The sequence below is a fragment of the Zingiber officinale genome, chromosome 6B, assembly GCF_018446385.1.
Source record: "Zingiber officinale cultivar Zhangliang chromosome 6B, Zo_v1.1, whole genome shotgun sequence".
NCBI classification, from domain to species: Eukaryota; Viridiplantae; Streptophyta; class Magnoliopsida; order Zingiberales; family Zingiberaceae; genus Zingiber; species Zingiber officinale.
In genome coordinates, this window is record NC_055996.1 from 9,685,090 (window position 1) to 9,827,870 (window position 142,781).

Genomic DNA, 142,781 nt, shown 5'->3' on the forward strand with positions numbered 1-142,781 from the left:
CAATAACTTCGAAAATGCTCTTAGAGTGCCAACTTCATCATGATTGGGCTAACTACCCTTCCAATTAGAGTTGACACTCTCTAACCCATCTATGGGGTAGAGAATATGCTGCTAGGAACCCAAAACCTATTGGTGCTCCTTGGATGCTCTAGGTACTCACTAGGGATAACCTCCCTAGATACCTTCCTAGTGACCTTGTTAGGCTTCTTATAAGGCTTGGTCACCTTTTCTAGGTCAACTCTAGAAATTGCCTCCCTTGTGACCTTCTTAGTGACTTTCTTGAACTTCTTAGAAGTCTTAGTCATGTTTGTTGGAAAAATACTCTTAGGGATAACCTCCCTAGTACTTTTGACTTGACCATTTGACCGAGGGTTGGTTCCATAATTATATGGAACCATATGGTAAGAAGGCACATCTTTTTTAGTTTTAGGTTTGTATCCCAAACCCCTATGGCCCTTGGATGACCCTTGTTGTGCTAAACCTAGATTTTACTTATTTTGCCCTTTTAGGATATTTTCCATCCTTTTTTGGGTCTTTTCTAATTTATCAAGTCTTGACCTCAAAACTTGATTTTCCACCATTAAGTCCTTAGTTTTTGATTTTTCATTAAATCCATGAGCATTTTTATTTTTAGACCTATAACTAAAGCTCTTAGTTTTCTTGCCTAGATTTTCATCTACCTTCCTAACCCTAGGTGTGATAGTTTTAGCATGTAGAGTCATATGTTTTTCTTTAATGCTATCATGCTCCCTATTTTTATGGTAAATAGCATTAAAATGGTATAAATTAGAACTAGCATGCTTTCTATTATTATTTAAAGGGGTAGGCTCAATAAATGATACCTTTCGTTTTACCTTGGAAGCTCCCCCTTGACTCGTGCTTCCTCCTTTAGCTTTGACCGTCTTCTTCCCCTTAGGACATTAGCTCCGATAATGTCCCTTTTGATTACAAGAAAAGCACACAATGTGCTCCTTGCTCTTCTTTGTTCCGGGAGCGGTCTCTTTAGGCTTCTCCTTGCCTTTTGGTGCCACTTGACCCTTCTTCTTGGCCAATTTAGGGTATTTACTCTTATAATGCCCATGTTCCCTACACTCAAAACATATAATATAATTTTTATTTTTAATTGAAACAATTATACCTTCATGTGTAGGGATGACATCTTCTCCTTTTGATCCGGAGGTAGAAACTTCCTCTTGATCTGACAATGATGCTCCTCCAATAGATTTGACTTGACTTATGGAGGATGCATTGTCTTCTCCTCCATTAGACCCAGATGTAGAAGCTTCTCCTTCTTCTTGATCCGGTATCAACGAAGATCGCTCCCCCTCAATCCTAGAGGTGGAGGCTTCATCATCTTCATCTTGTATATGGAACAAAGAGTATGCTCCCTCTTTGCCCTTTTCATTGCATTCCTTTGAAGATGAGGCTTCTTGGACTTCTTCTCCAGAAGTTGAGCATCTATCAACCTCGAAGTCCTCTTCCTCTTGCTCTTGGCCCATGGAGTCACCCTCTTTGGATTCTTCTTGAATTGGTACAGTGGAGGGGATCTCATGAATCTTGGCCAATTTGCTCCACAATTCCTTTGCATCTTTAAATTCTCCAATTTTGCATAGAATTGTGCTTGGCAATAAATTAACCAATAATTTGGTTACCTTGTCATTCGCCTTGCACCTTTGGATTTGTTCTTGGCTCCACTTGCTCATCTTGAGAATTTTGCCCTTTGAATTCTTTGGAGCTTCGAAGCCTTCCATTAGAGCAAACCATTGCTCTATCTCCATCATAAGAAAATTTTCAATTCTTGATTTCCAAGAATCGAAACTCGTGGATACATATGGTGGAGGCACCCTTGTGTCGAATCCGAGTCCATCTCGGAATTCCATTTGAAGTTGAGCTTGATGATGAAATCTTTGACTTGATAGAATTTGCTCCAACTTCTACACCCCCTAGCCTTGTTGCCCCTTCCGGCGATGATTCCGGTGAAGAGCGACCTTGCTCTGATACCACTTGTTGGGACCGAAATGTAGCTAGAGGGGGGTGAATAGCTCGGCGCGATCTCGTGCTCATCGTTGCTTGCTTCTTGTGATGAAATGCAGCAGAAAATACAAAGAAACAACCACACAACGCTAACTCGTAGATTTACTTAGTATCCACCTCAAGAAGAGGTGACTAGTCCAAGGATCCACACACTCACGCACCCTTCACTAATAAAACACTCCTTTACGGTAACTACCGAAGGCGTAGAAGCCCTACAATACTCTCAATACAACAAGAAAGCAAGGGAAGACAAATACAAGAAATATCTTACAATATATGCAATGAAAACCCTAACCCTAGCTTCTTCCTCTTGTTGTAGTCACGCCTCTTGACTTGGATGTCTCTCCAAGATCCTTCAAGAACTGACGGTGAGAGTGGAAAACGTTGTGGAGAAGCTGTTATGAAGATCGGAGCTGAGCAGTGCGAGCGTTAGCGGAGAAAGAGCTCGACAACGGCTTTAATCGACGCCAACGGTCGAATCCCAATCGATCGAATTGCTCCCAATCGATTGGGGAGGCTTTGGATCGATCGGTCGATCGATCCAGAGCGCCTCTGTGCTCTCGGGAAATGACGGCCGATCGATCCAGGGCTTATCGCACATAATCGCGACTCCCAATCGATCGGCTGATCGATTGGAGGCTCTGAATTGATCGGTCGATCGATCCAGAGCCATTCTGTACGCACGACACTTCTCCACAATCGATCCACTGATCGATTGGGAGGAGGTTTGTCGCGGGGACTCACCCAATCGATCAGCCGATCGATTGGGCATGAGCCAATCGATCGGCTGATCGATCCAGCTCAAGGTTTTTGCCCAAAACCAAGTCCAAAGTCCCCTAAACCAATATCCGATCAACCATGACCTGTTGGTACATCATGCCTAGCATCCGGTCACCCTTGACCTGCTAGGACCCACTCACCAAGTATCCGGTCAATTCCTTTGACCCACTTGGACTTTTCTCCTTGTGCCAAGTGTTCGGTCATCCTTGACCCACTTGGACTTATCTCCTCGTGCCAAGTGTCCGGTCCTTCATGACCCACTTGGACTTCCACCAGATGTATGGTCAACCTTGACCCATCTGGATTTCCTCGTGCCAAGTATCCGGTCAATCCCTTTGACCTACTTGGACTTCCCAACACCATATGTCCGATTAGTCTTGATCCATCTGGATTTCCTCGTGCCTTCACTCACCAGGTTTTTCCCAACTGCCTAGCTTCACTCACCAGGCCTTTCCCAACTGTCTAGCTTCACTCACTAGGTCTTTCACCTGGCTTCACTCACCAAGATTTCCCTTCTGCCTAGCTTCACTCACTAGGACTTCTCATCTGCCTGGCTTCACTCACCAGAACTTCCAATTGCCTGGCTTCACTCACCAGGATTTCCCTTCTGCCTAGCTTCACTCACTAGGACTTTCCAAATGTCTGGCTTCACTTACCAGGACTTCCAATTGCCTGGTTTCACTCACCAGGACTTTCTAGTCAAGTATCCAATCAACCTTGACCTACTTGACTTTCCTTCACACATGAACAATTACACCTGCAATCTCCATGTATTGTCCACATGTATTATCAAATATCGAAATCCAAACATCAAGACTCGAGCTTGACTCAATTCAAACTCAGTCAACCAGATCAATCTTAACCTAGAAAATATTGTACCAATAATATAGTATTGTATGCATATCCAAAAGAGTTTCAATACATTAGTAAAAATACCTAAGGAGTGCTTGGATGCCATAAATGATTGAGTCAATCAAGAAGCTTTAGCTTCAATGAACTGCCCAGGCACAGTTTGTTCCTTCTAACAATTAGCATCAATTTGTGAATCAAAATAAAAGCTCTGCACTTCCATCTAACATTTGGAAGATGTCATAACTATTTCAATATTTGGTACTCATACTGCTTCTTATTGCCTCTTTAGTGATTTGAGAAGTAAAATCTATTGCATTCAATAGTTTAGTACTTATTATGCTGTTATGAGGGAACTTATAAACAAATGTTCTTTAATAGGGAAACACAAATGTTTGAAACTACATTTAAGCAAAGTAATACTTGGATTCAAATCTTAGAGCATACACATCAACTATCCTATTTAAAGATTTTACTTTAAATTTTAGATAGGGTAACTAAAAAATCTCTGCATCAGCTATTCTATCCATTTTCTAAATTTTACTTTTATAAATATTATTTCTCTAAATTTAAGGAATAGATTCCATTCCCTATACATTATGGAGGAGAGAGAATAAATAGGATAATTGATATGTGGTTTAGTGAAAAATAGATATTTAAATTTAATAAAATAATTTTTTTATTTTAAATTATATATTTTGGATAGGAAAATGATATAGATGCTCTTAAATCATCAAAGCAAGTCACGAATCATCTTCCTATTGAAAATCAATATTTATTCAACTTGGGTGTAATATTCAGATTAGGTCATTCATCATATCTGAAGCAATATTTATTCAACCTAAGTTTAATTTTTGGACTTGAATCTATTAGTTCGGGGTAAAGAGGATATATTTACATTTTTCTTAAGAAACATTAACAAGATACAAAAAGAATTTCAATATCTAAATTTCTTACTCATCAAATATGGGGTCTAATATACAAGAAAAATTATAATAAATATTCACAATAATCTTGTAATAAGTAAATAACTTATTCGACCGTCCATATACATTTTTTTAACAGAAAATACATGTAACTCAGTTTTTTCTAAAAATATATTTAAAAAAAACAACAAAGCAAAGAATTTCATAATCTTATAATTATTGTTAAAATTATAACTATCTTAAATAAATGCATTCAATAAAATAATTAAACACAATGATAAAATATGAAAAAATTAATCCATACTTTGTACAATTAACTAAGACAAAGAAAAAACTTATTATAATTAAAAACCATTACAAATTTATTACACTTGTATGAAATTGATGTCACTTTGTAAAACCTCCTCCTCCATGAGCAAAAACATAATCATCAATTGGGTTGGCAAAATGATAATCACCTATGCCATAATAATCAGATATATCAGAACTAAATTCCATAAATTTAAGAGTATCTAAACCAATGGTTTCAAATATATTGTATACTGTGCATATATATGTGAATCCTAAGCTCCTCGTTATGCCGTGTCAATCCTGCTGAATCTCTCTGCGAAGCCGAATCGGAAGACATGAAAAATTGAACCAAAGCAACAATAAGCTCCAGGGAATAGAGAGATGGCATACAATTGCTGTACCATATGTATGCAGAGGAGCCTCGGAGAATCCCTCCACAAAATAGATACTCTTTTGCTTCTCAATTTAATCAGTTGAACTAATCAAATTCGATTTGGTTCGATCATAAAAATAATGCATTCACAATGAAAAGATCCAACATCAAGAAAGCAGGACTTCCCATTTCAAAACCCAGCAACTGCATTTACATCCACCAGGTGTTCGGTAGATTGCTTCCCAGACATGAACACCACAACCATGTCCTTCACCTCTATCCAACTACATCCCGGAGACTTCTTCACTCCTTCCTCCATCATTCTCCTCCTCACCCGCTCTGCTTCATCCCATCGCTCATTGGCGCACAAGAAGTTCGATAGCATCACATACTTTATGTGCCTGTCCATCTCCTCATTGTTGATTGCTGTCCTGAGCAAGACCTCGTATGAGCTCTCCATCTCTCTGAGCACTCCAGTCGAGTGAGTTGCCTGGAATTCTGCTCTTCCAAGCATGTGGGTCACACAAGACTCATGTTTGATGTCAGGTCGTAGTCCATGAACATCCTCCATTGTTTTGAGCACGGTTTTCCCTACATCGATGAGGCCTGCATGGTTGCACGCCAACAGCAAGCCCATGAAGGTGAACTTGTCTGGCGAAACACCGCTCAACAACATGTTGTCAAACACTCGAAAAGCTTCCAATGCACAACCATGAGTCGCAAAGCCAAACAGCATGGCATTCCAGGACACCAAATCCCTCATGCGCATTTCTTCGAACACTTTGCCTGCGCAAGAGATGCTGCCGCACTTAGAGTACATGTTCACTAGGCAATTGGCCACGTACAAGTACGAACCAAAACCGCTGTGAATTGCACAGCCATGGATCAACCTTCCGTTTCTGAGCATTGCCATTGTGGCGCAAGCGTGGAGAGCAGCTCCGTAAGTGAAGTCGTCGGGGCAAAGTGACTTCCTGATCATGTCAGCGAAGAGCACCAGGGCTTTCTCTCCATGACCGTTCCTTGCGAAACCGATGATCATCGCAGTCCAGGAGATGGCGTTGGTCTCAGGTGCTCTCTCAAACAAGGCAGCAGCTTGTTCCACGTCCCCAAACTTCATGCTGGCGTCGATCATGGCGTTCCAGGAGATCAAAGTCCGTTGAGGCATTGCGTCGAACACCATCTGTACGTCCCCGCGGGAGTTGAAACTTGCGTAGAAGCTGAGCAGAGAGTTGCCGACTTCTGTTGTTACACTCCATCCTCTACGTAGAACGATCGAGTGGATCATAAGGCCAAGGCTTGGCTTTTTCATCTCGGAGGAAGCGTTAATGAGGCTGGCGAAGGTGGTCACGTCGCCATTGATTCCGTACATCTGCATCTCCTTGAAGAGCTCGACGCAGGATTCACCGAGTCCCAATTGAGCATATCCGACCATGAGCGTGTTCCAGGCGACCGTCGTCCTAGCTGGCATTTGGCCGAACAATCGACGCGCGTCCGGGAGTCGACCTGAGACGACATAACCACGGAGAAGCGCGCACCAGGTGACTTCGTTTCGCTCCTCCATTTCCTCGAACACCAGCGCGGCGTCCGATGGGCGGGAGCACTTGCCGTACATGTCGATAAGGGCGTTGCAGACTGGGAGCCGGCCGTGGAAGCCAAGGCGGAGCAGGAGGGCGTGATGCTGCCTGCCGCCGCGGAGTTCGCGGAGGTCTGCGGAGGCGGAGAGGGCGGCGGTGAAGGAGAAGGGGTCGGGCGCTGGCGCGGGAACGGCGGATGAGGATCTCATAAGGGCGAAGAGGGAGAGCGCCTGAACTGGGAGTCCACAGCCGGAGTACGCGGTGAGCATGGCGTTCCAGGCAACGGTGTCCCTGTCGGTCATATCGTTGAACAACTTCCGGGCGGCGGAGATGCGGCCGCAGCGAGCAAGACGGAGGAGCTCGGAGGTGGCGGAGATGAGATGGGCTCGTTTCGCCGCGACATTGAGATCCATCCAAAGCCTGACCGCGCGCGCCTGCCCCGGTCACCGAGCGCCTCCGGAGCATTGACGGTGTCACCCCTTCCGCTGCGAATCTGGCACCTGCTCTGCGAACAATCAGCGAACGGCCATGCACTGGAAAAAAAAAATCGCTCGGCCGTGTACTGAATTAGGTAGTGGCCCCACTGAAAAAGGTTGATTCGTTATTCAGCAGCCCCTAGTACCGGCAGGATAGATATGGAGAAATATATACATAGAAGTGGAGTAAATTAGACCCGACCCCGGGTCGGGGACCCGGCTCGTAATCTGGTCAACGAGCTGGTTGCTCGTTGACCTGGTTCGCGGGGTCGAATCGGAACCGGCCCGGCAAGTTGCCAGGGCGGTTCGGGTTCATTTGTTTTAAAACCGACGAATCGTCAGTTAACCGGCGGGTTGAACCGGCGGTTCAGCCGCAATTTTTTTTTTTTTTAAACGGCTTGAACCAACGGTTCATAGCCGTTGGAACCACCGGTTAACCGGCGGTTCGTAGCCATTGGGAGGATTTTTTGGGTATTTTTTTTCAACGGTTAGAATCATTTGACCGTTTTTTGATCAATAGTTATGATTTAGTGTCCGTTACTATCAAAACTCTATAAATAGAGAGCTCATTTCATCATTTTTCACACACATCTTCTCTACTCTTAATCTCATTTTCGTATTCTCTAATCTCTACACACTTTCGTTTCCAATTTTCAATTACAACGGAAGGAGGCCGCGGAGGTACATCATCTCGAGCTCGAAAGGGAAAGCAAATAATGAATCCGCGGGAGGACCCCAACATTCAATCCACCGATGATGAAATCGAGCATCTTCCGAATCCGACACCCGAAACACAAGAAAGTACCGATACAATTACTTCTAAGGTTCGGGAACTTCCTCCTCTAAAGTCTTCTATTTTCACTAAACATTTTGAGAATGTCACTCTTCCGTCGGGAGAAATGCGTGCAAAATGTAAGCACTGCAATGCTTCCTACAAATTCCAAGCCGGCGGCGGCTATGGGTAGTTGAAACGACATGTAGAAACGAAGCACCCGACGGAATATGGACTCGACCGTTCTCAAACACAATTATCAAGATTTTCTTCAACTAGCGATAGTACCGATTCCGATTTATTTTTATATTCAGGTAATAAATTAAGAGAATCATTAGTTAAATTTGTTTCCATAGAACATCTTTCTTTTAATTTTGGATCTAAATGCACAATTGAAGATTTTTGTAAAAAACCTCTTAATCCATTTGCTAAACGTGTTCCTAGGACTACACTTACTCGTACAATTAAAAACTTAGTAAAACAAGGGAAAACGAATTTAATTGATGAATTTAGTAAATTAGATAATAAAATTTCTTTATGTTCCGATATTTGGAGTGATCATTGGCAAACACATTCGTATATGGGTGTGACTTGCCATTGGATCGATAACTCTTGGAACCTCCAAAAAAGATTATTAGTTTATAGAGATTTTGATGAATCACATAATGCTCATAATATCACACAATTATTATGTTTAATTTTAGAAGAATATGGTTTAACTCATAAAATATTTTCAATATCATTAGATAATGCTAGTTCCAATACCGCTTGTATAGATGATCTAAAATTTGTTTGTCAACCTATTATTGGAGGTTTATTTTTTCATATTCGTTGTGTATGCCATGTTTTAAATTTATATGTTCAAGATGATTTAAAAATTTTAGAAAGTTATATTAAACCAATTAGAATTGTAATTTCTTATTTATGGTCTCATCCATCTATAATGAAACAATGGGGTAGATTTTGTAAAATTAATGGAATGAGACCTAAAAAATTTTCACGTGATGTACCAACACGTTGGAATTCAACATACTAATTATTACAAGATTCATTTCAATATAAAGAATTATTATGTTCATTTTTTGCATAAAACACTAATACTAATATATATTTATTTTCACAACAATGGAATATTTGTAGTAGTATTTGTGAAAATTTAAAAGTATCTAATGATACAACCTAACAACTTTCCGGTGTTTATTATCACACTGCTCAATTAGTTTTAGAAAATTTTTCTAATATAGTATTAGTTTTAAATGAACATATTAATAATGAATCTTTATCTCCTTGCATCTTAGCTATGAAAACTAAATGGGAAAAATATTTTTATTTAATTCTTAAAATTTATTTAATTGCATTTGCTTTAGATCCTAGATTTAAATGAGAAGTTTTACAAGAAATGTTAACTTTATATTATGACACTTTAATTCCAATTAAAGATTATTCTTCCCCTGATCCAGTTAATATTATATATAATGTTAGAATTTATTTATATGATATTTATAATCAATATTATGCAAAATATGGAACACAAATTAATATTTCTGAAATATAACAAACTACTAGTAGTAATTTAAAATTTACAAAAGCACAACTCTTATTAAAAGAACGGACAAAACGTCCACGAGGATCCTCAGTTCCACACAGGAACTTGAGAATTATTTTACGACTTCTTTTGATTTTAATGAAGCAGATAGTGAAAACTTCGATATCTTAAAGTGGTGGTCACAGAAGGCTCAAAACTTTCCCGTTCTCTCCATGATCGCAAAAGAAATTTTAGCTTGTCCAGTGTCAACTGTTGCTGTGGAACAGACGTTCAGTGCCGACGACAACATATTAAATGAACGACGATCAGCTTTGTCTCCCGACTCATTGGAAGCCCAAGCATTACTGGACGATTGGACTAGAGCGGAGAAAAAAATCCAAGGAATGCAACTTTCAGATGACGAAGTTGAAGATTTTGATACTGAAGGAACAAATACGACAGGAACAGGAAATGGAAGTGAATGAAAATGTAAAAGGATAAAAATATAAGAGAACTACGTGGGCTTTGATTCCCCTAAAGGGATACGTATGCAACTTAAATAAGTGCAAGTTCTTTTTTCAATAAATTTTAATTTCTAATTTTTAATATTTAATTTTTAATTTTTAATTTTTTTTAACATATTAATCTTGAACCGTGGCGAACCGTGACAAACCGTGAACCGAATCATAAACTGACGGTTCTAAACCGTGAACCGTAACCGTCTTGGGCGGTTAAGGTTAAGGGTCGACCTGCCTAGAACCGTCAACCAGTAGTTCCGAATCCTCGGTTCCGAACCATGATCAGGTCTAGAGTAAAACGCCAGGGGCCATGCACTGAAACTTCACTAAAGAGAGGCTCGTGCTCATCACCGAGTGGTGGGCCTGGGCCCGACTTGAGTCTGAAATGGAGCCCAATCAGGCGTTCCTGCTGGCCCAGATGTGCGCTTGCCATATAAATGAATGATAATGCGTTGATAATTTGTTTTACCAAAGCCAACCACGTGTCTCCGGGCCATTCCCTCGTCCAATCGAGCCTATCGTGGACCCCATTTCACCCACAAAGTATCTCATGAATTTCTTAGAACACCCTTCTAGGTGCCGTTATATTCTCCTATGACCCGAGTTACGGAGGTTACTCTCGTAATTCCGGTCGTATAATGGCAGCCATAAAACGAAACGAATAAAACGCGCCCTCTCTCTCTTGAACATGGGAGAGCGACGCTTCTCCTTGTTCCTCTTTCCATCTCTCCTCCTTTCCCTTCTTGGTCAGGAACTACGCAGCGGAGCTGCAATGGCGACCGAATTGGCGAGGCGTTCTCCACCTCTTCACGGAATCAATGCCGGATTGGCTCTCGCATTGGTGCTGTTGTCATTCTGGATTGGGCCGGCCACGGCGGAGATCCGGGAAATGGAGATACGGTCGGACGGTCGGTCCATCATCCCCCTCGATGAGTTTGGCTTCACCCGGTGGGGTGGCTTAGAACTCAACGTCACCGGAATATCCTTCTCCTCCGATTCCTCGACGGGCGATCTGAACCTCTCGCAGCTGGGATTTTTTTTGTCGACTCGCGACGCCTGGCTCCTTGCCCTGCGCCAGATGCAGGATCACAACATCACCTGCGCCCTCAAGTCCAAGCTCGTTCGCGCGGTCTACTCTTTCGACCGCCTCGTCCCGCCGGTCAACCCCTCCGGCGTCCCCGTCGCCCGGGCTACCGCCTTCCGCCACGCCGTCAACCTCACCGACAGCCCCGGGCAGCTCTCTCTCGTCTTCGCCAACTGCCTGTCCCCGCTCCGAGTCTCCATGAGCGTCCGCTCCGCCATGTTCAACCGCCCGGACCCTCACGACCCCTCTACCCGCGCCTACCTATCTGTGGGAATCGCCGTGCTCCCTCAGATTTACTCTTTCCTCTTCTTTGCGTATGCAGCACTCGCCGTGTTCTGGGCCGCCGTTCTCCGCCGGAGGCGCCACTCCGTCTTTCGCATCCACTACTTTATGCTGGCTGTTGTCGTCCTCAAGGCCTTCAACCTCCTCTGCGAGGCCGAGGACAAGTCGTACACGGAGCGCACAGGTTCTGCTCACGGTTGGGATGTCGTTTTCTACATCTTCAATTTTCTCAAGGGCATATCCCTCTTCACCCTCATCGTCCTCATCGGCACTGGCTGGTCCTTCCTCAAGCCCTACCTCCAGGACCGCGAGAAGAAGGTGCTCATGACCGTCATCCCACTCCAGGTCGTCGCCAACATCGCCCAAGTCGTCATCGACGAGTCCGGACCCTACGCCAGCGACTGGATCACATGGAAGCAGCTCTCCTTCCTCATCGACATTGTCTGTTGCTGTGCCATCCTCTTCCCGATTGTCTGGTCCATCAATAACCTCCGGGAGGCTGCCAGTACCAACGGCAAGGCCGCCGTCAACCTCATGAAGCTTACCCTCTTCCGCCAGTATTACATCCTCGTCATCTTTTACATCTATTTTACCCGAGTGGTAGTCTACGCCGTCATTACAATCACCTCTTACCGATACCTGTGGACAAGCGTGCTGGTAGGGGAATTAGCTACCCTCGCCTTCTATCTCTTTACTGGGTACAGTTTTAGGCCTGAGGCTCACAACCCTTATTTCGCCATCGATGAAGAAGAGGAAGCTGCCGCCGAGGCACTCCAGCTGGAAGAGGAGGAATTTGAATTATAGGGCTGCCCAGAAAATATACTTTCCGACAGAATCACATTGCTGCGACGAGTATAAATGTTGCAGCAATTCACATTGCTAATCAATGTTGCTTGTAGTCACGTTTTCTTGACATAATAGTCCATCCAAGTAAACAGACAGCTGCTTTTTTCCGCGAGTTTTTGACTTTTGTCGACTAAAATTTATTCATGTACATAGAACAGCAACACTCTTTAACAGAAATAAGAAAAGATTGAACCTGTGATATAAAGTAGGAGATTAATGGGAAGACGAAGCCACCGGGATGTTAATACGAAACTGCTGCGTGAAATTGACTCGTCAAATTGTAGCCTAATATTCTGCAAAATATTAGCAGGAAAAATGGTTACTTATGAGGATAGACAACAATATCAAAAGAAGTTTTTCTTTTCTATTAGTTCAATTGTCGTAGCCTTGGTATGCTCTTTGTGGGAATTGAACTTTGATTGTTTGGGAGCAAATGTTACCACACCAAGCCCTGGGGAGCAAATGTTATAGTTCTTGATTCATATAAAAGTAAGTAAAATTATCTTTCTGTTGATATTATATGCTTGTTTGGGATGTCGTCAAAGTAGAAAGTTAAGAATCTCTGAATAAGACACCTTAAATTGTTGATCAATAGTTAAAGGTAATAAGGAAAAAGGTGGAGGTTGAAGATGAGGATTCAACTCCTATTACCCCACTAGACTTGTTGAACAATACCTCCATTAGAACTAAAAAAACATCAAAGTGAAAAGACTAAATATGGAAGTATGGTCATTGAATGATGACTCAAAAATTGGTATGCATTGGATGAGCTCTGAGAGGATCCAAGTAAAGGGCATCAATGGAAGACTAGGTTCACCAAGCAAAAGGCAAGGATGAAGGGAATCACTGACTTGATTTGCATCATTGGTGCCAAAATAGGAGTTAAGGAAGCCTTACAACTTTCAGTTCTTATAAAAAAATGTTTTCCATTTGAAATTTCCAAAGAACACATTGGTATCTAAAAGTCTATGATAAAGCACTTGCCCTAGGGTGCCCGCACTTAGTTCCATCCCTTAGACAAGCATGTGCATCCCCAAAATGGTTAATATGCCAAGAACAATGTGACTTGATCACTGAACATGCTTGATACTTGTAAAATAATTGTTAATTATCAAATATGTAAAGAATTGCTAAAGATACATATGCTCTTAATATGAAGTTTTCAAATATGTAGAATGAAGATGTCAACTTGCACACAAGCATAACAATCACCATAAAGCAATCAAGCAAACAGAGGACAAGGTAAGCGCAAGGGAGTTTAGAGTGTTTCTCCAAGGGATCGATGCCAAACCGTATCACTAGAATATAATCTGAGCAAAAAGGTACAAGGCATACCTCCTCAAGCCCATAAATTGGCAACTGGTTGAGCCCTGAAGTGATAACTGTGATCAGAGTCTTGGATACAGGTTTTTCTAACTATACAACAGAAAATTGGTGATAAAGTGGAACCAAAATGCTGTTGTGTTTTATCATCTATTCTGTTGTATAGTTAGCAAAATCTGCATCCCAGACTCCGATCCCATACTTATCATTTCACCAAGTCAATAATTCCGATTTTGACAAAAACAAACTAAGCATAAAGCGTATATCCAATGAGTTTAGGTCAAGCCCAGATGCATCAAAGATGTTCTAGGACAAGTGTAGAAGTTAAGGATTAGTTGAATTAAGATGAAGGCGCACTATGGATTCCAGAAAAGAAACCTACAATAGTATTCCTCACCAGAATACTATCCACACAAGTAGACTAGGTCACATTAACATGCTAAAAAAAGAAAACCTTTAGTGATTAGAAATTGCAGACACCTAGTGACCTCAATCATAACCATGTTTTGCAAGATGTCGAGGATAACCTGACAAAAGTTTCAGATCAGCAATTCAACACAGAGATGAACTGTCGACTTGTACGACCCAGTCAATCTGACAAGTCATTTTGAGAACAAGTGTTCCGTCTACATGAAGATAAAACATCAAGATGGTTGGTCAATGTAAGAAAAACAACACGAGAGTGCTTTCCATGGAGGTAAAGGACAACAAAGAAAGTTAGTGGTAAGATAAACATGTTAGCCCACAAATTAGAGTTTAGAGATATGTGCATATATCATGCACATATATGAACTTAGATTCCGTTCACTCAAATTTATACTCTAACAAGAATGGAAACCAAGCTAGCCTCAAACATATTTATGCAGTTTCATGGATACTTGTCAAAATTTACACAAATTGTCACACCCTCGGTGTGAAACCTGAGCAAAATAGGAAGCTTTAAGCTTATATGATGTGAGCTACTAAAAAAACTGGACTAAGAATATTTTGGACCAGTGGTAGGATCTCATGAGTTAATGCGTCAGCTTTCTCATCTAAGTAGGTTGTTACAATTGATATGAAATGGACCAAATCCTATGCATGGTTAAGTGTTGGTAAGGATTGTCTACACAGGGTGTAGCCACCATTAGGTTCATATGCCGGATTCAATAGTGATTCTAGGTTATAAATTGGAAGCAAACCAAGTGGGGGTGATTTTGACACTCCAATTTAGTGCTGCAGGATAAGTTTTTTGTAGGAGGCTTTGGTCACAATATCTATTCAACGCATTGTACTTTGTACTTTTTCCCTTGTTCCTTTCTCCACAGGTTTATTTACTTTCATTCCGCAACAGGCCATGTTGATAATAATCGGTTTGACAAAAGTAGAGTTGTTGCAATCTAAGGAAAGACACAGCATAAACGATAGGAAGTAGAGAACACTTGGATCAAAAATTTAAGAAAATAAGTTGAATTAAATCATCTAGGAATAATACTAGAGAAACCTATTTTGCCAATGAACTAAAGGGGAAAAGCATACGGTCACAATTCTTTGATCTAGTCGTACCTAGACCGTGGGTTTCCGTTTAAATCCTTGACCTGGATCATCCTCGGAGGGGAAGGCACTGAGGGCTGTGACGGCGGCGGTGGGCGGGCCGACCCTGCAGCGCCTCTCGACCATCTCGTCGACGGCGGTGGGATCGCCAGAGAAGAGGGCCTCCACGGAGCCGTCCCTGCGGTTGCGCACCCAACCGTTGAGCCCGAGCTCCCGGGCGGTCTGGATCGTCCAATCACGAAAGAACACTCCCTGCACCCGCCCTTTGATCACCACCCGCAGCTGAAAGGAAATCAACGCTATTAGGAATCATCAGATGCGAGGGGGGAGAGAGAGAGAGAATAAAGAGAGTACAGTTTTGGAGGACGGAGGCATCGGCGGCGGCATTGCGGCGGTGGCGACGGTGTTCATAAGGTGCCAACGGCAGCGGCGGATGGAGATTAAGGCTATGTTTACTCTAGAGGGTGGATGAGGAAAGGAAAGGAATCAACGATAGAAAGTTGTCTTTGGAGGAAGATAAAAGAAAGGGTGAAGAAATCTTTTCCTTTGCACACTTGTTTATCTTGATAGAGGAAGGTGAATACTTATGATATAATTTTGTAAATAAAAAAGGGTGCATGCGTCATTTTTTTGGTACATAGTGTAATTTTGTGATTTAAAAAGGGTACATGCGTCATTTTTTTTGGTATATGGTGTAATTTTGTGAATGCAAAAGGGGTACATGCGTCATTTTTTTTCCATCCGTTGCTTTCCGTCCGATTTTGAGGTGATTGATTTTGGCTCCAAAATTATCCGCGAATGGATTACATTACTTTTCCTTCGAAAAATTTTAATGAAGTAAACGACGGAAACTTTTCCACCGTGGAAACTTTTCCTTAATTTTACTTTCCACTCTTCCAAGTAAACAGAGCCTAAGCGAAGAGGAAGAACCAGAGAAAGGTCGAGAAATGAAGACTGACACAAAGTTGTGATGGTTACGTACCATGTAACGATATATCTGTGCCGTGGTTGATTTTTTTTTATTATTTATTAAATGTAATTTATATTAGATTTTTAATATAACCTTTTTTAGGTTAACTGCTCAATGTAACTTTTGATAACTTAAATAAATTTATTAGTAATTTCCATTTTTTTCATTAAATTTGTGCATATTTTAATATCACTCGAGCCAATGGGGCATGGCATTAAAGATAGAATTACAACTTCAACAAATTAAACGTTCACGGTAAACACGCTTCTCAATTTATTTTGATAATCTATAAAAAGATTTTATAAAACAGAACCGATCACCCCCAAAAAGGATTGGTCGGCAAAAACGTGCCAACTAAAAAACAAAACGGAGCAAGTGATCTTGCTAAACTCCAAGTTGATGCATGTGATCGTTGTTGGCGGACATGGTAACCGCATAACGTTGGCATAAGCAACCATAACAACAAAACGTCTACAATTCTTGCTATCTTAATGGGAACAATACATGCCTATATTAGCATAATAAAAGTGTTCATATCCTCATGGAGTAAAAATTTAAAGAGATTAAATGCAGATCAATCTAAACCTTTAGATTGAATGCATGTTTTGTTAATCATCGTCCCTTTCTTCTGCCCTTGTTACCTTTTCCTTTCCTATTTCCTTTACCCTTTCCTTTCCCTTTTCCTTTTCCTTTTTTATGGCTCTTCTTGTAATCCAAATCATCCCCGTTTTTGGATGCACTACTACCACTGGGTTTCAACAGATGCTTCACATCCAGAACACCTTTCCTGAAATTACGCTCACTCGTTTTCAGTATCCGCTCCTCCGGCTTCAGCTTCCTATCTTTACTGTCCGTCCTCGATCGATTCCTTGTGAACCGGCCGAGAATCAAGTCCTAAAATCATCGAATATATATAAAATAAAATCCATAGAACAAAAAGAGAATGCGCAAGTGATGGATTAGATGATTACCAGTTCCTGTTGCTTTAGCTCTCTCTTCTTCTGATTTTTCATAGCAGGTTTTGCCACACTCAACGGTGTGCGGTGCTTCTTAACAGGCTATTACATAGACAATCATCAAATCAGATACGTATTCAACAAGTCGATGAGATGACGAGAGGAAGAAAGTCTCAATGCAATCTTGCCTTTCCACCTAAGTCGACAACTTTTCTATTCTCCAGTTGCTTCCGCTCCTTCCATGGCATATTGGATGCACCTAAATGAAGAAGGAAATGATTGGTAGCAAAAACATGATTCTAAGTATAGTTATTAGAATGGTACAATTTATGATTCATATCATATCGAAAAATACAGTTCTTATGTATGAATCAGAAATGGAAAGAACCTAACGTAGTCAATAGTAGTTAAGGTAGTAGACCAAGCAACAAACAAACACTGAGAAGAACAAGTCTTATGAGACATACACAATGATAGTGAGGGTAAAATAGATAGTAACATAAAAATCACATCAAATCAAAGCCAATCTTCCATTAACTGACAATGACTTTTCTATATAAAGAACCTTTGATGAATAAATTTCTTATTGCTAATGTCAATTTAATTCTTTGGGAATTTACTGGAACGATATGATATGAATACTAATATATTGCCATCAATGTAAGATATGAACTTATATACTTTATCATGAATCACATCATCTTAGTCCATCGTGCTATAAAAGTAATATTATATTGTTTTACTATGATATAAAAATGATTCTAAAAAACAATTAGCAATTCGAAATTTCACAAAAAACATTCACAATATGAATCTCAATTTGATAACCTTGTTGATATTTTTTATATGTAATAGATTTAAAAAATTCAGATGCCAACTACTTATTAATGACTTTATAATTCAAATTGTAGCAAAAGCACCATACCCAAGTATTCAATGTCTTTAAATATCTTCCTGATATCAATCTCCTCACTCTCACTGTCCTGGTCGGCAGATTCATTCGTAACTGGCCTACTGTACATATTGGCAAGGTTTCCTGACTGAAAAAGACAAAAAAAAAAAAAAAAGAGTTGATCTAGGCAAAGAGAAACCAACTGAGATGACATAAACAAACATAAATAAAAAAGATGCTGCAGGATCATATATGGGTATGATTCAAAGGATAAGTTCTATCGATAAATGGATGAAATATTAAAACCAAGGAAATTTAGTAGGTTTATAGAAGTAATCAACTAATTATACTTGGATTAATTAATAAAAAAAATCAGAGAACACAATTCCTGTGACCATATAGAAAGATTCACTCACAAAAATAGAATCCACGCCCTTCCAGAATTATGAAGATAGAATCATATCATACCAGGAAATTCCATTTCTCACTAGCAATTGAACCAGAATGAGATTTACGACCATGAGAATTTGAAGGAGCATAAACAACCTCAGTCTCTCTTGATTTGACCATGACTGCTGTTTTCCCTGAACAAGAAAACCAGTGATGAACATAAGTTTATTAGCTATATATATAATCTCTTCATTGACTAAGAAGAATATACAGTTGAGCTATGGATTTCAAATGTTTTGTTGAGCACCACTACATGGTTTCCCAGTCTAGAATATACATAAAAAAGCAACCATTTTTTTAAATACCTACTTAGTGTTTTCAAAACCAAACAGAAGCAGAAGGTTCAACAGATTAACATCTCTATTGGACCAGTTCTTCACTAAAATGGAAAATTTCTAAATTTTGGTTCAACAAGGAATGTCATATAAAAAAAGAAATGAACCTTATTCAGTAAAAAGAAAAAATAAAAAATAAAGAAAATCATTAACCCTAATTTTACTACCCAAGCAATCCATCATGATCTCAGACGCCTATTTCACTGTCAATCCCACCACATTGACTTGCATCTTTCTTTTGAGCTCCAGCTCATGCTCTCGTTCCCTGTTATCTCCCTACTTAATCGTCAGCAATTCCCACTGCTCCCAATCTCTCACTACCTTCCTCAAAACTTCATTGATCATATTGTTTTAATCAAAAAACAAATATTTATCATCAACTTTAAACACGTAGTAAGGCTTCATCCATAAGCTACAACCTTATAAGGCTTCAAGATCAGAATTCACTCAATCAGATGGAATATAGGGGTAGAGATGACGAAATGAATCTCACTAAACCTTCTCCGCGCTCTAACCTACAGGGGTATCAACAATATGCATACAATCACCACTACTCAATCACAATATAATATACATGTTTATCATGCCACAGAAATAAATCCAACAGCCACAGCGGGCCCTGTTTAACACAAACTTCTATCAAACATTGAAAAGAAACAGTGGCATGCATTGCAACAAGAAATAACATTCACCAAGGCAAAAAAAAAGAGTCATGTTCCATCCTACAAAACAAAGAATCCACGCATAAAAAAGTATCCACAGAACGAAAGTTGGCTCGTTCAGTTAATGAAACGAATTATTCTAGAAGAAACGTATCCGCGAGTAGGAAGCAAGATCAACGAGTTAGGTAACGTTCTATACGTACATGCGAGATTCAAGGATTGCAGAAAAGATGGTACAAGAAGTGAGCGTGCAAGAGAGAACCTGCGGATTTCCGTGGCCAAACAGAGAACCCCCAACAGCAGAAAGGGGATGGATCCAATCCGATCTGACGAGCTCACACGCAGCTGTGTGGGAGAAAGGTTCTTCTGGTCGCTGCTCGTTGCAGAAGGGTACGAGATCTCGAGGGAGAAGGATCGACCGAGAGAGAGAGCGGCGGTGGCGCAGGTAACCCTCAAAGAGTTCTGTTCTGGGTATAATGAATCCGGCGGATCGAATTACGCTAAACCGGGAACGGTCTGGTCTGCCCGCTCCTGGTCTATTTCAGCCCAATTCGGGCTCAATCAAGGTTCGAATTCAAGCAATAAATGGATATATGAAATTTGGTGTTAGTCCAAATGTCCAATAAAATTCATTTATTTTCATTTAATAGTAAAAAAGATTAAAAAATATTAAATACTAATAAACTTTTAGTTAGTTAATATTCATTAATAAACTCTATAAATAAATTTAATTATTAAAGTATATAAATTTTAATTATTATTATTTTATTCAAATATATAAAAAATTAATTAATAATTTTATAACTTTAAATTATTTATAATATGTTAAAATTTAAAAATAATATAATTTTCAATATATTACATAAATATTTAACTTAATTTATAATGAAAACTGAGCTCAATAAACAATGGTCTCACTAATGTAAGAAATATGATAAAAAAATTAATAACTTTATCAACCAATGGCGGTTCCGTGCGACCCTGAAGGATATTATGCAATTAAAAATAATATGATAGTGGAAAATGTTAAATTGCTGTGTGATGATATTTTGTCCCAATTCCCCAAGACAAGATTTCTCCTCTGCCTTCCACCGGCGCTCATCCGTTCCTCCCTCCGATCTCCATTGCCCATGAGCGGCTGCAGATAGACGACGCCATTGACCAAGGCACGGGATCTGCGCTTGCATCGTCAGAGGTTCTCTTCCCGGCGACGATCCTCGAAGAAGAATAAGAGAAATCCAAGAATTTTACGGCATTGCTCGGCTTCCTGATCTGTGAGTACACTTCTAATATTCTATGAGAACTATGAAATACCTTCAATAGTCCGGCAAATGGATTGCAATTACTCTAAACAGATATCCTAAATGCTTTTGGTTCTTCATTGCCACCGACGTAAAAAAAAATGTTTTTTGGTTCTTAATTGCGTAGATCAACAAATGAGCACTAAAGAGATTCCTCACTGCATACTTGTACTAGATCTACCACTTCCCGATGCCACTGTGGCGCTTTGCTTGCAGGAACATAGAGAAGAATAGTTTGAACTAGCAACTGCCAATGCTTCAGACTATTTTTCTCAACTATTGAAGCATCATTTACCTCAGCTTAATCTCTGTGAACAACATTTATAGTAATAGTTGAAACATCAACAGAATCATTTTCTAAGCTCTTTATCACCTTATGATCGTGCGCTCTTTAGTGCATAAGCCATTTGGAAAACCGGCTAGCTTTTAAAGCTGTTAGACAGCAATAAATGCTTATTCAAGAAGCAAACAGTAAGTCTTTGTTACAGGAGAAGAAAACTAGGTAAGAACAAAGATAAGCCATCTTTTGTTCAACTGCATAAAAATCAACAAAGACCTCTTGGGATGCACCATGAGAAGCAATATTTTATTGCATAAAGCAACTGTAAGCAAGTTACAATTGCCAGAATAGTAATGCTAAATGCTGCTTGAAACTAGAACTTGTGTGTTTTATGCAGCAACTTTTTCATTTGAGATTCACAAGCAGCATTACTTGCAATTGGCTAACTGGAACCTACTTACCGGTACTTGAAAACCAATAAAATGGTAAACTTTCTCAATGTTAGCTAGTTGTCCAAAAAAATCTTATTTAAAGTATCTATAAAGACTTACTGTCTGAGCTTGAATTCTGCATCTATCTACTTTCAATATAACATGGTATTTGATCACTCTGTACGAATGCTGATCTTCATAAGCTATCTTCGGGTACCAAGTAGCAACATGGGATACAACCAGTGAATCTGGTCATAAGAAATTCAATGACATGATGCTAAGTTTGATGAAAGCTACTAGTAATCAAGAATCAAGAAACTCATCGACTAAAAAATCAAGAATCCGTTTGGATACCAAAACATGCATTTCATCTGCTTCTGTTTATGGGCTTACATTCAAGTTCTGACGCTCATGCTCTTCAGTATCTGCTATAGCAGTTTGTGCATGTACCTCTGGTGCAGAGTCTGTATTCATAGAAGGCCCTGCCAAGGTACTAAATTGAGGAGGTCGTGGCATCAAAACTGGAATCCCTGGCCTTTGGATTCCAAATGATGAAGGATTTTCATGTCTGGGTATCCCATTCAAGCCTGATTGTCTGGAACTTGGAGCGCATGGAAACTGCGGTACATGCATTGGTGGAATTGGGAGCACTGGACAACCCAGGACTAATTCTGTGCTTGTGCTCATTCTTAGGTTTGCTGGTGAGAAATTGGGCAGCGTTGGTGTATGCATGTGTTGCATTGCAGGAGTTAACATCATCGGTGGCATATACAGCCTGCTTCCCGTGGACATGATCTGTTTGATACAATAGATTTTCTAAGTGGCAATGCAAACTTAAAGAACCACTTAAATAATTTTTTTACCTGAATTTGCATCTGAAGTGTTTTGAGATACTCAATGGCCTCTTCAAGCATTGAAGCTTTGTCCACCTTTAAAATAGGATAGATTTGGATGATTTCATATATAATTTGTTTGACATAACAGTTGGCATTGCTACTGTTTACTTCAGTTACCTTGTTACAGTTGGGTATAAGCTCTTGCAGTGCACGCATTTTCTCATTAATCCTGTTCCTCCTCCGCTGGATAAATAAAGTTTATGGAGTCAGATTTCTAGTTATTTCATCAGTTTTTGTGAAAGTATCTAGATTGAAAATACTCTCACATACTCACTCTTTCTGATAAATTGTGAACTTCTGCAGCATGGCTTCTCTTTGTTTGTGCATTGCTTCCGTTTGGTGGTTTCCTTATGTCTGCTGATTTCTCTTGGAGATCCTACAAGTATAGTACCTCAAACAATTTTGGAATGCAAATCCAAAACAACCTTAGTTTGATGATACTTTTGTGATGTTATTTCTGACTTACTTCGCTGTGGCTGAGATACCCAAGCTCTTCTTCATCACATTCCTTTCTCTTTTCACCATGTTTTGGTTCATTCGATGCAGTTCCAGTTATTTTCACTGAACACATATAAGGCAATGCTGCTTCAGGAGCTTCTATGTCATGTCCACACAAGACCATACTTGTTGCCACATTTGAGCTTGGAAGATTATCTGGCATTTTAGTGCAATTCTGAATAGTCTTCCTCAAAGCATCTTCTGTACGAATTTTATTAGACAACTCAACTGAGCCTCCTCCTTGAAGATCTTCCATAGCTGAACCCAATACCAACTTGTGTGGATCTGAGCCAGACTGCCCTGATACCTTGTTAGCATCCTTAGTACTGCTAACACTTTTAATAGGTGTCAATCTGACTGGATTGCTGTTTGGAGGAGGGGAGGCCTTGTCAATTCTTTTCCATCCAACAGCACTTTGATGTGTAACCTTGGCTAGTGCAGCAGGTCTTGCAAAATGGGAGAAGTTCATCAGACCAGATATGGTTGGTTGCTGCAGTTGCTTGGAACTTTTCAATCCCTGATTTTGCAACCTTCTGTCCATCACATCCCTACAATGCAGTTTTTGAGCTACGTCGATAGCACTACCACAGCTATCAACTACAGTCGACTTTGAATTAAGAGCTGAAGCATGATTTTGCTGTGGATGGGTGGCCTTCATTCTGCCCGACGCCCAATTCCATCTAGGTGCTTTAGTAGCATGGCTCCTGTCCGTGTTGTTTGATCTCCTAACTTCTTGACTGAACTTGTCAGATTGACCTGTTGCAGCAATACTACACTTGGGTGCGGAAAGAGGATCCATATCAAATGCTAAGAACTCATTCAAGAACTCAGCACAATAATCATTCTGGGGCTGGAGAGTCTCACTTGTCAAGACTTCCTCGACTGGAAAACTAATCCATGGGACAGTATCATCTTCTTGAGTATTCACTCCCCTGTTCGCAGAATGCTTTGTTGTGCAATAATCATGTCCATCAGATCGCGACTGAGAGAATTTTGGATCTTTTTCCCTGGTCTGTTTTGCTTGAACTGTGCCATAACAGAAGGCAGTGCTAGGAAAGGAGCTCTTTGGAGCCCTACTAGTCTGGCTCTGTATCACAATTTGACCATTCTCCCATAATAGATCAGCAAACTCATTATCAGATCTTTAGCACAAATCCATGAAAAGAGAAGGTAAGATACCATAGTGATCTATTGGGGACACAGCAACAAACAATAAACAAATTAATCTGACATGCAGCTGGACTAAGATGTACTTACATAGCGAACGGGTCAGATGAATCATTTGTCATCCTTGGTTGTATGATTTCTTGCTTATGCCTCAACATCCACGAATGAAGTTCATGGTTGCAACAGAGGTCGCTTTTGAAGTCTCATGAAATTCACTGCTCCAGCACAACTACCAATATCACAAAGGTTCAAGTTAGAAAATTTACAGTTCAGGCTGACATGCATCTAATGAGGTGCTTATGTTCTTCAGACGGGATCTGCAGCAGCACATAAATTGTCCAGCTAAATTCCATCTTTAGTAGAACAGAAAGAAACAACGGGGGAGAACACAAATCTTGCCTCAGCTACGGCTTAAGTTTTCATAGGAATGGCAAGAAGAATGAGTAGACTTGAAGGCATAAAATCAAATGTAAATTCTTGATTCAGCTCCTGAGAAATCAATGAATTGAAAGAGTCAGAAAACAACTCTAGTCATGCAAACATTAGCAGAAGAGAGCAAGAAGAAACCTAAATATCAAGCTCGATTCCTGGACAAATTCCATCAAATGGTCATTTATTCTCTTGCTGGGTTTACAAGTGCTCGGCAGCTAGATCTCTATTAGAAGACCATAACTGGCAGAGCACAAAGGCCCAAAACCAGGTGAAATACCTCTGTTCATCCTTTTTCATTATCTTACATATTTTATTGCTTTCTGGTAATTTAACACGAATATTAAACAAGGTGAAATAAGTCTTCTCATCCTTTTTCATTATCTACGTTTTCTATTGATTTCTGGCAATTTAGCAATGAATAGTACCACAGGTAGTAAACACAATTGCTAATGCTATTCTTTAGCCTGGAAATTTTACTTGTAACGAGAGGAATCTAAGACAGAAGATGAGACCAACTATTACCTTAATGTATTAGAAGCAGTGGACAATGAGTTATTGAACGCCCTAGGTTATTTTTCTAAGTTTTAGGAAGATATAAAACTTTGAAAATGCTTACTGCATTTCCGAGTCTCTGGCCATGCTCGACTGATCTCGTAGCTTTTCACAACAAAGGACTAGTAACCTCGTTAACCAGGAGAGTAGAGACAGACGCAATTGACGTGTCTAATGTGGATGACCTATTGACTCCTAATGAGTGCGATGGGTCCGAGTCCCAATAATATTCCTTAGGGCTGCGAATATAAGTTAAAACTGCTAACCAAGCTGAATCAAATTCATTGATTTATTGGTTTGTTGTTATTTGTAAAATAGAAGAAGTTACTGGTTTCAATTTGAAATTCCTTCAAAACCATTACAATCGGATTGAGAGAGACGTTGTGCGTTTGTCAGTAAAAGAAAACTTAGTGTGATAATAATAAAGGAGAGAATTCACATTTCATCAAATAATACCAATGAGATCATGACACTGTGATAATACTACTGTTTATTTATCATTTGGTACTGAGAATTTATGTTAAGTATATTGCTTGTGAAATCATGTGTTTGCTTGTGCTTATTAGACTACCTGTTGTTCATTAGATATTAGAAAGAGATATTAAAAATTACAATTAAATCATAATATTGACTTCTAGAGTTTGTTTATTTTGTGGCGATTGGGTCGATTTGAAGGATATGAACTTTCTACAAATTGAATCATGCCCACCTCTAATATTGCCTGGGTAACTCTAGAATAGTAAACTTAATCCAACCAAACCCACATCATCTGATTAGGTCTGAGCCTTGAGAGAGTGAATTTGATTGATTGTTCTAGGAGTCTTACTTAAGATGCTAACATAGGCTTAGGGTGCAATTAGGGCTGTGGTAACATGGAAAAAACATGAAAAAAAAAAGAAGATAAGATAAAACAACACCAAGAGGAAATATATAGTGTACATAGGTTGGCAAGTTTGCCTATGTTCATGGGAAAGAGTATTTTGTCCCTATTTTAGGGTTTTACTTTGCAAACTAGGTAAACTTATTCATTTAGGCTTGTGTCTGTTCAAATTAATTTGTTTTAAGCCCAATTGTGAAACGGTTTCAGTTTACCTTCAATTTTATTGTATTAGTTTCTGAATCCTTTCTAAGGAAATACTCTCAACTCTTTCTACTATAGTGTAGCCCAGTCAGTGCCTCAGAAGTCACTCTCCTCTGCGATCCTTCCCAGGAGACTCGAGGCTTGTCTGTACATTGTATGTTTGAAGAAAAATATTGTGCAGAAATGGACATAGAACACAAAGCCATCTTCTGCATAACGTGATAAGATTAACTGCTCCATGGCCGATCATGGCACCCTTGTGGGCCTTCTCGAGCATTTCATTAGTCATTGGCTTATTTGCAGTAACTTCCGAATGATGTTCGAATGTTTAAATATTTTTTGCACTTATTGAGTGTGGCAAGGTAACAACTGGACCGCTTCTGTTCCAGCATGCAGGAATGGGTGTCACGTGAACCTCACGAGGTGTCACGTTCTGAAGCTGCTACGTCAGCGATGGTTTTTTGGGATGCGGGGCAGATAACCAACAGTTTCTGCTGAGATGGGATGGATTCGTTGTTGCTGGGGCCCAGACAAAAGGTACCTGTAGTGGCATGAGTCACTCACTGCAGTAGTTTTATTTATTTATATGCCGATTAATTATGAGAGCCATCGGTTCAATTTTATAAAAAACAAAAAATCAGATAAATTGAAAAGTGTTTATAGAAAAGAAAATTAATTTTATGAACCGTTTATTGAAAAGAAAATTATCGTTAATTCATCTATTGGCTATCAAATAAATTTAAAAAATGATAAGAGGTCCATTCACAGTCGGGTTTTTTTAAATTAATATCGAGTAAATGACCTTGTTTAAAATTGATTCCAGATGTTCTCGTTTTTGCCACTTAGGTTATGCAACTTATAGCTTGTATAACTTTTGGCGTTCATACAACTTGAAGGTAAATTTTACTTTTTATTTTCTCTAATTGTCATGAAAAGAAAAGGTACGGTGGATGAAGATATAGTTTTTTTTGTTCATGAAGATATAGATAATGCATTGTAAAATTTGTGTGATGCATGATAATTGCTCTTCACTTTTCTTTCTCACGTGTAATGCTTATATTTAGGTAGAGTTTGGTGGAGAGGATTTTGCATTGTAGATGCATCGAATTTTAAATTTTAAAGGATGATTTGGGGGTTGACAATTTATGTTGTGTTATGCTAATTTAAGGAAGGAAAATAAGTGGGTTTAGTCATTTATCGCAATATGGTTGTTATTTTGTGCCATCTATTTAATTTATATACTCAAATTGTATTAATTTAGATCTTGTCTTTATTGTAGTAAAAAATAAAATTGTCACTTTAGTAGTCCGGTAGTCTCACACACTTAAGGGGATAAATTATGGGGTATTTATCTTAGTCCGACAGTCCTTTGGGAGACAAACGTCTAGTGAAATTGTTACCCAGTTGAGAGAGAAAAGAGAAAAAATAATGATAATGAAAATTTTAAATTAGTTAATTTAGTGTACAATAAAAAATAAATATTTAAATTTAATAAAATAGATGATTTATTGTAAATGTTAAAATATTATAGAAAAATTGAGATGGATCCTCTTATAGTTGTTGTGCGATTGGATTATGTTTAATATTTAAAATCTATTTATTAGTTTATTCTCTAATCCAATATGTGATATTGGTCGCAATCGCTAATAATTTTAATATCTTAACAATAGCAATCAGGGCTGTGCAAAAAAATCGGTAAACCAAAAATCAAATCGGAACCGGTAACTTACCGGTTTCAATTTACCGGTTAACCGGTTAATCAATTTTAATCGGTTCCAGTTAATCGATTTTTACCGGTTGATTTCCGGTTTTGGACTTTTTTTACCGGTTTAACCGGTAAACCGGTAAAATTAGGAACCGATCGATTTTTTTTGGAGAATTTTTAGTTGGGCCTTTAGTTAATTAGTTTCTAAAAAAAAAAAACTCAATAACCCACTTCACTAAGTACACTTATCCAAGTCCAATAATTTTTACCGGTTCTCGGTTGGAATCGATTAACCAACCGAAGTCGGTTCAATCGGAATTGATAGAACCAGTAAGATATCGGTCAGTTAACCGGTTTTAAATAAACTAGAGTAAATCAGAAATAATCAAAACCGATAAATCGGTTAACCAACCGGTTAAACATGCCTAATAGCAACGCATATGCTAGAGAATTATTAGAACAAAAAAATCAAAATTTGTGAAAGAAAATATTATCCATTACATAAGTACCGCTAAATGTTTTCCTAATGGGCTGACGCATACGGCCCATTTCGAGTTGAGATAACGTTACACAGCAGGCGAGATCCTTTTTCGAATTTGAAATCCCTAACTGAATCGAACGTTGCTACTCTTCAACCTCGAGATAAAACCAATCTGCGAAAAAAATCTCATCTGAGATCGGAAGAACTGACCGGATCAAAAGGCGCAGGTGAAGCAGCAGCATGAGGCGCCATGGATGGCAGCTTCCTCTCCATCTCTTTCAGGTCGGTCTCTTTCTCCCATGGCACTGAAATCTTATAACTTTTTTCTGTTTTTTTTTTGGGGGGTTCGAAGTGACCGAGTGATTCGCAAAGTAAATAGGAATTGTGAAAAAAATCGTTTTTTTTTTCGCCCCAATTCAGCATTTGATTTCTCGTTCAATGTTGGCTGCAGTTCGTGGGGATGACGGTGTTTGCTTTCCTTGTGATCTCCTTCTATGTTTTCCTCGGGCCTTTCCTCGGGAACAGAATCCTCAAGAACACGATCTTGACGCTCTTCTCCTTCACGGTGAGAAAAAAAAGTCCGCTATTTATCGCCCTGCGTTCTTCTTGAATCAGTTTCAAGAACGATTAGTTTGATTCAGCTCTTTTTATTTCTTTTTAGGCATTTTCAGTAGCAGTCCTGTACATGAGGTGCACCGCCACTGATCCATCCGACAAGACTAGTGTTAAGAAAAGGAAGCGGGCCAAATCCGGCGGCTTGCCGAAGCTGAACTACAAGTTCATCTTGTGGCAGGTGGTGGTGAGGTTCTTTAAGAGGGTGGAGAGCAAGATCCTCAGGTGCTGCATCAGGAGGAAGTATATGGATCCGTGGCATGGCAGCATTCAGATGGAGCCTCTACTGTCTTTTCCCCTTGTTTTCCTCGATGACGCCACATCAGCCGATCGGAAAGATGACGACATCACCTTCTGCACTCTCTGTGATTTTGAGGTTGAATAACAAGAGTTTCTTTGTCTTTTCTTTTTTTGATTCAAGGATGGAAATGAAAAAATGAGAAAGCTGAGCTTGAAATCTTTCTATGAATTCAACTTTACATCTTCTCTCATTGGTACAGATTTGATATTTCTGATCCAATGGCAATGTTTTCAATTGTGCAGGTAAAGAAACACAGCAAGCATTGCCGGAGTTGCGATAGGTGTGTCGACGGATTCGATCATCATTGTAGGGTAAGGAATCTTACATTGCTCTACCGAGACATTCCAAATAGCTACATCAAAGTTTCTTGGTTGCAGTGGTTAAACAACTGCATTGGGAGGAAGAATTACACCACCTTCATCCTTCTTATGGTTCTCACATTGTTGATGGTTTGTGATCATAAATTGTACATTATCAACTTGCATCTTATGCAATCTTTCACTATGAACTAAGAAAACCCACTGTTAAGCTGCAGCTTATCGTTGAAGGCGGATCGGCAATTATAATCTTCATTCGCTGCTTCACAAGTGGCAAAACATTAGCTCATGAAGCAAAAGAGATACTCCATGCTGAGATTCCCAAAGGAGTTTTTGTAGCAATATCAGTTAGTCCTACTATATAGAAACTGTTTCAATCTGCACAAAAGTGGCTGTCTTTTGACTCTGAACTCATATGCATGCTGCAGATATTTTTGGCATTGCTGACAACATATAGCACTGCAGCACTGGGCCAGCTCTTTTTGTTCCATGTAGTTCTCATCAGAAAGGTAATTTTCGATCTAAAACTATATAAGGTCTCCTTTTCCATGATTGAGTCAGCAATACTCCAAACTTTGTAGGCTATATGATAAACAAACAGTTCTTATCTAAAAGGAAAGGAGCAAATCCAAACATTAGTCAGAGATAACAATTGAAGCTAAAGGATAAGCCAACTTCTGGTTTAAGCAGCATTTGATATTTGTTTTTTGATGGCTGCAGGGAATGAGAACTTATGACTATATTCTGGCAATGAGAGAAGAGAGTCAATCCGTCGACCCGTTTGATGAGTTGTATTCATCTTCGGATGATAGTGAGGATGACCTCGACTCACCCGAAAGACCCACTCTGTTCTCCAGGATATGTAGAAAACTTGAAAACAGTCAAGTAAGATTCATTAACTGAGTTTGTTTACAGCGATCACACTGCATTAATATGACTTAGGATGTTTCATGCACTATTTCAGAGTTCTCAAAGATTATCAATAAGGATTGAAAAAGACTCAAGTTCCTCGACTCCGAACAGCAAGGTAGAATTCCAAATCGACCCTTGGAAACTCATCAGGATGAGCAAAGAGAAGACAATGATAGCGGCAGAGAGAGCAAGGGAGAAAATGAGGCAGAAATTGACACCCAAAGTAACCGGACTATCGATATCACCACTGAAGCCACTACCATCAGAGATGAGACATGGACCCTTAACAAACCAGGAAGTGAAGAGAGTCGTCGTTAAAGATCACATGGCAGTTAACTCGAGGGCTTGGTTTCCAAATTCACCAAATGGTCATTTGTCTAGTCCCAGAAGAAGGTTCTCAGGGTCTCCATCTCCGAGACCGCAAATGTACAGAAACAGCTTCGACCCAAAGTTGACAGAGATTTCAAGGGAACTTGAGACTTATATCTCCAAGCAAGTGCTATCCTCGGTTCTAAAACAAGAAACGTCTTCGCCATCATAGTTTAATAGAGATCATACTTTAGCATGCTTCCATTTTGCTCGCTGCTGCACTCTCTTGAATCTGTTTTTCTCATCCTTTGAGAAACGCTTGACTATTAAGAAATTTCAATAGATTTGTTTTACCTGTGAAGAGTGTTATAGATCGTAGCTAAGTGGCCTCCAGAAACCCATCTTAGATTTGTAATCCAATTACTCAGATATTGCAACATATGAATTGTGTAATTCTTTCTATCACTGATGATATATTAGGCTCTATTTTTTTGTTTTCTACATGCTTCCCATAATGTTTTATGCCATATTAATGGATGAATGTTAAATATGGATTGATGAATGAAATGTGAAACTTCGTGCATTTTTCTCTTTGCAAATGAAATTGATTGATAGGTTAATAATTAGTAAGATTTGTATTTAATCATTATGAGATTTAGAAATTAAGTGAGACAACTAGCTTGCATGGCATTTTATAAAGGGCTCCAATTTGATTCAGGATATTAAATAATGTGAATTCAAATTTTTCTCTTGATTTTTTATCATATTATAATGTTACAACTCGATTTCACATAAGAAATTGTGAGCTAATAAAGAAACTTATATGTTTAGATTAGTTTAGTGAGCTACTAATTAACTTGCTTGAGCACTTTAGATTGTTGGATTCCTAAATTAATATAATAATTCTCTTAAATAGGTCATGACAATTGAGTGACAAATGTAACCATCATTGGCTTCATATCACCTCAGCAGCCCCTTCGGGACCGTCTCACTCTTCCAATAAATTACAGGAGATATTTGTCCTACCGTAACGGCTCTTTATATAGAGCCGATTAATGATATCATATGTTATAATGATATAAGACATTAATAGATTGATAACTTGTTTGAAACAAAAATCAAAGAGAAAACAGTCAATAGAGCACAGGGAGGAATTTGATAAACGTGAGCATGCCACTTCCTAGATAACACTGGAATGCCAAAAACTCCCATGCGCATGCTCAAACAACTATAGTGACAGGAATAGAAGGTTTAATTGTCACATCGCATCAGAAATCTCTTGTTTAGTTTGTCTTAATTGAACATCCTCTTCGCAAAAGAAGGCAAGCAAAAAGCAGCAGAATGAATCTGAGGAAAAGGATATCATAGACAAGTAAGAAGATGAAAAACTTGAAAAAAAAAAAGAAACTACTTGCTAGATCGAGAAGTACCTCTGAGTTGTAGAACTTTAGCGGTCCCACAGATTTGTGAGAATGATCATCCTCATTTATGTGGTATACAGGGTGTCGGAAATCAACTGCTGGCCCTTCGGTTGAGCAGATCACGAAGCCAATCACTCCGCTGAATTGAGAATACATCGATTTAGCCATTTCAGCATATGAAAGAAAGGAAAAGAGGATATTGCCTGAAAGAAAAGAGATTGAGATTTGTGCCTTGGATATGTAGGCACTGAAGTCCAAGCATAATTGACAGAGCCCTTGAAAATCTGGCGACAATTTGAGACTATATCTTCGATGATGTGCATATGAAGCCATATGCTCTCGGCCTGAGTACACACGACTCCACCAGGACGGAGAGCTTTAGCAATTGATCGAAAGAAAGGTTTCTCAAAAAGCTCTTGTGCTGGACCTGAGCAAGCAGAGAGACAAGTTATAAGCTAGTTCCAAAGCAAGTGTTAAGTAGGGGGAGAAGATAGCTTACCTATCGGGTCAGAAGAATCAACAATGATTGCATCATAAGTTCCTTCGGAAGCATTTCTTAAAAACTCAACACCTGTGTTTTAAACAAAAAAAAGGGTAATAAGACTTGATAACAAATCGATATGGTTAAATCGATACCAACTTTTCTAGCATATATTTGTATCAATATCCAGGGATAAGTTTCGATGCAATGACAATAATAATTTCAAATTAAACTATTGGAATGTATTTCAAATAACCACTCATAAAGACTAGGCAAAATGGAACTGATGGTATCATTTTTTGATGACCAACGTCAACAGAGTAGCATAACCAGATGCAAGAACAATGAGTTGCTTACCATCACCAACATAAAGATTCACACGAGGATCTTCATATCCAATAGCCATTTTGGGAAAGAACTCCTTGGAAACCTATTCAACAAATAGTGAGGATAAAATGAAAGGGTGTTTAGCAACAATGCATCCATAAGCAAATCATTGCATACAAAAGATTCATGAATTTTGTGTGTAAGAGGATGACTTCTGATAATTTTTTCATGTCAAGGAAACATAATGATATCTGGTATTAAAGATGGTCATCATATTTGAGCCACAAATTTGAGAGGGAAGAGCACTAGTTAGCAAAGAAAGTTTAATTAATGGAAAATACGCATATGATGATCAAAATCAATATGTTTTCTGGAAATCACCTTGATCTATAACAGCATTTGTTTCAACTTTAGATAGTTAAGTTGACAGAAGGTGAACATATAGTACAACAAGTTGGAGCAAGGTTTCTTTTAACTTTTATCAACTAAGGAAGTATATGAATCATATCTGACAGTGATTAGGTGTAAAATGCATAGTTACAATGTTGCTTGATATCTTATAATGGAAGTTAAGCCAAACAAAATTCATAGAAAGCTTGAACTTTGTAAAGAAAATAAATAAGTGGTCAAAAATATAAGGAATCACCCAGTGATCTGATGATGCAGTTCAAGAATAATATAATAAAAGAGACACGGTATAACTTTTTTCAAAAGCATCAAATGATCGAGTAAAGAGGTAAAAGTAAAGCTGTATTAGTATCAGAAAACATTAATGTTCAGCACTTAGGTTATGTCAGAAACATCCTCACTGATTATTGTGTGTATTAACTGAATAAGCCATCAATAAAATTCATAGATCTTGAGAATTCTAATGTGGTGACTGGAAAACCATTTCATGTGATATATATATATATATATATATATATATATATATATATATATATAGGCAAGTTGATACCCTCTTAACTTCTGACAAATATAAAACTAATACCCCACAATTTGAAAAATTAGAGGCTGAAACATTGGACTGTTGCAGTTGCTGGTCAATTCAAGGAACTAACATGACATTGGAAACGATATTAATTTATGCTTTGCCAAACAAGGTAACTACTCACATCAATAACCATTTTATCAATTTCACATATATCAATTTGCTCCACTGAAGAATAACGTGATACTTCTCGCAGGACACCACCATCACCGCCTCCAACAACTAGAACCTGTAATAATAGAACCATAAACTACAAATGAGTGTGCCTCACGTATATGCATACACTGCTAAAGCATTATAACTGGTAATCGATTTCTTAGAAGAAGAAAAAGGTGAAGAAAAAACAGAATAGTGCATTCCGACACTCAACTCATATACTTTAAAATGTTAAAACATGATGGATATTATGGATTTTTTCTAATCAAACTGCTTCATCAACGGAAAAAAAAAAATTAAATCCATTTTCTAAAAGGGTAATAACATAATACAATGGGATGTTTGGATAGGTCCTCCCCTGTCAGTAATCTCTTTGTATGACAATACTTCGAACAACACTAGTGCGTAGCTAGATGAGGATGCAACATTGTTGTATTTGAAATTCATGCTGTGATCAGCAAACTGATTATCTATCTCGATCAGATATGAATAGTAAACTTTGTGAGGGTGGAGAAGATTTGTTTCCATAAAAAGTAAATAAATAGATATAAGCCACGTACACATTATGCACAATCAATTTCAACCTACTCTAAAGTGACTGGAGAGAATTCGCGCTTACTGAAAGATTAAAGAGAAACATGAAAAAAATTGCTACCTACTGACCATAAAAAGGATGTCATCTAGAAGATCCTTGATCATGTCTAAGTGGAGGAAAAATAATGGAGATAAGGCTTGAAAAAATGTGAAAGAAAGTAATGGGCAAGACGAATATCTAATATAATCAACTATATCCAGATGAATGATTTTTAATATTCCAATACAAACAAGATGCACATATGAGAAACTTGCTATCTGCCACCCGCTAGGAGTTGTGAGGTAGATGAAGAGTAAGCATCTTAGGCAAATGAAAAAAATAAATGGAAATTTAAGGTTTAAAGGGTGAACGGAACATAATAAATGAATGCAACCTATGATACCTAACCATGTACAGGATGAATGTGAATGGAAATGCTCGTGTTCATATATGGTTGAAAACATCACTGGGCAACCTTTAGAATCTAATTTCCAACACCTCAAAATTTGTTCAATTTAGTGTCTTCTAGAGCTGGGACAAATAAGGCTTGATGACAACGATGTTGATAATAATGTTGATGATGATTGGTGTCATCTAGAGGCTGTGATCAAACTGATTATATGTATTGTAAGCACTTCAGCATAGGCTTTCAGGATATTTCAACTTCTCATGCCCAATAAAAGAATTTTGGATAGTTCAAAGGCAAAGCATCATTTTCTACATCACAGAATAATCCATACATGTTTAAGTAATGGAAAACAAACAATATCTTTTACATATCCACCTAGTTTATTGATTTTTTCAAAATGATCAAACGGAAAATTTCTTTGTACACAACAGAAAAATTTATCCATGAAGACCTATATAATTATTGGGTTTCTATCAATGAGCAAAAAAAAGTACAACTTAAGTAATGAATTAATAAGAAGAATAAAAAATATAGAAAAAGAAAAATATCTCTTATAAATTGATCTTGGTTGTTCAATCATTTGATAACCAGAGTCATTCTTTGTTAAATGATCACTATGAGTCGGACTCAATAGAATTTGATCAATCCTTTTTTTTCTTTTTCGGTCATAAAGGTGGAGAACGAAACCAAGAATTCTCTTTCTTCATCATCAACCAAATCATTATTCGTGACCTAGGATTCTATTTTCTCATCAATTCAATCACCGTTCACCCCTTTTCTTTTTCTTATCAATGAATATATCTCTTTATTTGTATGACTTGGATGTCTCATATTTATCAAAAAAGCTATTCGATTGATGGGATTTTGTATGATACTTCTGAGATCGATGAGACCCCATAAGCAGAACCATCAACCAATAGCATGTTGCCACCGGAAGTAAGAAGGAAGTTTGAGCTTGATGCAAATGGCTAAAATTTCTTCTACTTTATATAATTATCAATTAGATAGAAAGTTATTCATCATCATGCAGTATATAAATAGACAAGAGTCAAGTTGTCAGGTAAACTTAATATGGTAATGTCAGTAAAAGCAAAAAAAAACAGTCAAACGGTACTTTAAGCCGTCCAAAGAGTCAGTTTTAACTTATTTGCTAGGCACGTCATTGAAAAAAAAAACAGTAATCTCACGGTTTTGAGGTATTGCATGAAATAACATGAAACATTTGATAAGAAAGCCCACCTTTTTAGGGTTTGGAATAGAGCAAAGAGGAAGATGAGTAATCATTTCTTGGTAAGCACACTCATCCCTCTCTGTACATTGAATGACTCCATCCAAGACAAGAACTTTGCCATACGTGGAGGACTGGAAAAAAATAAAACAGTGATGGTATCACAAGAATTGAACTTCTATCATAATTTTAGTTTTTAGTCTCATAAATTACCTGAAATACCATCACGTCTTGGTAATCAGACTTCCCCTGAAACAGCACCTTTTCCACTTTCAAGGAATGAGCTTCTCCTGTCAACAGAATCGAGAATGAAAACAGAACTTATAGGAATCATGCACATCACATATAAATGCAGCACTTTAGTAGGCCTCGCTGGGACACGTTTGTATTAATCCAGATAAAAAAAATTTAGAAAAAAAGGAAGAACATGGTAAAAAAAAAACCAATCTTGATAAAGGTAGAAACTTTCAGAGGCACGTAAAAAGAGTGAAGGAAACTCGCAAAATATATCGATATCATGATTGTTCCCGTCTATTTGCACACAGTCTCCATGGCCTTTTATCAAGTGAACCATATAACAAAAACTAGGCCTTGTCGATTAAACCCTTCCAGAAACACCACCGCAAGAATTCGATCGCTGAAACAAAACCCGAAGCAGCGGAGATCAAACGGATTACAGATAAACGTAAAGACCAGAACAGGAAACGGAAATCCATTCGGAATAGCACAATCTCCCGGAAGAAGGGAGAATTAGAAGGCTGTTAATCAAACCTGGCCACATGGGGCTAATCTCGAAGAACCACCCGGGCATGATGGCCGAGAGGCCGTCCTTCGCCGAACCCAAGGATCCGTTGGTGCTCGCCGTGCCGGAAGCGTCCTCCTTCTCCCCCGCCCCGCTTGCCACCTTCTCGTGGGCCGCTCCGGCGCCGCCTTCCGCTTTCATGTCTCTCCTTCGGCGAGATGCTTCTATTTTTTATGCTTAAGTTGGCTTGCGATTTGTTATACTTATACACAATTCGGATTAATTCCGATTAAGGGCTTATTGGTAAATTCATCATTTTTATTTCATTTTTTTATATAAAATCAAAACCAGAAAATAAAAGAAAAAAAAACTAACTTTTTGAAATGTATCTTAACGATATTATTAATTTCCATATATATTTCAACATAAAGAGATTTAAGAAAGGTATCAATTGATTAGAATATATAATATATGCCGTTTCTCTCTTAAACTTTTTAACAAATTGTGTTAGAATCACGCCAAAAATAAAACATGACAATTGACAAGATATAATATTCTCGAGGTAAAGGTCAGAAAAAAAAAAAAGAGGAAAAGATATATGAGTAGTTGTTAGATATAAAGTTCATGAAAAATTTATAAAAATAAAATAAAATTAAATTAAATTTATATGAGATTGATATCATTCTCGTCGGAGATTGGAATTGATGCATATTCTATATGCCACGAGAAGTTGGGCGCGCATATTAAGGAGAGACCGGGTCTTCTAATCCACATTTTTTTACAAGAATGGATATATAGAACTATGGTAAAATCATGACAATGATATGATTATAATTGATTATAATTTTTTTTAGGTTCATCATTTTTTAGATTATAATTTGAATCGGAACGAATAATATGAGATCATTCGAAGATCATCTCTACTCGGTGACTAATAACCTGATCATTTACCTATCATCGATGATTTTCAAGTGACCTTTGACTATCCGTCCAAACTTAAATTATAATTTAAAAAATGATAAACTCAAGGAAAGATCACAATGAATTATCATCGAATCATTATCATGATTCAAATTGTAATTTTATATGATCTATCTCATCCACAAAACTGTGGACCGAGATCAATAGATGGGAATTCAAATCCAAAAAGTTTGGTTGGAGAATTTGGAAAAGGTCGACTCCATGTCCATTATGAAAACGAATAAGAATAAGAATGGCGGCGGATGAAAAATTTCAAGAGTTGGGATCCGTGATCTTCAAAATTAATTGATTTAACTAATTCAATACTTAAAAATAATAGAACAGGTTACTCTGATCATCCACATTAATTTTCCTATCTAAAATATATAATTTAAGATAAAAAAATTACTTTATTAAATTTAGATATCCATTTTTCAATATATCATATATCAACTTTCATATTTCTTCTCTCTCTTCTATAATGTTTAGGAAATGGAATCTATTCCCTAAATTTAGAGAAGTACTGCTCATAAATAAATAATTTAGGGAATCGATAGGGTAGCTGATGTAAAAATTTTTTAACTATCCTATCTAAAATTTAAGATAAAATTTTTGAATAGGATATTAATGTGAATGCGCCAATGATTCAATAGTTAGGTTCTCTAAATCATTAATCAAAAGAGTTAAACTCTAACCATGATATATTATAGGGATTTTTTTTCTAGTATGATCATAATACTAAAAATGTTAATCGTTTCTTCATGAACACTTCTCAATTTTTTTTATGGCCAGTGAAAAATTTCCATGAGACTGAGTATCACCTAACCTAATGGATTAATTGGTTCGAAGAGTTGAATATATGAATTATAAAAATATAAAAAAGGAATAAGAACATGTGCGCCCTTGGAGCACAATGCTATGGTAAGATAAGAGAATGATTCCCATATAACGAGGGTTCAAACTTCACGTTTGATTTTTTTTTTTAGGTTCATGTTAGATTAATTAGAGGAAGGTGAATAGTCCTGAAAAAAAGTTAGTCAAAATCTCTTGCTTTTTAACTAAGCAAGATTACAATATTAATTAATCAAATAACATAAAAGAAATAACTTTAAAATAATAAGTAAGAAGGTCAGAATTTATTTAGTTAGGTAATTGTTAATCTTAAGCAATGAAATGCTCCACTAATTAAAATGACTTTTTCGTTAATGGCGGAGTAGCCTCTTACACACTTTGAAAACTCATAAAAAAATTAGAAATTGAATATAATAGTCGTTGTTTAATTCATAACTCTAGGGGACTTTTTATAGCCTCCTGGGATTAGTTATCGTTGCTTAGAGACACCTCCAAAGTACTCCAGGGCGCCTTCAAGTGGATAAAATTTTATTTACTTTTTGACGGTCAGTCAACGGCTACCCAATGACTTTTTGCGATTGAGGGCGCCTTTAGCTTCCATAAGGGCGCCTCCATCGATAGGCACGAGGGCGCCTCCAAGTTGCTTTAGGTGCCTCCTTCAAACAAGCACGAGGGTGCCTTCGTGCTCCTCCAATGCGCCTCGGGTCCCGAAAGTAGCAGCTCTACTACTGATGCTCGAGGCGCCTCCAAAACCCTTGGAGGCGCCTTCACTCTGGGCTGGTCTTCGTGTGGGTGATGCTTCGATCAACTAGAGTTGAGTTCATCCGAATCTAACTCCGATCTTCTCCTTGAGCAAGCTTTCTCCGGAGCTTCTCGTTCCTCGGATGCGCCACGCGTGTTCTTTCTCGTCCATCAGTATACTCTTTCACAGCTTCTCGTTCCTCAGATGTACTGAGCCTGTCAAGTCACTTCCCGTGTCATCATTCTCGTCCGATACGTCTTCCGCTCGACTTCCTGTATTCCTTAGTTTCCGCACACTTAGACATAAGTCATCAAATATACCGTAACCTAACTTGACTTGGTTGACAATATCAAAATCAATCCGGAATATTTATATTTTTAAACGCCCACATAGTTTGAACCACTGGTGACGTTGGGTGACATGTCAAGATCCACCTGCGCCTTCTTGATCTACCTAGTTGTAAGGTCAGACCATCCATATTCAGAATTAGTTGGTTCAAAAAGTTGAATATCTGGATTAAAAAAAACATATATCCCTTTAGCACTGCACATTGGCAAGTGGCAACCATGTAAAAATGATGAATCAAATAACATCGAACCTAGGATGATTGGTCTCGCCTCACGAAAATTTCCCACTGGCCGGTAGTATAACTCAGGAAATGTTCATAAGGAGCAGTCCAGAAGCTCATCATCCTATAGTTATGTGTCCCATTCGAAAAAAAATCTTATAAATGTATTGTAACTCAGGATTGAACTGTAATTATAATTTGACATATTCCACTATATCATAGTTGGGGGCCGGATTGGATTCTCTCAGGAATAACAGGATGCAACAATATAATGTATCGTAACTATTAACTAAGAGCATCACCAGTGGAAGCTCCCCACTAGTGATGTGGAGGGAGGGATAGTGGGAGGGAGGTTCGTCCCTCCATTGACGGAGCGGCTCTGCAAGCGCGGAGTCACTTTGTCATTTTTAAAATTTTTTTTTAATATTATATAAAAAATGTTGAACATGAGTTATGTTGGAAAAAAGGGTAAAATTTATGGAATTAAATTTTATATTTATGTATTTTTTTAATTATTAATCTTAGTAATTTATGGAATTAAATTCTATAAAAATTTAATTATATATAAGATAAAATATAGAGGAGTGATAAAAAATATATATAATGAAAAAAATATAGGACCTATAAAAATATTGTTGAGAGGTTTTTTTCTTTTAATAATGGAGAGAAATAGAGGGATTTTTTCTTTGGACAAAGTAACGAAGGGGCTCCAAGGTATCTAAGATTGGGAATGCTCTAAGCACGTACGGCGCATTCTCCTATAATTATAAAATAAATAAATAATTAATGGGAACAAAATCCGTCTCTTTCCTCGAAGAATTCAGCCAGCCAATCAATTTTTGTTAGAGTTGCAAGGTCCATCCATCCTATTGTGACCCAGCACCCTCATCAATTCATCCCAAGGTTAATATGGAAGAGGTAAATCACATGCAGCTACTAACTTTTAGAATAATGATTAACACATAAAAGAGGTATTTATCTCAATTTTACCGAGATTCAAATTCCAGATCTCATTATAATAATATCTCATACACTAACCACTAGACCATCCAAGGAGCCCAGCCACCTTATGTCTTCATGGTGTGTAAATTGTGGGCCCTACCGAGGCCACCATTAAACGCCGTTTTTTTTCTTCGCATGGTCTAAAGACTCAGCAATATCGGAGCATCAGTTCAAGTACGCCGGTGCTTCCTCGTTCGCCCTCCCGTGCACTCGATCTCTCCACCGCCCTCCTGCTCCTCCCCCGACGCTGGAGCTCCATGTAAGCTTCTCTTGATTCACAAACCAGTTCTGTTGTTTCACTGTTCTTTTTTTTCTTTTTATGAAGAGGAAGAATGGCGGAAGCCTGTGTTATCTTACCGAGTCGCTTGTTGATTAACTGCTATTTTGATCTTGTGAGATCATTTTGTGGTGCCCGAACTTCTTTCCATTGTGAAGATGGATATGAATAAGGGTGCAGATCTTGAACTTGGCTTTTAGTCTGGAGGATCCGGTTGTTTAAGCCTTCTCATGGTTATCGATGATGGTAGCTACTTAATTTTTCTAAATTCAACTCTTTGTGTCGGTTTTGATCGTCTATTTGGAGAGGGAACTGGATGCACTGGAGAAGTTGAGGGATTATTGAGCTATGAGTGTGATTTGAGTAGAGATCTTGCTCTTTCTTCGACATATGGAATAAAAGTAGTTCATCTTGATATTTTTCATGAGATTAGTTTGTTTATTAATAATTGGCAACTTGTTTTGCTAAATATGATTTTTTTTTGTGTGTGTGTGTGTGCGAGGAGGAATTCAGGAAATTGTGACCCTGAACATTTTATTTCCAGAAAATTTCCTTTTTAGAAAGTGGGATAATGTTGTTGGGCTTGTTCTTAGCCTTGGCACTTTGGTCACCTATAGTAGTTTAGTTTGCTAAGTTGAGCAACTTTTGTGCAAACATGCAATAAATATAGGGATTGCATCTGTGAATGTGAATTGATTGAAAATCTTGCTCATTTTTCGAAATAATTAAATTGATTCTGACTTCGGATCATTAATGCTATATCATGTGTCAGGGATGGTTGTACTGACTTAACTCCATTGAATTTAACATCTTCTGGAGAAGAATACAAGATATCAAATTATCATGACCATCGCTATTATTTGTCGACTAGAAATATTGTTTTTTTTTTTACAAACTGAGGAGTGGTATAATTGAACAGGACAAAATTCTTGGATGACTAAATATTTATTATACTCAATATTCAGTTATATATTTAAAATTGTTAATTTCCCCATGAAAGCTTTAGTACATACTTGGAATTTAGGAGATCAGTAGTTTGTCCAGGATTTTCTTAGTTTTCAATTACTGCCTAAAATTTTTGCTAATTTGTTCAGGTATCAGTCAATGGAGTCAAATGCACCACCATCATCAATCAAGGTGACTTTAAGATTTTATGCTAGATTTTTAGCACTCATCTAGTTTTGCTTCCATATTCTAATCTTATACCTCTTGGTGTCAGATACTTGTGTTAGGTGGTAATGGATTTGTCGGTTCACATATTTGCAAAGAGGCTTTGGCACAAGGATTTTCTGTTGCTAGTCTCAGCAGGTGCATTATTTTCCAAACTCCATAGCTAGTCTTAACATCTTTGCTATTTTGTCTATAATTCCAACATTCAATTCTGCTATCTTTGCTATTTTCCAAACTCCATATCTATCATTGCAACTTTATCTATAGTGAAATTAGTTGTTTCTTCATATCAATGAGCTAAGTTGCTTGATTATTTATTGTTGGGGAGACAACTCTTGTCTTATAGTTGGGATTAACCATGTTGTTTTAATTCACTATAGCAAAAAAAAAAAAACAACCCGGTGCACGAAGCTCCCGCTATGCGGGGTCCCGGGGAAGGATCCATTGTACGCAATCTTACCCTGCTTTTTGCAAGAGGTTGTTTCCAGAATTCACTAGCAATATATTTTAATTTAAATGTATTTTGCATTTTGACATGTGCATCAAGTGTGCAAATATGGATAGTGCTCATGACGATCAAAGAGATTGTGTGCTCGAGAGATGGTCTAGACTGAGTGTAGCTTAAGCAGCTTGTGGACTCGATAGGACTGAGTCGTGGAGATGGAGCTTAGACAAGAGCTCAAGATTCGAGAGCTAGAGGCTTGGATTGAGTGTTGGATTTGGACTCATGAACTTGAGAGATTGGCTTGGATTGAGTTGGTCCATTGGACCTTAGGGACGAGCTCGATGAGCTTGAGAGTTGGACGGTCACATCAATGTGTTGCTTGAATCATGTTTAGTATATTGGCAATGGACTTGTGGAGCTGAAGATCTGAAAGCATAAGATTTATAAGGCATTATGTTGAGTGTGGTAATTTTTGGTTTGTCCTCATCTTATAATGATGCTATTATTGCCTAGGTATTGGAGAGCTACCAAGGACTTAATGGTTGTGAAGCATTCAATTGTGGGATGGACTCGTGTTTTGTTGAGCGGCTTGAGTTTCAGACCTTGTTGTAGCCTTACTATGGTTGATATGCCAAGTAAAAGTGGACCATTCACTTGCCAGTCAACTGGAGCATGTCAGTCATTCTGATTGTCAACTAAATTGAATTCTAGATGAACAAAATGTTTCTATTTAAAGTTTAGTCGATTGAGAAATTGGTTTGTCGATCAACTAGGCAATTGGCATTCAACTACTACTTTTGGGAGCCTTGTTTAAAAGCTCTTGGAGTAGCTTTTTGGCACTATGAGATCCTCATTTCAGTCAAAATCTACTGTGTTCAAGTGAAACAAATGGCCAAAAGAATCCAAGAGCTTGGACAAGGATAAAAGCTTCATCTCTATCAATCTCTTTATAATCTTTCATTTACTTTCATGAGAGTTGAGGTTTAATGTTGAAAGAAATCCTTCTATGAGAGCTTGTGAGATCTTAATGGTTGCGTAAAGGTGTTGGCCTTAGAGGTCACAAACCTTTGTATTGTAGAGGCTTACTCCATTGTCTCATTTCAAGGGTTGTACTAGTGGATCTTTGCAGGGAGATACACCGAATGTGTCATAGGTTGTGGACTAGGAGTAGATCCCCAAACCACATTAGATGGATCTTCACATGTATTTTTGTATTTTATTTTTATTTTTCTGCATATAAACTTCACATAACCAACAAATCACACAAGAGCACACTCCAGTTACTAACCCTTGTGATCAGTAATGAAATCAGTGCTTCATATCCATAATATAATAAAATGCAATCAACTTCATATATTAAGCATGAAAAATTGAAAAATGGACTATCTATTTTACTTTTATGCAAGTGAATCTCGTATCGGCACCCCCACAATAGTTTCAACCCTGGCCACAAAAATCTTATCAAAACTTTCACATATCGAAACTTGACTTAATTAATCCAGTCGAGCTTTACATGTCTCTCTCCTTGTATGAGTTATTGTAACTTAAATATCTTTTAACTCACTTTTGTATGTTTCTTTGCTTCTGGCTTAAGGAACATTCTATTTTAATCTTTGGCATGTTAGTTACATGTTGCTACAAACTTGACTATAAGAAGAATGTTCTTGGTCATTACATCTGATATTTTAACCAGGTCTGGAAGGTCATCAATAAAGGAACCTTGGGCTGATAAAGTTGAGTGGTACAAAGGTGGGAAATCAAGAGACTAATCTTTTCCCTATCAAAATATATATCTCAGAGAGTTGTTTCGTATTTAATAGGGAATCTTCTTGAACCTGAATCTTTGAAGGATGCTATGAGTGATGCAACTTCTGTGGTATGCATAACTTCATTCTTCATACTGCAAGCACATATGAGATACATTTTCCAATAGAAGTAATTGACATAAGTACAACCCTTAGGATTCAGTTTTCTACGAAGGAAGGAAACAATTAGGAGAAAAAGTGGGCAAGCAAAAATACATTGGAAAAAAAATATGGAATATTGTTCATCCAACTGTTTCTTTTGACGGAAGGAAAGAGAGAGGAAAAATTCTAAAACTTTATTTGTCAAATATAAAAAAGATAAATGATAAAAAGATTTTCCTTTACAAATTTTAAGTTCAAACTTTAGCTCCATTGCACGTAAAAGTGAAATTTTTACCCAAGTTGGCCAGAAACAATATCAATGAAAACTGAGTAAATTTTTTCTCTCTTTTCCTTCCCTCTGGAAGAATCTTTCTGTCATTTTTTATCTGTCGCTTTATTTTTCTTCTTATCCTACGTTCCTTGTAGGGAACACACCCTTAAGGCAAGTTGAAAATGTTAATTCCCAAATCATGTCCATGTGCGTTGTTAGATATCGGTAAACACTGACGAAATTGGTGGATTTGGAGTTGATGCTTGACGGTATATTCATTTATTTACAACGAACAAGTGAGTTGAGCAGATTCTTTGAAATCTGGAAAATTGCTACCTAAAGATTTACCTATGGAAGATTTTGTAGCTGTACAATGCTGTTAGGTGTTGTGCTATTAGTGTTGGTTGCTACTCGGAAAGCCTAGAGGTTCCACTGTACAAAAAATTTTGTACAAAGGTCTGAACCTTTTCCTAGCTACCATGTGTTCTTTTAAATTAAATTTTGGATCGCCTGCGGAACTTAACACGTTTGATCCAAAACTTAATCTATTTGTTCTTTTAGGTTTTGACTTGGATCTCCTGCGGAACTTAACACGTTCGACCCAAATCACCTTAAGTTATTAATTCCATTAAATATTAATTTGCATAATTGGTTCCCAGTACTGACGTGGCGAGGCACATGGCCTTCTTGGATATGGGAGCAACCACCACCGACTAGACAAAACCTTTTATAGAAATCTAATATTTAATTTCCTAAAATAACTTTAGGTTAACCGAAAAGAACAATCAAATCACAAGGAAAAATAAAACAAAAGAACACAACTTCGAAAAACATATTCGAAATACTAGAATCGTAAGCCTCTTGTATTTAGTATTATTTCCATAAATAACTAGCATGATGTGGAAAGAAAAATTACTAGTTATACATTCTAGAAATACCTCTTGATCTTCTACCGTATTCCTCTTCTAACCTCGGACGTTGTGTGGGCAACGATCTTCCGAGATGAGAAACCACCAAGCACCTTCTTCTCCTCCTAGCTAGGTTCGGCCAACACAAAGAAGCTTCACCAAGGACGAAGAACAAAACACCAACCAAGCTCCAAGGGATACAAGCTTTCTCTCCTTCTTCTTCTTCTTCTCCAAGTAGTATCCGGCCACCACAAGAGAAGGTTCGGCCACCACCAAGAGGAAGAGAGGAAGAGAGGTTGGCCGGCCACAACACCAAGGAAAAGAGAAAGAAAAATAGAATAGAGTCGTTAGCCTTGAAGCCTCCTCTACCCCTCTTTTATAATCCTCGATCTGGCGAATAAGGAAAATTTAATAAAAATTTCCTTAATTCTTTTCCATGAAAAGGAAAAATTATTTAATTAAAACAATTTTCTTTCTCAATTCTATTCGGCCACATTAAAGCTATAAACAAGGAGAGTTTTAATTAATTAAAACTTCCTAATTTGTCTCCGTAAATTTATAAAATTTCTCCAATAATTTAATCCTTCATGATTGGTTTATAAAAAGAAATTTAATAAATTAAAATCTTTCTTTAAACACGTGGATAAAAGAAAGTTATCTCTAAAAATTAAAATCTCTTTTAATCTACAATAAGGAAAGATATCAAATCTTTTCTCAATCTTTGTAGAAACTAATAAAAGAGAATTATTAATTTTAAACTTTCTTTAAATCATGAACACGGTTAAAAGGAAAGTTTTCTTAAAATTTAAAATCCTCCTTTAATCAACAAATAAGGAAAGATTTCAAATTTTAAACTCTCTTTAAACATGTAGATGATTTACAAATAAGGAAAGTTTTACCAAAATTAAAACCATCCTTTTAAACTACAAATAAGGAAAGAGATTAATCTCTTCTCTTAATCTTTGTAGAAAGCTATAAAAGGAAATTTTTAATTTTAAACTCTCTTTTAAAATCATGATATCCACATAAGAAATAATTTTAATAAAATCCTTTTAAATATTCTAGTGGTCGGCCACCCAAGCTTGGGACCCAAGCTTTGGCCGCCACCTACATGGCTCATCTTGGTCGGGCCTAGCTTGGGTTCCAAGCTAGCTTGGCCCATTGGACGGGTAAGAAGGTGGGTATGCGGTGGGTATAAATCTCATATACTAGAGGCTACGATAGGACCGAGAGGAGGAATTGGTTTTGTCTCCGATGAAATTAAGCATCCCGTGTTCGCCTCGAACACACAACTAAATTTCATCAATAATAATTCATTCCACTAAAGAATCATTTGAACTACGCACCAATCCCAAATTACATTTGGGCTCCTTCTTATTATGAGTGTGTTAGTCTCCGTGTTTAAGATAACAATGTCCACCAATTAAGTAAGTTATCGACAACTCACTTAATTAATATCTAGCTCCAAGAGTAGATTCTTATACCATGCCGGACTAAGTCCACCGCAGGTTTAACATGACAATCCTTATGAGCTCCTCTGGGGACATTCTCAACCTAGATCACTAGGACACGGTTCCTTCTATAGTCAACAACACACACTATAAGTGATATCATTTCCCAACTTATCGGGCTTATTGATTCATCGAATTAAATCTCACCCATTGATAAATTAAAGAAATAAATATCAAATATATGTGCTTGTTATTATATTAGGATGAAGAGCACACACTTCCATAATAACTGAGGTCTTTGTTTCTTTATAAAGTCAGTATAAAAGAAACGACCTCTAATGGTCCTACTCAATACACTCTAAGTGTACTAGTGTAATTATATAGTTAAGATAAACTAATACCTAATTACACTACGACCTTCCAATGGTTTGTTCCTTTCCATTATGGTCGTGAGCTACTGTTTATAATTTATAAGGTACTGATAACATGATCCTCTGTGTGTGACACCACACACCATGTTATCTACAATATAAATTAATTGAACAACTACATTTATGATAAATGTTCAGGTTCATGTCCTCCAGGGATCGAATCCAAAAACTCTCCCAAAACATGAACCTATTTAGGTTGCCTAACAACCCTCCCACTACGACAAGGCACTTTATGCAATTGTGTATCATTTGTGATACGTGTTGCAGTTTTCTTGTGGTATCTCATCTTGTACAGTTGGTACTAGGTTAGACATGTCCTTTATTATTTCCTTAAGAACAAATTTACTTATGAGCACGTGGTTCATTATATAGTCCTTTTCTAAAATCAGTCATTGATGCTAACAATGACCTTCTGATTTTAAGACTATAAACCTACTTTTGTTTATCTAAGATAACTTACAAACAAGTGAACTCCTATCCAACTTATCATTGTCTCTCTTTAACATATGTGCTGGATTACCCGAATTCGAATATGCTTCAAAATAGGTTTTCACCTATTCAGCAATTCTATATGAGTAGAAAGTTCTAACTTGGAAGGTACTATGTTCACTTTCGTTTTCAGAGTTTATCCTTAAAACAAATTTGGTAATTTTCTGAATAACTCATCATCTATCTAATTATTCCATAAGAGTCCTTTACCTTCTTTCTACTACACCATTCTGTTGGGGTGTACCAGATTGAATCCCAACTTCGATAAGTGACTCTAAAATCTCTCAAGAGGTACTTGCCACTACGATCTTCCATAGTGACTTTTTACTTTAACATTTTTCCGCATCAACCTTGTACTCTTTGAACTAATCAAAGTACTTAGTCTGCAGTACATTAAGTAAATTTATTTTTCTTGAATATTGGTCATAAAATAGGTAAACATTCAATACTACCTCGTCTCGATAGTCATAGATCACACAAATCGAATGAACCAATTTCAACATATCTTTGCTTCATACCCTTAGACTTAAAAGCTTGGTTATTTTTCCTTCCAAGTAAGACTCGTAGGTTGGAAAGATTTCCACTACTAATGAACCCAAAAGTTCATCACCACTACCAATGAATCCTACTCGAGTTAATATAACCTAGCCTTAGACGCCAAAGATATATTGGTTCATTTAAGGTTGCTTCCTCTTAAAGTTTGAAGATGTGTTATAATTTCCATTTATTACATCGTAGAGTTATTGGATTATAAATTGTCAACTAACATACCGAATAGATAACTTCTATTTTTCGTATAATTCATATCAAAATGAACAATATCTATTCTATAATAGTTTAGAACCTGAAATCGTTCTTTCTAAACTTAGTACGGAAAGACAATTTCTAATAATCCATATTTTATTCCTATCAAAGGATAAACATCTCCCACGGCAACAGCTACCATTATTAGTGCCCATGTGGACGGTGATTTACCTTCATTTAGTTGTCGGGTTTCTCGGAACCCTCGAATTGCAGACACGATTAATGGCATCTTGTATCTACACTCCGTGTTCGGTAGATAACACCACTAGACATGTTTCAACTAATGAATTAAATACACCTAAATTGTTCTTAGTCATACTACCTTAATGTCCAAGTCCTATTTCCAATCATTACAATTGGGACTACTAAGTCTTTTCTATAGTATGACTACTAGGGATTGACAAACATCCTAAGAATCACAAAAATATTTGGTCAAGATCAACTCGTTAAAATCTCCATGAATTTTGTATACAAAATCGAAGAGGAGATTTTATTCATTAATTTTATTATCTCGTCAACTTTACTTTATGACGAATAAAATTAATAGTTGATCCGTCTTTGATCAAATATTTGTCAAACTCTTTGAATTTAAAATAACATTGATTCCTCAAACAATATTATTTAAATTTACCAACACCTCAAACACCGTGAATTTTGCATGCCACGTTAGTGTGGACGATACAAATTTATCATTTGAAAAGGAGGGTTTTACCCATCGACTATCTTGTCAATATAACTTTGACAAATAAAATTACCTCAAACACCACGAATCTTGTATGCCACGTTAGTGTGGACGAATACAAATTCAAACATTTATAAGAGGAGTTTATTAATTTTATTATATTGCCAATCTAGTTTTACGACAAATCAATAGTTGGTTTCCTTCGTCACACAAGTGATAGTAGTGACTCCGTTGGGAGGATACTATTAAACGTGTCTAAGTGTATACCATTACTTGACACTAAGTCCATTAATAAGATTATGCCCTCATTGGGGAAGATCACACGCCTTTAATAATTCGTCCAAATGAAAGTATGTTACAGTGATCCACAAACAAGCTCATCCGTTATGGAGGAAGGCACTCGAGCCAACGCAAGCTTGTTTGTATCACTTACAAACCAAAGAATGGAGACCACGAGATTTACTTAAAAATCCTCTCCCACTTAGTTATTTATAAATGAGGAATTTTAACTATGCTAGCCTACTAAATATGTAAACCAACGCACACACAGGACAATATAAAAGCAATAAATATAAAATCTAATTTTCAACTATTATGGCTTTTATCTCTAGTCGTCCTCCGTGTGTTGTCATCCCGCCATATTTGCCACCGCCATCGGGATTAGCTGTCGATCCATCTTGCTCCTAGTTCCACGCCTCTGGTCCTTAGAAGGTTCCACGCTGCAAGATTCGATCCGCGACATAAATAAAATTTTACATTTTGATCCTATATTCCATAAAAGGAACGTATACGTATCTAGATCAAAATAAAATCCTAATAAAACTAAATACCGCTCCCTGTATTTTATAATACAATCACGCACACATATAAATGCCCTCGACACGTCCAAGGTCCAATCACACACATAATAACTAAAAGCCATAATAGTTGGATCCTGCGTCCACAAAGTTAGACATCCTACTATTAACCTGCCTAAATTATGTATGGCATGTGATAATTAAACTAATACCAAATACACGAGGCAAACCCTAGCTCGATACCAATTGTTGGTTCTACTCGGAAAGCCTAGAGGTTCCACTGTAAAATTTTGTACAAAGGTCCGAACCTTTTCCTAGCTACCACGTGTTCTTTAAATTAAATTTTGGATCGCTGAACTTAACACGTTTGATCCAAAACTTAATCTATTTGTTCTTTTAGGTTTCGACTTGGATCTCCTGCGGAACTTAACACGCTCGACCCAAATCACCTTAAGTTATTAATTCCATTAAATATTAATTTCCATAATTGTTCTGACGTGGCGAGGCACATGGCCTTCTTGGATATGGGAGCAACCACCACCGACTAGACAAAACCTTTTATAGAAATCTAATATTTAATTTCCTAAAATAACTTTAGGTTAACCGAAAAGAACAATCAAATCACAAGGAAAAAATAAAACAAAAGAACACAACTTCGAAAAACATATTCGAAATACTAGAATCGTAAGCCTCTTGTATTTGGTATTATTTCCATAAATAACTAGCATGACGCGGAAAGAAAAATTGCTAGTTATACCTTCTAGAAAGACCTCTTGATCTTCTACCGTATTCCTCTTCTAACCTCGGACGTTGTGTGGGCAACGATCTTCCGAGATGAGAAACCACCAAGCACCTTCTTCTCCTCCTAGCTAGGTTCGGCCAACACAAAGAAGCTTCACCAAGGACGAAGAACAAAACACCAACCAAGCTCCAAGGGATACAAGCTTTCTCTCCTTCTTCTTCTTCTTCTCCAAGTAGTATCCGGCCACCACAAAGCTCCAAGCCAATAGAGAAGGTTCGGCCACCACCAAGAGGAAGAGAGGAAGAGAGGTTGGCCGGCCACAACATCAAGGAAAAGAGAAAGAAAAATAGAATAGAGTCGTTAGCCTTGAAGCCTCCTCTACCCCCTCTTTTATAATCCTTGATCCTGGCGAATAAGGAAAATTTAATAAAAATTTCCTTAATTCTTTTTCCATTGAAAAGGAAAAATTATTTAATTAAAAACAATTTTCTTTCTCAATTCTATTTGGCCGGCCACACCAAAGCTACAAACAAGGAGAGTTTTAATTAATTAAAACTTCCTAATTTGTCTCCAGAAATTTATAAAATTTCTCCAATAATTTAATCCCTTCATGATTGGTTTATAAAAAAGAAATTTAATAAATTAAAATCTTTCTTTTAAACATGTGGATAAAAAGAAAGTTATCTCTAAAAATTAAAATCTCTTTTAATCTACAAATAAGGAAAGATATCAAATCTTTTCTCAATCTTTTGTAGAAACTAATAAAAGAGAATTATTAATTTTTAAACTTTCTTTTAAATCATGAACATGGTTAAAAGGAAAGTTTTCTTAAAATTTAAAATCCTCCTTTAATCAACAAATAAGGAAAGATTTCAAATTTTAAACTCTCTTTAAACATGTAGATGATTTACAAATAAGGAAAGTTTTACCAAAATTAAAACCATCCTTTTAAACTACAAATAAGGAAAGAGATTAATCTCTTCTCTTAATCTTTGTAGAAAGCTATAAAAGGAAATTTTTAATTTTTAAACTCTCTTTTAAAATCATGATATCCACATAAGAAATAATTTTAATAAAATCCTTTTAAATATTCTAGTGGTCGGCCACCCAAGCTTGGGACCCAAGCTTTGGCCGACCACCTACATGGCTCATCCACTTGGGTTCCAAGCTAGCTTGGTCGGCCCCATTGGATGGGTAAGAAGGTGGGTATGCGGTGGGTATAAATCTCTATATACTAGAGGCTACGATAGGGACCGAGAGGAGGAATTGGTTTTGGTCTCCCGATGAAATTAAGCATCCCGTGTTCGTCCCGAACACACAACTTAATTTCATCAATAATAATTCATTCCACTAAAGAACTATTATCGAACTACTGCACCAATCCCAAATTACATTTTGGTCTCCTTCTTATTATGAGTGTGTTAGTCTCCCTGTGTTTAAGATAACAAATGTCCACTAATTAAGTAAGTTACTGACAACTCACTTAATTAATATCTAGCTCCAAGAGTAGTACCACTCAACTTCATCGTCATGTCGGACTAAGTCCACCTGCAGGGTTTAACATGACAATCCTTATGAGCTCCTCTTGGGGACATTCTCAACCTAGATCACTAGGACACAGTTTCCTTCTATAATCAACAACACACACTATAAGTGATATCATTTCCCAACTTATCGGGCTTATTGATTCATCGAACTAAATCTCACCCATTGATAAATTAAAGAAATAAATATCAAATATATGTGCTTGTTATTATATTAGGATTAAGAGCACACACTTCCATAATAACTGAGGTCTTTGTTTCTTTATAAAGTCAGTATAAAAGAAACGACCTCTAATGGTCCTACTCAATACACTCTAAGTGTACTAGTGTAATTATATAGTTAAGATAAACTAATACCTAATTACACTACGACCTTCCAATGGTTTGTTCCTTTCCATTATGGTCGTGAGCTACTGTTTATAATTTATAAGGTACTGATAACATGATCCTCTGTGTGTGACACCACACACCATGTTATCTACAATATAAATTAATTGAACAACTACATTTATCATAAATGTAGATATTTGACCAATGTGATTCTTATTTCTAGATAAATGTTTATACCAAAAGCTAGGCTTTTAGTATACACTCTAACAATTAGTTGATAAATTCCTGTAACTCCAAAATAAAATGTCGCAGATATCTTGTGTTGGAGGCTTTGGGTCCCCTTCCTACATGCGCACGCTCAATGGGACTGCAAATGTCGATGCCGTACAAGCTGCTGCTGAAAATGGTTTTCTTCTAATCTCTTGGACTTCAGTGATCAAAGCACTATAGTGTCGCCTTTTTAGTTTCCATTAACATTTTCACCTAATTTGAAAATTGACATTAAAAAAAACTGCATAATTAGTTGTGAATCATAATATTTCAATGCACTGATGGTTTTGTGTCCTAGTTGCAGAATGCTATTCTAAGTGTTGAATGTTTATGGCTTTGCTAGTTTCTCTTCACATAGAAATTAATTACTGCTTTCTTTTGAACAGGTGTAACAAGATTTGTGTACATATCAGCTGCTTCTTTTGGTCTAATTGACTATTGTATACAAGGTTATTATGATGGGCAGGTGTGATTCCTGGATTCATATTTTCTTCTATTTTTTGTCTCACTAAATTGAACTATTATCTGTTGATACAAAATGGCACATTATGACATTGCTTATTTGCCCTTATGGTCACCTCAATACTAAATGAGAAAGGACAATGTTTGTGTTCAAACTTTTATATTGAGTTGCATTAACATGACAATGCAAGCTTATGGTCATACAGATTACTCAAAGAAGTGGAATTCATTCAAAGAAAAAAAAGAGACCGCTGTTCTTAAGATTCTTAGAATTCTTGTTAGCTGGTTATTAAGATTCTTAGAATTCTTGCAGAGAGCTACCGAAGCAGAAATCAAGAAAAGATTTGCTGATGGAGGTCAGTCTTCCTATCTGAGTTGCATGTGCTAACTAAAATGTAGATCTTGTTTAATGAATTAGAATCTCATCCTTCCACAAGGTTACTCTTGAAACTCTTTTGCAGGGGTAATTCTCAGGCCAGGTTATATATACGGAACCCGCCCAATCGGGCCTTTGAAGATACGTTTTGGGCGAATGTGGACACCTTTCGAGATGGTACAGCTTATCATCTAATTGACACAATTCATGAAGAAATGAGATTATGAAATTTGAAATGATATAACTGTGTGATCTGTAGGCGTTCTAGCATACACCGCTACTTCGCAAGATCCCCATCATAGGTCCTTTCTTCACACCCCCAGTTAATGTTACGAAAGTCGCAAAGGTGGTAGTAAGAGGTGCTACAGATCCAACGTTTCCTCCCGGCATAGTCGATGTCTATAACATCATTAGTTTGGGCAAACAAAAGTGACTGTGGTTTTCACTCTTGGGGTTTATGAAAACAAGCATTACTGCATACTTATTCCTTGAATTGGTGGATGTTACAATTTGTATTATGTAAGCCATTTGTTTGAGCAGTTACACATTGTACCTTTCAGATCATTTCAAGAACATTATTATTATTATTATTATTAATGACTTGAACTGGACAGGAGGGTCCTTGTTGGATCATTTGTCCAAACAAAACTTTGCACTCTCCCAGCTCAGCCATGGCTGCATCTGCCTGAAGCATGGGTGCAGGTCCACACAGCTCAGCCTTGTGAATTGGATAAAACAGAGCACACCCCCCACATGCCTCTGGGAAGGGTGGCATCCCTTTGGGTGAAAGAACAGAGCATGCTTGTTGGACTCATTTGTGCAGAGGAGCAGAGGCCAAGGCCAGTGCCCAGAGGCCATCACCATGGCCATGGAGTACTGTTGAGAAAGAAGGAGAAGAAGACTCCAAATTGAGCTGTCCCTTACTCATCCATCTTGTCAATCCATAAGCTCCAAAGCCACTGCTGGTGGCCAGCTTTTGGCTCTAGCAAAATCATGAATAACCCAGATTTGGTCACCACAGGAAAAGCTTGCTTGATGAAGGCCTTCATTTAGAAACAATTCAATTATTCATTAGCTAGCTCACACAACTCAAGTTTTGTCCTACTCTCTCTATTGTTTTAGATTTTATCTCTATTAGTGATGCCTTTGAATTATATGAGTTGAGCTTTAAACTTGAAGCTAGAGACTAAGGTGCAAGTTTGTTAGACTAAGTCTATCTTTAAACTTGAAGTGCTTGTTAAGACGGACCGAGTTGATCTAAATAGGTTGCAAGAGCCATATCGAAGTTAACCGCAATGACTCCGATGTTAAATGATGGAGATCCATGATTGCGAGAATTGATCCAATTATGTGAAATTACATATATGAAAGTGAACTATACTGAAACGATGTAACCTTTCATGATTTGGAGCATCCACCACTCTTGTTATGTTGCAGAGGACTTGTCTCTTGATGCCAAGCTGTTCTCATGGCGATGTAACTGTCAAAGATGTGTGTTTTGAGTCCTCTGGTGAATGGTTCTACTTGTCATGCTAAATGGAGCAGTTTTTGAATGATTTCAAATCGCACCGACTTCTGTCACCTCTTATTAGGAAAATCCAAATTATATTCAACTCTGAATCGGAATTCAAATCCAAATCGACCCCAAGTTACTTCCCTCACCGGGCTCTTCGGCCCCTTTCCCCCTGCCTATACAACAACTTGAGTTGCTCAAGAGCTCTCCATCTCTTTCTCCAATTCGGCTTCTCTGTGACTATGAATACTAGTAGTGTTGCTATTACTACTACTACTACTACTTCGCAGTTGACTGATGAAGATAGTGAGGTTGAGGGATACAACAGTGGCGGCGAGTCGGGTTGGACAAAGTACTTTTCTTCCAACGACGACAATGGTGGTGATGGTGATGAGGATGACGATGATTCCATGGCTTCTGATGCTTCTACTGGACTAATACTTAGCATGAGCAAAGGCATGGCTCATGCTAAGAGCAATGATGTCGAAGATGACAATTTTGATGATGGAGTTGAGGAAGAAGAAGAGCAACAGATGAGATTTTACGAGGTGGAAGAAGGGAGAAATGAGAGGAGAGGCGTTTGTTGCTATGGGGGATTCGAGGGGGTGCGAGAAACAAGTAACTGAATTGATCGTTGCATCATTCATTGTGTCTGTTGGCTTGAGCTTCGGAGTTGCAAGTTTCTTGCTAGTTTATGCCATTTGTTCATGTTTTTTTTTACTTTCAATTCTAAGAGAATTGTTTGGTTGTTCTTAACTCGCTTGTTGATTTGTTGATTAGATTTGGATGCCCAGCGATTCGAGGAGAAGGTAAGAGGAGAAATCATCCAAAAATAATGAGAAATACATTGTTCTCTATGTTGTTTTACGAAATAAGAAAACTTTATTAGTAGGGATAATCCGTTAAACAACTAAACATATGTCTATATAGACAAATCCTAATTTATAATAGACAAAATTATCAAAAATACCCTAAATATATAAAAAAATAGAAATTATCCAAAAATAGTAAAATAAGCATCTAGAGTAGGGATGACAATGAGACGGAGCCGGACAGGACAGTTTTGTTATTCCCATCCCCACCTCTGAATTATATCCCCGCCTATCCCTCCATTATTGATTTTGTCTAATCAAGGAATCCCCAAGCTCGACTTTAAGTGGATTAAATCTTCATCTTTGTTCTCTCATCCCCATTTTAATTTTCTATTGACCTGGCCACAAAATTTTCAAATTTCAACATCTCTCGTAAACGTATTAATAAAAAATCAAATAACATATATATATATATCTATCTATGTCCGTCCCTGTCAACTATAGAAATTTGAAAAATTCTTAAACCTAATCTATACCTAAAAAGACTCCCTGAATCCGTCCTCATTTCGTTTTCCTTATAGACCCTAAACCCATGAAAAAAATTATTATCCCTAATTTAGAGCCTCCGAAAAGGATCTAAATGATATTTTTCATATTCAAATTTTTTTAGTTACGGATTTCATAACAAATATAAATATGTGAGAGAGCTACCAGTGAAGAAAAATATATTAAACATTATGACCCAATTTGAGGTCTTCTTGATCGAACCTGCATCAGATTCAGCGGATAAATCGAAGAATTTTCTTTGATTTTCACAAGAAAATGATATATCAGCATACAATAACAAAAAAAAATTACAAGAAAATGTATTTGTAGAAATATTTAGAGGAAGAAAATTAATTGTACTAAAGACATTTTGAATGACGAATCCAATTTGATATTTGTCATTTAATAGCATATATTAATATATTTATTTGTTAAATTGATTAAATAGCTATTCGCTTAATAATATGTGTATACGGTCTATAATACTCTTGAGAATCTAATAGCTTTTTTGGGGTGTATTAAATTGACATAGTTAAGCAACAACTGAATTTTTATGAAAGAGAATTAAAATTAAAATTAAACATTTTAAAATCCTACTTTCTTTTTATTAAAATCATATTGCACAGATAAAATTTGCCGCTATGAGCTTGAGTGGATGATAGATTTATTCAATGAGTGAAGGGTGAATTTTAAAATTAGCGGGACATAAGTCTCTACACTTTGGCACAATTCATTTTTTCATCCATCGTACCTTTTAGTCTTGATGATTTACCTCTAGAAGACAAGCGTATTGAAAACCGTCTCTAACAATATAGAATAAGATTGCATATAATAGATATTTCTTCGGGATGTCGTATTAACCGAAACTTTGTGTACTGAACTTTCTTTTTTGATAAAATAGCAGATCTTGCTACTATACCCACAAAGAAAGGAAGTAGAGGGCCAAAGCTGAGGGTACCGTGACAAACCTCGAAGGACCGGAGATTCACTAATTCATTCTATAAATCTACCATATGGTTACCGACTCTGCTACACCTCGGGGCAACTAGAGATTCTCTAATAATCCTGCATAAACTGATTGGAGTTTCTCAGCAGAGTAATCACACTAGTAAAGTTACAGACATGGTTTCGAAGGTCAAGCACAAGCACCCAACATGTGGGAGAGATAGATGGATCGCTGAAAGATGAGCAACAGCCAGCCGGCCAGCTAGCGTCGCGCGGAAGGAAGCTCGAGAGACAAAAGGCTCATATAGCTGCAAGGATAAAGAAGTAGATCAGTGATCTTAGAGTGATCTTAGAATCACTTCGACCAATAGTTGTTCCAAATTTACAATAAACAGACCTATTTATGGTCTTCACATTTTCTGAATTCAATGGTCATGGTAATTTGATAAAAATATATACAACTAGAACAGGCTCTGAATTACAAAAGCAGTTGCTCTGTCAAGTACTATTTGTGAGGCTAACAAATACATTCAAGTCGAGCCAGAAAGATGATTGTTTGTCTAATTTTTAATTTCACTCAGGTATCGAAGAACCATTGTCATTCACAATTCAATATAACCATAGATTTGGACAGAAAATATAATAAAAGATGGACCGATTCTCTAGCTGCAAGAGCGATAAGTAAATGAATATAATGAGTGATTGTGTTTTTAGTTTCAACTTTGATTTAGTTTTTGTAAAAGATAAGAAAAGTTTTAAAGATAAATACTCAAACAGCTGTTTATATAGACTCTATACCATAAAACTTAAAAAAGAAATCCTAATATATATATCTCAATTACTATCTTAAAAAAAAAAAATCTTAATATAAAAGAAAAATTCATAACCAAAAAAATTATCAAAACATGAAGATAATCCATAAATACTAGATATACTAAAAATACCCTAAATACCATAAAGATGAAAGTTACTAATAATAAAGAATATATTCAGACTTAAACAATACTTTTTGGGTTCAAAACTTAGCGGTTATGAGTTCTGGGTAACAGACGTAAATCTTTAAATATTACGCGCATTAGATAGAGTTTAATTTCGAGTCTCGAATAAAAAATTATGACCTTTTAAAACTCAAGGGTAGGGATGTAAACGAGCCGAACCGAGTCAAATAGTATTAGGCTTGAGCTCGGCTCGTTTAAGTTATATTCGGGCTCGAGCTCGGCTCGAGCTTGAATCGAGCTTTTATCATAAGGCTCGAGCTCGGCTCGTTTTAGAATTATCAAGCTCGCGAACAGTTCGAGTTCGGCTCGTTATTAGCTCGATTATCAAAGTTAACGAGCCTAACTCGTTAAGCGAGCTCGGGCTCATTTTCGGGCTCGTTTAGAGCTTGTTTTTGGCTCGTTTTAGAGCTCGTTTTTTAGCTCATTTTAAGGCTCGTTTTAGAGCTCGTTTTTTGGCTCATTTTTTGGCTCGTTTTAAGGCTCGTTCTTTTGGTTCGTTTTAGAACTCGTTTTTTTGTTCGATTTAAGGCTCGTTTTTTTGGCTCGCGAGCCTATAAATGAACATGTTCGCAAGCTCACGAGCCGAATATCCTTAAGCTCGAGCTCGGCTCGATAAAACTGTCGAGCTCGAAATCGAGCTCGAGCTCGGCTCGATAAGATAAACGAACGAACTCGAACGAGTTTTTTTATCGAATCGAACTCCGAATAACTCGCGAACCGTTTGATTCATTTACATCCCTACTAAGGGGTCATATTGGATTATCTTGCATCAAATCCTTTCCACCCAATTTAGGATGGGCAAAATTAGAGGTATTATAGTAAGCAAAACAAGGTAACCACAAGAAATATTTCATTTCATATATTGCTTAACTAGATTGCAACAACTTAAATATGGGTCTTAACTTTTCTACCATCTGATTATGTAGGTTCTTCTATTGACAATTATGGTGTAACTATGGCATGGGAGACCTAATGACCATTCTATGGAAATGATTGCATTATCACTATTGATTAATAATTCAGGAAAAAAACAATAACTAGAAAATGTGGATGATTTTATGTAAATAAGCATACCTTCTCTTTTGTGTGTGAAGTGCTTGACAAAGGCTCATATAGGAGAAGAAAAGATGCTTGCTTGCTTCTTCAGTCCAGTGCAGGCCTAGATGATGATCGAGATGACCGCCGGCGCCTTTTTGAATATTCAACCTCCCGCGACCTGCTGCGACGCCTTTTCTGTTCTTTTTCCCTATCTCTATCTCTATTCCTTTCTCTTTGTCGTTCTCTATCCCTCTCCCAATTCATCTCCTGTTGTCTCCCTGAAACTCTTTCCCTTTCGTCACCATGTTTTCTCTCAGGCGAATTTTGCCCGGAACCACCATGACGATCTCTTTCGGCCATCCTACTCTTCCCGTGGCTTGTTTCTCCATAGCTCGATTGCGCTTGACCTCCCCTGCCACCGCCAGCATGTGCCGGCCACCGTCCAAAGAAAGCTGGACTGAAATTAGGTGCCACGGTAGGAGGAAATGGAAGCATCATTCCAGGAAAAGGAGCGCCGCCAGGCGCCCATGCAGGGGAGCCTCTAAAACCAGCCGCCATTCCTCCCATTGCCGCCGCTCCATAATCCATGGGATTGAAATTGAATCCCTGACAAAGCATAGCTCCGGGATGCAAAACTGGTGGAGGTGGGACATGCACCGGCCGGCGGTTCCCCATTCTACCACCGCCTCCACAATTGTTGCCGACTGGAGGCCTGCCGCCTCCTCTACCGTTCTGAGGTGCGCCTGTTGTCTGCCGATTCTCGTTCATCTGGCGCGCTCTCGGAAAAAGGTGCGGTGAAACTAGAGCGACGACGCAAGGCCTTCCGTCGAAGATATGCCCGTTCATACCCTCCTCGCAGGCAGCTGCGGCAATTGGATCATAGAAGTCGGCCTGGCAGAACCCTTGTGATTTGCCAGACCTCCAATCGTGAAAATATTTCACTTCTTTTACCTGCCCATACTTGCAGAGCTCAGCCTCAATCTCCGCATCGGTTGTCCACCAATGGAGATCTCCTACAAAAAGAGTAGTTCCGGTAGGATATCCACCAGAAATCTGACCCATCCGAGGTCTACCAGCCGGAGAAGGCGGTGGTGGAGGTGGGGCAACTGTCAGTCTTGGCGCAACCACAGGCCGCGGCTGCCACTGCTGCAGAGGAGCCGGCATCGGCGGTGGGAGATCGCTTCGCCTCTCGTCCGCGGGTTGGAACTCCCTCCAGAAGTCGTCGCCGGGTTCCATCGAGGAGAGAGGGATCTCCGGCGAACCCAAAGTGGCAACAGAACCCTATTCTTTGATGGCTTCTCCGCGAACAGAGTGCAAAGAAGAAATAAGAAGACGAAGAAGAAAAGATTCAAGAAAAGTACGCACTCGTTCAAAATAACATGACGTTTCTATTAAAGGCTCGGAATATTTTTATAGGTGGAATCTCCAGTTTCCTGTTTCGTAGCACACAGCAGAACAAGACCACCGTACACCCACCTACGGAATCGATATTTTAATAAAATTTAAATTTAGATAAATGAGGAATAAATTTGTTTAAATATTTCACTTAAATATATAATATTTAAATTAACTATTTTTTAAAAAAACTCTAATGCATATCTTTCTCCCAACAAAAGCACAATTAAGAATTTAAGGGGATAAATAAGTCAAATCACCTCAATATTCAAACTTATTTACTAAAATAATTGAATATCAAAAACTTATTTATTTAGTTTAATATATTGGACAAATATAAATAAACTATTAACAAACCAAATACTAAACTTGTTCACAATTCATTTACAGCCCCCTAAACAAAACACAGTAAATACAATAAAAGGAACAAAACGAGTTGGGTATCAACATTCTGTGGCCAGTCTTCAAACACAGTTACGTAAGTGAATCTGCATCAAAATGACAAACAAAATGGGCGTGGAAATGGAGATATGCACAAGAGTAGATCACGCGAGCTTGCATCATGGGGCAGTTTTAGATCAAAATTCGATAACATTTACCAATGCGCAACCATGGTCATCCTCGTTGAAGCATAATTCTTTTCTCCTCCAAATCCAAGGTTCGAAGAAGTTTCTCTACGTGGTTGTGAAACTCGAAATGCAGGCGTTGCACATCCTTTGCTCTTTCGTATTCCCGAGTTCCCTTGTAGACCAACCTTAATTTGCTCGAGTCTTGTTGAGCTTTGTTGGATCGATTAATCTAAATCCATTTTTCAGATAAAAAACATCGATAAACACGGTTAGATGATGATAGAGGAAATGAAGAATAAAAAAAAAAAGACAGAAAATAATGATCTATTTTCAAAACTAATAAGAAAATTTGCAAATAAATTGCTTGACAGAACAAAAATTGGCATTTAGTCATGGAACTAACCTCATCCCTCGGAAATGCACCTTCAACCACTTGACACCAATCTTCTTTAATAAACCATGGTCTACAAAGATACGACAGAAACCGCCTGAACGATTACGACACAATAAAAGACCATGATATAGGACTTGGTACTGCACAGATTGCAATAATACAGCACATCAAAGTATGAATCCTAAGCAAATGAGTTGGAACAAAGCTTGATTCAGGCAAGTTTGGTTAAGTGCTCGAGAGATGTGTGTAACAAATACACAGATTATAGAAGCCTCAGCTATGGAAGGTACATTGACAAACTAATGATGTAAAGTCATGAAGAAAAGCTAGCTGCATCAAACTCTTGGAAGAATCAACCTCTAAATTTGCAATGTCAATTGCAAAATCCAACATGAAATTTTGAGAATTTTAACAAATCTAACATGAAAGCACTTTCAATTTTGTTATGATGAAACTTCGTGCTACATCTAACAATCATCCCAAATTTTTAGGCATCATGCTAAGCGACAAACGAAGCTTCATAGCTAAAGGAATACACTTAGATTTAAGTAAGGCACTGCTGACCTTCCCCTTGAAGATACGACAATGTGAGCAGGATCAAGTAGAAAATTAAGCAACTTCTTTGCATGTCTTTCATTCTTTACGATAATCATTCCACCATAACACGTTGTCGGCATGCTACAATGAGAAAGTTGTACATGACAATCGATGGATGTTTGCTCATATAAGTAGTCTGAAATAGTGATATGAGATACATCTTTCTCTAGATTATCGACCCAAAGAGAGTAGGAGGTTCCTCCATTGTTTTTTGGCTTTGGTGATGACACATCATGATACATTGGCTGAGGTGGTCTTTTCAAACCCACTGACTTAGGCCGTCTCTTCAAATCCATTGATTGAGGTATTTCAAACTTCATATGATTAGATGGTCTCTTAGCTGTGTCATTTGGTTTACTGTGATCCATTATTCTTTCATCATGTTTCTTACTTGTATGTTCCTCACTTGTTGTGGTTGTTTCAGTGTGGCCTGCACTCACAATGCCTAAGAAATTGTCCAATGTCGGATTATGTGGGCTTCTAAATGGCACAACACAAATCTGTTGTACACTCACAATTGTCTGTTGTCCGACTAAAGGGCCATGTTGCCAAATGAGTATGAATTTGCAATTACAAACAGTATCACCATTCACAACAATGTGCTTTGCACGGATGACCTACAATTTCAATACATATTAATGATTAATTTATTTATAAAAGAAGTTTGCATGCTGAAAAGTAAAACAGCATAAGAACTACAAAGATGAAGGCAAAGCTTAGAGCGCCACTTCTTAAACAAAGTATGATCTTTTAAAATTTTAACAAAGCTAGTATGAACTTTTTTACTTTTGATAGATGTAAGAGTGTGCTTTCACCAAGTCAACTGTAATGCGACCAATAGCCTTTATGGTTACAGGAGTTAATTATATTGGAAGAACAGAGAGACCAAAGAAAATTTTACTCAATTTAATAATAAAAACAAAACTTTAATTAACTAGAAAGCAGGTTTTAAGATCTAAAAAAATGCTTAAGGATCCCTTTAACTTAGTGGTAAGTGTGAAAATTCATGAGACATCATGGGAGATCACTTAAAAATGTCATTTAGAAGGGGGGAAAAGGATAGATAGGAAAAAAGATGAAACAAAACGAAGCCATCTGCTCTCAAATCTAAGGGAAAAAGATAAATATTCTTCACAGAAATATTTCTCAATTCTTTTTCTATAAGTTTGTGACTAACATCTTTATTTCTCTAGCTATTTTATTCTCGAGTTTTAAAATCTCAAAACTGTTTAAGGATCCCTTAAACTTGGTGGGAAGTGTGAGATTAAGATCACACACACACAAAAAAAAAAAAAAAGCAGAAAAAAAGATATATATATCAAAGTAAAAGGTATTCATATCCTCCATAAAATTTTCTTAATTCTTTTCTATAAGTTTTTATCCCTAACATCTGTCTTTGGTGGGTAGTGTGAAAATTTATGAGGGCGAACAAAGGAAGATAGCTTAAAATCTAATCCTCCTAAAAAAATCAAAGTAAAAGAGATAACTAATCTCCTCCTATTTTTCCCTCCACACCTTTTTCTTCTTATTATGTTATTTCATTCTTCTTCTTCAACCTTGTTATTTAAAAGCGGTGAAATTATTTGAACGAGGTGAAAAGGGAGATTGTAGTCAATAGTAAGAAAGGAAACAGAGCAGAATGAGGAACCGAAATGTGGGGGGAAATGTAAATGAGAAAATTAATTATAAAAAAAGCCCCCAAATATTCGATCTACCCAAAGAAATAAAAATATTCCCAACATTCAAATCACATGATTCAATCATCAAAATCACGAAGATCGCTTTAAAAAAAACTACTATCTCTCACCGAAGAAACAACGGCATCAAAGAACCGGAGATCATCCTCGCCGAAGGCGTGCGAGGCGCACACCTTCGCGCCCTGCACCACACTCCTGCAGTCCTGGTCCTGGAGCTGCACTGACGACGCCCGGAACCGCTCCCGCAGCGCCTCCACTTTCCCAGGCCCGGATAAATTCTCGGCCAAGTAGAAATCGTCGTGCTCCGGAGAGAAATTGCAGTACATTACGCGGAGTGTCGTTCCTCCTTCCACGGCCAGGCGGACGGCGTACCAGGCGTCGTCCGCTGGCGAGCGGTAGTCGACGTTGCGGAGCACGGGCGGCGCGAACACCGTCCCTGGAGGGCTCACCATGGCGGACGAAGGAGTTCTACTTAGTTCTACTTTCCCCACTAGCCGGAGAGACGTGTTCCGATGGGACGTGACGATGGCAGACTCTTTCCACTTCCAGCGCAAGGCAGTGCCTCGCAAAAACAAATTGATACGCGGCGACCGCTGGTTGGTCGATTATTAGTTTGCGCATATTAAGTTATTTTTTGGGACGGAACGTGCTTCGACCGAAACGGCAAAACGGCAACGCAACGTGGCAGCCTTTGGTTGGCGTCTCTGTCTTTATGATTTTCCAAATACTAATTTTGGGAGAGCAGGTTCTGGCGCTGCCGTTTCAGGTCGCCATACGGAAAAGTGAAAAATAGAGGGAAAATTTAAATGTTTTTTTTTTAAAATAAAAATATTTAAATCTTTGTAAAAGTAGAAAAATTTCTAACCACAATTTTAATTTTACCAAAATTTTATTTATTCCAAATATCATTATTTAATTATCTCTTACAATTTTTAGATTATCTTTTTTAAATAAGTAAATTCAGCAACTATTAAAATTATCCTTCAAATTAATTAGATACAAAAAGTTAAGTATATTTTATATTAAATTGAGTATGACTTTTTTTTTAACTCCTTCATGCAAATATCGTTACCTAATTACCTCTTAAATTTTTTTGATAAAAAATCTAAAAATGAGTATAATTTTCTTAAATTTAACAGTTTAAATTAGAATAGAGTATATTTTCTATCAAAATTGCCCCTCAAATTTTTAATATACAAAAAGTCCAAAAATCAATATAACTTCTCTTAAATTCAACACTTTAAATTAGAATTGAATATATTTTCTATCAAATTGAACATGACTTTTTTCCTGTTTATTATAATTCCTCCTAAATTCAGTACTATTTAAAAAAATCTAATATATTTTCCATCCAATTGAGGTGGAAAAAAAATCATGCTCAATTTAATAAAAAATATACTAAATTCTAATTTAATATGCTGTATTTAAGAAAAATTATACTTATTTTAAAATTTTTTATACATAAATATATCAAGGATAATTAGATAAATTAGTGTCCACTATATTTAACTAGTGAATGAAAACAAAAAATTTTATCAATAAAGACTACATACAAAATTTTATTTATGATTGAATACTACATGCAAATTTTCCTTAAAAAACACATTAGTTAAAAAAACCACAAATCGTAAAGTTAAAAAAACACATATTACAAAAACATAAAGTTTAAAAAAACCATAAAGTTCAAAATAATAATAATAATATTTAATTTTATAATAAAAGATAATATAATAAAATATTAAACTAATTATACATTAAAATTTTTAAACAAATAAATTTAGTTTAACTAAATTAAACAATATTATATTTTAATCTTCATAATCTTAAACCAAACACATCCTTGGAGTCTATGTTTAGCGATTGTATTACACGAGAAATTAAAGCTATCGTTGCAGTAGTGAAGTTTTATTTCGATATATCTTTTCCAAATAGTCCTGCGATTGCCTTGCCAGGATCAGCCTGCTTAATGAGAGATTCTCCCACCAGCACCTAAAAGAAAGAAAGGAAAGTTTTATAGACAAATGTTGGTATCAGCATAAGAAGAAACAATATAATTTCTGTGCATGTTCAAAGATAAGTTGAAAAACTAAGCATATAAAATCGATAAGACACTATTTCATATTACACCAAGGATGCCAAAGTCTACTCATATCCCAAATCTAAGTGATTCAACATGTCCAATATGATGGATATCCAAAAATATCTGCCCTATGTCGACTAGTCATTTCAAGTTTCCAAGGATTCTTCGAGACTACGAAACTGTGGTGTGCATCTCAAAGCCCAGATTGATATTGCAAATGCTTAAATCACAATTTCTATGTGCCCATACAGCAGCTGAAGCAGCATCTAGTAACATCACTAGTATGTTAAGATAAACACAGATTCGTAATTCATGTTTGAAGAAACAATAGAACCAGATCTTCAGTTTAGCAATTTAGAGAAGAAATTTCAATTACTCCAAAGATTTTAAAATTTATAGGTTACACTGTCGAGGAATGCTTAAATTTACTAGGCCATAGCATTCCTAAGATCTGCGGCACTCATGGGGCACCAGACAACATAGTTTTAACAAATTCAAATTCTACAAGTGTAGGGACTTACCACTCGAACCCCAGCATCATGAACATATGAAATATCCAGAGGCGTAAATAACCCAGACTCTCCAACAACCTGGAAATAGTAAGAGGAACGTTTGAAAAAGAAACATATACCATATCTTAATGCCGCAAAAGTTATTATTGTCACGAAGCCCCTACTGCTCAGTTAAGAAAGAAGGAACTCAGAATAACTGAGCGCAATCATTACCATCATATCATATTGGGGTTATGTCACACAGTAAATTTGCAACAGAATCAAAGTTTAGCAATCTGTAGACAAAACTAACTGAACAAGGTTATATTCATGCTTAATTTTTCAATTAACCAGCCAGATGCCGATATTACCGCTACAAATGTGGGAGCTGCAAGAGTTGAGAGGAAAACCCTTAGGTCCTTCTATTTATACAAAATAGAAGAGTAATTACAGATGAATCCTGCTAATCATTATGGCAACTCAAAGGATTCAGTCAGAATAGAAACTTGTAGAATTTTATTCTACAGGAACAGACCAAAATAAAAATCATTTGTCCGTGTGCAGAATAAACTAAGGGGCCGTTTGGTTCTTTCCTAGGAATAGGAATCGGAATGAGAATCATTATATTGTGGAATGGGAATGGGTATGAGCATGAATATCACTCTTAAAAGCAATGCTTGGTTAGTTGCATATTTTCTATCGGAATAAATCAAAATTTCCCTTTTTACCCTTAAAGGAAAATAAGAAAAAAAAATTAGATGTGAGAGAAAAATATGATGAAAGAGAATGATGAGGGAGAAAGTCTGATGAGAGAGAAAGTGTGATGAGAAAGAATGAAGAGAGAGAAAGTGTGATGAGAGAAAATGAGAAAAGAGAGTGTGATAGGAGAGATCATGATGAGAGAAGATGAGAGAGAAAATATGATGTGAGAGGATGAAGAGAGAGAAAATGTAATGAGAAAAATGAGGAGAGAGAGTGTGATGAGAGAGATTGAGGAGAGAGAAAGTATGATGAGAGAGAAAGTGTGATGAGGAAAAAAGAGAGCAGTGGTGTGATGGGAGAGATTGAGGAGAGAGAAAGTATGATGAGAGAGAAAGTGTGTTGAGGAAAAAAAAAGAGGGAGTGTGAAAAGAGAGATTGAGGAGAGAGAAAGTGTGATGAGAGCGAAAGTGTGATAAGAAAAAAAGAGAAAAGATAGTGTGATGGGAGAGATTGAGGAGAGAGAAAGTATGATGAGAGAGAAAGTATGATGAGAGAAAAAGAAGGAAGAGAGTGCGATGGAAGAGATTGAGGAGAGAGAAAGTATGATGAGAGAGAAAGTGTAATGAGAAAAAAAAGAGGAAAGAGAGTGTGATAGGAGAGATTAAGGAGAGAGAAAGTGTGTGATAAAATGATGAGAGAGAAAATATGATGAGAGAGAACAAGGAGAGAGAAGTGATATAAAAGAAAAAATAAATAAATATATTTTGATATTTGGTATTAAGGGAGAAAATTTTAATTTTAGGTCAAGGGTATTTTTGGAATAAGGGAATATTTTGATTGATGAAAATAGGGTAATGGCTCATTGAAGGGGAGGTACATGAGAATGAGTTATTACCCAATTTCAAGGATTCATTCTCTTATTTGCATTCCTATTCCTATAATCCAAATATTAACAATCGCAATCAATGATTCTCATTCCCATTCCCATTCCCATTCCCCACTCCTATTCCCCTAAACCAAACGCCCCCTAACATGTTTTGCTCTTACATATTGGTGTATTACACAAAAATTCAACAGAATATATCCTAGTAGACCAATTTCTAATTCCTAAAATTAACATGTTAAGTAATTAATTAACAAATAAATAGCAAAGTAGTTTCAGATTTATAACTTATAAATCTGCCATAGCGTTAAACTTTTTCATGAACATTAAGTTGTGTGCGCCCCAACTATTTGGGGTAAGTTATATGGTCACATTAAAAGTTGAATTAAAAAACTAGGGAACTAGATTAAATGAGTATACTAGAAATGATAATACATAATAAGTTTTTTTTGTTTGTTTCTTTGGTAATCCAGGTATCCAGCTTTTACGATATGAATAATCCTAGAGATGACCGGCCTAGTCTCATAAAAATTTTCCACCAACCACAAGGGTAAATCGGAAATAAATCGGAAAGTGCAGATGGGTCCTAGCGGATGACCTAACGTCACAAGTTTTTCAAACTCCCCATGTGTAATGTGTCTGGGTGAGATTTGAATTCTTGTTGCCTAGAGAGTCTGTCTCACCTCTTACCATCGCACCATAGCCCCAGGAGCGATAATACATAATAAGTGATGGTGTAATGGATTTAAAATTTAAGAAAATTATCTAAATTCTGGTGAACATCAATGACTTACTTTTATGCCTTTTTGTCGGACAAGTTGACCACGCTCTCCCTCCAAAAGTTTTTTTGTGTTTGAAATATCAACCTCAAATGTTTCTGCAACAGAAACCAATTGTCAATCAGCAGAAAATCACCCAATTGATCCATACTGTTTAAAATGAATCACATTCTTCTTCTGGGATGTTAATAACAATTTAACAGAATGAAATATACCAAGGTTGCGGTTATTGATTCCAATGAGTTGAATTCCATCTATTTTTAAAACACGATCCAATTCTCTTTCATTATGCACCTACGATATCAACAAGTTATTGTACAATTGTGCCACTGCAAAAATGGAAAAAGGAAAAAGGAAAACAAACAATAGCAACAATTTGTAAATAAGAATAGTGACATGTCTGACAAATAAATATCACACAAATACAAAACAATCAGAATAAACCTTATTCATTAATCACTTTCCATGTCACAAGAATAAAAGGAAAGTTGACTTAAGAGACATATTTTTGTTGGGAATTACTAATGAAGTATCCCCTAAGAGAGATTTAATGGAGCTTAAACATTCAAAAGGGTGCAAAGCTATGTGAAACAGCTAATCTTTGTTTCAATCCTCACTAGATAGCAGAAGAACAAGCCAATGCAAGAATTCCCTAATGCATCAATCCAGCATATTAATTGATAACTGACATACAACTAAAATAATTTCCATATACAAACACATAATAGATTATTCATTGATGCCCATTATATACCTCAACAATTACTGTTAAGCCAAGTTCCCTGCAAATCAGCGTCATGTACTTGATATCAACATCAGGTAGCACCGCAGCAATCAAAAGAATTGCATCTGCCCCTTTGGAACGAGCATAGTAAATTTGCCAGGAATCAATGACAAATTCTTTGCACAGAAGAGGGCACTGCATTACTCAATATATTTAAGCCAACAAATAAGCCAATTATCAAAAGATCAACATGACATAAAAACAAATCAAACATTGTACAAACCTGAACTCCAGCTTTACGTACAACTTCAAGATTTTCAAAACCTCCCTAAATTGGTAAAAGATTGTTGAGAGTTAATGAGATGAACATGCCCAATCATAGATTCAATATTACAACAATAATATTGTAGTTTAAATTAACCTGAAAATACTTTTTATCTGTCAAAATGCTTAGGCATGCTGCTCCATTTTTCTCATAAGCTTTAGCTATTTCAACCTGTCAATGTCATGAGCTTACAGAGCATTAAATATAGTTTCACAACGGAATTAATGTAAATATTCAGTTTCTTATTTCTGGGACTATCAGACTTCTTGAAGCACAGACCTAATACCAATCAAAGATTCCCTATTTCTAGTTCTCCTATATTAAAATGTTTAACATGTAAATTTGTAAAGAAACAGAAAAGATAAATCAGAAAAGTAAAGGCTCTAAGGCTCCAATGATTTTCATGGTATGTGAATCCCAGATAATCTTTAGTTTAGACACACCAGAAACGGCAAGTCATATCTCTACTTGTCAGATACATTAGCTGTAAAAAAACTTATAAGGAATCTTATTGACTTTCAAAACTTCTTGAAATTTTGTCTGCTGCTATGGCACAACTAACAATTAGGCACAAAATAGCAACAAATTTTTTGTTTCCCACAAACTGAAATGAACCAAACAATTTCTTAAGCAAAACAATAGAATCTCCAGGCCCAGTTTGGGTTGTGCCCAAGCACGACCAGGTAGGGGGCAGGCTCAGCACAGCTTGGTCCATGAGTTGGGTTGAGTGGAGATGGCTTGGCCCGTGGACCAAGTTAGGCAAGAGCAGTGCCAAGCACAATAAGGACCATGCACAACTCACAAGCTAAGTTCAGCCCGCACATGAGAAAAATAGAAAAGTTAAAAAGATAAAACAAAAAATAAAAAATCATTTAAAATTATTTTTTATACTTTTTTATTTTTTTCAATTTTTATTTTCTAAATTTATAAATATTTTTCTTATTATTAATTTATTAAAGAAAAAGGCTTATCCGGGCTTGAGACTAGGCCATCACAATTCATGTCAGGCTCGACCCATGAAGGTTTGTGCCAAGCCCAATCCGACAAATCATCTAAACGGACTGAGCTCAGCTATGCCTAGCTTAGTCTAGCTCATCCTCTAAATAGGTAGGCATGATAAATGACCAACTATTCATGTTATTTAGTTGTGGAGACAACAGACTTTCACAATATGAACAATAGTTTCAATCGGATTATTTTGGTCTAATGTCTCACTATTCAATCATACTTCATAAGCATGGGAGATAAGAGAAGAAGTAGAAAACTCACTGGATCAAAATCTTCACGTAGGACACCTTTACTTGGTGAAGCCTTTTTAACCTCAGCTATAAGTGCAGGAAGACCAGTCCGCAAATAAGATTCTCGTAAAGCTCCAAAAAAATCTCTAGCAGGAGGAGCATTCTCCATATTTTTCTTTAATGTTTCCAAAGGTATTGCTTCTTTATACTATAAATAATGAGAAAATTATAACCATGAGAAAGCCTCTACAACAAAAGCTTTGTCTAAAATGCTAAAAAAATTATGCAATACCTGTGCAACTTCGACCTCCTTGTCCCATATAATTTGTTCCAAAATATTACGGGGAGGATCTTTCTCAATCGTTGTACCCTTAGAACCATATCCAGAATGATAGTTTCTTCTAATTGTGATTCCCTGCTTTGCTGCTATATCATTTAATGATTTTCCACATTCCCATTCTCTAACTTCAACAGCATTTATAAATTCTTCACTCTGATAAGTCAATGTAGCTTGTTCATCAGTATTTCCCTGGGAAAAAAAATCATAAGAATTAATAGACTCTCCATTTTAAAGATTGACTCAAATTTTGAATCAATCCATAAATTAGCGAGTAATTTTGCAGGTTTACTGATCACTGAGCTACTTAAGTGCTGGTCTCTAGATCATCTGATGTCTATCAACTTAGGACAATATCAAAACAACCAAGGATTAAATATCTTACAATCTACCTGATTAAAAATGTTGATATAAGAGATATTGGCCCACATGCATGACATAGTAGAACGACCCAATGCATGTGCAATTCCCACCATGATACCCAGCCATGGTCTATATGTGGCCCATGGCCATGCATTGCCAAATGGACTAGAAGGCTTTTTAATGGATATTTTAATTAGTTCTTTTCCTTTTGTTAATTTTTCATTTTGGGGTTCATGCTAAGAGTTGCAACAGTGCTCAAGATGAGTGCATTGGCTATGTAGAGAAAGCCTGACTCTAAGACAACGCTTTTTGGTGTATATTGAGAGCATGAGTTGAGCTTTTTATGGTATTTCTAAATCAACATTGAGAGAAGGTTCTAGAGTGATTGAGAGTGCTTTTATATATGATGAGAATATTCAAGATTGTTTGTGCATTTGCTTTCATATCATATAGATTTGAATTCTCTCCTTGAATATATCATAAGTAGAACTTACTTGTATTCCTTTGTTTGTATTTGAGTTAGCATGTTATTGTGTTAGTGGCAATCATATTCAGCAAGGAAACACTTTGATATCCAAGATAGAAAAAGGAAGGAGAGTTAATGCATACGTCTATTGAATGTGAGATATTTATAGCCAAAGAATTAGAAATGGGTGGCCACTTAATTTGACAACTGGGTTACAAGTTAAAAACCACATGTTATTTGTTGGCATCACATTTAATGCACCAAAACTCAAGTATCACGAATTTGTCTCCATAGATCGAATTTATTGTCATAGAGCATCTTGCACGCAATGGATCTTTCTCATGGCGTACTCCTATTTTAATCAGAGTCTGAAACCACTCAAAGTATTAGTTAGGTGTAATTGAAAGAAGGGCAATCCGGTGCACGAAGCTCCCGCCATGATGGGTCCCGGGGAAGAATCCATTGTACATAGCTTTATCCTGCTTTTTGCAAGAGGTTGTTTCCAGGATTCGAACTCGTGACCTTTTGGTCACAAAGCAACAACTTTAGGTGTGATTATATGCATCAAATCTGTACCTAGTCATAATTTATTTGACATTACATTTAATGCAACATAATCCAACTAAGAAGGATTTACCTCCATTTGTCGAAATGTTTGTTAGAGACCTTTTTGGACAAGTAGTCATATGTATTTGTCGAAGAATAAGTCAGACGTGATTATAAGCATCAAACCTATACCTATTCTTGATTTATCCTACATCACATCTAATGCACCATAATTTAAGTAACAAGGATACACACCTATTGGTTGAAATTTTGCTGCATACCTTTTTGGACAAGTAGCAACTGATTTTAGTCGGAATCTGAGTATATGTGATTATAAGCATCAAATCTATACTTAGTCATGATTTATCTGATATCGCATTTAATGCACGCACCATAATCCAAGTATGAAGGGCATTGCCTCCATTGGTTGAAATGTTTGTCACAACCCTTTTTAGACTTGTAATCTTAGGTATTTATGAGAGCATGAGTTAGACATGATTATAAGTATTGAATATATATTTGGTTGTGATTTATCCAACATCACATCTAATGCACCATAATTCAAGTATCAAGGGCATATCTTCATTGAATTGGAATTTTTGCCACATGCGTTTTTGGACGAGTAACATAGAGTTATATGTGATTATAAGCATCAAATATATACCTAGTTATGATTCATCCAGCGTCTAACAAGTTCATAGAATGATTAGCAGTATTATTTGATCTTTGGACAATAAAATTCTAAATATTAGTTGGATTCCAACCTCCGACAATCAAACCGATCCAAAAAAAAAAACAGTCTGAGAATCCTCAAGGTGGGGCAACCTAAAGATCTTCCTATGTAACATTACACAATCAACTATCATAACCGCGCGGAAATAAGTAACTCTCAAACTTGATCAGGAAAACATCCTATTAAAGAAAATGAACTAGTAGCAGCTTCCATTTAGGCATTGCAAAGGACAAATCGAAGGCGATACAGCATCTGATACCCAAAAAAAAAAAGGCAATCTGTACAATCTACCAACTTTAAGCCCAGATAAAATATTTCAAATCACGAACATATTCCAATTTCCGAACAAAAACATGCAACCGAACTATTCAGATTAGCAACTACGGAGAGGATAGGCAAAACGATAAAATTTAACAACACCAGAGCAGTAAAGTTCCATTCCTCACTGGAGATGACACTATAATCAACACATAGATCAAGATTCTCACCTCATCCCACTTCACGCAGCGGAGAGGAACCGGTGTCCGCCCGCCAGGGATGGCAAGCTCCATAAACCCGCGCCTGAGAGAGAGACAGTGCGCGCGATTGACGGCTGAAGAGATAGAAATCGGAACCCTAACCTTGAACGAAGGGCCGGCGATGAGGCGTTCCATCACTGCGGAGGACGACGGAATACAACGGCTTTTACTTCATGGGCCCTTTAGTAGCGAAGAACGAACGAGATAGATCACTACCGGTGAGATCACCGAGCTCGCCAAACAGACAAACATGCGTTACACGCGGTACCACAAAGTACAAGGAAGGCGTTAAAAGGGTAACCGTAACCGATGGATTTGGAGGAATGTATTAAAATCAAAACAAAAAAAAAATGCAAAAAAAACTAAAGAAATATTATATATAAAATTGTCTCCATAAACAAATTGACACACCATAATTTTAGAAATATATTAACTTAAATACCAAAAGAAGTCTACATTCTCTAAGTTTGGAAGCTTACGTGCCCTCATCCAGCTTCACAATTCACCCCCCTTAAATGGCTGAAAATTTTGAGGCTACTTGACTTGACTGACTATTCATCTTGAAACTAAAACTGCATCCAGCGAATGCAAGTGGTTTTTTGCTTATAGAAAGATGATATAACTTAGGTTCACCATGTAGCGACTTAGCATTATGCGCTGTCGATGTTGAGATCGCTGAGTGAGTGGATGAGCCCATTGTTGTTTCCGATCTTATGGAGCTCTGACTCTATGGTTTTTACGATATTAATCCCCTCGGAGCCTGGTTCGGGCACGTCTACGTGAAAAGATCCTTGCTTCAGGGGTGCAATGAATGGTCTGCCTTGTGCTTGCTGCTTGATGTAGCTGTAAAGCTGTTGGTGGAAGGGATGGTCCAAGGAGAAGCAGTCATTGAATCCGGTGGATGAATATCGAGAGGAGCCAGAACCTTCTCTTTTGCAAAAGTGGGGAAGACTTGCATAGTCCATTATCTGCATTGATCCATCGACAAGAACACTGGTAAGGATGGGAAAAACATTCATGCAAATTCGAGTGAAGGCCCTGATTTAGCCACCGGCTGGATAAGGGGTGAGATGCAACTGGAAAGTAGGGCTTCAATTACAAAATAGTGCAACAATTTATCACACTTTTTAGTCAGAAAAGAACACTTGATCATAACTAGAAAGGGCAGTAATAAGATTAGCATTCTGTGTACAATTGTATCAATTAGTCTGCATTGGAGAAGCTTTTGGTATTAAGTAAACAAGTATAACTGAAATTTTTGTACCTTCAACAACTCATCTCTGCCACAACCTTGCAGCACTTGCACTTTCCTTCGTGTTCTTTCTTGCAATAGAGGCTTGACAACCTGGAAAAACAAAAACAAAATTTTCAGTAAGTTTGCGTGCTTCTTTCAGCAATAGATCGACTAGGTAGAGACCATTCTGAATACAAAGCCATTGATGTTTACCTTCCAGCATGCTGAAAATATATATGGGACATTAACAATATAATAAGTCTCTGTCTTTTCGGGGTAATTTAGGTCATCAATCGTGGATATCGTCGTTAGTAACTGCAATGAATATTCAAACCGTGTTAAGGGAATGCATACATATATGTATACTAAATAATCGAGATACCTGCTTAGAAATATTTCAGAAGAAAAAATATATACTGTTAATTAAACAAGTTACATGCATATTTGCTTTTGAAAATGCTCAATAGTTCCGTCTGATAGCCCATCAATCCAATGACTACTTGTGCATCCCAGTAAACTCGTGACTAGAGGTGACAATTCATGGTATGTCATGCTAATTGTGTTATAAACACATCATGTCATTGTGTCAATATAAAACTATATTAACTAACATAGTGCAGGCAATTCCATTACTATACTTAATATTACCGCCTGCATGACTCCATATCTCAAGCATACACAAATGATTCAAATGTAACAAACATCCCACTTGAGCATGCAATTCTCCCTAAATGCATAGCGTGTTGCCTTCCTCCAAGAAGTCTACATCAAAACCACTCAGGAAAAACTCTAGATTGAGCATCTTGATGAATTCCAGAGTTTCTATGATAGTTTTGTCTCATAAAATAAAGACTCTGTCTGACCTTCAATGTAAATTGTTATGTGAAAGTTTTAGTTTAGAAGATCATTCAAGTACAAATTCTAATAAACTACAATTGCTTGCATAGTTGGCATACCAATTACCAGTGTTTGTGAAATGACGGGTAAATTCAGCCACTTGTAACTTATTCAACAAGAATGTAATAGAAAACCATAGTGGCCTGAAACAATAAAGAACATGGCAACAAAAATACCTTTATTTGACTCAATGCTGAAAGCTTTAGACCAGTCATATCCAAAACTTTCACACAAGTGGCAATATGGCGTCCGTACTTCTTAGTCGCAGCAGGCTAAAAAAAAAAAGAATAAATGGAAACAGAATATACACTTTTCAAGTAGACAAATCAGATCGCAGCTCACCAAGATGACGCGATCGCGATACTCATTCATCTGAATATGTGATTGTACATAGTAATGAACCTGTATGCAATTGGCATCTGAATAATCAAACTGTTACAAGAAGAACAGTTTTGGTAACAGTCCTATAGGATATTATTGAAAAGTTTTGGTAGAAGTTCTATTTAATTTAATTGGATTTCTAATTAGTAATTTATTTATTTCCTATTTTTATTGAGTACTTTTAGGAATAGAGTTAGTTCTTTCCCTATTTTTTTTGTTTATTTTCAATTTGTTAGGGTGGGAATCTTTAAAAAAATATGGATTCCCCATGTAAATCAATCTTTGGCTAATAATTTTCCTCTTACGGGTTTCAGCACTCTATATGAGTTCATTTATTTCATTATATTGGATAGTTATGCCTCATACCACGCCAATTTCATCTCAACCCTGTTTGTGAATTTTGATTAGATTTTGGTGTTGCATCAGCGAGACTGATAATCTCTCATTTAATTTGTCTAGTTGATTTGCTTTTAGACCAAAAGGTAACAGATTGAGTAAATATAAGAAAGAACTTTAGAGAACTTACTGATGCTTTATCATATGCGCTGAGGCCAACACCTATTGCAAAAACAGGGTTGCCCTGTCCAATACGAAGACAACAATAAAATTAGAAATTATCAAAATTTCAATTACAAAGGGAATTTTGCAAAATTGTTCTTCACAAAAAGGCCTTATAGTCTTTATAGAAACAAAAGAATTTACATTTTCTTTGAATAATATTTTTCTAGAATCTATATTTCCTTAATCTCAGGTTATGACAAAATGGATATTTATCTGTTATATAGGATGAGAAAGTTGGAGAATATATGAAGCAAGACAACATCCAAACTCCAAAGAACAAAAGAAAAGAAAATAGAAAAGATAGTTATAAGCTGAAATTACCTTAACTTGTAAGTAGTATACATTTATTATATTGTTGCAAAGAGTTATCGATCCTACACAATATGCAAATCAATTTCAGGCATTAAGCATCATCTTGGAGTCCAAAACAAAATGTTAAACCTTCTTGTTTAAATTTTTCTTGCACAAACAACATGAAAAAGAAATATCAATGTGATATCCTCTCACTTTCCCACTATGCGAACTTACAAGAGAAAGTCAAGTAATAGGCTACCAATTTTATCCCTTAGTTATCCCTTAAAAATAAAAGAGCAGAAAGAGGTATTTTTATCTACTTTTTAATAAAGATTTAGATGACCAACTTAATTTAGGTAATTTAAGTAGCTCAAATGAGTATAAAAAATTAAATTTTTATCGTAGAATTTAAATTTCTGAAGTACAACAAGATTTAAATGAGATGCACAATAGAAAAAACTGTTGGACTATATGATATTCTGATAGAGGTATGAAAGTGTCTAGGGAAACAAAGTATTGAATGACTTACAAAATTATTTAACATGATATTGAAAATGAAAAAAATATATAATCAATGGAGGATAAGTACTCTAGTTTCCTTATATAAAAATAAGGGAGACGTACGTGCAAACTATAAGGGTATTAAACTAATGAGTCATGTCATGAAACTTTGGGATAAAGTAATAAAAAAAAAAAATTAAGGATGAAGACCACAATGACCGAAAATTGATTTGGTTCATGTCTGGAAGGTCGACAATTAAGCTATATATCTTCTTAGATAACTAATTGAAAAATATCGGGAGCAAAAACAATATCTATACCATGGTTTAAAATTTCGAGTTGTGCCGGAGTTTCGGTCCTAGACCAGAACGATACGGTTTCGGTATCGTATTATGCCGTGCCGATACAGTTTCGGTAGTTTTAGTTTTAAATATAAATGTAAGGCAAAACAAATAAATATATTTTTCTTTAAAGAAAATTGATATATGAACAACTCAAATTAAAATTGATACATCATAATACAATACCTTACTAATACCAAAAGGAGTGACGTGAATCAGATGGAAGCATTGGTTCTTGCAACATTCTGGTTAAATCAACTCCATAGTTTTCCAATGCTCAGATTAAATAATCATCCCATGACATGCAATATTGATATTGATTTCTCCATATGTTCATCAGCATGTCTCGGTTGACCACTGAAAGTTGAATTTGAACTGACACCACTGGAATTGGAACTGGTACAGGTACAGGCAAGGATAAGGATAAGTATACGTCCCTGAGCTCTGATATGATGGATCACCATATGATGCATCAGAACTATAATAAAAAGGCTGAGAGTATCATGAACTTCGATCAGAATTAATCTCAGCTAAACTCTCCCGCATATCATGATAATTATGAGCTTTATTTTGTTTGTCACCCTTAGATCGACGTTGATACTGAGTTTTAATAATTCTACCTATATGATCTTTATTTTGGGTTGCATGTGTGTAATCTTTCTCACACGTCCAAGGCTCCAGTGCCGGAGTAGGAGGAACATAAGTGCTACAGCCACCAGATGCATCACCACTGCCATCACTTCCATTAGTACTTGCACTGCTATTGACACCACTATCATCATTTCGAACTTCTCGTCGGACTATAGTGTCAGAAGTTGATGATGTTTCATCACTATCATCATGCTCTTGCTCATCAATTGCATTGAGTGGATTTTCACTAATTCACAATTGACCTCTTTCTTTAAAAACAAGAGTTTTGAATTTTCTTTTCTTTTGAGTAAAAATTGCAGTAATTTTACCTTTGTCTTTATCTACAGACTTTGGTTGACTTTGAGGTTGAGATGTTTAAGAACGTCTCGGTCGTGATCCGGAAAATCGAAATTCTTGGTCAAAAGCCTCATCATTGTATTCTTCGCTGACATCTCCTCTAGCTTGTATTTTTTCAATCTCTTGAGTACGAAATTGAGATGGTCGTGGTGGATCTCCAGTTTCATCAAGTAAGGGATTCTCAGCCTCCATGACACTCCACTAATCCATCATTGGATCATCCTCAGTTTGAACAAATCCAATATCAAATGGGTCTACATCACTAGATTCTTGTTTTTCCAGTTCTTGTTCTTCTGTTATCGCTCTTAGTTGAAGACGCATATTATAATGAACGTAGACCATCTTCTCCAAGCGATGATAAGAAAGATGATTGCGTACTTTTGTATGAATGAGGGAGAAAGTTGACCAATTTTTTTCGTAACCACTTGAAGACATTGTTTGTGAGAGAATTTGTATTGCAATCTTTTTTAAATTTGGGGCTGATCCTCCATATTGTAACCACCACTCAATTGTAAGATAAATAAGAATAATATTAAAATAGTATTTATATTTAGTGACAACAATTAGTAATAATTTTTTCTATATTTACTGCATCCATTTTATATCTGCATGACACTGCAAAAGAATCACTAAAAGAACCATATGCCTCTCGAAATAATCGACTTTCATTAATAGTCTCAGCAGCTAATTCTCTATTTTTTTGGAGTCTTGATATTACATTTCTGAGGGCTACTAATAGATCTTCATTTGTGGCAAGATTATAACGATATTGATATGTCGGATTGAGATAATAACCTAAAATAATTAAGCATATATATAATTATTAATAGTAATATTAAAAATTCTTTATCATAAAAAATACGCATTTGTCAAATGAATATGTTTTCCCATTTAATTATCCCATCTTGTAGTGATTATATCAATATAATATTAATACTTGGTTGGTGATTGTAGACGTCTCTTAATTTCCTCTTTCGCTTCGTGAATTAGACGGTAGACGTTGCCCATTGTGGCTTCTTGTCCATATCGACTTTACGTAGAACGATGTACAAGGGTTCCACTGATATAAGAATATCTGAAATATAGTCCCAAAATCTAGCAAATATAATAATTTTTTGTACCTCCCTTCCTTCAGTAGAACTAGAGTATCGAGAGGTTTCCCAATCTTCAGAAGTGAACATGGCTTTCAATCCGACTTTTTTCTGAAATAATGATTTTAATAGGAGAAAGTGAGTTGCGAACCTAGTTGCTCCTTGTCGTAAAATCTCCCCATTAATAAATTTCCTCATTAATCCGTGAACCCAATGATGATTATAAAGCAATTTTGTTAACGATTGACCTTTTTCCACTACCTTCTTTACTATATTGAGTTTACCAATATCTACCATCATCAAATCAATATAGTGAGTTGCGCATGGTGTCCAAAATAACGTTTGATATTTTTGCTCTAGTAATTCTCCAGCCCTCTTGAAGTTGGCACCATTGTCTGTAATTACTTGCACTTTATGTTCTGCACCTATCTCTTGAACTACGCTATCCATCAAATGATATATATAAGATGCATCATGATAATCTGCAGTTGCATCAACAGATTTATGAAAAATCACCTTTCTATTGCAGTATAGCAGAAAATTAATAATGCTCATCCGTGTAGGTCCTGTCCAACCATCACACATTAATGTAACCCCATATAAGCTCCATTGCTTCTTGCATGATAGGATCCAAGTTTTGATTTCCTCCACTTGTTCATCTAAATACAGACCAATAATTTCATATGCAATTGGAGGTTGAATACCAGGTCCAGATTTTTTAATGTTGGACATCATGCTGCGGTAGTATGTGTTATTTGTCGCATTTGGAGGAATTCGATTAAAATGAAAAAAATTTAGCAATACTTTGACCTATTGATTTCTTCTTCTCCCTTGTATAAGCATCATCAATCCTAGTCTGTTTGCTAGCTTGGTCTGGGAATGCTAGTGGATCAATATCAACTGCACGCCTTCGTCCCATAGAAGGAAAGAAACGACCAATACCACCTTGTGTTGAAGTAACACGAATACTTTCACTCCTCCCTATTGTTGTTGCAGTAGTTGAGCCACTTCCACGAGCACCAGCTAAGCCACTTCCACAAGCACCAATTATAGCACCATTATGTTGCATATGTCGTTCATATTCATATTGAGTTCGAGAGGCACTAAGAGCTGCTAAAATTCTTCATCATTTGGATCTTCACCACGACCTTCAAATTCATCATAGACTGGCCGCCTATCAAGCATTTCACGTTGTTATTGTTGTTTATGCTTTAATTCCTTTTTGCCATCAAGTTCGTTTTTCATTGCACGACGAATTTCTTGAGAAACTTTTGGACATTTAGAAACATCTGGATATCCACCAACAAAATGTTGTTTTAGGCGTGTGTCCCACCACCACGTCTAATCACATCGCAATGCAAACATTGCCAATGAAATTGATTTTCTAATCGACGTGCATGTCTCCAAGCTGGATCATAAGATTGTTGTTTTGGTGTCATTGCCTATGCGTTATAAAAATGTAAATATTCATAACTATAAAAATCAATAAAATTAAATTTTTAATTAATAAATATGATAATTATATTATTAATTATCAATTTAATTAATTATCTATTAATTTATATAATATATATCTATATAGTTAGTGTTTATATATTTTGTACCATATATAATAAAAATTACTTTTTATATATTTATATATAATTTTAAAACTAAATTTATTCAAAACATCTAAAATTATATATTTTTTAAAAAATGGTTAATAAATAAATAATTTAAATTATTTATTCAATTAATAAACAGTTTAACAATTTTTCTTATAAAATTTTCTAATATATCACAAATTAAATTATTTAAGTAAACATGAAACAATTAATTTAGATATATATAGAGAATAATTAATAGATAAAATTTACTATAAATTAGTTAATAAATAAAAAATTTAAATTATTTATTCAATTCATAATCAGTTTATTTTCCTCATAAAATTTTCTAAGATATCACTAATTAAATTCTTTAAGTATACATGTAATAAAATATTTAGATATTAAATAATTAATAGATAAATTTTAATAGATTTTTTGATAGATTTTATTTGTATTTAATATAAAAATAATTTTAAAATATTAATTTATATATAATTATATAAATTAATTATTAGTTCACTTAATTAATTATTTATTTATAAAAATATACTAATTTGTGATGGTTTATTTTGGAAAAATACATTACATTTAAATAAAAAAATATGAAAAATTAGCAAAAAAATGACTAAAATTATGTATAAAATAAGTGAAAATAAAATGCAAGTGAGTTATAACATGCCTAAATAAATTTTAGGTCATAAATGATCAAATTGCTAATATTTGACTAATTTAAGTTAATTTACTTAAGATAATATTAAGGAATTAATTAGAAAATTAAAGATTAATAAAGGGATATAAACTTCTATACTAAAAAATAGTCAAAATTAAGTTAATTTTTTAAAACTCCAACTCATAAAGGAAATTGGTCATCTATTTAAATTATAATCTACTTTATATAATTCTGTTTATAAATATTCTATATAATATTTATATTAAATAATTAAATACTATAATTTATATTACAGAAAAATTAAATTTATTTAAAAGATTCAAATTTATTTTAATTTTTGAATCATTTATAAAATTTTTAAATTATTTATAGATTCTTAAATTATTTTAAAATTTTAAACTATTTTTATTTATAAAATTAATTTAATATTTAATTTTTAATAAATTATAAATTCAAAGTTTTTAATTAAAATATTTTTATTTTTAGTATTTTTAATAATAAATAATAATAATATGAATTTATATGTCATAATTATATTAGTTAATTATAATTTATATAATAATTAATTAGAAATTATGCATATTTTAAATAATTTATTACATATTTATGTATATAATTTTAATTTGATTTTTAATCAATTACAAATATGAATTTAAAATCTAAATACTTTTATTATTAATAAAAATAAATTTATATATTATAATTATATTAGTTAATTGACAATTTATTTAATTAATATTAATTTATATATATATATATATTAAATAATACATTATATAATTATATATGTAAATATTTATAAAAATTTAATATAACACTGTTATAATAATTATAATAGTTATAAGTTATAACATATAAATAAATCTTTTATTTCAATATAATGGTTTTAATTAAAACCGATATATTAAAGTTTTTATTAAAAAAACCCTATTCTCGCGATTATCGTGATGTCGCCGCCATCCCCCTCCTCCTCTGCTCTGCTCGCGATTCAGATTACAGCTTCTCTACTTTTAAATTGAAAATTTACTTCGTTACCTGCCGAAGAAAAGTGATCGCCGCCTCGCTGCCTCGCCGCCTCGCCACACTGACCCAATCTCCGTCGCTGATGCTTTCAGGTAAGTTTTCGTCGTTTATATAATGTTTTTTTCCCTGATTAAAGTGATCTCGTGATCGACAGAAGGAATCCAATCGATTCCTTTTGTCGCGCACTATGCCGCAACTGGACGCACGCGAAGACGCATGCGATGACGATCCGAACTTCACGCCCTCGTGCTGTGTCGGTCGTGTGCTGTGTCGGTCGCGTGCCGGTGCTGGTCCCCCGTCGGAACGGTAAAATCTGTGAGTTTCGAGCGGAACGGCTCGGTACTTTAAACCATGATCTACACATGTTATTCATTGACTTAGAAAAAACTTATGATAAAATCCCAAGAGAAATTATATGGAGAATTTTAGAAAAGAGAGGTATTAGCGTAACATATATTGAACTAATTAAGGATATGTAAGGATATAATGACCAAAATGAAGACTTCAAGTGGAGTAACTGAAGTAATTCCAATAAAAATAAGGTTACATCAAGGATATGCTCTAAGTCTCCATCTTTTTATATTAATTAGGACAAACTCACTGCATACATTCAAAACACATATCGTGATTCATATTGTTTGCAGATGATATTGTTTTGGTAGATGAAACACATGAAGGAGTAAATACTAAACTAACAGAATATATGAAATTTAAATTAGCAATAGTATACATAATGAGACAATTATTAAGATAGGAGATGACGAGTTGCCTCGAACTGGAGAGATGATCATTTTTGCAAAACGATGAAGTGATTGAGAGAGATGTCTTACATATAATACAAGCAGGACGGTTGAAATGGAGGAGAGCGAAAGTTCTACAAAATCGCAGTTAGACCTACTATATTATATGAAGTTGAATGTTGGACTATGACTCGAGCACATGAGCAAAAGATGAGAGTTGCAAAGATGAGGATATTAAGGTAGATGTGTGGACATACGAGGATGGACAGAATAAGAAATGAAAGTATTAAAAAAAAAGTCGGAATTACATTTGTTGAGGAAAAACTCCGAGAGACACGTTTAAAATGGTACGAGCATATACTTAGATGACCAATAAATATTCCAGCGATGTGGAACTATGACAAACACGCATATCAAACGAGGAAGAGGACGACCAAAAAAGACTTGGTTAACAATGCTAAAACAAGATAAAATTTATTTAAGTATAGATGATGATATAGTAGGGAATAGAGCCCAATGTCGTAAAAGAATCCATATAGCCCACCCCACCTAGTGGGTTAATAATGATTGGTTGTTGTTGTTATTATTATAGTTATCCCTGATGTTAGTTTCTACATAGTATGTATATGTATTTCACGATTCAGAAGTAAAAAATATAGACAACTAGAAAGGTACAACATGAGCCAGGACACCCAGTCCTGTAAAGTACAAGCAATGACAGATACTTCTGTGATTAACAAAGATAGCAGCATGTAGCATGGATAAACTGAATTAATTGGAAACATATTAGCTATAGAAAGGGATCATTACATCCTTAGTGTGTCCTGACATTCCTATAAGCTGTGAATCACGAATCCCTCTATACAATTCAACTGGAGTTATAGGTTTCTGCATGGAAAAAGGAAAATTCATTAGAGAATAGGAAAACGTATATGACAATTGAAGGTTCAGTATATTGCCATCCAGCACTTAGAGCATTTATTAGGCTCTTGTTGATCTTATAGAAATCATTGGTTTCCCAGATAAATACTATTTTTACAGGAAAAATCTGGAAACTATGGTGAACTGTAGCTAACTTGTCAATGATTTTGTTTCAGCAATTTCTTTCTTAAAGTTTTTTTCCCTTCTAACTGATCTCTTTAAATATGTTTATCTGAATATATATATCTTGCTTATCTTAAACCTATAAACAAAAAAAAAAAAGTAGCTGCAATTGTCATTTGTTCATACTACATTTGAAAGTATAGGCAAGTAAAAGTCCCAGATAAAAGTCAACTGATCCAAAAAAGTATTCCTTAGCATTTAATCCCATAAATCGAAGTATTTTCATGGCATGAATGATATATTGTAAAAGAATTATAAGAGACTTACAGAGAGAATATCATCAATATGATTTTGTATCCTCCAGTTTAGAGAGTCTACCAACTGCGATAAAAATGGACATCTGGATTCAGAATTAAAAATGGTGTTTTCTCACTTATAAACAAGAACCAAAATGCATGTAGCCCATATACAGAATACCATCTTTTGTGCTTTGAAAACATTCCACTCTCTAGCCTTAAGAAAACGTGTGAAAGTTACATTTGGATGGCCCTGATGAACATTCTGCAAATCAGAAGGTGCATATTGAGTCATGGAAGATAAATTAAATAGAGCATAATCTCATCTTAAGTAGCATGGTTGCAAAGCATCACCTATTGAAAGAACTACCAGATAATGCACAAAAAAGTACGGATTTTTTTTCGTTAGAAAAAATATTATCAGAGAATGGATTTCCATCTGTAAAATAAAAACTATTACAAGATAATTCATCTAGATCATGAAATGGTTAATCATGTAGGATAAAATAGGACGGCTAGAAAAGGGCAATTAGCTGATAACCGAAAAATTAAAATTTTATTCCCTTAAAAGTAGAAGGCAATCATCAATGTTTCTCACCCTTGAGTCAAAATCACCAAACCTTCAATCCCTTAAATGCGCCAAGCCTTTCAAGCTTTCTTCCTCACATCCTTAGCCTTGCCTTCGACCTCATTCTAGGACTTTAATTCATTAAACCAACAACCAACTTGCCACATGAGCAAAATTCAACCTGCCAAGCTCTTGGTCAACCTCAACATCTTGGTTCAATAATCTTTCAACTCAACCCCATCAGTTATGAACTTTCTAAGCCCCCCAAGTGTATTATGTCAAACTCTAGCACATTTGATGCGTGTATAAAAAACACAAGATAAACTTTCTTGAAGTTTGTTAACCGCATCAAAACAACATTATTGATTTAGTCCTACATCCTACATCAATAGTTAAAAGGGCGCCCTTTTTTCATTTATTGTCAAAAGGGCGCGGTGCTATTTTTCTAAAAATACCCTTGTTTTTTTGCACGTGTAGCAATTCATAGTTGCTACAACATAATGTTACTAGTGATGACCAGAGTTGAAAACTCTATATTGTGGCAGTGTTTAATTTTTTTTTAATGAAAAAGGAAAAAAAATGAGATGGGTGCCCTTTTGATAATAAATGGAAAGGGGCACCCTCTGACAATTCCTATAAAAAGGGGCGCCTTTTGATTTTTCCCCGTCTCATTAATACGAGCAATACAATTTTTCCTATCCCCAAATTCAATAGATTGTTTCACATAATTGCAAAGCTCTATGGAACCGCTTCAAGGAATAGTCAAAATGTCCTATGGTAGACTAGTAGGTTAACTGGGTTACTAGAAATAGATTAGTGTGTTACGATCCAAACTCTTTTTTTTTTCTCAATAAATGGGGGACTTCAACATAATGAACCAGCAATTTTCCATCGTCGAACCCCATGAGCAATTAAGCTCACGACTGAAAGATCTAAGCTGAATGCTATCTCAAGAAATCTCCATTTACTGATCAAGGATACAATAGAAGCTATCGCCAGTGGAAGCATCAAAATGTTCAATATCGTGGCATTGAAAAATCAAATTTTATTTAAAAAACAAAACACTCGCTTACTTGTTCTTGGAAAAAATAATAATAGACTTCCAGTTCTCTTCAAGATACTTAAGAAGAAGTATAAGCACGCATAGAAGAAATGCAGATCGTCAAATTCCGAGAAACCAACGAAGCACCTACACAGATCTAGCGAGAGAAAAGTACAAACCTGAAATGTAACCTTCAAATGCTCCTCCACTGCGAGAAAACCGACCCGTACAGACGTCAATAACCATAAAAACAAGCCAAATCTACAAGAAAGGAGGAGAAAGAAGCCAACCTTGGTCGATGAGCACGGAGAGCTGCTTGATCACGTCCTGTGAGGCGATCCCCATTGTGCTGCGGACGGATCCGCGGGAGGAGAGAGCAGTAAATCTCGGGTTAGGGTTGGAATTTGCGTGAAGTTGGGTGATTTCAAAACTGGAGGAGAGGACCGGACTGCCTTCGTCTTCCCTTCTCAGTTCTAGTCTTCAAACACTCTAATTTCTTGTGCTTTTATAAATGGAGAAAAAGGCAAGGGAAAAAAAAGGAATTTTAAATAAGGGAAATATATGTATTTTAAGATGCATTTTCATATTAGCCCTTAACTGATAACTATTTATACAAAGAGGGTTATTATTGGAGATAACGCTCAACCTAGGTTGCTAAGTATCGCTGATCCTCCGGGTAAATATAGATGGATAAATCAGATAAATCATAAGAGATATTTTTATCCTAATATAATAACACTTTACATAGAAGTAGAGTTGTCAGACGGGTCAACCCATGACGGGACGGGTCGGCTCGTGGCTGGCTAACCATTTGGCAGGACGGGGCGGGCCAATCCGCCAACTTGGCGGGTTGGGAAATTTCCAACCCAACCCATTCTAAGGCGGGTTGTGGGTTTGGCGGGCCAACCCGTGGGCCCATAACAAATTTTTAAAAAAATTAAAAAATATTTCATATCTTCAACATTTTACTTCGAAAAAATTTTCTACAATTAAATGTATACATAAACATGTATTTTAAATATAAATGAACACAAACAAGTACTTATGTTGGATGAAAAGTATTATTTTTATTTCCAAATTATAACAAAGAAAGATAATAAATTGACATAAAACTTAGCTTACATATGCTTTTTAACCCGCGGGCCAACCCAAGCCCGAGCGGGCCGACCCGCGTGGGTCGCGGGCCTAGGCGGTTCGGCCCACGACGGACTTGGGTTGATAAAATTCCAACTCAACCTGCTTAAATTGTTTGACGGGACGGGTCAACCCGACGGGTCCAATCCAAATTGACGACTCTACATAGAAGAAGTCAGATATCCAACGAAGTATTTTATATTCACTAAGAGTTAATCCTACTACAATGAGGGTTATTAAGAATTTATCACAAGGTGTAATATTATGTTTACTTGGAGGGAAGGAAATCAATTTCATAGATTGGCATAGTTCTTGACGAGGGAAGGAGTATGAATTGTGTTTCAGGGTAGGGTCTAAACGAATCGAATCGAATTGAATATGAAGAAAAATCTAAGGCTCGAATTCAGCTTGAATTAGTTATATTCGAGTTCGAGCTCGATTTGAAGCTCGAAAAGTTTAAAAAATTTGGCTCGAATTCGACTCGAATTAGAGCTCGGGTTCGAGTTTGACTCGAAAGATTCAAACATGTTCGTGAGCTATTCGAATTATTATTCAAAAATAATTCGAATTATTATTCAAAAATAAGTACTCGAAAGACTCAAAATTTATTTATTTAATATATAATTATATTATATTAATAAAATATTAAGACTCGTGAGCAGCTCGTGAACTATCGAACTAAATAATTTGGGCTCGAGTTCGGCTCGAAAAAAATTCGAATATGTTCGACTTTAGCTCGAATTCAATAAATTCGAATACAAATCAAATATTTATCAAACCGATTTAAAAAGCTCACGAACCGACTCAATTCATTTACACATCTATTTTAGGGTCATGTAAAAATATAGAATTGAATGTTAACATGGATGATTTTCTTCCATCCATGTAAACAAGTGCAAATTCTAGTTGACTAATATATGATGATATTATTATCATAAGTCTAAGAATTAAATTCTAACTAATAGTCAGATCTACCCTACTTCCTATGCTATTCAACTATCTAAAATTAATAATTATTCATAATTGAATTATCTTTTTCATGTTACCATAAGAAGGAATTGACAGAGGCAAGGTGAACGAATGCTTTTTGCCACCCAGTGCAAATTCTAATTTTACGGTCTCCTCACGTTCAAACGGATCTTCTGAGTTAAAGCCCCTAAGCTTGGAGGACCGATCCTTTAATTTATAAATTATGAATCTATTTATTTTAGACCCTTAATTTAAATGAATCTCATCTATTTAAAAATATAATTTATCTAAATCAAAGGTCTTCATACAATAGATGATCTCTTGATCCATAATTTACGGATCAGGAGGATCTCTATTGTTAAGTTTGTCATATTTTATGGATAATTAATTTTTTAATTAAGTCCATTTTCCGAAACATTTTTAATTCAATTATGTTTAATTAATGAATATGTTTTATGCTACTTTATTGAGTTACACAAATGTTTCTAAAAAATACAAAAACAAAATAAAAATAAAAAAGATATTATTCGTTCTATTGATAATATTCACATTCCAACCTTATCGTGATCTATTTAAAGGATATTACAAAACAAATATTAGTTTTTATTAACTAAATATTAGTCGATATTGCCACGTAGGCAAATCATTCACTTTGGAGACAAATTATTCTAAATTCACGGTGGCAATTTAACTTCAAAGCTAAATCTTTTTCACTTTTTAAAAGAAAAAGCCAATGTCTTATTTGAGATTTAATATTTATTTTAAAAAATCAATCTTTATTTAAAATTTTAGCAAGTAATAATTTTTTATGTCCACAGAATAATTTTGTGGGAACTAGAATTTGCACTTGATTTTTTTTTTCTTTTTTTTTCAACCCGTTTTTATTGAAATTGAAAAAAAGTGATTTAACAAACAACACAAAGTGAATATGTATTTTTTCCAATCACGTATCTTGTTTTAGAAATATCCAAATAACATAATTTTTCTTTTTTTATTTTTATTGATCATCCAAAAAAAATTTATATGCAACTTCTCTCATCTTTTATCTCTTCTTTCTATGTAATAAAAAAAATTATCCAAAAAAATACTAACCTCTCTCTCGTTTATTAGTGTTAATTCGAAAAAACTCTTAACCTTTTCTCCTTTTACGTTCATCCGAAAAAAAATTCTAAACCATTTTTTATTATGTTACTGATTTTTAAAAATCAACAATACCATAAAAAATAATTTAGGTGGTGCTTGGTACATGAGTATGGGAATGAGAAATTGGATCCATTCTCAAATTTTGTATTTGGTTGATAGAAATGAAATCAAGATTTTAGAATGAAACATCAAAACATGGGTACTCCTCCCTTGGGTTGGATGAGAATGAGAATGAAAATAAGAATTAAGTTTTAGATGAAAATATTTTTAATATATTTATTAAATTTTTCTTTCATATCATTTTCTCTCTCCTCGTTCTCTAATAACAATTTTTCCTCTCATCATATTTTCTCTCTCATCACACTTTCTCTATCATTTTCTCTCTCATCACATACTCTCTCATCATTCTTTCTCATCACACTTTCTCTTCCATCACATACTCTCTCCTCATTTTTCTCATCATACTTTCTCTCTCATCATTCATTCTCATCATGCTTTCTCTTCTAAATCTCTCTCATTACACTCTTTCTCCTCATTTTCTCTCATAATACTTTCTCTCTCTTCATTCTCTCCTCATTTTCTCTCATCACATCCTTTCTCCTCATTTTCTCTCGTCACACTTTCTCTCTCTTTATTTTTTGCCATCATATTTTCTTTCTTATCATACTTTCTCTCTCATCATTCTCTCTCATCATATTTTTTTTTCTCACATCTAATTTTTTCTCTTATTTTCCTCTAAGGGTAAAAATAAAAATTTAGGTTCATTCCGATCGAAAATATTCAACTAACCAAACATTATTATTAAGAGTGATATCCATGCTCATACTCATTCCGATTCCATAATACTATGATTCTCATTCTCATTCCGATTTCTAGGAGAGAACCAAATGTCACCTTAGAGTTTATACTCCATAATATTACTGATTTTCAAAAATTAGCAAAACTATGTTACTGAAAATCAACAACATAGTGAAAAGTGGTGTTGCTGATTTTTGGAAATCAACAACGCAAGTTTGATTTTCTATATTGCTGATTTATTGTCACTAAAAAAATCAATATAATAGTGACGAAAAAATTCGTTGCTAACCTAATGATTTTCATTGCTAACCCTATATAGAATAATAAAATTTCATCACTAATATCGTCACAATAAACTTGTCATAAATTATATTTAACGACGACATAAATTATATCATCGCTAAGTTTAATGACAAAACACAAAATTATTGCTAAATTTACAAAAAAAATACTGTTAAAACACAACAATATTAGCGACGAATATGAATATTTTCGTTGCTAATCACAGATGATTAGCGACGAAACCAAAACATAACGTCGTTAACCACAGATGATTAGCGACGAAACCAAAACATAATGTCGTTAACCACATATGATTAGCGACGAATATGATTATTATCATCGCTAATCATATATGATTGGCGACGAATATAATAATTTTCATTGCTAATCATCTGTAATTAGCGATGAAACAAGTCAAAATCATCACTAATTAAGGGTGTTAGCAACGAAATTGGCTTATTTTTCTCGTCATTGATCGTCAAAATAGCCCAGCCAAACCTTTGATATGTCGCGAGGATCGACCTCTAGGGTTTCAATATTTGACAATATACTAATGTAGTTGACTAAGGGTTGATCCAATTAGTCTAATCAGGATTAGATGACTAGCAAGAACAGTCTTAACTGAAGGTTAGGCAAGGGTAAGTTCTAACTAGAGGTTAGGCGGGTGAGAAGTCTACTAAGTGACTAGTTCTAACTAGAGGTTAGGCAAGGGGAAGTCTTGGTGAGTGAAGTCAGGCAATGAAAGTCCTAATGAGTGAAGCTAAGACCTAGTGAGTGAAGTTATGTAGCGAATGTCATGGTGAGTGAAGCTAGGTAGTGGAAGTGCTGGTGAGTGAAGTCAGCACCTAGTGAGTAAAGCTAGGTGGTGAAAGTCCTGGTGAGTGAAGCCAGACCCTAGTAAGTAAAGTTAGGTAGTGGAAGTTCTGGTGATTGAAACCAAGTAATAGAAGTCCTAGTGATTGAAGCTAGGTAACCCTAGGGGGAGGTAACCCTAAGTAATGAAAAGTCTTGGAGGAGTAAACTTCAAGCATATATGACTGACTAGTTTCCGATCGACCATGCACGGTCAACCGGACTAGCAAATCTTGAAAGCTGCTAACATTATTTTACCTTACTGTTTTATATCTATTATGTTAACTCAGTGTTGCAGGTAAATATTAGTAGATCAAATTGATCAGATACTAAGCAGAACAAAAGAAAGTCCAAATAGGTCTAGAGGACCAGATGTTTGGCAGATAAGTGAAGGTAGGCGTTGGAGGAGAGTGATTCAGTGAGAACGAGTCCCAGTTAGGGACTTTGGGCGCTAGTCTAGTTTAGATCCATTTTAGAAGTCTAAACTGAGACCATAACTAGATTTTAGTCTCGGAGAACAGGATCCAATTAATAATGCTATTTTAATATTGTGCTAACTTTTTTTTGTAAATTATATTTTATTTTTGGACTAATGCATTTTGTAGGATAAAAGTAGTAAAAATCAGCCTCAGATGAACAATGTTTGAGGCATCTCAGAGGTGCTCTGAGGCGCATCAGATCAACGCTTAGAGGCGCCCTGGACCAGTCAGAGGCACCCTTAAGGAGATAAGTTTGTGTTGCGGGAAGGGACCCTGGAGTGCGCTGGAGGACCCTCATGTTGGATCGAGATCGCGCTAGAGGGGGGATGAATAGCGCTCGTGGCTATTTTAACGATTTAAAACTAAGAGTAGAAACACAGCGGAAAGTAAATGCAAACACACAAAAGACACAGTAGAATTACTTCGTTCGGAGCCTAGCTCGACTCCTACTCGAATGCCACGATCCTTGATCGCTTTCGGTGGGTAACAACTATAGGCTCGTTAAATGATTACAATTTGAAGTACAATAATTAATAACAATAAAATATACCGACGACAATGAAAGATGGAAGAACTGAGCTCCAGGTCGTCGGGATGATGATGCAGCACTTCGGGATCGACTTGGTAGCAGCAGGAAGTAGAAAGTTTGCTTCTGTGATTAATTGTCGAAGTTGCACCCTAAGGCTCCCTTTTATAACTCTGTAGACGCTGATCCAGATCCCCAAGTCTCGGGATCAGTTTTGACCCGAAGCAGATCGGTCGACCGATCCTCATGTTCGGTCGACCGATCAGATGATCTCCACCGCTTTTGATCCGACGATCTGTCGCTCCGCTTCGATCTGGTCAAACTCTATCCCTGGGTTCGGTCGACCGATCCCAGGGTCCGGTCGACCGATCAGTCTCCTCTGACCCGCACACCTCGGTTTGATCCAGTCGACACCTATCTCAGGTTTGGTCGACCGATCACGAGGTTCGGTCGACCGATCCATGGTCGAACCCAGTCCAACTTCTGGAGACCAGATCTGTTAGCTTGGAGGTTCGGTCGACCGATCCCAGTCAGATCTAACCTTGCACCAAAAATATTAGTTTCCTGCAAAACAGAGTTATAACACAAAAGATAATATATAGAAATAAACTTGACAGTCACCGGACTGTCCGGGTCTGACTTCGGGTTTCCGACCGAAAACCCTAGGTCGACCCGACGCCTACTGTTCCCTCTACGAGGAACGCGTCCTCACCTACTCCTCTCAGGAGATTTACCTGTTTCCAGTACGATCCTCCAGATCGACTGGACTTTTGCTCAGCGTCCGATGCTTCCGGTCTTCATGCTGGATGTCCGGTCCTCGACCCATCCAGACTTCTACCCGGTTCGCGACACCAGGATTTTAACCTAGGGTTACCACCCCCTAGGATTTTTGCCCGAAGCGTCGACCCGCCAAGACTTCCCGCATAGGGTTACCACCCCTATGACCTAGGGTTACCGCCCCCTAGGGTTTTCCTTTTGCCTAACCGCAGCTAGGACTTTTCTCCACCTAAGGTTATCACTCCCTAGGACCTAGGGTTACCACTGTTGGTTGCTACTCGGAAAACCTATAGGTTCCACTGTACAAAAATTTTGTACAAAGGTCTGGACCTTTTCCTAGCTACCATATGTTCTTTTAAATTAAATTTTGGATCGCCTGCGGAACTTAACACGTTTGATCCAAAACTTAATCTATTTGTTCTTTTAGGTTTTGACTTGGATCTCCTGCGGAACTTAACACGTTCGACCCAAGTCTCCTTAAGTTATTAATTCCATTAAATATTAATTTCCATAATTGGTTCCCAGTACTGACGTGGCGAGGCACATGACCTTCTTGGATATGGGAGCAACCACCACCGACTAGACAAAACCTTTTATAGAAAACTAATATTTAATTTCCTAAAATAACTTTAGGTTAACCAAAGAGAACAATCAAATCACAAGGAAAAGAAAAAACAAAAGAACACAACATCGAAAAACATATTCGAAATTCTAGAACGTAAGCCTCTTGTATTTGGTATTATTTCCATAAATAACTAGCATGATGCGGAAAGAAAAATTACTAGTTATACCTTGTAGGAAAACCTCTTGATCTTCTACCGTATTCCTCTTCTAACCTCGGACGTTGTGTGGGCAACGATCTTCCGAGATGAGAAACCACCAACCACCTTCTTCTCCTCCTAGCTAGGTTCGGCCACAAAGGAAAAGCTTCACCAAGGAAGAAAATCAAAACACTAACCAAGCTCCAAGAGATGCTAGCTTTCTCTCCTTCTTCTTCTTCTTCTCCGAGTAGTATCCGGCCACCACAAGAGCTCCAAAGGAAGAGAAGGGTTCGGCCACCACAAGAGGAAGAGAGGGAGAGAATGGCCGGCCACACCAAGGAACAAAAGAGGGAGAGAAATAATAGATGTTGTGTCTCATGAAGGCACCCCTACCCCTTCTTTTATATTCCTTGGCCTAGGCAAATTAGGAAATTTAATTACAATAAAATTTCCTTAATTTCCTTGACATGATTTATTTGAGAAAAATAAAATAAAATTTCCCAAATAAACTCTAATGGCCGGCCACATCAATGAAGGAAAAAATTGGACAAGTTTTAATCAACAATTAAAACTTCCTAATTTGTTTCCAGAAATTTTAAAAATAAAATTTCTCTTTAAAAATCTCTTCATGGTTGATAAAAGGAAATTTCTATAATTTTAATTTTATCAACATGTGGATAATTTTTAAAGAGAAAATAAAATAACTCACCAATCTACAAATAAGGAAAGAGATCTAATCTCTTTCTTTAATCTTTTGTAGATCTTTTACAAGAGAGATATTTTAATTTTAATTCTCTTTAATAAATTATTTCTTCCACATAATAAAAACTAAAATTAAAATCCCTTTTTAATTTAATTTGGCGGCCCCACTAGCTTGGGTTCAAGCTAGGGCCGCTACCTAGGCCGGCCCTAGCTTGTTTCCCAAGCTAGCTTGGCGGCCCCTATTGGTGGGTATAGAAGGTGGGTATAGGTGGGTATAGAACTCTATAAATAAGAGGCTACGATAGGGACCGAGAGGAGGAATTGGTTTTGGTCTCCGATAAAATTAAGCATCCCGTGTTCGCCCTAACACACAACTTAATTTTATCAATGATAATTCATTCCACTAGAGAACTATCATTGAACTACCGCACCAATCCCAAATTACATTTTTGGGCTCCTTCTTATTATGAGTGTGTTAGTCTCCCTGTGTTTAAGATATCGAATGTCCACTAATTAAGTGAGTTACTGACAACTCATTTAATTAATATCTAAGTCCAAGAGTAGTACCACTCAACCTTATTATCATGTCGGACTAAGTCCACCTGCAGGGTTTAACATGACAATCTTTATGAGCTCCTCTTGAGGACATTATCAACCTAGTATCTCTAGGACACAGTTTCCTTCTATAATCAACAACACACACTATAAGTGATATCATTTCCCAACTTATCGGGTTTATTGATTTATCGAACTAAATCTCACCCATTGATAAATTAAAGAAATAAATATCAAATATATATGCTTATTATTATATTAGGATTAAGAGCACACACTTCCATAATAACTGAGGTTTTTGTTCCTTTATAAAGTCAGTATAAAAGAAACAACCTCAAATGGTCATACTCAATACACTCTAAGTGTACTAGTGTAATTATACAGTAAAGATAAACTGATACCTAATTACACTACGACCTTCTAATGATTTGTTCCTTTCCATTTTGGTCGTGAGCTACTGTTTATAATTTATAAGGTACTGATAACATTATCTTCTGCATGTGACACCACATGCTATGTTATCTACAATATAAATTAATTGAACAACTACAAACAAATGTAGATAATTTGAACAAATGTGATTCTTTATTCAAAACAAATGTTTACAAAAGCTTAGGCTTTCAGTATACACTCCAACAACCACCCCCTAGGGTTTTCACCTTGCCTAACCGCAGCTAGGACTTTCCTGAAACACTCAGTCATACACATTAGATAACAATTAAACTTAACTTTGAATCCCTTTGCCATTATCAAAACTAAGGTTCGATCGTCGGATGCTTCCCGCACCAACAATCTCCCCCTTTTTGATTATGGTAACCGAAATTCAAAGTTAAGTGAAAAAATGCAATAAAGGGTAAATAAAACTTAAGTACATTGAAGCTCCCCCTTAAGCTGATTTCTTTTTTGAATTTTTGATAAGCTGATTTCTTTTAGTTTTGGATTTTTGATACCGTTTGGTTTCCTTTGAATTTCCTTATACTCTCCCCCTTTGCCATATATCAAAATAAAGAGGGGAGAAAAAAAATGAGTACTGAAGTAAATACTTAGCTTTTCAAATTTTCTTGTAAACATTAAAGTCTAAGTGTTTCTTTTAAAATTTTTAACAAAATTTCTTCTAAATTCTAAGTATAAGAAATGATTTAAATTATTTTGAAATAATTTTCAAAGTATTTTTCAAATAATTTTTGAAATTAATTTTCAAAGGATTTTTAAAGTAATTTTGAAATTAATTTCCAATGGATTTTTCAAATAATTTTGAATTTAATTTTCAAAGGATTTTACAAATAATTTTGAAATTAATTTTCAAAGGATTTTTAAAGTAACTTTGAAATTAATTTTCAAAGGATTTACAAATAATTTTGAAATTAATTTTCAAGGGATTTTTCAAATAATTTTGAAATTAATTTTCAAAGGATTTTTAAAGTAATTTTGAAATTAATTTTCAAAGGATTTTACAAATAATTAATTTTCAAAGGATTTTTTAAGTAATTTTGAAATTAATTTTAAAATAAAAGATTTTGAAATTGATTTTCAAATAATTTTTCAAAAAATTTTAAAATAATTTTTCAAAGATTTTTAAAATAAATTTCAAATAAAAGATTTTGAAATTGATTTTCAAATAAAAGATTTTGAAATTGATTTTCCTTAAATAATTTTTCAAAGATTTTTAAAATATTTTTTAAATAATTTTTCAAAGATTTTAAAAATAATTTTTCTTAAATAATTTTTCAAAGATTTTTAAAATTGATTTTCCTTAAATATTTTTTCAAAGATTTTTAAAATTGATTTTCAAATAAAAGATTTTGAAATTGATTTTCAAATAATTTTTCAAAGATTTTTAAAATAATTTTTAAATAATTTTTCAAAGATTTTTTAAATATTTTTTCTTAAATAATTTTTCAAAGATTTTTAAAATTGTTTTCAAATAAAAGATTTTGAAATTGATTTTCAAATAATTTTTCAAAGATTTTTAAAATAATTAAATAATTTTTCATAGATTTTTAAAATATTTTCAAATAAAAGATTTTGAAATTGATTTTCAAATAATTTTTCAAAGATTTTTAAAATATTTTTCTTAAATAATTTTTCAAATAATTAATTCATTTGATTTAAGTTAATTAAGTCGATTCATTTGATTAAATTTGTTTAAGACTATGTTTGACCTAGATCCATCTCACCCGATTCTAAATTATCAATCAAGTAATCTTATATTATTTTGTGAGATGGTTATCTGTAATTTAGGTTATTTATAAGGATTAATTTACATTTGAGTTAAAATTAGGTTTTTCAATTAGTCAATTAAATATATATTTTAATGATTGGTTCCCAGGTCAGGGCGAGGCTCTAGGCCTTCTTAGGTATGGGATCATCCACCCCTTCCTAGACAGAACCGTTCAAAGAAAATATATATTTAATTTTCTTTTTGAAACCCCTAGATTTAACTAACAAGTGTAAATTATTCCTAGGTCTTTAAGCTATCCTAAATCTAAACATGCATAATGTCAATAAGAATAAATAAACAAGCATCAATCTATCTCTTGGTAAAGATGGTCTTTCTACTGGCTCCCCCTGGATCATAGCCTCGATAGAGTCTATTAAGGTAATGGATCTGATCCTTGGGGACCCAATATAGTCCAAGTCCAACATGATTAACCAAGTTTGACTTGGGGACCCATGCTTGAACTATGATTTTATTATTTCTATTTACTAAAGATATATATGATTTATATTTGTTCTTGGTTTTAAATCCAAGTCCGAATTTGTTGTAAACGGTTCGTTGTTTCCCAAGAATCAGATCCAGATTCTTGGAACCCAAGGTGAACCGTTCCAATGTGTCCTTGAGTTCTTTAATTTGAGTTTTCAAATTGGAATTTTCTTTGTCAAGTTGTTGGACTTGAGTTGACCTTCCAAATTGAACTGACTCAGTTAAGGAACTCGAGTCAGTCGCTCCCTTAAGGGTTGTTACCTCCTTTTGGAGCGATTTAACCCGGATGTTGGATTTAGCCAACTTTTTAAGCAAGTACGGAATTAAATTTTGCAAATCATCTAATTGAGTTTCGACAAGGCACTTACAGTGGGGTTTGGTCCTTCGGAACCGGATGTGTATCCGTGGCTTTGCTCGGATTCAGTTTCCGACTCGCTCTCGGTTTCGGACTCGAATTCGGACTCGGTTTCAATATTTACTTGTACTGGCAACGCGAGGAAGCTTGTCGGTTCTTCTTCGTCGGACTCGGATTCATCTGAGGACTCGGACCAGGTTGCTTTTAACGCCTTCCTTCTTTTCTTCTTGTTTGGACAATCTGGCTTGTAGTGCCCCTTCTGGTTACAGCTGTAGCAGGTCACTTCGAATTTGTCCTTTGAGCTTGGTTGAGCTTCTTTGGACTGGATGGCCTTTCTGACATTCTTTTTGTTGAAACCCTTCTTTTTGCAGAGTTTCTTTACTAGGTTGACTATTTCGGTTGTAAGCTCGTCGTCGTCGTCGTCCGAATCTGGTTCTTCTTCTGACTCTGGTTCGGTTCTGCATTTTATCTTTGATTCGCGCATTCTCCCTGTTCCTGCAACCAAAGCCAACCCTTTCTCGGTCGGGCGTGCATTAATCTGTTCATGAAGTTCAAATTCTGCAAAAAGTTCATCTAACTTAATGGTAGATTGGTCCTTAGAAACCTTGTTGGCATCCACCATGGATGCCCACAAGGTGTTCCTCGGAAAGGCGTTTAAGGAATACCTTATGATGTCCCGGTTATCTACCTTCTGTCCAATTGCATGTAGACCGTTGAGCAGATCTTGAATCCGGGCATGAAGTTGGGCAGCTGTCTCACCTTCCTGCAGTTTAATATTAAATAATTTATTGAAGATTAAGTCTCTTTTACTTACTTTGGTGTCGAACGCTCCTTCGTGAAGTTCAATGAGCTTCTCCCACAGCTCCTTGGCACTGTTGAAGGGGCCGACGCGGTTAAGTTCTTCTTTTGATATGCCACACTGGAGGGTGCATGTCGCCTTGGCATTAGCTTCCACCTTTTTAATCAGAGATGCATCCCAGTCCTCGTATGGTAGTGGCTTGCCGGCGCTATCAGTTGGTAGTTGGAGTCCGGTTTTGACGATCATCCAGACTTCAAAATGAGTCTGGAGATATACCTCCATCCGACTCTTCTAGTACCCGAAGTCGTCTCCGGTGAATAGCGGGGGGCGGGCTGTACTGTAGCCTTCTTGAAGGGTCATTTTAGATCAACTATGAAAGAAAATAAACAAAAAAAATTCCAGGACTTGGTCCTGGCTTAGTAGTGCGGAAGGAGAAAAAAATAGAACACGAACTCGGGTGGTGTTGCACCAACCTCGAGCAAAAACCGATTCGAGAAAAGAATTAGAATATAGCAACAAGGCTAAATTCTAATTGACTCCGAAAAAATCTGAAAATACCACGAAAAATTGTTTTGAATGGTGGTTGCACCGATTCAAAACGACCCCGCTCTGATACCAATTGTTGGATCGAGATCGCGCTAGAGGGGGGGTGAATAGCGCTCGTGGCTATTTTAACGATTTAAAACTAAGAGTAGAAACGCAACGGAAAGTAAATGCAAACACACAAAAGACACAGTAGAATTACTTCGTTCAGAGCCTAGCTCGACTCCTACTCGAATGCCCGCGATCCTTGATCGCTTTCGGTGGGCAACAACTATAGGCTCGTTAAATGATTACAATTTGAAGTACAATAATTAATAACAATAAAATATACCGACGACAATGAAAGATGGAAGAACTGAGCTCCGGGTCGTCGGGATGATGATGCAGCACTTCGGGATCGACTTGGTAGCAGCAGGAAGTAGAAAGTTCGCTTCTATGATTAATTGTCGAAGCTGCACCCCAAGGCTCCCTTTTATAGCTCTGTAGACGCTGATCCAGATCCCCAAGTCTCGGGATCAATTTTGACCCGAAGCGAATCGATCGACCGATCCTCATGTTCGGTCGACTGATCAGATGATCTCCACCACATCTGATCCGTCGATCTGTCGCTCCGCTTCGATCTGGTCAAACTCTATTCCTGGGTTCGTTCGACCGATCCCAAGGTCCGGTCGACCGATCAGTCTCCTCTGACCCGCACACCTCGGCTTGATCTAGTCGACACCTATCTCAGGTTCGGTCGACCGATCACGAGGTCCGGTCGACCGATCCCTGGTCGAACCCGATCCAACTTCTGGAGACCAGATCTGTTAGCTTGGAGGTTCGGTCGACCGATCCCGAGGTTCGGTCGACCGATCCCGGTCAGATCTAACCCTGCACCAAAAATATTAGTTTCCTGCAAAACAGAGTTAGAACACAAAAGATAATATATAGAAATAAACTTGACAGTCACCGAACTGTCCGGGTCTGACTTCGAATTTCCGACCGAAAACCCTAGGTCGACCCGACGCCTACTGTTCCCTCTACGGGGAACGCGTCCTCACCTACTCCTCTCAGGAGATTTACCTGTTGCCAGTACGATCCTCCAGATCGACTGGAGTTTTGCTCAGCGTCCGATGCTTCCGGTCTTCATGCTGGATGTTCGGTCCTCGATCCATCCAAACTTCTACCCGGCTCGCGACACTAGGATTTTAACCTAGGGTTACCACCGCCTAGGATTTTTGCCCGAAGCGTCGACCCGCCAAGACTTCCCGCATAGAATTACCACCCCCTATGACCTAGGGTTACCGCCCCCTAGGGTTTTCCTTTTGCCTAACCGCAACTAGGACTTTTCTCCACCTAGGGTTACCACCCCCTAGGACCTAGGGTTACCACCCCTAGGATTTTCACCTTGCCTAACCGCAGCTAGGATTTTCCTGAAACACTCAGTCATACACATTAGATAACAATTAAACTTAACTTTGAATCCCTTTGCCATTATCAAAACTAAGGTTCGATCGTCGGATGCTTCCCGCACCAACACCTCAGTGGTGCATTAGAGGCACCCTCACGTAGATAAAAATCATAAACTTTAGAGGTGATAAGCATCCGAAGGTTACACGATCAAATATGCATTGGAGGCGCCTCCGAGGAGGGTCGGAGGCGTCCTCAACAACCTTTAAAAGAAGTGTTTGGCCAGGAGTTATGATAACTTGAACACAACTCTTCTATGCGATCATTCGACATTCCGACTGCTCCAACCTTGTGCTACTATGACACTACTATATCCGACTACTATAGACGGACCGACGCCAACACACGAGCACTTTCATTTCGACATTTTTGTGTTAGTAATGACTTTTAAATTTGTGTCTATTATACATATTTGCAAAAGGAAAGTGTAGGAGTGTTACACTTTCCCATTCACTTCTTTGTATTCAATTACTCTTTCGGCGGTTCCAGAAGAGAATTTAGTGAATTACCCATCGATAGGTTTGAGGGACCTGGGGCTTGGAGTAGGAATCGTCAGAGGCTCTGAACCAAGTAACTGATCATGTACTTGTGCCTTTCATTTATGTTTTTGTTTAATTCTATTGCACACTTTGTTTTTGCTTTATAAAGAAGAAGAAAAAGACAAGTTTTCAAAATACACGTGATTCCCCCCCCCCCCCCCCCCTCCCTCACGTGCACACCGATCCTACACTAGGTGCCAACCGGTTCAAAATTTGTTCAAACTTATCTTGTCTTGATCTCATTAATGTCAATTCATCTTGGGTACTTGCTACCTGAACTCGAGTGTTTGCTAGCTCTTCTTTTGTGCCTTCTAGTTGTTGCTCAATGGATTCAAGCTTTTCATGCAATGCTGCATTAGTTGATCTAGATGAGGTGTCATTTGAAGAAGTGGACCTAACTAGCTTTGATCCACTTCCAAATCCTCTAATGTATCCAGAACGAGTACCGAGGACCTGATACAATAAAAATAACAAGTTAAAAATACAATACAATAGCAGAACAAAAGTCAACAAAGAAGCATTAAGAACATAATTTGCAAGTATCAATCAAATTGTACCAAACAGTTCAAGTACATAACAAAATGAGTATCGCGAACCTGATCACAAACTATATCCATAATTTGGACTGCATTGATGTCATTTTCTGTATCTTCTTATATTTGAACATACTCATCACACTATCTGACCATATCATCCTAGAAATAACAAACATGTTAAAAATATCTTACAAAATAATTATGCATAGTTAAGAACAAATTCACTAAATAAAGTCATAGCATACGTATGCAGTTCTGGCACTATTCATAATCTACCCTTTTGATGAGCTATAATGAGTTTCATTAAAAACAATAATCCAATCTTTTCTCTATAACTGATTGGTCAGAAAAAAATAGTGTGTTACTATTTTAATTAACAAAATATATATAATAACTATAAAATTAGCACTTACACCATCGTAACTATATTGAATGAATGATTTAGAATCTCTGCGATGGTTATATAGAAGTTTCCCTCAATTTTTAGCATTTATTGTAGATCATTTCTACAACACAATTTTGTATAAATAAAATATTAGTTATAGAACAAATAATTAAATTTTTATAAAAAAGATATTTGTTATAAAATGAGTTACCTGAAATACCTTTGATTCAAACAGAGCACACATGTAGTCCCATTCATGTTGCTATAAGTACCCAAGGTAAGTTTTGATATGAACAACCGAGTTAAGTTAGACTCTGTGTTATTTGTGTTGGGACACTCTGAAGCTAGAGGGGGCGAGGGTGAATAGCTCATTTCGCTCGTTCACTCGCTTCATAGATGTTATTATAGTAGATAAACTCGAAGCAAAGCTCCCCATGCTAATAGAAAAGATTTACTTGGTATCCACCTCAAGATGAGATGACTAATCCAAGGATCCGACCATCTCTCATACATCCACTATCAAAACACTCATTCTCAGAACAATCCGGAGGTGAAGAAACCTCTACAACTCAAGAACAAGAAATACAACTCAAAATAAGAAGTAAATACACAAATACAAATGAAAAACTTTCTTGCTTGATTTCTTGTTGCTTGTGAATGTCTCTTGTAAGATTAGAAGTACAACAACACTTCAACCCTAAGATTCTAAGAACTAGTAGAGAAGATGGAGTGAAGAGAGTTGTTTTGTTTTGAACTCGTCATCGCCTTTATATGTACGCTTTTAGGGCTCCCAATCGATTAGGCCTTCTCCCAATCGTTTGTCACATCAGATCCCAGTGATCACAGTCGTCCAAAGCTCGCAACCTGCACAGCTGTAACGACCTGCCTTCTATTAACTAAGCTGTAAGGCCGGACCGTCACATTATGCTGTGCTAAGCTATACCCATGACCATCGCTAAGTCTAGGTGCGGAAGCTGTACTAATTAAAATTTTGCTAAACTATTATCATTTCCTGATTCTACATGTGTTAAGGGGTGTAATCTAAACTATTCATGACCTATATTACATCCCCCAATGGTCAAGGAACTTAAATAAAGGTTTCTTGCTGATATCAGGCCTCCCAATCGATCCACGGATCGATTGGAATGGCTTGATCGATCCAGGTGGCTACTGTATGCGGAAGTCAGGTTGGATCGATCCAGTGATCGATCCAGCACGCTACTGTGCTCGGGCCAATATTCTGGATCGATCGGCTGATCGATCCAGACTGACCAATCGATCCAGTGTTCGATCTCAGAGCCTTCTGTTCGCGACAGAATTTGCTGGATCGATCGGCTGATCGATCCAGAAGCCTACTATTCACGGTACGAACTCCCCAATAGATCGACTGATCGATTGAGAAGCCTCCAATCGATCAGCCGATCGATTGGGGTTTCTGATTTCGTACAGAAGTCTGATTTCAGCAATGTTTTGTGCCAAAATCACTTATATCACTTCTAAACTAAAAGAAATGTCTCCTAACATCAATTATCTAGCGTTTTTAACATGGTATGAGGCATAATCCACTAATTCATGACATTTAAGCAAACTGAACTGCAGAAACTAAAAGTAACAAAGTTCTAATAATTAAACTTGCTAAATCTCTATGATCTTTGTTCCAAACTCCAGCTCACACACATCCTCGTCGTTGCATTGACCTCCAGCCTCCGCTAAACCATCTTCCCTTTACCTTTATCTGCAGTATAAGGAAAATAGTATCTGTAAGCTTGAGAGCTTAGTAAGAAACCATCTACCTCACTAAAATATGCATTCGATGCAATATGCTTTTGAAAGAATGCTATTAAAATCATGTGCTGAACTTGAGAAACATGGCATACTGAAATCACTACACATGAATACAAAAACATGGCATACAGGTTCATAAGATATGGAAATCAAAACTGATCATAAGACTATCACATGCCTCTATAAGAAAACCAAACAGAGCATGATCTGAACTAAGCTGATGCTAAACTAATGCTAGAGTTGTACTACTTTCACCTAGCTATTTTGTGAGGTTCTGAAAACTAATTACATAATAAGTGAAAATACATAATCATGCTGCTGTTTGGGCCCGACGACTGTACTTGCTGTGCGCGCATCCCTAACTAAACCCGGGGTTGCAAATTCTGAATCTAGTAAGGTTTGCTAGGTTAGCTGAACCTAGGGACGACTATGGGAGTCCAACCCAATGGATATCTAATCCAGTACAGTGCCACTGAGAAAGTAAAATACTGAACATAAGCTAATAACTATTGTCTTGCTTCTACTAGGTTGTCTAAACCCAGAACTAGGTTATCTGAACCTAGAGGCGACTGTGGGAGCCCACCCATTGGACATCTGGTCCTGTAAAAGCTGGAGCAAGACTAAATAGGTTATGTAAATGCTTCTAGTGCATTTATCCAAGCTAATAAAATGCCTACTTTGCATTTGACTGCGCTAAACATTCTATCGAGCACTTGGTGTACGCTAGTGCACACCTTATGTGCTGAAATTTGCATACGACTAAACTAATGCATAAAAATCACATGAATAGCTACTTATACCGCAGGTGAGGGGTTTCTTACCTCCTGTGCTAATTGTCTTACGATTCTAATCGCTAGTTTCCCGGCGGAGAAGATCCCTTCGACGATCTCTTTGCGTCTACGCGTTCCTCTCGCGGAGGGGAGCGTCCTCGTATCCAAGATGTCGCTGGAAAGTCCTCCTATGGCCCTAGGGACGAAATCCCTAGGTGTGCTTGGGGGTTGGCGCCGAGAGAAGGAGGAGGGAAAGTGGGCGGCGGTGAGGGTTTGAGGGAGAGGAAAAGTTACGTTAAAAATAACTTTTCCCCTATTAATTCCCTATTTATATTAAGTGGGTAATTCCGCCCAACTCTAATATAAAATTAATTGTTTCCCTTTCCTTTCAGCACGACCCTGCTGGGTTCACCTGGTTACTAGAGTCCGCTATAGGTCGTAGGACCCAACAGGTCTCGGGTTCAATTCCCGCGTAGGCTATTTTCGTTATCTATTTATTTTTACTACTTCCGCAAATCTAAAAATTCCATAAAAATATCCTAAAATTCCAGAAAAATACTAGGATATTTCTAATAATTATTTTGAGAATTTTCGGGTGCTACAACAACGGTCATATTCCAATCGATAGACCAATCGATTGGGGAGGATTTAATTAATTAACTAATTAATTCAGAGCACCTCTGTGCTCTTGCAAAAGACCCGGAATCGATTGACCAATCGATTCTGGCTACGACACGATCTCACGAGAAAACCCAACCCAATAATTTGCATGATCAATTGGGAAACCCTTTGTGTGTTTACGATAACCTCCTAATCGATTGACTAATCGATTAGGCTTCAGGCCAATCAATCAACTGATCAATTGCCTAGCCCCATCTCGCCAAATACAAGTTTAGGGTTCCCACGTCTAATATTCAGTTAACCTTGACCTATTGAGACTTTCTCGTGCCTAGCATTTGGTCAGCTTTGACCTGCTAGGACTTCTTCACCAAGTGTTCGGTCAATACTTTAATCCACTTTGACTTTTCTCCCTGTACTAAGTGCATGGTCAACTTTAACATACTTGAACTGACCTTATACAAGATGTCTGATCAACCTTAACCCACCTGGACTTCCACTGTCCAACTTCACTTACCATGACTTCCGCACTGTCTAGCTTCACTCACTAGGACTTTTCACCACCTAACTTCACTCACCAGGACTTCCGTGTTGGTACCCCAAGGTTACTTTGATGTGATCAAACAAATTAAGTTAGGTCCTATTGTGTTTAACTCTGTGTCTAAGTGTGCAGGAGCTTAGGAGCACAGGAAGTTGAGTAAAAGACGCAGCTAGCGAGAAGGACGACATGGGAGAGAGCTGACGGACTTGGTGCGTCTGAGGGACGAGGTGTTGTGGAAGAATATGTGGGTGGACGAGAAGGAGGCACGCAACATTTCTGAGGGACGAGAAGCCGGAGTGGAATGTTACTCGAGAAGGTCGGAAGTTGGGTTCGGGTGAGCCTTATTCCGGATGGACGAAATCACCCAAGCGAGCGGAGCCAGAGCGGAAGACTCGGACCGAGGCGAGCAAAGCCGGAGTAGAGGGCCCAGACCAAAAAAGTCAACCATGTTGACTTTTTGAATCCGGGTGCTCGGAACCCAAAATTTATCATCATCAATGTGGACTTTGACTGACGCGTCGGGGATAGAATTCTATCCCACTCCAGGCGTATAGAACCCTTCCAGGCGCCCCGACCAAGGTTATAATACAACCTTGGTCCAGAAGCTAAAAAGGAACAAGAATTCTTGCATCAACACTTGTACACACCTTAGTTTTCATTTAGCTTCTCATTTTCTGTGCTTATACTGCTGTAAAGAGGCTTCTCCGCCTGAAGAAGAAATTAGTGCTACTCTATTCCTTGGATTAACAACCTCCTCGATTTTAACCAAGTAAATCCTTTAAGTCTCTGCCCTTTTATTTATTAATTATTTTATGCAAGTGTTCTTTAAAGTCCAAGAAGGGTTCGTTTTGTTTTATTTGTGCAGGGCTATTCAACCCCCTTCTAGTCAGCCAACGGTCCTAACATTCTGCACTGCTTAGCTTCACTAACTAAGGGTTTTCACCTGACTTCACTCACTAAGATTTTCTATCACCTAGCTTTCCTCATTAGGATTTTCCTGGCTTCACTCATCAAAACTTTCTAGTTTCCTGGCTTCACTCATCAAGACTTTCATACCAAGTGTCTGGTCGACACTGACCCACTTAGATTTTCATCTTCTGTCAATCTTCCTGTTGGATTTGCCCTTGCCTAACCTTCAGTTAGAACTTCTCAGTCAAGTATCTGATCAAGCTTGACCTACTTGACTACTGGCTAAACTTTGACCATTAATCTTCATATGGATAATTGTATCAGCAATCTCCATATATTGTCAAATATTAAAACTCAAATATCATAACTTAAGTTTGAGGCAACTCAAGCTTAATCAATCTAGTCAACCTTAACCCAAGGGAAATTATACTAACAATCTTTTCATTTTTAATGTTTGATAATACATTTAAGTTAGGCGAATTCCATAGCCTCAACTTTTTCTTCATGCCAAAATATGAATGAGAGTTTTCTTATTCTCCCCCTTTCCAAGAGGGTAAATAATGAAGATTTTATAACTTAAGCCCTATATTCTCTCCCTTTGTCACACATCAAAAACTCTCCCCCTAAAGAGTTATCTAACTATTGTTCACAACCTCATTTGTTATTCACAACATCACAATGAAGATCTCATACTCTTTATTGTGTCCACATGCTCATCCTAGAGCATACGCTTATCATTAATGCTCATCCTAGAGCATTCACAACAATTATTTATACGGTGTGTTGTTGATTATAGAATGAAACCGTGTCCTAGTAATCTAGGTTGATGATGTCCCCTTGAGGAACTCATAAGGATTGTCATATAAACTCTGCAGGTGGACTTAGTCCGACATGACAATAAGGTTGAGTAGTACTACTCTTGGAGCTAGATATTAATTAAGTGAGTTGTCAGTAACTCATTTAATTAGTGAACATTCTATATCTTAAACATAGGGAGTTTAACACACTCATGATAAGAAGGAGCCCATATTGTAATATGGGAGGTAGTGCAATAATAACTCTTTAGTGGTATGAGTTATTATTGATGAACTTGAGTTGGGTGTTCGGGGCGAACACGGGAAGCTCAAGCTCATCGGGAGACCAAAACCAATTCCTCCTCTCGGTCCCTATTGTAGCCTCTTATTTATAAAGCCTTATATCCACTTAGAGCCAAGCTTCTTACCCATCTTATGGTGGCCATCCAAGCCAATCTTGGAGCCCAAGCTAGGGCCAACCAAGCCAAAGGATGGAACCAAGATTAATGGCTGGCCAAGCTTGGAGCCCAAGCAAGGTGGCCGGCCACACATTAAAATAAAAGGGTGTTTAAATTTTAAAATATTTTCTTATGTGGAAGCCATGATTTTAAAAGAGAGTTTTTAAATTTTAAAATCTTTCCTTTTATAGTTTTCTACAAAGGATTAAGAAAAAGGTTTGATATCTTTCCTTATTTGTAGTTAAAAGAAATATTTTAATTTTTGATAAAACTTTCCTTTTTTGTAACCATTCACATGTTTTAAAAGAGATATTTTAATTTATAAAATTTTCCTTTTATAACCAACAAGGGATTTAAAAGAGAAATTTTTTATTAAAATTTCTTACCGGAAACAAATAAGGAAGTTTTAATTTTGTGTTTAAAACTTTTCTTGTTTAGAGCACAAGATGGTGGTCGACCATGACAAGCATAAAAGAAAGTTTTAATTTTTTGTTTTAAAACTTTTCTTTTTAGTCATTGGCAAGGAATATAAAGAAGTTTTAATTATGTTTAAAACTTTTTTTTTTGCTAAGACCAAGGATTATAAAAGAGAAGGAGGGGGTGCCTCACCCCATAACACATATTCTATTCTTCTCTTCCAATCCCTTGGTGGCCGGCCCTATTCTTTCTCTTTTCTCCTTTTGTTTGCTCTCTTGGAGGTCGGCGGCATCAAGGTGGGTGATCTCTTGGTGGCCGGTTGCTTAAAGGAGAAGAAGAAGAGAAGGAAGCTCTCTTGTCTAGCATCCCTTGGAGATTAGTTGGTGGCCGGATCTTGGAAGCAAAGGAAGAAGCTTAGGTGGATTTCCTCTTGGAAGATCGTCGCCCACACGACGTCCAAGAGAAGAAGAGGAATACAATAGAAGATCAAGAGGTCTATAAGCTACAAAAGGTATAGCTAGTTATTAGTTTCTGCATCATAACTAGTTCATCTTTGGTATAGATCTTGAAAACTCAAACACAAGAGGTTATCGATTTTAAGTTATCATTTTTGTTATCAATTTTATTTTTCGATTTCATGTTTCGATAATGTGTTTCTATTGAGGTCTCTATAGTTAAATCTAGTTTACTGTAAAAAGTTAAATATCCAATTTCTTTGTGAGGCTTTGTCTAGGAAGTGGTGGATGATCCCATACCCAAGAAGGCCTAGTGGAGTATCCATCCTCCCTTGGTTTTGCGGCCCTCTTCAGAAGTCATTTTCTGAGTGGTTTATGTCTTCCCATTCCAACATTTTTCACCAAAGTATCCCAATATTGGATATTTCACCAAAGTCATTTGTGAGGCTTTGTCTAGGAAGTGGTGGATGATCTAGTTCACTATCTAAGGTCTCGTCAGTGAAACCAGACTTAAATGATCTATACTAAGGAACAGAAGACAATTCCCCAACCATTATGGATACTAGAGCTATAGAGAACACCCAGTCAAGAACTGATTGAAACAAAGAAGTATGAAGTGAGATTGAACAACTTACTGAATGAGAAGACATCGAAAGCTCGAAGATGAAGAAGACAAAGAATGGCGGACGTGAAGTTGCAATTACACGATTAAGGGGTAAAAGCCTCCTCAATTGACCTAATATATCCTCTCTTGATCAACCAAAGCCGTCAGATCTTTGATGTTACATGGACAGATAAATTCTCATCCACCAGATCTAGTGCATGTGTTATATTTGAGAGGTATCTTAAGGTAATCAACTTATGATTTATACTTATTTATTAGATAAATAAAGTTTCACTAATTGATCAGTGCACATTTTCTATATATATATATGATTAATCTTAAACTCATTTACTGAATGACCGTAATATTATTCATAGCATGAGAGAACTTATAATTTGATCATAACTTATGAGCATCTTTACATGTGTAATTATGAATGTATTAAAATAATCTATAGTCGATGAATTGATGAATTCAGACATCATTGATTCTGTGAGACTATAACGAATTATACTCCTTAGTCTAACCAAGTAGTTGTTCATCACTGGCTAAAGACATTGAGATGTTGAGAGTTAAACATAGATGTTAGTTATGGTAACTAGTTCATTTGAGTAACCTGCTATAAAACTTCATATGGTTCTCTACATATATAGATATGTCAATGAAGATCTCATTGTAGTTCGAGTACAAGTTTCCTTCGACTTAAGTTATTCAAGTCACCTTGGTAATGGAATCTTATACTTTAAAATCTTAAGTAAACATCTCCGTAGAGGTGTGGACCCGGGATAATTGGGTATAAGTTGAAGTGCCCGAAGGTGTTTGGATAGCCCATAGAGGTTTCACTATTCCTTACGAAGAGATATATACTCTATGACCACTTATCAGGATTATTACTTAAAAGTCTTTGACCAAATCATCACATGTTAAGAATATTGCACTCTTAGACATGTACAAGTAATTTGAATCCATAGAACGATGAAGTATTTATTGGGTTAGGTGTGACATAGTCAGCCTAGTGGCAACTGACACATAGACTATGTCCTGAACCAAGTGAGTATAAGATGAGTAAAAGGAACGAGACTCACTATAATTGCTAAAAGATTTAGAAGTGATTTTGGAATCAACCGTTTGATTTTTTGATCAATTGGGGATCATGATGTACTACTAGATGTCACTCATGATTGATTTATAATTAATGGTTAATTATGGATGACCAACATAATTGAAAACTTATAAAGTCATACGCACTATGAGTTTATCTTAAAGACTTAAAATAAATTTGAGAATTAGATTCTCAAATCGAGAAAATGATAGAGTTTGGTTGGATCAAATGGAAAGGATAAATATGAAAAGATATTTACCAGAACGAAAGTGCGGATGGGCTATGACTATTGTAGGAGATATGGATTCATTATGGTTTGATAATAAACCAAATGAGGTTTGGTTTAGTTATAAAACAACTTGGTTTAATAATAAACTAAAAGAGTTTGATTTAATTATGAACTAAGATAATTTGATTTTGAGCCAAACTTAATCTTAATGGTAATGGATAGGGTTGACTTTGTTTATTTGGTTTGGGAGATAGATTTGCTTCTCAAGTTATGTAAAGGTATATAAATATCCCTCTATGAGAAGAAAAGAGTAGTGATTTTATTTTTTAAGAGACAACTCTAATTTGATTAGGACTTCTTTTTATCCTCTTCTCCCTCTCTTTAGCCGTCACCCAAGCTCTTGCTGTCCAAGAGTTACCGTCGGCCATCTCCAGCCACCGAATTCGGTGCCGATGAATTCAGTGCCGGCGACTTTGGTGCCGACAAATTCAATGTCGATAATTTTGGTGTCGCACCATCCACCAAAGCATGTCGTAGAAGTTCTCTCGAATTGCTTCATCTTCACGCTTGCCTAGTACTGATCGAAGACAAACGACTCATGGCTACGTGAAGTTGTCTCAATGACAACTCGATGTGGATACAAGTAAAGGCAAACTCTGGCCCCCAGGGCGTAGCGCAGACGGTGGGTGCATGATATATCTTGTGTAATAGTCAGAGGTCGATTCTCAAGAACTGACGACCTGAGGTTTACCCCGTCATGCGCCTATGACCTGTGTACCTGCATGAACCTCCCTCTATATCCGTGGGGCCGACACTAGGGAAGTCGCTAAAGTAGCGAAAAAAATAAATAGAGGCTAACTTTGTTGAGTTGCTAGTTGATGTCCTTTCTACTTGACATCATTCATCAAATATACCTAGACTAAAAGTTATTTTATAAATTTTATTTTATAATCATATATGCATCATATGTATCGTGATTTGTATGGTGCATATATTATAATAATTAAAAATTATTATTTTATCTTTCATTATATATATTTATAAAATATATTTTAGCACTCTGTACATTACCTAATCTAACGGAATACAATATAATTTACTTGTGTTGATAAACATTAAAATATTTTTTAAAAAATTTTGTAGTTACGAATCATGACGGTTACAATAATACTAAAATAAAGATAAATTAGAAAATAAAAATGAATTAAAACGCCTTTTGATTTTTGTCCGGACCTAATTAATAAATTAAGATTTTTTTTATATATAAAAAGCCCCGTTAATGGATTTGGGGGCAACCGTCGGGGATGTAGCCGCCGGCGACGGTGGGGCAACTGGCGAGCGGGCAGTGGTCGTCGACAACACCTCCCCACCAGTTGACGGCGTAGATGTTGTAGTTGCCCAGCGCGAAGAAGGCCAGCACCGCCATGAAGCTGGTACCGGCGTCCATGCCCGCCGAAAGGACGTAGGCGTAGCGGCCCCACCAGTGCTTGTAGCGCTTAAAGACCCAGTAGTTGACGAGGAAGCCGACGATGAACCAGGAGTTGTAGTTGACGGCGTGCGCCGGCGGCATCATTCCGCAGGCGCCGAAGATGACCGGGAAGGAGATGAGCGGGATCCACTTCTTGTCGGGGTAGAGGCGGTGGAGGAGGTAGACGGGGACGGGGGCGAGGAGGCCGACGAGGAAGAAGATGTTGAGCGCGCGGTAGTGCCCCCGTGGCCCGAACATGCGGGCGGGGCCCACGACGCCCCAGATGATGGAGGCGGAGAAGAAGACGTCGTCGCCGGGGCACGTCCAGGGCGAGTCCGGCGGCAGCAAGTCGACGTTGCAGATGTTGGGCACGCCGGTGAGCAGCCACCACGCCGTGCCGAAGTAGGCCCCGTTCGCGATCAACGTCCCCACCAGCTGAAAACAGAGCAAAGTCAACGCGTACTCCTCCTCGAATTTACTTCCCGCGAACAATCACTTACCTGAGCGAGGAACATTGACTTGGGAGGGATCTTCATGTAGTAGCCGAGCTTGAAATCACTCAGGAAAGTCAACGCCTGAAGCATGCTTATGTAGCCGTAGGTCTTGAACACCACGTTGGCCAATGGCTTCCCCGGGAGAATGTAACCGATCACCATCTCTGTAATGATGTTGAGCGCCGGCATCTGCAAATTGGACAGAGAGATTTTTCATACGAATTCTTGGAGAAAGATCGAGGAATCGAGTTGTTACCGTGTTGGTGGTGGCTGAGATGACTCCGACTGGCAAGGTGAAGAAGACGGCCATGAGCATGGCCAAGAAGATTCCCCAGTACGGGAGCTGGAGGGCGCCGCCGAAGCCCTCGCAGGCGAAGATGGAGAGGCCGGTGACGAGGAGGAGGACGAGGTAGAACCACCACTGCGGCACCGCGTCGTAGTTGGTCTTCATGATCCTGCCGTGGACGTCGAGGAACTTCTCGTTGACCTTGGCCGTGGCCTGGCGCCAGAGTCTGAATATGTTTTTCCCTTCGAAGAGGAAGACGTGGGAGATGGTGGAGGTGAGGGCGGCGAAGCCGAGGCCATAGGAGACGGCGAAGAAGATGCTGAGGTAGATCTCGCTGTAGTTGTTGTATTTTTGGATGTCGAGGGAGAAGGTGGAGGAGTCGATGATGCGGTCGAGGTCGTAGTGCTTGCCGGAGGCGTCGAAGAGGCGGGAGGTTAAGAAGGTGAAGCGGCGGGCGTCGTAGATGTTCAGCCAGTAGGCGGCGGGGACGAGGACGTAGATGAGGGCGAGGTAACCGGCGAGGACGTTGAAGAGGACGAAGGGAGGGGCGGCCATGGGGCTTCCGAGGAAGGCGGTGACGGCGGCCCAGTCGAAGGCGATGGCACCGAGACCGAGGCCGTTTAGGCCGGAGCCGAACTGGTGGGCGACGATCGAGTCCTTCCAGATCCAGCAGATGAAGGACAGGGAGCCGATGGTGGGGAAGAGATAATTCGGGATGATGTAGTAGACGAAGCTACAGGCGGAGACGATGAGGAAGAACTGGAAGCGGGAGACGCCGCCCTTCGGCCGCCGCTCGTCCTCGTTCAATGCTCTGTTTCCGGCGACAGCAAGTCTCAGTAAAACTATTCAAGTTAACCCACATAATTTAATAGTTTACTTTTACATTCTCGTTTTCAGAAAGGTCAAAAAAAGAATTAATTCAGTTAACCCCTCATAGTTTAGAAAACTACTTTTTAGTTTCCATACAATAATTTTTTTTTTAAACTATATACCTGAAAAGAGAAACTTGAATAAGGTTCGCTGGCCACCACATATAAGGAGAATCCACCAAGTATTTTCGGTATAATCCAGCCCATCCATAACCTAGCAACTAAATTTACAAAAAAAAAAACTAATAATAATAATTAAAATCATAAACTTATATAAAATTTTTGGATAAAAATTCCATCATTTATATTTTCGTCCATCACATTTATGATTAAAGTCACATGGACGACCTACTCAAAATACTTTTATACTATTTAATTATTCAATTATAGAAGCTAACATCTATCCGTTATAGAAATTAGCTACTTGCTTTCTATATGTAGAAGCTAATTGTTAGCTTTTACAACATGACTTAATATCATTTTACTTATTTTGAGTGGCAACTTGGTTAAAACATAATTTCAAAGAGCAAAAATAAATTATTGGAAGTTAACATTTAGTTTCAAATGAATATTATCTTATCACTTTATCACGATTGATGTGTAGAAATTAAGAGAGACAGATGAAGTGAATATAATTATCTTTTAGCGCCTTTTATATAACCTAAGAATAGATTATAAGAGAAGCCTGTGATAAATATAATTATCTTTTATTATAATTTCATGTGCTTAATCTACGGATATTTTAGGGATAAAATTATGAAGGAGACCTTAATTTGACTGTTCTTAGAGAGAGGGACGACATTTTGATTTTCAAAAAAAAAAATATTTTTCAAAACTCGCAAACCGAAAAAGTCATCACCTGAGTTGTCTGAACGAGCAGCAGGGCGGCCATGACGTTGAGTCCGCGGTGGTAGAACGCCTTGACGATGGTCAAGATATTGACGGCGTAGACCGTTCCGGTGCCGGAGCTGGCGAGGATGGTGATGAGCACGTGCTCCTTCATGGTGAACGGCCCCGGGTTGAGGGAGAACCCCCACCTGGTGAACGGCAGCCTGACGACCGTCGCCGGCAGCGTGCGGGCCATCCACCGCCCGATCGGCAGCGCCACGATCTGGACGCACACCGACGAGATCGACAGCTGGTTCGTGCGGTACCCGAAGAACTGGTTCAAAAACGACAACAGGACGCACGAGATGACGCCCAGCACCCACGTGCGGAACGTCATGCACGGCTCCGACGGGTCGTCGGCCGTCGACACCGTCAGCCGCACCTGCTCAATCGGACAATCGTCCACTTTTTCTTCTATCAATTTCAATATCATTAATATCAAACAAAACACAATTAATTATAATTAATTTAAATATTATTATTAATAATAATATAATCTTAAAAAATTTATACCAATCTTTGAATCCAAACATGGATCACCCTCCTCATTCGAAGCCGCCATTGCAAAAGCTTTTCTTTGTGCTTCTTCTCCTTTTGGATTATAAACAAGGAAAATATGGTAAAATGGATTGATTATTTATAGGAGATTTTAGTTCTAAATTGTTCAATTTGCGTTCAATTTGCTTGATCTGGACGAGATTACGGGTACGTAATTAAATATAATTAATGAAATATTTTTTTTAAAAGAAATAATTTTTTTTTTTATTATAAAAATGAACAGTTGACTAATTCATATGGATATTTATTCCTTAGCTAAAGAATAGGAGAGGTTATAATGTCAATGCATTTACTATTATTTATTAGGAATTATCCTAAATGTATTAATTTTTTTTTTATTTTATGGGAATAATTATATGCATTTTTAGTAGAGAATATATATAGAAATTATGGGTGAGCAATAGTTGGATTTAATCTAATTTTTATTTTGTTCAAATAAATGCCAATTTTAAAACTATTAAATAAAAAATAACAATAGACTATTTTATTATTAGCTATTAATTTAAACGATCGTTGACGAGGAAAAAAAATAAATTATTTCAGTTTTTGACGAAATTAATCAATATTCTAGCAGTTTATTTTATATTCAATTTTATTTAAATAGTTCATAAATTTTAATTATTAATTATTGATTACCCTAATAATAATGAATTATTAGCGATTTGCCGAGAGGCATTTGTCAAAAGAGTAAGAGCTTTCCAAATTTGAAATGAGTATTAAATATATTAAAAAAGAATTTAGTCGACACTGAGTTTAATTTTATATTATAAAATTTAATATAAGCCATCTGTTAATTGTAAATAGAATCATACTTCCAAAATTCAGTACTGCTATCAATTAGCTTGCATTAAACACACTTTTTATACCTATATTTAATTATGAACTATACAAGTCTTTTTATATAATGTAAAATTTGTTGGAAATTCATTTGGTAATGAGATTTAATTAGCCAGATCCATTAGCAACTCACAGTATTTTAAATTATAAATTATCTCAAATTTAGCATTTACAAAATCAATATTTTTAAAAACAAAATTGGTAAAATTCAAATAAATTTTAATTTTAAAAAAAATAATTTGATATTTTTTTAAAAAAAAAATTGTTTATAAAATCAATTTGGTGTTATTTATCAGGTTTATTTATATGATCAGATAATTAAAAAAACCTTTAATTAAAAAGTATTTTTTCCATTAATTAAGATGATTTAGATGAAAATTTATTCATTAATTATTCAAAAAAAATTAAATATAAGCAATAGTGTGACAAGTAATTTAATGAATTACAAACTTATCAAATTTACATTTTTTTTAGAAAATCACAATCTTGGCATAATTTTAATTATTAGATGTTGTTAATATAATTAAAGGTGTTAACTGGCTGCTCCATTTGCCAATAGAGTAACTTTGTGTATTATTATGCATTATGGATTTTTAAAACAATTGCAATAATCATTAAAATAGAAAAAAAATATTTATAAGTGAACATTAAAAACAGAAAGTGAACATTAAAATATTTGCAAATTGAAAGGACAAACATAATTTTCTCTTGACTTTTCATGTCAATAACAGAAAGTGAACATTAAAAAACTTAAATTACATTAATAAATAATTCATTGAAGCATGAAAATGCCAAACGAAACAGAATTGCAGTGCTTGATGACTTGACATGCTAAAGCTTAGTATCTAAATCATCTAATCCAAGTAACATTGAGAACAAATAGGACATCAAGAACCCATGGACCATGTAAAAGCAATGGCCAGTAAATTCCCACATTTCAGTGGCAAAAGGCTTATCCATATGTCTGGAGAAGGCAACCCCAAATTCAATATGGATTTTGAAAATTTTCCCTGCAAGCAACATAAGCTACAACAGATCTAACCAGTGTTATTTTATCTAGAGAAACAAACTACCAGTAATGATTTAATTATAGGAAGCTGCTGCAATATAAAAATGTGCTACAATTGACTAGTGCAAAAGTAGCGCCTTAGAGGTTGTTCTAGTTCAAGCTTTCTAGATATTATACAGGTACCTCACATAACATGAAACTACATATCTAAAAGCAAACACCTCGTTCTAGTTCAAACTGCTAGATGTTACATGTGTATCATAGAAAGCTACATAATAGACTAACCACAAGAATCCTTATAGAAAGACTTCAGAGTTAAGCTAAATGCCTATGGCATCATATGATATCCAGGAACTAGGGCAACCTGATTGTGTCATCTAGCGATGTATCGCACTGCCTCTTTTCCTATCTTCCATATGGATGGTATCGACCTGCACTACGGCCATAGCTTGCGTTGCTACCGTAGAATCCACCCGAGCCGTAGCCAGCACCTGGTGACTCATAACCACCACTGTAGGTAGAACCACTATAACCCCCAGCTTCTCGGCCATAGCCACCAAAGCTACTTCCACTGTGACCCCCACCATGCCCACCATAAAAACCAAGACGGCTAGAATAACCATGATAATTCTCTAAGCGTCGTGAGAAACCGCCATATCCACTGTCATATTGACTACCAATACCTGCATAACCACCATATCCGCCAGGTCTAGGATCAAATCCTCCAGGTGTCCTATACAGAGGAGAACCGTATGAGCCACCTGCAAAACCACTATAGTTGCCGTATCCGCTAAAACTATCACCAAAGTGCCTCGTCCTAGGTTCACTACCAAATGCAGATGTTGGGTTGAAGGAGTTCTTTGGTTCAGCCTTCTTGATCTCCACCTACAACAAAGCAAGAACATCAACCTAATCCCAGCATGCCAAACAGCTACAGAAGATTCTAACACTAGCATATCTTTTATCCCCCAAATCAAGAAAATCTAAGCCTAAGTTCTAAAAAGTAAACAAAGAAGAAAAAAATTGAATAGACTAGTAAAAGGCATGAAATCATTTTTCATGTCCACGAACACTCCGGTGCATGTATTGTTTGATGTTCCGGGTCCATGACATTGCAAGCTCACCTGACTACCAGCTAGATCAATCATATTTCCGTTTTTAGCTAGCAAATCATCTACAACTTTTTCTGACTCAAATGTTACAAAACCAAAGCCTCTAGAACGGTTGGTTGCATGGTCACGAATGATTTCATGATTATCCACCTTCCCAAACTGAGAGAAAAAGTCCTTGAGTTCATCTGCAAATCAGCAAAAAGGAAATATTGAAGATAATTTCTCGGAAAAAGAAATCACAAATGGTTGTTAACTAAACACAAAATACCTTCTGTGAAACTCAAAGATATCCCACCAACAAATATCTTCCGTGTTTTGAAATCCTTCAGAGGAGCAGCTCCTTTGGGTATTGTTCGTTTAATTTCAACCTGCAAAATACCATAACAAAAGCAATTGAAAGGGCATCCAAGAAGAGAAAAAATAAAATTTCTTTACATGCTTTGGATAAGAGAGCAGGATAAACCGTTGCAAAAGGCATGATAAGGTACTGAGAAAACATTAGCATTTGAGAGTAAGATAAAAAATTCCTTAAAATAGAAAAAAAATTCTTAAAGAAACTTGTATGAAACCTTGAATTTCATACCAATTAGATCCTGAACTAAAACCAACACAAAATTAATAACAAGCTCTGGACTGGTCGCTGGTAGTCATTCTAGTAAACAATCCGACACCATGAAACCGATCAGAGTTTACAAATATGATCACAATGACATTTCTGTGTTTTCAGGATAAGTCATCCCAACATATCAAAACATAATCTGAATGAGCATAGCTATCAGAAAGTACCTTAATTTATCATTAATATAAATTAGCTGATGCATGCTATGTTTTGCATGCGATAAAAAAAATAAACAACCAAACAAGGGTAAAACCCTTTGACAAGGAATGAATAGAGCATTAATCAATTCGGTAATTTAAACTTTCAGTGTAGAAATAATCAAACATCAAATACTTCATACCAGAAACCCATACAAGAAAAGTCAAATCAAATAAGGTGAATTATCTAGACAGTAAAATAGACTCACCGTCTTCCCGTTGATAATATGTGTATCTTCAATGACTTTGTCAACAACAGAAGGATTATCAAAAGTGATAAATCCAAAGCCTCTAGGTCTATTTGTGCTGCGGTCTTTCATTATAACTTTATCAACAATCTTTCCGTACCTTGCAAAATGCTTCTCAAATGTTGCTGTTGGACACCAGCATACAATAAATCTTATTAATAAAATGAAAAAAAAAAATATTATAGCTCATGAAACTAAGTTACATGAAAAGCATATAAATATGCAAAAAAAAATGCAGACAATGACTATAGAACTCTTCAGCTGTGGTGCAAGCATGTTGTGAAAAGAAATAATGAACGATTGTATGAAAATACTTGGGCAATTGAACTGCATGTACCTTTAACATTAGTTAATTTAAAAGTAAACAGAGGCCCCACTTGTCAAAACTCAAAAAGAATGTAATTCCACTAAATCTAGCATCATTTTTAATCTTTTAATGAATTCCGATACACGTTTCAAAAACAAATAATTTTGCTTGAATTTTCAATTGCAAAACCAATATATACATAGTCTTTAACAGCCAAATATTTAGATTGTTTCACTACAACTGTACATGTGCAGTTTTGTTAGCCAGTAGCCACATAATCAGCATCTGGATTAACTCTATCAATTATAAACTATTAACTTATGTTCATGTATTTCCAACCATACAGACAAGGTCATCAAACCTCCCAACCGAGTAAGAGAATATGAAAATTTGTACATGTGCTAGGGTTAAACGGGTATAAATGGTTTTGAAAAATCCAGCTAGATTATTTGGAAGAAAACATCAATTTAGATTCGTCAAAGTCTGAGTTAGGCTTAGCCTTTTTGAAAAGGAAGGTGAGAACTGAGAAAGTCTTCCAGGTACATGTAATACTTCCTCTTGCTCAAAAGAAATTTCTTACAACAATTTTGCCGGAAGGATAACTAAATTTCAGCCCACTGTGAATAACTACCGAAACTATAAATTAAGTTTATTTGTGAAGGATCAATCCTCCCCGATTTGTACAAAGATGACAATAACAGTAGCAATATGTACACGAATAATCTGCATTTAACCTGCTTGAACTTGTATTCTAGGCAAACAAAGATCAAGGAAAGACCACCATAAATTTAGTTCATCAAACAAAAAGTTAATTTTAGACATGTCGTAACACATTCATATCAGAAAACCAACGAATACGCCGCGATCAATAAAAGCAGCGCAGTATACATGCAAGTAAGCCTCCAGCATGAATTTTCAAGCTAAAACAGATAGAAAAAAAATAAACGACAAGATATCTAACCCATGTTCGTATCCTTGGCAAGCCCGCCGACGAAGATCTTCCTGCATCCAACGGAAAGGGCAAAACTTGTAAATTGCGAGTTTGACAGTAAATCTTACAGAACACGAACGCGCAAACGAGATAGTAAGGGAGACTCACGCGGGGCTCGCTCCGTCGTGCTCTTGCATCCTCGATCCCATGCCGATTGTCGACTCTAGGGTTTCACGAGGGCGATGCGTCGCAATGCAACCAACTCCTTGACAGTCACGGCTCAAATGATAATGTAAGGGCAATGGGTTATTATATAGTTTTTTATATAGACACGTGGTCAATCCGGGAAATTGAACTAATCAAAAAAATTTTAATCAATCGAAATTAAATAAATTAAATCGATATGAAATTAATTACTAATAGTTTTTTTTTAAAAAAATAAGAATTTAGATTTTTTTTTTAAAAAATAAGAATTTAGATTTTTTTTAATAAAAACTTAATCTGTTTAATAGAAAATTTAAAATTTTCAATATTTTTTATTCTTTTCTTATTTAATTAAAAATAATAATTTAATTGATTTAACATTTTAAAATAAAAAATCAAATTGATTTAATTAAAATAACTGATTTTTTTTAAATAAATCGAATTTAATTTTCTAATTAATTCAATTCAGTCGATTATTTTAGTTTAACCCTGGTGAGCATCTCCTTGAAACCAACATAATACGTTTGATTTTCAACGAGGAGGGCAAATTCAATAAATTTGAATAATTAATATAACGTAAAATAGAATTATTCAACTCAAAAATACTTTAAAAAATATATAAGTTAAAATTTTAAAAATTTCAAATATTAGTATAAATTTATTTTCAATTCAAAATCTAAATTTTAAATGTAAGGAGTTAAAAAAAAATTTAAATTTAAAAATTTCGATCTTAGTTGAAATAAAGATGTAATCCTCGAAATTTACTATGACTCAAAATCAAAAAAATCATTTATAATCTTATTTTCTCATAATATTTAGATTCTGACCTTCGATTCTAATTTAAATAATCATCTCAATTAGTAACCTAATTAAATAAAATTTATATTTTATAACTCTTATTCAATTAATAAAACATGAAAGAAAAAAAAAACAACTTACTCCTCTTGTTATTATTGTGGTGGGATAAAGAGGGAAAAAAGTTATTTGTAAAAGGACTGTTTACTAGAAAAATTAAAAACGAAGATGATTACTTTTGAGAAAAATAGAGAAAAAAATAAAGAAAGAGAGAAAGAAGCAAAAGAGAAGAGTTTTCTTTTCTTTGTTAGTAATCTCGACTAGTTTCAGTAAGATCGGAAATGACACAAAGAGAGAAATGCAAGACAAAATAAGAATATTCTTGCAGTACCAACAAAATCCTAGAAAACACAAGAAAAGAAAAAAGATGCGAGAGTTTATCATGTTGTTAAAAGAGGGCAGCAGTTGATACTGCGTTTCTTGCTAGCGGAACAAGAGCAGAAAAGAGAGCTCTAGTGTTTGAGAATAGGAGAGGAAAAACTACGAGTTTACTGTTGTTTAGAGTTATTAGACGGGTCGACCCGTAGCGGAACGGGTCGATAATTTGGTGGGATGGGGTGGTCCGACCTATCATCTTGACGTATTATGAAATCCCCAACTCAATCCAACCCAAGATGGATTGTGGGTCAGGTAAACCAATCCACAAGCCCATAAAAAAATAAAAATATATATAGAAAACATTAAAAATTTTAAATTTGGGTTACGGATTAAGCGAATCAAACCCATGAGCCCATTAAATTTTCTACTTTTATTTTATGATTTTGTAGATTTTTTTCCTCAACCCATGGGCCAACCCAAGCTTACCATGGACCCCCTACGCGAGTCACGATCCTAGACAGGTCGACTCGTCTTGACCCACCTTTAAATAGATTAATAAAATTTCAATTCAACTCGCTTAAATTGTTTGATAGAGCGAGTCAACCCGACGAACCCAACCCAAATTGATAGCTTTATTACCGTTGGAACAGAGAAGGATGTTGGTGTAGTTAGAATCAATGGTCAAACTTAGATTTTGATGAATGACAAATGGATTAAAATTAAATGTTGTATTGTCTTACCTTGTTACCAAGTGTGCAGGAATTGACAAGTCTAGAGGACCTGACACCAGACTGAAGCTCAATTAGGTTTGAGAACCTAATAACTGGCACTAAGTCTAGATAGGTCAAGGAGTGACCCAATATCTAGCAGGAAGTCCAACTGAGTTTACGGGACCTGACAGCTAGCTGAAATCCAGTTAGGTTTATGGACCTGACAACTGACAAGAAGACTAGGTGGGTCAAGAGACAAGTCAAATGACTACAACTGGTAAGTAAAGGTAAGTCACTGGAGGAGTGATCCAGTGAAGACGAGTCTCAGTGGAACTATAGGCGCGAGCTAACTTAGAGTCATTTTGGATGTCTAAGCTGAGACATGACTATATCTTGGTCTTGGTAAGACATGATCTAATTAATAATCATTCTATGTTATATTGTGCTAACTCTATTTTATAGGTTATACTTTGTTATGCTAATCTTGTGATATAGGAAATTAGTTGACTAAAAAGGGGTCTCCAGGCGTCCGGAGATCCGAGCGCTCGAAGTTGATCCGAGCGCTCGAAGTTGCTCCAAGCGCCCGAGAAGGGTCCAAGTGCCCTGAGGTCCGGGCGCCTGAAGTTGGTCCAGGCACCCAGAAAGGGGTCAAACGAGCGACTAGCCGAGCTGAGGTGGCACACACTGATTTACCTGCTTATGTCAAGTCCAGGCACCTTTCCATGGCACTGGAGGTGCCTCTCCAACTTTTATCTCGAACAACGCGCCTCGTATCGTCGACAAAGTCCTCAATGTTATCCTACTGAAGGTGCCTTCAAGCCTCTCTAAGGCGCCTTCTGTTGGATCGTGGGAGTCGCTAGAGGGGGGGTGGGGGTGAATAGCGATCGAAAAATTTGAATCGAGTACGCAGCGAAAATACGAAAGACAACGCTAACACAAACCAGTTTTACTTGGTTCGGAGCCTTCGTCGACTCCTACTCCAAGGCTCGCACTCGTCGAGTACTTTCGTTGGGCAATTCACTAGTAGTTCGCAAAAAGATTACAGAAATAAGTACAAGAATTTTTTAAGGAAATACCCACAACAATTGAAAATAAACTTGAGCCATAAGTTGTCAGAGAAGCTTCACAGCGTAGCAAGAGTGTCTTAGAAGCAGCACGCATGAGAGCAGTCGTAGCAAGAAGTTATTGTCTTTAGCTCTGGAGGAAGGCTCCTTTTATAGGAGTGCTCCGGGCACCCGGATCCCTTCCGGGCGCTCGGACCGTGACATTGTCCTGGCCAATCAGCGCACTCCACGCTTGCAAATAGATAGACTTTTGTCTTCCGAGCGCCCGGACCAGTTCCGGGCGCTCGGACTACCATTTTCAGAAAATCATTTTCCTGCAAGAAAATGTTAGTCCGAGGTAAAAATATAATTTATACTATCCTGCAAAACAAAGTGTTAGTACAATTATATTAAAAAGTGTAGTAATTAGATTTTGTCTCACCGAGACTAGAATCTAGTCAAGATCTCAACTTAGACTTCCGAAATGGATCTAAGTTGCATCGACGCCTACTGTTCCCTTGAACGGGAAACACATCCTCACCAAGTCACTCCCCTCCAATGACTTACCTTAACTTACCTGCCAGACATCCGGTTAACCCTCGACCTGTCTAGTCTTCGTGCCAGCTATTTGGTCAGCCCGTCGACCTAGCTGAACTCCCCTACAACACTGAGTTAGCACAATAGATAAGGCAAAATAGTGTTAATAGGATTCAAGTATAACCTAAGGTTATCTCCCCCTAGGGTTGCCTAGCTTCACTTGTTGGGTTTTTCGGGCCGCGAAAATCGCGTTTTCGTGTCGCGGAAACCCCGAAAGCCCTAGCCACCGGATCCGTGCAAAGAAAAATAAAATAAAATGCGAATACGAGTTTCTAAACCTTGATCTACAGTAGATCTACAAAGGAAACAAAGAATATACCCTTGATGTGCGCCCTACGCGAATCCCGCTCGTCCAATGGTGCCGGATCTCAAGGTTGTCAAAGTAGACAACCCTCGAGAAGTATCCACACGAACACAAGAAGGAGATCACCAAACTAAAGTGTGCTAGCACCTTAGTTAGGTTCGGCAAGATGAGGAGAGGGAGAGAAGAAAATGGAGCAAGGAAGAAGATGATGGAATGAATGAGAATAATTCACAAAATGAAACTTATTCATCCCATTCATGTGGTCGGCCACATTAAGAGCATGTGTAACTCCCATGGAATGCCAAGAGTCACAACTCTTGGTAACTCCCATGAGGTGGCATCTCACTTAAGCAACCATGATGATGTGGAGCATCATCATTGGCCCACTCAATGTCAACTCACCAATGAGGTGGCATAAAGTCAAGTCAAACTTGACTCTTCATCTTCCTCCCAAGTCAAGTCAAGCTTGACTTAATCTCTCTCATGGTTGATCTAATCCAACCATTTAATTCAAGCCAATTTAATATAATGAATCTAATTCATTTAATTAAATTGATTCAATGAGTCATAATCTAAATTAGACTCATTGAACACATGAATCAACTTGAGTCCAACTCAATTAGCCCAATTAGGATTACTCTTAATCCAATTTGATTCATCAAATGAATCTAATCCTCATGGTTCATCATATGAACCTAATCTCCATATAATTGTCCTTAGTGTGTGACCCTATAGGTTCTTGTAACGTTGGCAATGCCCCTAAACCCATTTAGGAGCATAAGTAATGAGCGGTATCTAGCAACACATCATTACTACCCAATGTTACAAGAATGTTGAGATCCAACATCACCTTGTGACTACTAATTATGACTCCTCACAATATATGACAAGTGTCCTTCTATCCTAGACATCTAGATTGATCAATGTGAGACATAGACCGTGTCATCCTCTGATCAATCTAAATCTTGAACTCCAAGTAGACTCACTAAATCAAATGAGCTCAATATCTCATATTGACTCATTTGGGCATGGTCATGCACTTCGTGGTCTCACTCTATCAAGAATATCGATGTCTCTCCCGTCATATAAGAGGGATAGATCCCATCTACATCACTCACATCCCTCTGCATAATTCGTTACATACCCAGTAATCGCCTTTATAGTCTACCCAGTTACGGGTGGCGTTTGACGAAACCAAAGTACATAACTCCTTATGTAGGGAACCATGGTGACTTCAGGTCTAAGGACTAGTAGTCATACTAATAGCCACATGAGAAAGTATATGACACTCATATAACGATCCATGATACTTTCTCATGGCGGGTCATTCAGTATACATTCTCCAATGCATACCCATGTGTCAACTTGATATCTCTATATCTATGACTTATGAGATCAAGTCATCGAGTTGACCTACATGTTAGTTTTATTACATTAACATTGTCTCTAAATGTTAATACTCAACTAGGAATGATTAAGAGTAGTGTTCCCTATATCATCTCACTATCGGTTCAACTAACCGATTGATATAGGTGAGGACCTTCTACTCAAGGACGCTATTATACTTAGTTTATTTGGCACCAATACAAGTAAGTATAATAACCAAAACAATAAATGTCTTTATTTATATATAAGAATATGATACAACAAGTCCATAATACAATCATCAAATGATTGGCTTTAGGACTCTAACTAACATCACTCACTAAGACTTCCATTGTCTGGCTTCACTCACCAGGACTTCTACCACCTAGCTTCGCCCACTAGGGCCTGGCTTCACTCACCAGGACTTCCACCACCTAGCTTCACTCACTAGGGTCTGGCTTCACTCACCAAGACTTCCACTACCTAGCTTCACTCACTAGGGTCTGACTTCACTCACCAGGACTTCCAACTTGCCTAACCTCCAATTAAGACTAGTCACTCAATATACTTCTCACCTACCTATCCTTTGGTTAGGACTTACATTTGCTAGTCATCTAGTCCTGGCTAGACTTCTCTCTTCCAAACACCAAGTCTTGTTTGAATCAACCCTTGGTCAAACTGATTAGACTTAGGTATATTATCAAACATCGAAACCCTAGAGGTCGACTACACCAACAATCTCTCCGTTTTTGATGTTTGACAATTTTCTTAAGTTAGGCTTGAGTCTTTAAGGGTTAAATCTCAAAGTTTGAGAGATTCAAAAAGTTTGAGAGAGATTAGAAATGTTTTAACTTTTCTAACTTAAGATAACTCTCTTCCTTTAACTTTTCTAATGTAAGACTACTCTCCCCTTTTGGCACACATCAAAAAGATATGAACTTAAATGTTACTCTCTATTAATTAGACTTTGCACCAACAATAATATTTGGTAACGGGGGAATTTAAAAAAAATAAGTTAATAACTTGTTCAAAAGTAAAGATTTTCAATAAAGAAGTTAGAAATAATTTTCAAAGTCTACTAATTTCACATGATTTACTATTTTTTTCATTAGATTTCCAAAATTTTGAAACAACATTTTCAAAATAAAAAGTTTGGAAAACATTTTGAAAATGAAATCTAACTTTCAAAAACATTTTGAAAAAGCATTGAAAAAGATAAGAGATGTTTTTTAAAAATGTCTTTTCAAAAATTTAAGTTTTCAAAAATAAGATGATAATATTTTGAAGTATAACTTTTTAAAGAATTTTAGAAACCTTTTCAAAGATGAATTTTTGAAAAAAAAAATATATAAAGAAAAGTTTTCACAAATGGAATGGTAAAACTTTAAGTAAGATTTTGAAATCTTAAAAAAAACTGATGTTTTAAAAGTATTTTTAAAACTTATTCTTTTAATTTTAAAAGAACTTTTAAAAAGGTTAAGAATTTAAACATTTTTTGCAAAATATGTTGAATAGTAATTCTTCCGCTGAATTTATTACTCCTCCTGAAGTCAACACTGTTGGTGCAGGAAGCATCCGACGATCGAACTCGAGTTTTGATAATGGCAAAGGATTCAAAGTTAAGGTTATTTGTTATCTAATATAGTTGAATGAGATTGTAGGAAAAGTCCTAAGGTGTCTTAGGCAAAGTCCTAGCTACGATTAGGCAGGTGGAAAACCCTAGGAGACGGTAACCCTAGGTCCTAGGGGTGGTAACCCTAGGCAGAAAGTCTTGGCGGGTCGAAGCTTCAGGCAAAAATCCTAGGGGGGCGGTAACCCTAGGTGAAAAGTCCTTGTGTCGCGAACTAGGTGAAAAGTCTGGGCGGATCGTAGAGCGGATGTCCAGCGGAAATACCTGAAGACTCAGGCACTGAGCAAAAGTCCAGTCGGTCTGGAGGACCGGATTGGCAAACAAGTATACTCTCCTAAGTGGAGTAGGTGAGGGCGCGTTCCTCGCTGAGGGAAAAGTAGACGTCGATTCGATCTAGGGTTTTCGATCGGAAATCCGAAGTCAGAACCGGACAGTTCGGTGATTATCGAAAATCCTTTTATATTCATTATTATGTGCTAACTTTGTGTTATAGGGTATTTCTCGGACTAACATATCTTTCAGGGACAAAGGAGCATATTTTGCCTCAAATGAACAATACCCGAGGCGTCCTCCATGGAGCTTGGAGGCGCCTCGGGTGCAAGGTAGAAGGAGCGCGCGCAGCGAAGCTGGAGGCGCCCTCAATGAGTGCTGAGGCGCCTCGGACAGCATTGGATGCACCCTCAAGGGAGATAGAGGTGCCTTCAAGAGGATAGGCTGCGAAGGAGTCAAAGCACATCCTCGTTGCGAGTTTTTCGGTGATGGAGGCGCCCTCAAGAGGCTTGAAGGCGCCCTCAACAGCCCTTATAAGGCAGTCTCAACCAACAACAAAGAACAATCACTTCTGAGCCATCTTTCTTCAGCATACTGCTAATGAGACGATTCGAGAAAGCTGTAACGACATACCGATTTATTATTGTCGGTATAAATTTATAGTGCATTTAATTGTAATTCTAATTGTACTTTTTATGAGCTTATAGTGATTGCCCAAAGTAAACGTTCAACGAGCGTGGGCCTTGGAGTAGGAGTCGTCCAAGACTCCAAACTAAGTAAAAATACTTAGGTCTTTCTGTGTTGTGTTTTAATTTCCGCTGCATTTACTCGATAGTTTTTCGAATACGAAAAGTGAAAGTCACGAGTACTATTCAACCCCCTATAGCGCTTTTCGATCTTCCCCTGAAGTCAATACTCCTTCTTAAGTTAACACTGGGGTTTGGGTATGTTAAATTTCAAGGCCTTAGCACATTTTTATACCTAAATATTTTTAGGGGATTTTAGTCTTAGTAACACTTATGTTCATCAAGTGTATTATTTACATAAGAATTTCTATATACTTGTTTATATAAGTTTGAATAAAATAAGGTTATCAATAATCAATTATTCTAAGATTAAGTTAAGAATTGATTTGTTACTAACTTAATAATAAATAACTCAATTTAATACTTATTTGATTAACACAACTTTAAATTTTATATTAATTTATTGAGTTAATTAATGAAAGTCTTAGTTATAATATAATTTTTCATTTATTTCACTTTCTTTTTTTGTTTTTAGACTTAATTTAGGTATTAATTCAGAGTTAAAGTTATTAAACCAATTTAATTAATTTTGAGGTTCTTTAATTAAGGTAAAGCAGTTAAAATTTTAATTAATGTTTAAATATAAAATCAAGTTTGATTTAAAATAATTTAGAGTAAAGTTGATTAGGTTAAATCAAGATACTAATTAAGTCAATCTTAGTTCTTAAATAAAGTTAGACTAAACAATTAATTTTTATTAATTATTAAGTTTAAAGTCTAATTGAATTTTAATTAATTTAATGAAGATTTAAGTTTTAAGTTAAGTGTCTAACTTTTAAAATGATTTTGAAAATAATTTCTTTTAAAAAGGATTTTATAAAAGAAAAAAAGGATTTTAAAATAATTTTTAAAATGATTTTTAAAATGATTTTTTAATAGAGTTTTAAAATATTTTTAAAGATTTTAAAATATTTAAAAGGATTTTGATTGAGAGTATTAATTGATTAATTAATATGCTAAATAAGATAGGAGATAAGTAGGTTAGGTTAATTTTTTTTAATTAAGGTTAAGAGTTAAGTAGATTAAGATTAAATAAGTTGTTAAATTAATTTAAAATTTAAGTTAAGTAACATAGATTAATTCAAAAAAAAGGATTTTAAAATAATTTTTAAAATGATTTTTAAAATAATTTTTTAATAGAATTTTAAAATATTTTTAAAATATTTAAAAGGATTTTGATTGAGAGTATTAATTGATTAATTAATATGCTAAATAAGATAGGAGATAAGTAGGTTAGGTTAATTTTTTTTAATTAAGGTTAAGAGTTAAGTAGATTAAGATTAAATAAGTTGTTAAATTAATTTAAAATTTAAGTTAAGTAACATAGATTAGAATTAATTTTAATTTTAATTTTAATTTAAAGTTTTAAGGTTTAACTTAATTTAATTTAAAATTTAAATTTAAGTTTTATTTTAAGTTTAATTTTTAATTTGATTTTTAACTTTAATTTTTAAAGTTAAATTTTAAGGTTTAAGTTTGTAATTTTAAAATAATTTTCAAAATAATTTTTAAAATATGTTTTAAGTTAAAATAATTTTCAAAATATTTGTTTAAGTTAAAATAATTTTTAAGTTAAATTAAATTTTAAAATATTTTTTTAAAAATAATTTTAAGTTTAATTAATTTTTAAAATAATTTTTAAGTTGAATTAATTTTTAAATAATTTTTAAGTTGATTTAATATTTAAAATAATTTCTTAAAATAATTTTTAAGTTGAATTAATTTTTAAAATAATTTTAAGTTAAATTAATTTTAAAATAATTTCTTAAAATACTTTTTAAATTAAATTAATTTTTAAAATATTTTTTTTAGTTAAAATAATTTTTAAAATAATTTTCAAATTAAATTAATTTTAAAATAAATTTTAAGTTAAATTAATTTTTAAAATACTTTTTTAAAGATAAAATAATTTTTTAATTAAATTAATTTTAAAATAATTTTTATGTTAAAATAATTTTTAAGTTAAATAATTTTAAAAATAAAATTTTAAAATATTTTTAATTTAAATTAATTTTAAAAATAATTTTTATTTTAAATTAAATTTTTAAATAATTTTTATGTTAAATTAATCTTGAAAATAATTTTTAAATTAAAATAATTATTAAAATAATTTCTTGAAATAATTTTTAATTTAAATTAATTTTGAAAATAATTTTTCAGTAAAAATATATTTGTTGAAATAATTTTTTAAGTTTAAAATATTTTTTTAAAAAACAAAAATAATTTAAAATAATTTTTTATTAATTGTTTTGAAATTAAAATAATTTTTTTAATAATAATTTTATAAATAGTTTAATTTAGTTTAATTTTTACTTAGTTTTAATTTTAATATAATTTTATTTTAATTTAATCTAATTTTAATTTAGTTTAGTTTAATTTAATTTAAATTTAATCTTATTTTAATTTTGTTTAATTTTACTTTAGTTTTATTTTAATTTATTTTAATTTAAATTTAGATCTAATTTAATTTAATTTAATTTTAATTTAATTTAATTTTGATTTAATTTAATTTTTATTTTATTTTATTTTTATTTTTATTTAATTTTAATTTTAAGTTCTTAGTCATCTCACCCGATCTATGTTTTCAATCAGGGGATCCTATAATTTTCGTGAGATGAGTTAAGTCCAATTTTATGATTTGGTTTAACTTTGTGTTAGATTCGGGTTTAATTTTGGGGCTTAACAAACAGTGATTTTTTGGATAAACTTCTGGACTATGGTGAGTCATCTGAATATCATTAGGGTAACCATGCCTTCGAGGTTTTCCAAATAGTCCTATCCACTGAGGTTAGTACAAAACCTTGGTCTAACTAGTTAGGATCCGTAAGAGGTAGCTTCAGTTAGTTTCACTTAGCCAAATGCACCAGGTCGAAGTCATATCTTCCTAGACATGCATAGACTAAGTTTCCCTAACCTACTATCATCTAAAACTTTACCAGTACCATAGGTTAAGTTAAAATTTTGTCCCTTTTTACTCTAATCCTAATTACCCTGCTGGGTAGGTTACTTTTGAGGGTGCCAGCTAGTTTGAAGTCTCCCCCTAAATTATTGAATATTTATTTTATTAGGTTTATTTAAATATTTAAGTTTTAAGTATTGAGTTAAGTGTAGATTTTATGTATTTTATGTTTCTGATTTGAATTTGATTTATATTTGTTGATTAATTTCATAATCAAGAGATACTTGATTATATCTTTTATTTAAATGTGGTTTAAACTTATAATTAAAGTGTAGATTTAATGATCTAGTGAGATTATTAACTATTTCCTCTAGTTCATAAATTTTATTTTTCAGATGGTTATTTTATTTTTCTAATTTTCTAAAAGATAAATTTTTAAATTTTGAAGGATTATTAAATAACTTTGAATTAGCTTGATTAGTTAAATTAACTGATTTGTTTGAGTGAACATGCATATCCAATTGTTAAGGTAAATCCAAAAGCAATGGTGATTATCTAATTTACTAACATGTGTAGAAAAAACTGGATTGTCATATATTGTAAACTTACTGAACTTTTCTCCCCCAGGATCCTTAGGTCTTCTTTCTGGGCATTGAAGTTTGTAGTGACCCATCTTTTTACAATTGAAGCATTGGATATGCTCCTTCCCTTTTTAAACTTTAGTTGTCGACTTCTCCTTTACCTCTGGTTGTGTGATTCGAGTCTTATAAGTAGGGCACTTACATTTGGAATACCCTATTTCATTGCATTCAAAACATATTATATGATATTTGAATTTTGAATTCACAACTTTACCTTTAGGATCCTCGTTCGGATTCTCTTCCTTGTCTATTGTCGTCTCAGATTCAAATTCTGACTTTTGTTCTGACTCTGATTCAGATCCTTCTGCCTCCTCTTGTGCCATTAAGACCATAAAGCTGGTTTGGTATGATTCTGAGGATGTCTCTGGAGATTCGGACTTTGATCCGAGCTTGAGTTCAACTTATTCCTCTAGTTCCATCGGCTCCTCGTGAAACTTGGTCAGACAAGTCCAGAACTCAAAGGCATCCTAATGTTCTCCAACTCTGCATGTAACTTCATTAGGTAGTAAATTTGAAACTAATTTTATTCCTTTTGGTTTGCTTTCAAGTTCTGGGTTGATCGTCTCAATGTCATGCCGCCATCAAAGTCGCTCATGAAGATTAAGCTTGCCATCTGCATCCTCCACAAATTGAATTCATGTCTTTCGTACATCTCATATGGAGGTGGTTCATGAATGCTTCGTCCTTCGACTTGAGCCATTAAGTGTTGATGATAGAAAACTAAAAAGAGGTGCTAAGACTAGATCTTGGATTAGCAGTGCTGGAGGAAAAAATATAGTATTTCACTATTTTCAAAAAAATAATAATAATAAAATATTAATAAAAATATTATTTCAAATTATGGTAAATGCGATATTTTGCTAATAATAACCAACGGTGAAATGATGACAATGAATTTTTGAAAAATAATTTTAGAGGGGAAAAAAATGAAAGACATAAGGATATTTTTTAAACACAAACGATATCTATTTTTCTTTTAAAAAGAACCCCCCCTTTGCTCGATTGGTCATTTCACCAATTCAGAGTGGTACCCGCTCTGATACCACTTGTTGGATCGTGAGAGTCGCTAGAGGGGGGGGGGGGTGAATAGCGATCGAAAATTCGAATAGAGTACGTAGTGGAAATACGAAAGACAACGCTAACACAAACCATTTTTACTTGGTTCGGTGTCTTCGTCGACTCCTACTCCAAGGCCCGCACTCGTCGAGTGTTTTTGTTGGGCAATTCACTAGTAGTTCGTAAAAATATTACAGAAATAAGTACAAGAATTCTTTAAAGGAAATACTGACAATAATTGAAATTAAACTTGAGCCGCAAGTTGTTGGAGAAGCTTTGCAGCGTAGCAAGAGCGTCTTGGAAGCAGCACACATGAGAGCAGTCGTAGAAAGAAGTTATTGTCTTTAGCTCTAGAGGAAGGCTCCTTTTATAGGAGTGCTCCGGGTGCCCGGACCGTGACGTTGGCCCGGAAAATCAATGCGCTCTACGTTTGCGATGAGATAGACTTTTGCCTTCCGAGCGCTCGGATCAGTTATGGGCACCCGAACTACCATTTTCTAGAAAATCATTTTCCTACAAGAAAATATTAATCCGAGGTAAAAATATAATTTATACTACCCTGTAAAACAAAGTGTTAGTACAATTATATTAAAAAGGGTAGTAATTAGATTCTGTCTCACCAAGACCAGAATCTAGTCAAGATATCAACTTAGACTTCCGAAATGGATCTAAGTTGGATAGACGTCTACTGTTCCCTCGAACGGGGAATGTGTCATCACCAAGTCACTCCCCTCCAGTGACTTACCTTAACTTACTTGTCAGACATCCGGTCAGCCCGTCGACCTGTCTCGTCTTCATGTCAACTACCTAGTCAGCCCGTCGACCTAGCTAAACTCCCCTATAACACTGAGTTAGCACAATAGATAAGGCAAAACAGTGTTAACAGAATTCAAGAATAACCTAAGGTTATCTCCCCTAGGGTTGTCTAGCTTCACTCATTAGGACTTACATTGCCTGGCTTCACTCACCAGGACTTCCTCCACCTAGCTTCACTCACTAGGGCCCGACTTCACTCACCAGGACTTCTACCACCTAGCTTCACTCACTAGGGTCTGGCTTCACTCACCAGGACTTCCACTACCTAGTTTCACTCACTAGAGTTTGGCTTCACTCACCAAGACTTCCACCACCTAGCTTCACTCACTAGAGTCTGGCTTCACTCACCAGGACTTCCACCTTACCTAACCTCCAGTTAGGACTAGTCACTCAGTAGACTTCTCACCTGCCTATCCTTTGATTAGGACTTACATTTGCTAGTCATCTAGTCCTGACTAGACTTCTCTCTTCCAAACATCAAGTCTTGTTTGGATCAACCCTTGGTCAACTGATCATACTTAGGTATATTGTCAAACATCGAAACCCTAGAGGTCGACTACACCAACACCTTCCATCGCCCAACTCAAGACGCCTTCCTTCGCATGGAAGGTGCCTCCATGCCCTTCTACGTGGAGTCTTTGATCAAGCCTCCGAGGCGCCTCCACTCGCACAGGAGGTGCCTCGGGTATTGTTCACCCGAGGCATTTTGTGCTCCTTTCGCCCTGTAAAATGCGTTATTCTAACAAAATAAAGTATACCCTACAAGACATAGTTAGCACAATAAAAATAAGCAGTCTTAATTAGACTCTATCTTTCCAAGACTAGGATCTAGTCATGGTCTCAATTTAAGTTTCCAAAATAGACCTAAATTGGGTCTGCGCCTAAAGTCCCCAAATGGGACTTATCCTCACTAGATCACTCTCCTCTAGTGACTTACCATACTTATCATGCAGAATCGCTTGACCCTACTTCGGCCCACTAGGTCTTCCCGTCAGTTGTCAGGTTCGCAGACTCAACTGGACTTCGACCAGTTGTTGTTGGATCGAGTAATTCGCTAGAGGGGGGGGGGGGGTGAATAGCGATTTAGAAAATTATCATAGAAAATCGAGTACGCAGTGGAAAGATAAAAGCGAGAACCGAACAATGCTAACACAACCAACTTTACTTGGTTCGGAGCCTTCGTCGACTCCTACTCCAAGGCTCGCGCTCGTTGAGTGTTTTCATTGGGAAATCCACTAGCAGTTCGAAAATGTGATTACAAAGTTAAGGTACAAGAACTTTGGAAAAGAAATACCGACAATAGTAAAGGAAATAAAAGGCAGCACGTTGTCGGAGTAGCTTTGCAGCGTCGTAGGAGCACAACACAGCGGAGCAAGCATTGGAAGATCTTGTTGTGAGTTGTTCTTTGCTCCAGGGCTCGGCCTCCTTATGTAGGAGGCTCCGGGTGTCTGGATCCCTTCCGGGCACCTGGAGTGTGACGTAGCCCAGCCAACCATGAAGCTCCACGTGGCGAAGCGACGATGAGGATAGAATTTGTATTCCGGGTGCCTGGATCCCTTCCAAGGGCCTGGACCTCTGTTTTCTAGCAACTTACAAGAAAACGTTAGTCCGAGGTAAAATGCAAAACTACCCTACAAAACAAAGTGTTAGCACAGTTTTAAAAAGAATAGTAATTAGATTCTGTCTTGCCGAGATCGGAATCTAGTCAAGATCTCAACTTAGAGTTCCGAAATGGTTCTAAGTTGAATCGACGCCTATGTTTCCATTCTGGGAATGCATCCTCACAGTCACTCCCCTCTAGTGACTTACCTTAACTTACCTGCCAGACGTTTGGTCAGTCCGTCGACCCATCTGAACTTCGTGCCAGACATCCGGTTAACCCGTCGACCTATCTGGACTTCGTGCCAGCTATCCTGTCAGCCCATTGACCTAGCTTGGCTTCGTGCCAGACATCTGGTCAGCCTGTTGACCTGTCTGGACTTCATGCCAGCTATTCGGTCGGCCCGTCGACCTAGCTAGGCTTCTCCTGCACACTTGGTCAAAGTGTTAGATCACAATGAAATTAACTTAACCTATTTTGTTATTCATCAAAACTTGAGTTAGACCGTTAGTACTAACCACGCCAACAATCTCCCCCTTTTGATGTAATGACAACCTGGGTTAAGTTAGTGAAAAAAATATGCAAGTAAAACAAGCAATTATAAGGTTTTTAAGTTAGTCTTATTTTATTTATGATATTTTATTATTTAACTAACTTAAATCACCTAACCCTCCCCCTTTGACATTCATCAAAAACAACACAGAACATACAAAAATAATCGATTAAGGAAGTAAAAGAAAGTGTAATAGAAAATTTGAATTAAGGTCAGATTAACTTAGGGGAGTCAAACATAGATTTTTTTTTTTTTTTTTGAAAATTTTGCTTTAACAATTCTTTTTCAAAATAGCTAAGTTTAGAAAGATAATTTAGAAATATAACTTTGTAAACTTTAGAGTGATTTTTAAATATAAACTTTTGCAAAATTAACCTAATTTTCAAGCTTGTAAATTTAAAACACTTTTCGAACATAAAGGCTAACTTTCAAATATACTGACTTTACAAAAGTAAGATTATCAAAGCCAAGTTTATAAAATCCAAATTTCAACACTAAGTGGATAAACTCAATTTTCAAACTTAAGTTTGTAAAATCCAATTTTCAAAACTAACTTTGGAAAATCCAATTTTTAAAAGTTTGTAAAATCCAATTTTCAAAATCAAGTTAAACTTCAATTTTCAAAGCTAATATTTTTTTTAAGCTTTTTAAGATTTAAATTTTATAAAAGTTAGTTTTAAAAATAGGTCTATCAAAATGGTTTAGTAAAAGAAATCATATTTTTAAACAAATTTAAAATATTTTTAAGGAAAAAAAAACTAATTTCAAAATAAGTATGAAAATAATTAATCCTCCCCCTGAACTTGACATAAAAAATTGTCTAACCAATTAGTTACTTACTGTCTATCAAAGGATAGCAGCTTTCACTTGGTTAGTCAGGTTAAGTCAACTGTAATCAGTTAGTGTTTGACTAAACTGAATAACTTAACCTGATTGATATTTGTTTTATATTTAATACCCAGACTTATATCAATGCACTGAAATAAACATCTTAAGTCCAGGCAATTTGCCTATGCATCTCACCCCTTTCTATATTTAACAATCACAAACAAGGTAGTCCTAATGTGTTGGTGAGATGCTCAAATTCTAGCCCTATAGGAACATGCTTTCAAAGGGATTGACCTATTCTAAGGCTAAAAATGATTTTGAAATTCTAAAAATGGGAAATTTAAAAAATATAAAAGTTTTATCCTAGAAGTTAAAAACAACCATTTTTGAAAACAATTTTAAGAACCCTAGTCTATTAAACACATTTATAATTTTCGACGTAGATTGCTAAACTCATTTTCAGGTACGAGTTTGGTAAATATGTCAGCTAAATTAGACTTGGACTCAATGTATTTGAGTTTAATATCTCCTTTAGTGACATGATCCCTGATAAAGTGGTGTCTAATTTCAATGTGTTTGATTCTTGAATGATGCACAGGATTTTTTTTAAGTTAATTGAGCTAATATTGTCAATTAATACTTTTACATTTGTAAGGATTAAATACAAATCTTTCAAGGTGTGCATCATCCATAATAGTTATGCGACACATTCACCTATAGCTATATACTCTGACTCAATTGTAGATAGGGCAACACAGTGTTGCTTTCTACTAGACCAGCTGACAAGTGATGGACCTAGTAGTTGACATCCACCACTTGTACTTTTGCGGTCTGATTTGCATCCAGCGTAATCTGAGTTAAAATAGCTTATTAATTCAAAATTGTTAGTTCTAGGATACCAAATTCCTACATTTGAAGTTCCTTTAAGGTATCTAAAGATTCTTTTGACTTGAGTTAAATGAGATTCTTTAGCACAAGTTTGGTATCTAACACACATACTAACCGTAAATAAAATATCGGGTCGACTTGCAGTTAAGTATAGTAGGCTACTTATGACACTCCTATAGTATTTTAAGTCAACTGATTTTCCATTGGGGTTGTCATCTAGAATTGTGTTAACTATCATAGGTGTTTTTATTTCTTTAGTGTTTTCCATCCCAAATTTTTTAAGTAATTCTTTGGTGTATTTTTATTGATAAATATAATTTCCCTCATTTGTTTGTTTGATTTGTAATCCTAAAAAGTAAGTTAATTTCCCTACTAGACTCATTTCAAACTCTTGTTCCATTAGATTAGTAAATTCTTCCAAAAATTTTGAGTTAGTTGAACCAAAAATTATATCATCTACATAAATTTAGGCTATGAAGATATCCTCTTTTATTAATTTAACGAATAGGGTTGGGTCAATTTGACCTTGGTTGAACCCTTTGGATATTAGGTAAGATGTTAACCTTTCATACCATGTCCTGGGTGCTTGCTTACGCCCGTATAAAGCCTTTTTTTAGCTTAAAAACATAGTCGGGGTATTCTAGACTTTCAAATCCAGGTGGGTGTCCTACATAGACTTCTTCTTTTATTAGTCCATTTAGAAAGGCGGATTTGACATCCATTTGATATAGTCTGATTCCTTTATGGGTTGTATAACTGAGTAACATTCTAATGGACTCTAATATAGCTAATGGGTATAAGTTTCATTATAGTCAAGTCCCTCTACTTGACTAAACCCTTTAGCAACTAGCCTAGCTTTGTTTCTAGTAATTTTCCGAGTTTCGCTTAACTTATTTCTAAACACCCATTTTGTTTCTATTATCTTTTTATTTTTGGGTGGTGGTACTAAATACCAAACTTCATTTCTCTCAAATTAAGCTAGTTCCTCTTGCATAGTTATGACCCAATCTAGGTCAAGTAAAGATTCAGCCATAGTTTTGGGTTCAATTTTTGAAATCAGAGAGATTTGACTTAGGTTTCTAAAGGATGACCTAGTCTGAACCCTTAAGTCTGGATCACCAATTATTTGATCAATTGAATAATTTGGGTTGACTCTTATGATTCTAGGAGGTTGATTCTCTTAAGGTTCTTCTTCTTCTTCATGATTTAAATATTCATTGGTTATTTCTTGATTATTGTTGCCTTGAATAAATTCAATTGGCTGAATTTGGATTTGTTCTAGGTTTTGTTTGGATTCCTCAAATTTTACATTTGTCGTTTCTTTGATTCTTAGTGTAACCTTATTGTATATTCTATAACCCCTACTATTTAGTGAATATCCTACAAAGATTTCATTTTCTATTTTAGAAGTAAATTTTTCTAAGTGTTCTCTTGTGTTTAGTATGAAGGCTAGACACCTAAATACTTTAAAGTATTTTATATTGGGTTGTTTATTAAAATATATTTCGAAGAAGGTTTTGTTATGTGTTTTATTTAGTGTTGTTCTATTTTGCATATAACAGGTTGTACTAACAGTTTCTGCCCAAAAGTACTTATGTAGATTATATTTATTTAGCATAGCCCTAGAGGCTTCAAGTAGAGTTCTATTTTTTCTTTCTACAATTCTATTTTGTTGAGGTGTTTTAGGACACGAAAATTCGTGATGATATCCGTTGTCAAGACAAAATTGATTAAAGTTATGATTTTTAAATTCACCCTCATTGTCACTTCTAAGTCTTTTAATTTTAAGGTCTTTTTCATTTTCAACTTGCTTACAAAAGTTTGTAAAAATTTCAAAAGTTTCATCCTTATTTTTTAAAAATTTTACCCAGGTGAACCTAGAATAGTCGTCTATTATTACTAGACAATACAAACTTCCATTTATTGATTTAACCCTATGAGAGTCAAATAAGTCTAAATGTAGAAGTTCTAATATTGAGTTGGTTTGAGGTTGATTAGTCGGTTTGTGAGTAGATTTTGTTTATTTTCCTTGTTGATAAGCATTACATGTTGTTGAGTCTAAGTTAGGTAATTTTGGTAATCCTCTAACTAGTCCTTTTAATTTGCTTATATTTCTGAAATTAGT

At 36.3% G+C, this 142,781-nt stretch overlaps 14 protein-coding genes across 19 annotated transcripts; 3 read left to right on the top strand and 11 right to left on the bottom strand.

Annotated features, from left to right (window-relative positions):
• Positions 1–5,420: 5,420 nt before the first annotated feature.
• On the bottom strand, positions 5,421–7,701 carry LOC121991910 (pentatricopeptide repeat-containing protein At2g36980, mitochondrial-like). The gene has a single exon (XM_042545990.1). It carries the CDS (start codon positions 7,238–7,240, stop codon positions 5,444–5,446), a length of 1,797 nt encoding a protein of 598 aa, XP_042401924.1. The 5' UTR covers positions 7,241–7,701; the 3' UTR covers positions 5,421–5,443.
• Positions 7,702–10,803: 3,102 nt separating this feature from the next.
• On the top strand, positions 10,804–12,442 carry LOC121991911 (protein CANDIDATE G-PROTEIN COUPLED RECEPTOR 7-like). The gene has a single exon (XM_042545991.1). The coding sequence runs from the start codon at positions 10,807–10,809 to the stop codon at positions 12,286–12,288; it is 1,482 nt and encodes a 493-aa protein (XP_042401925.1). The 5' UTR covers positions 10,804–10,806; the 3' UTR covers positions 12,289–12,442.
• On the bottom strand, positions 12,443–15,669 carry LOC121991912 (acylphosphatase-like). Its single transcript, XM_042545992.1, has 3 exons — positions 15,541–15,669; positions 15,199–15,468; positions 12,443–12,623 (listed from the first exon to the last, which is right to left on the bottom strand). The coding sequence occupies exons 1-2, from the start codon at positions 15,595–15,597 to the stop codon at positions 15,199–15,201; spliced, it is 327 nt and encodes a 108-aa protein (XP_042401926.1). The 5' UTR covers positions 15,598–15,669; the 3' UTR covers positions 12,443–12,623.
• Positions 15,670–16,552: 883 nt separating this feature from the next.
• LOC121991913 lies at positions 16,553–19,924 on the bottom strand. Its single transcript, XM_042545993.1, has 6 exons — positions 19,714–19,924; positions 18,473–18,588; positions 18,038–18,152; positions 17,301–17,371; positions 17,128–17,214; positions 16,553–17,050 (listed from the first exon to the last, which is right to left on the bottom strand). Exons 2-6 carry the CDS (start codon positions 18,572–18,574, stop codon positions 16,769–16,771), a joined length of 657 nt encoding a protein of 218 aa, XP_042401927.1. The 5' UTR covers positions 18,575–18,588; positions 19,714–19,924; the 3' UTR covers positions 16,553–16,768.
• A 552-nt stretch (positions 19,925–20,476) lies between these two features.
• Positions 20,477–31,229, top strand: LOC121991914 (protein S-acyltransferase 18-like). 5 transcript variants are annotated; one of them, XM_042545997.1, is made up of 13 exons: positions 20,656–20,725; positions 22,487–22,555; positions 22,663–22,741; positions 22,906–24,724; positions 26,479–28,557; positions 28,727–28,840; positions 28,937–29,263; positions 29,431–29,499; positions 29,566–29,637; positions 29,724–29,852; positions 29,934–30,014; positions 30,226–30,390; positions 30,470–31,229. In XM_042545997.1, exons 5-13 carry the CDS (start codon positions 28,516–28,518, stop codon positions 30,956–30,958), a joined length of 1,488 nt encoding a protein of 495 aa, XP_042401931.1. In that variant the 5' UTR covers positions 20,656–20,725; positions 22,487–22,555; positions 22,663–22,741; positions 22,906–24,724; positions 26,479–28,515; the 3' UTR covers positions 30,959–31,229. The 5 variants fall into 5 exon arrangements, with proteins under 5 accessions (XP_042401929.1, XP_042401932.1, XP_042401928.1 ...); XM_042545995.1 differs by lacking the exon at positions 22,487–22,555 and having other exon boundaries at positions 20,477–20,725; XM_042545994.1 differs by lacking the exon at positions 22,487–22,555 and having other exon boundaries at positions 20,479–20,725; positions 22,663–24,724; positions 26,479–26,626; positions 28,437–28,557.
• Positions 21,845–24,182, bottom strand: LOC121990741 (transcription factor PHYTOCHROME INTERACTING FACTOR-LIKE 15-like). The gene is made up of 6 exons (XM_042544820.1): positions 24,115–24,182; positions 22,826–23,999; positions 22,634–22,735; positions 22,477–22,554; positions 22,327–22,392; positions 21,845–22,258 (listed from the first exon to the last, which is right to left on the bottom strand). Exons 1-6 carry the CDS (start codon positions 24,180–24,182, stop codon positions 21,845–21,847), a joined length of 1,902 nt encoding a protein of 633 aa, XP_042400754.1.
• A 563-nt stretch (positions 31,230–31,792) lies between the features above and the next one.
• LOC121991916 (spermidine synthase 1-like) lies at positions 31,793–37,288 on the bottom strand. The gene is made up of 9 exons (XM_042545999.1): positions 37,085–37,288; positions 36,527–36,603; positions 36,325–36,447; positions 34,071–34,175; positions 32,986–33,058; positions 32,647–32,718; positions 32,379–32,574; positions 32,157–32,286; positions 31,793–32,073 (listed from the first exon to the last, which is right to left on the bottom strand). The coding sequence occupies exons 1-9, from the start codon at positions 37,254–37,256 to the stop codon at positions 32,020–32,022; spliced, it is 1,002 nt and encodes a 333-aa protein (XP_042401933.1). The 5' UTR covers positions 37,257–37,288; the 3' UTR covers positions 31,793–32,019.
• Positions 37,289–41,312: 4,024 nt separating this feature from the next.
• LOC121991917 (uncharacterized protein At1g32220, chloroplastic-like) lies at positions 41,313–55,099 on the top strand. The gene is made up of 10 exons (XM_042546001.1): positions 41,313–41,438; positions 42,551–42,593; positions 42,676–42,764; positions 44,765–44,820; positions 44,892–44,947; positions 53,740–53,833; positions 54,084–54,163; positions 54,473–54,515; positions 54,621–54,712; positions 54,795–55,099. Coding segments are annotated over exons 1-10 (564 nt in total). The 5' UTR covers positions 41,313–41,436; the 3' UTR covers positions 54,804–55,099.
• Positions 55,100–60,492: 5,393 nt separating this feature from the next.
• On the bottom strand, positions 60,493–61,623 carry LOC121990742 (RNA-binding motif protein, X chromosome-like). Its single transcript, XM_042544821.1, has one exon. It carries the CDS (start codon positions 61,621–61,623, stop codon positions 60,493–60,495), a length of 1,131 nt encoding a protein of 376 aa, XP_042400755.1.
• A 464-nt stretch (positions 61,624–62,087) lies between these two features.
• LOC121991918 lies at positions 62,088–65,602 on the bottom strand. Of its 2 annotated transcripts, none has more exons than XM_042546002.1 (4): positions 65,150–65,602; positions 63,310–63,959; positions 62,755–62,839; positions 62,088–62,580 (listed from the first exon to the last, which is right to left on the bottom strand). In XM_042546002.1, the coding sequence occupies exons 1-4, from the start codon at positions 65,489–65,491 to the stop codon at positions 62,398–62,400; spliced, it is 1,260 nt and encodes a 419-aa protein (XP_042401936.1). In that variant the 5' UTR covers positions 65,492–65,602; the 3' UTR covers positions 62,088–62,397. The 2 variants fall into 2 exon arrangements, with proteins under 2 accessions (XP_042401936.1, XP_042401937.1); XM_042546003.1 differs by having other exon boundaries at positions 62,755–62,815; positions 65,150–65,601.
• Positions 65,603–66,815: 1,213 nt separating this feature from the next.
• Positions 66,816–75,479, bottom strand: LOC121991919 (indole-3-glycerol phosphate synthase, chloroplastic-like). Its single transcript, XM_042546004.1, has 10 exons — positions 75,195–75,479; positions 72,554–72,790; positions 72,293–72,469; positions 71,120–71,194; positions 70,982–71,026; positions 70,729–70,893; positions 70,190–70,268; positions 69,990–70,072; positions 67,641–67,709; positions 66,816–67,028 (listed from the first exon to the last, which is right to left on the bottom strand). The coding sequence occupies exons 1-10, from the start codon at positions 75,357–75,359 to the stop codon at positions 66,945–66,947; spliced, it is 1,179 nt and encodes a 392-aa protein (XP_042401938.1). The 5' UTR covers positions 75,360–75,479; the 3' UTR covers positions 66,816–66,944.
• Positions 75,480–75,836: 357 nt separating this feature from the next.
• Positions 75,837–88,972, bottom strand: LOC121991920 (phosphatidylinositol/phosphatidylcholine transfer protein SFH3-like). The gene is made up of 11 exons (XM_042546005.1): positions 88,771–88,972; positions 88,660–88,688; positions 87,052–87,135; positions 86,902–86,955; positions 86,341–86,418; positions 78,263–78,316; positions 77,698–77,757; positions 77,532–77,627; positions 76,672–76,773; positions 76,489–76,569; positions 75,837–76,192 (listed from the first exon to the last, which is right to left on the bottom strand). The coding sequence occupies exons 1-11, from the start codon at positions 88,823–88,825 to the stop codon at positions 75,875–75,877; spliced, it is 1,011 nt and encodes a 336-aa protein (XP_042401939.1). The 5' UTR covers positions 88,826–88,972; the 3' UTR covers positions 75,837–75,874.
• A 25,707-nt stretch (positions 88,973–114,679) lies between these two features.
• On the bottom strand, positions 114,680–118,017 carry LOC121990743 (oligopeptide transporter 5-like). Its single transcript, XM_042544822.1, has 6 exons — positions 117,969–118,017; positions 117,427–117,869; positions 116,691–116,788; positions 115,669–116,509; positions 115,419–115,601; positions 114,680–115,353 (listed from the first exon to the last, which is right to left on the bottom strand). Exons 1-6 carry the CDS (start codon positions 118,015–118,017, stop codon positions 114,727–114,729), a joined length of 2,241 nt encoding a protein of 746 aa, XP_042400756.1. The 3' UTR covers positions 114,680–114,726.
• A 1,909-nt stretch (positions 118,018–119,926) lies between these two features.
• On the bottom strand, positions 119,927–123,563 carry LOC121991921 (heterogeneous nuclear ribonucleoprotein 1-like). Its single transcript, XM_042546006.1, has 6 exons — positions 123,442–123,563; positions 123,304–123,344; positions 121,997–122,160; positions 121,240–121,339; positions 120,984–121,156; positions 119,927–120,744 (listed from the first exon to the last, which is right to left on the bottom strand). Exons 1-6 carry the CDS (start codon positions 123,480–123,482, stop codon positions 120,265–120,267), a joined length of 999 nt encoding a protein of 332 aa, XP_042401940.1. The 5' UTR covers positions 123,483–123,563; the 3' UTR covers positions 119,927–120,264.
• Positions 123,564–142,781: the final 19,218 nt, after the last annotated feature.

Bases quoted from the DNA above. Each gene is read 5' to 3' on its own strand.
- LOC121991910 (XM_042545990.1), bottom strand. From the start codon at position 7,240: ATGGATCTCAATGTCGCGGCGAAACGAGCCCATCTCATCTCCGCCACC.
- LOC121991911 (XM_042545991.1), top strand. From the start codon at position 10,807: ATGGGAGAGCGACGCTTCTCCTTGTTCCTCTTTCCATCTCTCCTCCTT.
- LOC121991912 (XM_042545992.1), bottom strand. From the start codon at position 15,597: ATGAACACCGTCGCCACCGCCGCAATGCCGCCGCCGATGCCTCCGTCC. The intron at 15,469-15,540 runs GTACTCTCTTTA...ATTTCCTTTCAG, and splicing joins TGCCTCCGTCCTCCAAAACT to CTGCGGGTGGTGATCAAAGG.
- LOC121991913 (XM_042545993.1), bottom strand. From the start codon at position 18,574: ATGGTCAAATCAAGAGAGACTGAGGTTGTTTATGCTCCTTCAAATTCT. The intron at 17,215-17,300 runs GCAAGATTGCAT...TCTATGTAATAG, and splicing joins TTGTCGACTTAGGTGGAAAG to CCTGTTAAGAAGCACCGCAC. The intron at 17,051-17,127 runs GTAATCATCTAA...CGATGATTTTAG, and splicing joins AGCTAAAGCAACAGGAACTG to GACTTGATTCTCGGCCGGTT.
- LOC121990741 (XM_042544820.1), bottom strand. From the start codon at position 24,182: ATGTTGAGGCATAAGCAAGAAATCATACAACCAAGGATGACAAATGAT. The intron at 24,000-24,114 runs GTAAGTACATCT...TTTGTGCTAAAG, and splicing joins TCATCTGACCCGTTCGCTAT to ATCTGATAATGAGTTTGCTG. The intron at 22,393-22,476 runs GTAACTGAAGTA...CCTATTTTAAAG, and splicing joins TTATACCCAACTGTAACAAG to GTGGACAAAGCTTCAATGCT.
- LOC121991914 (XM_042545995.1), top strand. From the start codon at position 28,516: ATGAGGCGCCATGGATGGCAGCTTCCTCTCCATCTCTTTCAG. The intron at 29,500-29,565 runs GTAAGGAATCTT...TCTTGGTTGCAG, and splicing joins GATTCGATCATCATTGTAGG to TGGTTAAACAACTGCATTGG. The intron at 29,853-29,933 runs GTTAGTCCTACT...TGCATGCTGCAG, and splicing joins GAGTTTTTGTAGCAATATCA to ATATTTTTGGCATTGCTGAC.
- LOC121991916 (XM_042545999.1), bottom strand. From the start codon at position 37,256: ATGAAAGCGGAAGGCGGCGCCGGAGCGGCCCACGAGAAGGTGGCAAGC. The intron at 34,176-36,324 runs GTGGGCTTTCTT...CTATTATTACAG, and splicing joins CTATTCCAAACCCTAAAAAG to GTTCTAGTTGTTGGAGGCGG. The intron at 33,059-34,070 runs GTGAGTAGTTAC...TTTGTTGAATAG, and splicing joins TTGATAAAATGGTTATTGAT to GTTTCCAAGGAGTTCTTTCC.
- LOC121991917 (XM_042546001.1), top strand. The intron at 44,948-53,739 runs GTATGCATAACT...AAAATGTCGCAG, and splicing joins TGAGTGATGCAACTTCTGTG to ATATCTTGTGTTGGAGGCTT. The intron at 54,164-54,472 runs GTGTGATTCCTG...GAATTCTTGCAG, and splicing joins AAGGTTATTATGATGGGCAG to AGAGCTACCGAAGCAGAAAT.
- LOC121990742 (XM_042544821.1), bottom strand. From the start codon at position 61,623: ATGGAACCCGGCGACGACTTCTGGAGGGAGTTCCAACCCGCGGACGAG.
- LOC121991918 (XM_042546002.1), bottom strand. From the start codon at position 65,491: ATGGTGAGCCCTCCAGGGACGGTGTTCGCGCCGCCCGTGCTCCGCAAC. The intron at 62,840-63,309 runs GTCAGCAGTGCC...GTAATCGTTCAG, and splicing joins GTCGTATCTTCAAGGGGAAG to GCGGTTTCTGTCGTATCTTT. The intron at 62,581-62,754 runs GTTAGTTCCATG...AAATGGATTTAG, and splicing joins GTGCATTTCCGAGGGATGAG to ATTAATCGATCCAACAAAGC.
- LOC121991919 (XM_042546004.1), bottom strand. From the start codon at position 75,359: ATGGAACGCCTCATCGCCGGCCCTTCGTTCAAGGTTAGGGTTCCGATT. The intron at 71,195-72,292 runs GTGAGTTTTCTA...TGACATTGACAG, and splicing joins TACGTGAAGATTTTGATCCA to GTTGAAATAGCTAAAGCTTA. The intron at 67,029-67,640 runs GTAAGTCCCTAC...TCTTTCTTTTAG, and splicing joins ATGATGCTGGGGTTCGAGTG to GTGCTGGTGGGAGAATCTCT.
- LOC121991920 (XM_042546005.1), bottom strand. From the start codon at position 88,825: ATGGGGATCGCCTCACAGGACGTGATCAAGCAGCTCTCCGTGCTCATC. The intron at 88,689-88,770 runs GTTGGCTTCTTT...GTTTTCTCGCAG, and splicing joins CTCCGTGCTCATCGACCAAG to TGGAGGAGCATTTGAAGGTT. The intron at 77,758-78,262 runs GTAAGTTCTCTA...AATTGCATACAG, and splicing joins GCGCATATGATAAAGCATCA to GTTCATTACTATGTACAATC.
- LOC121990743 (XM_042544822.1), bottom strand. From the start codon at position 118,017: ATGGCGGCTTCGAATGAGGAGGGTGATCCATGTTTGGATTCAAAGATT. The intron at 117,870-117,968 runs GTATAAATTTTT...TGAAATTGATAG, and splicing joins ATGTTTGGATTCAAAGATTG to AAGAAAAAGTGGACGATTGT. The intron at 116,789-117,426 runs GTGATGACTTTT...TTGTAAATTTAG, and splicing joins TGCTCGTTCAGACAACTCAG to TTGCTAGGTTATGGATGGGC.
- LOC121991921 (XM_042546006.1), bottom strand. From the start codon at position 123,482: ATGGGATCGAGGATGCAAGAGCACGACGGAGCGAGCCCCGC. The intron at 122,161-123,303 runs GTTAGATATCTT...GGTGTCCAACAG, and splicing joins TGCCAAGGATACGAACATGG to CAACATTTGAGAAGCATTTT. The intron at 121,157-121,239 runs GTATTTTGTGTT...GCTGATTTGCAG, and splicing joins ATCTTTGAGTTTCACAGAAG to ATGAACTCAAGGACTTTTTC.